Source organism: Phodopus roborovskii, unplaced genomic scaffold, assembly GCF_943737965.1.
Source record: "Phodopus roborovskii unplaced genomic scaffold, PHOROB, whole genome shotgun sequence".
Classification (NCBI taxonomy): domain Eukaryota; kingdom Metazoa; phylum Chordata; class Mammalia; order Rodentia; family Cricetidae; genus Phodopus; species Phodopus roborovskii.
In genome coordinates, this window is record NW_026126469.1 from 2,953,650 (window position 1) to 3,072,995 (window position 119,346).

General features: G+C 48.0%; 3 protein-coding genes across 5 annotated transcripts; 1 reads left to right on the forward strand and 2 right to left on the reverse strand.

Annotated features, from left to right (window-relative positions):
• The first annotated feature begins 18,899 nt into the window (after nt 1–18,899).
• On the forward strand, nt 18,900–25,997 carry Tbx1 (T-box transcription factor 1). Of its 3 annotated transcripts, none has more exons than XM_051191018.1 (9): nt 18,900–19,040; nt 19,685–19,804; nt 20,875–21,217; nt 22,659–22,760; nt 23,410–23,581; nt 24,099–24,254; nt 24,738–24,805; nt 24,883–24,983; nt 25,246–25,997. In XM_051191018.1, exons 2-9 carry the CDS (start codon nt 19,771–19,773, stop codon nt 25,719–25,721), a joined length of 1,452 nt encoding a protein of 483 aa, XP_051046975.1. In that variant the 5' UTR covers nt 18,900–19,040; nt 19,685–19,770; the 3' UTR covers nt 25,722–25,997. The 3 variants fall into 3 exon arrangements, with proteins under 3 accessions (XP_051046975.1, XP_051046973.1, XP_051046974.1); XM_051191017.1 differs by having other exon boundaries at nt 18,925–19,140; XM_051191016.1 differs by having other exon boundaries at nt 18,924–19,804.
• Nucleotides 25,998–44,907: 18,910 nt separating this feature from the next.
• On the reverse strand, nt 44,908–113,822 carry Gnb1l (G protein subunit beta 1 like). The gene is made up of 7 exons (XM_051191019.1): nt 113,760–113,822; nt 70,345–70,484; nt 69,866–69,991; nt 66,493–66,655; nt 62,378–62,476; nt 57,995–58,210; nt 44,908–45,415 (listed from the first exon to the last, which is right to left on the reverse strand). Exons 2-7 carry the CDS (start codon nt 70,467–70,469, stop codon nt 45,164–45,166), a joined length of 981 nt encoding a protein of 326 aa, XP_051046976.1. The 5' UTR covers nt 70,470–70,484; nt 113,760–113,822; the 3' UTR covers nt 44,908–45,163.
• Nucleotides 111,265–113,722, reverse strand: Rtl10 (retrotransposon Gag like 10). Its single transcript, XM_051191275.1, is given in 7 exon segments — nt 111,265–111,392; nt 111,395–111,497; nt 111,499–111,672; nt 111,675–111,810; nt 111,812–111,995; nt 111,998–112,055; nt 113,615–113,722. Coding segments are annotated over 7 exon segments (891 nt in total).
• Nucleotides 113,823–119,346: the final 5,524 nt, after the last annotated feature.

Here is a 119,346-nt window from a genome sequence, read left to right on the forward strand (position 1 = left end):
GAGGGCAATGGGGCGGGGCCAGAAGGGGAATCTTACTCCCAAATCCCTCCTGCCTGCTGCCAGCCCCCAGGGAAGCCCTGCCATGCCGGAACCTGATATTTTAAGACTTAAAGCAAATGTTTCTGGGGCCCTGAGCTGCTCCAAGGCATCCATTCAGCCTCATGGGGGCAGGGCCAGCACAGAAAAGCAGACCCCTGTGGCCCCTCTGTTCCCTGGGTGGCAGGCAGTCTGTGACTGCAGGGGACATGGAGTGCAGGAATTCCCTGAACACAGAAGAGGAGGACCCTATGTCCCTCTCCCAGGTCTCCAAGCCTAGGTAACACCATCAGAAGTTTTGAACTCACACTGGAGCTGGCCCAGAACCAGGTGTACATACAATTGGCCCGCCTAGCCACCATCAGTGGGAACTTCCATGTCCAGGGTCTTGTTTAAAGTTGCTGACAAAAGCTATCTGAAGCTCAGAACTGAAGAAATGTGAAGCCTCCCATCCAGTAAGGACAGAGTTCTGAGATCCACTGATGATGTCTATCTGGGTTACAGGCATAAAAGCAGTGATCCTGCATAGTAACAGGAAAAACAAAGTGGAGAGAGTTCCCCGTGGCCCGGGAGAGAGGGGCATGAAGCTTTGCTGTGGCTCCAGGCCTCAGTCCTGGGGCTCCCTGGGTCCACCTTCCTTCCAGGCAGCCTTGAAGGGCAGAGAGCCAAATACGGTGGGAGGCCAATGCACGGTGAGGCGGTGCAGTCAAAGATGAGGGTCTAATCTTTTGTTTGTAGGCTAGGCTGGCCTGGAACTCAGAGCTTTGCCCGCCTCTGCCTCTGAAACACTGGCATCAAAGGCATGCACCACCAAGCCCAGAGAGGGTCTACTCTTGAAGTACATTTCAGGACTGGACCAGCACAAGGCCATCTGGGAATGTGGGGACATGCCAAGAGAGGTTGGCTACTCAAGGGGTTCTTTTAGGGCAAACTATACTAGCAGACTCAGCTATCCTAGACCTTGGCCCTTGGGGTGTATGGGCCTGAGTTTCTCACAGGTACTTGATTGGCACAGCTGACTCACACTCTTACTCCTAAGTCACAAGCCTGTCACAACCCTTCTTGGGCTGTTTTCACCATTTTACAGATGGGAAAACTGAGGCCCAGAAAAAGAGGACAGCTTTTCCAGAGCCCTAAGCCAACCTAGCTGTGTGCTGCCCCATGGCCTACAGACAGGACAGCTCTGGATGCCTGGGGTAGAGTAGATAGACCCCAGGGAGTCCTGTCTTCACACCTGCCTGTTGGGTGCCTGGCCAGTCTGAACTCAGCTTCCACACAAGACCCTCCTGAGGATCATACTAGCCCAGGCCTATCACTTGCTGGCTCTGCTGCTTTCTTACAATTTGCAGGTCATACCTGCCAGGCCTGACCATCGCTACACAGTCCTGTGCCAAGGAGACCCCTCATCTCTGTGCCCCCAAGGCAGCTCTCTACCTTGGGCAGGACATGTCTGCCACCATTGCCAGACCCCAGCTCCTGCTGTGAGGTATGTGGTGCTCCTGGGCCTCAGTTCCCCCAGTTCTGAAGTTGATGTTTAAACACTGGGTAGATATTGAGGTCTGGCTGTTCTGAGTTGTCTAAAGGAAGGTCCCTGGCAAGAAGATGGTATACATTGGCCTATGCTGCCCTGTCCTCTATCCTGGGGACACATGCTATTCACAGACCTTGGTCCAGCCAATTGCACAAGCTCTTGAATTCTTCACAGGCCAGAGTTTCATGGTGTCTTTGGGCATACCCTGATATCTGGAGCCAGGAATGTGCCCTCTGGGGATTATGCCTACAGAGCCCCCAGACTGGAAGCCAGGTGTCCCACAGCCAGAGTGCCTCTAGTGGCCATAGCTGTCCCTTGCCACCTCCTTCCCCCACATTTTCCCTCTGCTAGAACTTAGCAAAGGGCAGGACATCACTGAAGGGAGAGAGGGTGCTTAGAAAGATATAGCTGGGGTGGGAAGGGGACGCAGAAAGTAGGACTTGGGAGGCCAGGAAGAAGAAGTGGGCAGGCCCCTCTTGGTCCTCCTCAGAGGAACACAAGGGTCAAGAGTTGGACAAGGACAAAGCAAAGGAACCTGAATTAAACTCCTAAGACCAGTGGGTCAGATGGGTCACAGACCTGAGGCCCTCACAAGGACTTTACTTTCAGGGCATCACATGGTAGATGGCTCAGAGGGTAGGTGAGGGTGGCAGGCAGTGGTGGCACCCAACCCCACCACCTCCCTCATCCACACCCTGTTAGAGCCCCTTCCCTTGTGTCTAGGCCCCTGGTCTCACTTGCACACCCAGACTCCAAACTGGAAAGACAGGCCGAAAAATAAACAAGCTCATACCACAGCCCCTACCTAGGCCTGTATGGGCAGGGCCAGGAGCTGGGGATCCCCCCCCTCCCCGCTTAGGGTCCCAATAGCCTAGCAGAAGGGAGAGCCTCAACACAGTGAGCCCCACCTCTCGGCCCTTCTCCAGCCATGCCAAGCCTCTGCTCAGTGTTCTTCAGGATAGCAAACTTACCTAGAACCCAGGAAAACAAGGACAGCTAGGCTAGTGTCCCAGCTATTCATCTCTTTGGAGGAAGCTGCCTATCACATTCTGTCCAAGATATGTCAGAAGGTCACTGCAGCTGGACAAATAGGACCGACTCCTCAAGATTGTTTTCAGACCACAGTCTCTGGACACAAGGCTCAATTCTGGCATTATAGAGACTGGAGGAACACTCCCTTCCTTATTCAATCAACAAACCCCTCAGAGCAGCCTGCTCTTTACCATCCCCATTTGCTCCCTAAGAGTCACCTGAGAACTCTAGATCCTGGCTATGCCTCAGGCTGCCTGTCATTCCTGCTCCAGGGTCTTTGCATACAGAAATCAAGAAGACTCTGTTTCTTCCAGATCTGGACAGTGATTTTCAGTGTGTTTGAAAATCCCAGATACAGGAAAGAGGAGAAAAGGCATGTGCTGAGGAAACTTAGAGCTGGAGAGAGCCATGGATGGATGGTGCTGGGCTTGGAGACAGGCCCTGACAGGACCAGGAGTCCAGGATGTTGTCTAAGAGTGGACAGGGACAGGCCAAACTGCACCTCCTTAGAGCTCTAATCCTAGGAACAGTGACACAGGACTCAGAGGACATTCGTTACCTGTCACGTTGTGAACCGGAGGCTGTAGCTCCAGTCCAGTGACATTAGCCAAGCAGTGGAGGGGACCAAGGGGTTCAGGGTGGCCAGGAGAAGTAGAGTCCGTGGGTGGGGTCCTGTCATGGAAGAGGGCTAAGAAAGAACACAGGTCAAGATGAGGCTTGAGGATAGAGGGGCCAGAGGAAAGCTCTGGGGTAAAGGACAGAGGAACACTGGTTAGGATCAGAGACAAGACTTCAGATCTGCTCAGTGTCAGCACTTGATTGGTTCGCCAGGCCTGTCCCCCATGAGACCAGAATGTGGCCAGCCACAGTGCCATGCCACACTGCTGTGCTTGGTGTCCATCCTTCCTGGGAGCCTGTCAGCAACCTAGGCATGGGCATGGGTAAGCAGGCAAGTCGGGCACCCAGCTGCCCTGTGAGGACACAAAGCTCCACCCTCAGTCTGTGCCACTGGACACTCACATGACCTGTGCCTGGCTGCCTGCCTGCCCACCCATCCTGCTGCCAATCACCAGTAACTACCCTCCTACTACAGCTGCTCATGACTGACAGAGGTCTCTATTCCCAGCCAGCCGCCTGCTCGGGTTATATTTAGGCCACAGGGGTGGTGCTGAGCTGCTGACCCCCTCCTGGGGCCCAGAGCAGGGGCAGCTGGGCTAGGCTGGCTACCCAAGCTTGGCCTGGTGGCTCAGGCCAAATGCTGAGGCCTGGTTACTGTCTACAAGGCTGGTCCCTCAGTGCCTCACACGCTGCTCCTGAGCTATTGGATGAAGAGAAACCTGGGCTCTGGCTATAATAAAGGCAGGAAAATGAGGCTGGAGCCGGGACTGGGCTCTTACTCACTTGTAGAGGTTGGACATGATGGCTGAGGAAGATTCAGGGACCCAGCAGAGGTCCAGGCCAGGGTTCAGTAGAACAGGTAGACAGTATAACTGTACACTCCTGGAGCTCCCTACACATTGTCAGGGGTACCCTGAACCCCAGGCCCAGCCCCAGGCTGTCTCAGAGGATGTTGCTAGGCAGGAAGTGGCCCCTCACAAGCCACATTACCTCTGTTGGAACACAGGGACACTTCTTGCCTGCTTGGGCCTTAGTTCTGACCCATTCTGCCAACCCAAGCCAGACCCCAGGTGTCCTACCCCCATGCCAACATTGAGGGGCAGGATGTCCTATCACCCCACAGAATGGTGGATCTGATTCCCCAGACTCCAGACTGGAGGACTTGTGTGAGACCTCTTCATCTTGCTACACAGCCGAGGCAGAAGGATAGACCTGGGTTCTTGTGCCAGGCTCCTAGCCATCTGCCATGCTCCTGTACACATGCCCTGCTCTGGAATCATCTGTCACTGTCAGGGTTCTTGTAGAAGAACAGAACTGATAGAATGAGTATGTATTTGTGTGTATACTAGTTTAATAAATATAATATTCATTCAATCATCTTACTTCAAAAAAGTAAGAACTGCTGTCCCATACCTGAGAGGCCAGATGCCCCAGCATGGGGCACAGTGGCTGCTGTCACACTGGAGAGGATGACAACCCAGTAGTTGCTCGGTCTGTGAGGTCAGGTTCCTCAATCTGGGGTTGGTGACCTAGAAATTCCCTGAGGAGTCGCTGTGCATGGTGGGAGCCTGTTAACGCTGGTTCTGCCAACAGTGAAGGAGTCAGCATAGCAACAGAGCCAACAACTCTGGGGAAGATTGAGACCTGTGATCACCATCTTGTCAGGAAGCTGACAGAAGGTGCTGCCCACGCTTGGGAACTGGGTCTCCCACATCAACAGAAGCCATCATGAGACTTCCTACTCAAATGATTTTTTTTTTTTTTTTTTTTGAGAAATAGCCTTGGCTGGCCTATAACTCATGGAGACCCACTTGTCTGTGCCTCTAAAGTTTTTGGATTAAAGGTGTGTGCCACCACACTCAGCTCAAATCATTCTAACTTGTGGCAAATTGACATTAAAGCAACCATCACAGGCTCCCTGTCTGTCCAGGCTGCTCTCCTGACCCTGGCCACCTATGAAAGCAACAGCTGCACAGCCTCTGCTAGAGCTCTGCCTTGTGCACACTGGTCTGGCTAGGGACCACCATCCTGCCCAACCATCAGTTCTAGATCCAGGGGAGGCTGCTTAATGCTCACTCCCCCCCCCTCCAGCTTCCTGCCCTGTTGACCCCGGATCTGAATGAATGTCTGGGTCCCAGCCTTAACTCCTTGCTTGTCACAGGAAACACATCACTGGGAACATGGGACCACAGACCGTGTAGAAAGGCATTGAGGATAGGGCCAAGGCTCTTGCCGGAAGTGGCCGCCCTGCTCACTGAGGCTCAGGAAGTAGGGGGTCTCAGAAGCTTCCTCTGGGCCAGACTTGCCACGGTGGAGCCTGGCAGTAGAGGGTCAGAGGCCTGGCTGCAGCTGCCCCTTCCTCCCCAGCCAGTCACCAGCTGGGTGGCCTGTATATATGGCCTGGGAAGTGGGGGTTGGGGGGTCTCTTGGGTTCCCACAGGTGACCAGAACCGGAAGACTCTGAGCCCAGCATCATCAGAAGATGGGGGAAGGGTTGCCTGAGACAAGGGCTCTGGAGTGCATGTGCCCATCTCAGATTGGCCTCAGCCTCAGTTTACCCCTCTGTCCATCACTGTGCTCAGGGCCAGAGGGGCTGATATGGAACTAGAAACTTTGTAGGTGGCTAGGTCTGGCCCATGTAAGACATGTCAGCCCAAGCCCTATCTGCTCACACCAACACACACACACACACACACACACACACACACACACACACACACCGGGGCTGAATTCTTTTTTCTCTTCCTGGTGCCAAGTCTACCCCACAGTCACAACACTAAAGAGATTGCTTGGGCTCTTCTGGAGCCTGTGAGTGCAGGCAAAGGCTTGTGGGGGACCTCAGCCCACAGGGCCATGAGTGTCCTGGGACCACACTCTAGCTCATCCCCCACTTGCAGAAGGGGCCTGGAATAGAACTTCTCTACACCACTGGAGATGGAGGCCCCTGGGAGCTCCCTGGTGGTCTGCCCTGGAAAAGTCTCTGAGGAGGTGAAGTGGGCACCTCAGCTCATGCTTGCTCCTGTGGGGAAGCCGGCCTGGCCCGGCCTGGCCCACACATGACGAGTGGCTGTCCATCAGCACGGCCAGCCGCTTGGGCCATCCATCAGCAGCCAGCAGTCACAGGAGGAGCAGCATGTTTGTTTTGCCAGGTCTGTGCCGCTCCCTGGGGCGGGGCCAAAGGAAATGCCATTTTTGCCTGGGGTGCAGGGTGGATAGCAGCAGTGGGGACAGGCACATAGCAGGAGGGGTGGAGCACCACGGGTGGGGCCAGGCTGGGATATGGAGGGACCCCTGGCTAGTACATGTAGATGCCCATAGTCTTTCCCTATTCTGTTTCTTCTGGAACCAGGATGAATGACACTGAGGTCTCCTGTTTCCCATGATGGCTGTCTTTAGCCAGGTCACTCACCCCTGTTCCTGGCTACTGGGTTGGATGGACTCAGGTGTCAGTTGCCACTAGTTGGGGGGTGTCTCTGTATCTGAAACCCAAGATGCTTGATCCTAGCTTTCCACACTGGCATGGGAGCTACTCTGGGGATGAAGACTGGGACAAAGACTAAATGTTTTGGAGAGGTGGGGGCTACCAGGAGATTTAGAAGAGCCTGGACACCGACTTGGAGGCACCCAGACTTGGAGTCAGAGCCAGGGATACATGAGACTCCATTAAAGGAGGTGACATATGAATGTCTGGTATATCCAGACCCTGGGACAATGTCCTCAGCATCCACACTTGCTAATTCATCCAACTATCATTTGTATTAAATGAATGTTCAGTGGTCCACATGTCTGCATATGAAGTATTTGGAACAAGTGTTCTTTAGTGTGCTGATATCCAATGACAATTTTAGTTTCTTTTTCAAGATATAGGTATTTTTATTTTATGTGTGTGACTGTCTTGCCTGCATGCATGAATATATACCATGTGAGTGCAGTGCCCAAGGAGGTCAGAAAGATTTTGGATTCCCCTGGAACCTGAGTTACAGACAGTTGTGAGCCATCACGTGGGTGCTGGGTCCAAACTGTGGACCTCTGCAAGACCAGCCAGTGCTCTTACCTGGAGAGCAGCTCATGAGCCCTTGTCTGTTCTCACCAGGCCCTGGGGCAGGGATGGGGAGGCACACCGTTATTGACATATGTGTGGGTTTGGAGTGTTTCTTAAAGATGGGATCTCACTATGTTGCCTGATCTGATGTTGAGCTTTTGGGCTCAAGTGGCTTCTAAACTCAGCCTCCTGATATACAGGCTCCCACTGTGTCCAACCTGGGATGTATGTGTGTTGGTCCTTCCTTCTTTCCTTCCTCTCTCCCTCCCTCCCTCCCTCCTTTCCTTCCTCCTCCCTCCCTCCATTCTTCCTCCCTCCCTCCCTCCCTCCCTCCCTCTCTGACTTTTCAACTACTATGTTTAAAACTGAACTTAGTCCCTTAATGTAATCACACTATATACGTCCAGTCTTGGGCTACCAAGGACAGTCTATGTCCAGTGAAAGTGAGACTCAGAGTCCATGGCATCTTGGCAGGCATTGGTGGGTCTATGCTACTGGGACAGATGCTAACACAGGGACCACAGTCTGACCAGTGTCCTCAAGCTGGCTCTGTTGCTAGGAAGCAAAGCCAGGAAGTGCTGGGGTCAGGATGGTACCTGTTATTAACCCTTATGATGCTGCCCTGCTACCCACAGGGAAGGAGGGCTTCCAGGAAGCAGGCCTCTTCCTGAAAACCTGTCAGAGGTTCTTCTCTCCCATAAGGACTGCTTCAACATGAACACGGCCTTATGACAGATTGCAGGTATTTGCATGGTGTGTCTACCTAGCATCAACTTCCCAAACTAAGAGCTACTGTCAAAACCATAGACAATAAAAGCAGACAGCAGACAGCAGGGATGCTACCGAACTAGATGCTTCTGCACTGACAAAGAGTTGTGAGCAGAGCAGAGTGCCTGTGGTTCTCCATGGAGGGAGCAGAGCTCAACAGCAAAACCAGACAGTTACCTCAAAACCCAAAAACCCAAAGAAAGCCCCTTAGAAGACTGAACAGAGGGTTGGGTATGTGGCTCAGTGTGTAGGGCATTTCCCCTGCATGCATGAAGCCTCAGGCACCATTTCAAGGACTGTGTGGAACCAGGCACAGCAGGACACACCTCAGTCCAGTACGTGAGAGGTGAAGACAAGGAAAATTGGAAGTTCCAGGTCATTGTCCTTAGCTACTTAGTGAGTTCCAAGCCAGGCTGGTACACATGCCATCCTGCCTCATAAACAAATAAACAAACAAATAAACAAACTGAATAGATACTTCTCAAAAAAAACAAACATGTGGCCAGTATATCCATCACCAAACACTCAAACACTCAAAATTGTCCTTAGCTACTTAGTAAGTTCCAAGCCAGGCTGATACACATGCCATCCTGCCTCATAAATAAACAAACAAACAAACAAACAAACTGAATAGATACTTCTCAAAAAAGACAAACATGTGGCCAGTATATCCAGCACCAAACACTCAAACACTCAAAATAAAGACTATGAAGTATGGAGAAAGCAGACACTTACACACTGCTGATTGGAGTGAAAAGTAATCTAGCCAGGCAGTTCACATCTTTAATCCCAGCACTTGGGAGGCAGAGGCAAGTGGACTTCCATGAGTTTGAGGTCAGCCTGTTCTACGAAATGAGTTCCAGGACAGCCCAGATTGTTACACAGAGAAACCTTATCTTGAAAAAATAAAAATCAATCAAACAAACAAAAGCTAAATTCTCATTTGACCAGCAATCTACAACGAAAGGAAATGAGAGGTGGCATCTGCATGCTCATGTTTGTGACTGCACTGCCCATGACAGCCCAAAGCTGGCAACAACCAGAATATCCAACACAGTAGAGCTATTCAGTGGTAGACTATTCAACCATTAAAAGGACTGAGGCCCAGGCTGAGCTAGGGAACTTGCCTGGAATTCCAGAGCTTGGGATATATAGACAAAATAATCCGTTCATGGCCTTCCTCTGCTACACAGGGAGTTCAAGGACAGCATGCAGTACTTGAGACCCTATCTCTTAACAAACAGAGCTGACTAAGGAAATAAGTCAGTTAAGTGTTTGCTGTGCAAACGTGAAAGCCCGAGTTCAATCCCAATATTCACATAAAAAAGTGGGTGCTGGGGAAATGGAGACAGAAGACTTCTTACAGCTCAGGGGCCAGCCAATCTATCTTAATTGGCAAGCCTGTAAGAGACCCTGTCAAAAACTGAGGTAGATGAATAACATGCCTCAGACTGACACACATACATGCATGTGTGCACATGAAGACATACAAACATGTACACTCATCTACACACACATATTCACACACATGCACAAATAAATAAAGAGAAAAAAGAATGATCCCCATGATGATAGGGAAAGCTACATCAAGGGGACAAGCCAGCACAGGAAGACAAATTCCATATGTTCTCACTTATGCTATTCTAGAACCTTTATCTCCTAGAGAGTAGAAGGCAGGTTGTCAGGACTCGGGGAGCTGAGGGGAACTGGAGAAATGACAGGGGGTGAAGAGACATGGGGCAGCATGGTAACTGTGGTCCATAAATCATGTTCTCTTCATTGTTGTTTTGCTTTTTTGAGACAGGGTTTTTCTGTATTGCTTTGCAGCCTGTCCTGGAACTTGCTCTGTAGATCAGGCTGACCTTGAACTCACAGAGATCTGCCTGCATCTGTCTCCCGAGTCCCGGTATTAAAGGCATGCGCCACCAATGCCCAGCTATAAATCATGTTCTTGAATGCCAAAAAACTAGATAAGTGTCCCAACAAGCACTGGAGCTCTTCAAAGTCATGCATTTGCTGACTTCATCTGACATTTCCACAGTGCATGTATGTATACCTCAGTGTGCTGCATTGCACATGAGAAATACATACGATCTTACCTGTTGACTTAAGACATAAATACACTTGAACTCTCTAAAAGTAAAAAATGTTACACTCTGGCTGCTCAGAGTAAATGTTTACAAAGTGTGCAATTGCAAAAGTCTCTTGCAAGGTGGGTGTGACAATCACCCACCCAATTCACAGGTGCAGCACTCTGTGGGAGTGACATCAGGGCTACAGGGGCACTTCTACTGTGCTAACTTGAGAATTCTGGAGCGAGAGACCCAGGGCTGGCTCTGCCTCTACTCAAGCAAAGGGGGACTTCCCTGCACCCCTAGGCCACATAGCTCAGCACTACCTCATGAGCATTGCCTTAATTGACCTCTTGGGCCACTCTCTCACCAAGACATCCAGTTCCTTTTGCACACTCCTCAGAAGTGAGCCAGGTCCCTATCCTTGGTGTCTTGGGTACCTTGAGCTAGCCTGGAAGGAAAAAGTGACTCACTGGCAAGTGTTATGGGAAAGAGCTATCTTGAGGGCTCCAGAGAGCAAAGGAGCACAAGAACAGAGCCCAGGGCCCTCAGCATCCAGAGCACAATCCCAAGATCACCATGGTAACAGGGCAGACAACTCAGAGGGAACACAGGGTCAGGGGGTAGTCCACATGGGGTCCAGGGCCCATGACAGGTGATACAGAAAGCTCCTGTGGTGCCATGGGAGTGCCTGCCTGGCCTGCTCCCTGCTGGCTTGTTAAAGGAGTGCTGCCTCAGTTTCTCCAAGTGTGCCTTTACCTCCAGCTTCAGTGGGCACCATGGTTGCTCCTAAAAGCCCCAGGGTCTGCTTGTTCCCAGTGAAGCATGAGACAGCCTGGTGCCTACCCGCCCATACACTGTGGGGTGGCCTCTGGACACTGGGTCCTGGCAGACACCATGGAGGGAGGGGCTAGACTATCTTCAGGACTCCAATAAAAGTTCCTGTCCATCTGTCTGTCTTCCTAGGATAGCTGGTACAAGCCACACCCAAAAGGATGCTGCCTCCGGCTGCCTGTGAGTTCCTTCTTTATCACCTGGCCAGCTCCATTTATCTCTTCTCAGCCTCAGTTTCCCCATCTCTAGGAGGATCACCTGGGGAAAAAGACTCAGGGCTAAGTGGGATGGATCATCCCCTCCATCCTAGTCCCAGGTTTGAGCTGGCTGAGGGAAGCTGAGGGGTCTATGACTGACCAGAGACCCCTCCCCACCATGCATCATGCTCTCATCACCTCAAAGCCTTTATAGCTCAGTGGGGACCCACATGGAGTAGTGGCTTCTGCTGACACAGAATGGGCAGAATGGACCCAGTCCCTGGCCTGCTTTGGGACCACTATATAAGTTTGCATGCCAAGTCCTCTTAGTTGAGGAAATCTTTGTAGCAAAGCCTGTAAGGGAGGAGATGGCAGAACAAGCTTAGCCTGGAATGATCTAGGGATCCAGGATAATCCAGGGAGAAGGCACTACAGACAGGGACTCTGGCCTGGAGCCCCTGGGCTGTCAGGACAGTTCCCTATCCCACAGCTGTCTCAGCTCCCATCTCCCCTACCCGCCCCAGGATTCCTATTTCACTGAGGAGATTAAGACCACCTGGCAAGAGTCCCCTCCTGATAGCCTGCCCTGGCCCCAGCCCCCCCCCCAGCTCTGGAGTCCCTCCCCCAATCCATCTCTCCAATACCCTCATTCCCACAAAGCCTCCACACCCTGTTCTGCTGTGGCCCCAACACCACTGCAACCTGATGTGGGCTTGCGGTCATCTCCACACGAAGCCAGGACATTCTCTGCCCTCCATACAAGTCCCAGCCCTACCTACAAGATTCCTCAGCCCAGGCTGCCCCTGTAGTGGGTCCTATTCTCTAACTGCCTAGACTCCTGCTATCCTCAGCTGATATTAAAGGGGCAGGGCTGGCTGGTGCTGCCCTGACTTGAGGTTCTGAGCTCAGGTACAGCCCAGCAGGCCTGGAACCTCAGCCCACTCCACCTCTGACAGACCCAAGAAGAACCGTAGCTCTGGGAACCACAGCTCTGAAACTCCCCATTTGTTTGCTTTGAGAAATTCCAAGTGGGCTCAGCAAAGCCTCAGAGAAGGGATTTGCCAAGGCTTGGGTGGGGCTGGGCCATGCTCTTGGACCTGGGAAATCCAGGCTCCATTGTGCCTCATGGGCTAATGGGAGTGGAGCAGAGGGAACCTAACTGGAACGTCCTCCTGGGACTTTCTAGCTCCTAATCCCAAGCCAGACTTGAGCAGTGTGGTGCAGATAATGGCCATTACCTCATGGTGTTCAGGGACCAGGAGGCTGAACAGTGATATCCGCAGAGGAGATGAGTGACAGCTAGCATGAGCTTGCTCTGTCCATTTCCTGGTGCCCCCAGCATTCTTGCCATTGTTCAGGTGAAAGCACAAGGGTAGGGGAGACCAGGGTGTGTCTCTTGGCCCCATCTCACCCTGATGGCTCCTCCCTGCTCTAAAAAGGAGACTAGGGTCTCCAGGATTCCTCCTTTGCTTTGGGATAGCATTCTATGCTATGCCTTCTCCACACATGTGTGGGTAATCACTAGAAGAGCTGGCAGAACCTGGCCAGCACACTTGTCCCCATGTTGTGCTCAGGCCTTGGTCCTCACCAGTCCATGGTGGCATTGACTTTCTTCAGCTTGTGGCAAAGGACTCCATGCATCTTGCCCATCAGACTCCTCTGCTCTTTTATCCACCCTGCTGTGTGACAGTAGTATCCCCTCTGCTTGTGACAGGCTGGCCTGCTTCAGCTCCAAGCTAGTAGGAGCCTCCTGAGAAAGTGGGGCCAGGGAGAGAGTGGAGATTTGCCTGCATGGTCTCTGGGCACACGGACTCAAAACATCAGACCAAATTTCTGGCCACAACCCATGCCAGTGGGGATGTCAGAGCTGCTGCAAAGGGCAGAGTGGACAGAGATAGGCAAAAGAGTCCTTGTGGGACAAGGTTTCACCACACACCAGCCGGATTTCTCCAAGCAGTCCAGTTCTGTTGTTCCAATGGGTATGAGGACATGAACTAAGTGTTCACTTCACAAAAATCCCAAGTTTAGCTGGGCATGGTAGCATTTACCTACAACTCCAGCATCCAGATAATGGAGGAAGGAGTATTAAGAGTTTAAGGTCATCACTGGCTTCATGGTGAGATCCTGTCTTAAACAAAAATGAAACGTTCTCAGTTTAGGGTCTAGAGAGATGGCTCAGTGTTTACGAGTACTTGCTGCTCTTGCAGAGAACCTTAGTTTGAATCCTAGCATCTACATCCTGTAAGTACAGCTGCTACAGGAGAACTGATCCGTCTTGCTGACCTTCCTGGGTTCTGCACACATGGTTCACATAAAATACACAAAGACACACTTGCACACACATACATAAACTAAATTCTTTGAAAACTATTCTCAGTATAATATATTTATTTTGCTACTTTGAACATCCATAAGAGCCACATATGGAATGACTGATGGCCAGGATCCTAGACCTTCAGATCTGGTTTATTTACCAACACCAGACTCGGGAGGAGCAGCTTAGAACAGAAAGGGCTTGCAGGTAGATCCATTCAAAAGTGTCATCTTTACTGATGTATTCCCCATGAGATACTCTTCTAATACATGGTGTTCAGGACAGTGGCCTGGACAAGAAGCCCTTCCCCCACAGCCCATCACCTGACTGTTAACTTTTAGCAAATAGCAGACATGAATGGATTAATATATTCTTTCCTTACTGCACAGCAGCAGGTTCCACAAGGGCCTTGTCAATCAAAGGTCCACTTACGTTTCCAAAATATGTGTCAACACCAGTGAAGACCAGTTATAGCAAGCCTACATGTATGATGCACTGTATGCGTGCACTCTGGGCAAGTGTCTACATGTACAGTGTGAATGTGTGTACCTGTGCTCATGTGTCTTTGTCCCTCCTAGTCTGTGCACAAAGACAGTTATGCCAGGGGTGACATATGTTATGGTACACATGTGTGAACATGTATGCCTATATATATATTCAAATAAGTGCTCCCAAGTGCTCATGTGTGTGCAGCAGTATGTGTACCTCATCCTGTCCAATTGGGGTGCCCCGCAGATGAGGAAGCCTGAATTCTTGGCAAGGCCTTCTGACCACTCACCCTGAGTCAGCATGCCTCCTTAGAGATAGCTGGCTCCTTCTTTAGACAGTTTGGTAGCTCCTACTGAAGCCGAAGAGAGGAAGGGGAAGGGGCTGTTTTCCTCTGCTGCCTGCTCCACAGGCCACCTCCTGCCATCCCTCAAGCCTGAACTTAGGCCATCAGTGGTCTGTGCCACACCTCTGCCTGACAGTACCTGGGGCAAGGGGCCTTTATGGTTAGAAGATGGACAGCTGACTCCCCATGTGGTTGGCTTCTTCCGCCAAGTGGGCAGCTAAATCAACAGGCTCAGAAACTGGAGAGGGGCCCAGGCCCTAGCTGTCCATCAGTCTGTCTGTTTGTTTGTTTGTTCTAGAGTTGTGGGGACTTCTAGCCTGCAGGGGGCCCTGGTGACCTGGGGGGGGATGGTATTGCCCATCCAGCCTGACCACCCTTCCCACCAGCTCCCCTCTGGACATCTTCCCCAACACTTGGCCCAGAACACAGCAGCCATAGTGTTTATGTGGGAGGCAGGAGGCCAGCTGTACATGACCGTCCTCTTAGCTGAGGTGAGGGTGCAGTCTTCTCCACCCATCTCATTTCCTCTCTTATGACTGTAACTGTCTCCATTTGCCTCTGTTTACCCCACAGCCATTAGTTCCCCAGGACTAGACATTTCAGGGTCTGAAATGGGTCAGCCTTTGCCTTGAGACAGGAACCTAGCGGCTCTGGGCACAGGAAGTGTCCCGTTGAAGAAGGAGCCAGCAGCATGTCAAGTGACTGAAATCCCTAGGCCCTCACTAAACTACAGGCTGTACACAAGAAGCTGACCCTTAGGCTTCCCAAAAGCCTGCTCAGGGGTGCCCAGCCAGGTTACCAGGATGGCACCCTAAATCCCAGTCCTCTGTGAAGCCTCACTGTAGATCTGGGGTGCCGTTCCCCATTTCCAAGGGCCCTGCTTGCTGCAGTCTGCTATACATACTCCATAGTGCTGAGCACTGAGTAAGGAGTACCCTCCCACAAGAAGTTCCAGTGAAAGGCAGCCTGACAGGTCTTAAGGTTTCAGCAGTGGGTTCAGTTTAGAGGGGGAAGGTACCAAGAGAGAGGAAAGAGTCAAAGACCCAAAGGACTTGAGTTAAGAAAAGGGAGGCCTCAGGGAGCCACCAGGCAGGAAAGGAGTGCTTACCTCTCCACCCTCTCTGGGCAGTGTCTCTGTTGCTCATAAAATTCATAGGCACAAGGACATAAGAGCCTTCCCTTGCCATGGGCCTGACCCCCATTCCAGTTCTAGCTCCAAGTCACACCAGGACCCACAAGCGCCTACTTCTGGCCAGGTAGAGCGTTTGTTCACTTCGTGATTGCATGTGCAGGCGCTGGTGGATGCACGACCCAGATTTTGATGGGATCCCAAGCCACCAGCGCTCTCCCCAGTACAACTTACCCCCACAATCTTCCCCAAGATTGGGCCGCTGGAGACCAAGGCGGGCAGGAGGCCACAGTCATTTGGCCCCAGCGACTGTGAGGAGCAGTTCTTATCTGCAGTGCCTCCAGAGCTGGGGCTTCCCGATCTGCCCTTGTCTCCCAGGGTCACCCATAATAGCTTAGTTACAGTCTCGGGCCATCCACCTTCGTGGACGACAGACGACGACGGAGCACGCCCGAGGGGCGGGGGTTCCTGCAGAGGCAGCCGCCAGGGGGCTGCGAGCGGGAAAGAGCGCAGGCCCACGGCTCCCGGCTCCGGCGAAGGTCGAACTCCCACCCCGGCGCTCGGAGACTCCCGCGCGTCCGCGTCTTGGGCGCCGAGGCCGAGAAGCCGACGTCAACCGAGAAGCCGGGGAAGCTGTTCCTGGCATGGCCACCGGCTTCCTTTGAGTCCTTGAGGCCGCGCGTCCAGGCAGACGCTGGAGGCAATTCCCAGCTATCAATCCTGAAGTGAATTAACCGGGTCACGTAAAGCCCGTCCTCTCTCCGAGCCTCCCTCAGCGCCTTGAGGGACGTAGCCTGAGTCTGCCCTCCATGTTCTGATTTCTGGAGGAGGGGACCCCGGCGCCCCGACCTCTGCACGGCTCCACCTATGTGCATGTTTGCTCCAAGTAGCCCGGAGTCGACCCCGGGAGCCCGCTGGGCCGGTGCACTTTGTTCGTGGAGCCGGTAAGCCCTAAGACCCGTGGGCTGTCAGGCCGCCGGCGACGAAGGTGCGCGGGGACTTGCGCGGCGGCGGAGAGCCAAGCTCCGAGGCCCGCGTCTTTACAGTGCACCGGGAGTGAGGAGTGGGGCTAGTGGGTGTGGGGGGGCTGGTCTGCCCTCTCCCCTGGGGCAGCCACGTGTGCCCAAGGGAGGCGGAGCGAGCCGCTCGCTATGAAGCAGGCCCGCAGGATTCTCTAGGGGTCTGTGTCCTGCACACTGGGAACTTCAGGAATTCGACTAGCTTCGCCTCTGATGGTGCAGATGGCCGACCAAGGGGTGTGTGAGTTGCAGCAGAGTCCAGCGATGGTGCTGGGATGCATCCAGGCGCCCATAAGGCCGAGGGTTCAAGGAAAAACAAAACAAAACAACAACAAAAACCCCAGCTGCCCAGCTTCTCAGCCCCATTCCGCTCCTCCAGTTTCAAGTCTCTGCTCTCCACTTCTTCCCTACCAGCCGCAGTCTCGAATCTAAACCTCAGTTTTAGGGTCAAGGTATGGTCTAGTGAGGGATGTTAACCCTCTGCCTCAGCCTTGGAGAAATGATCTTATTGCTCTTCGTGGCTTGTGGAGGAGCAGAGGGTGCAGCCCAGGCCCCAGCCGTGCACTGCGTTCTCAGGACTAAGATGTGCAGCTCACGACCCTTGCGTGCAGCCTTGCTCTAAGGCGCTACAGATCCCTGGCTCGCAGCCAGGCCTCCTACTGCCACGGTGGAAACGCGGCCGACAGGGGGAGCGAGGCGGAAGGGAGCGGCGTCCAGTGCAGGTGAGGGAGGAGCACTTCCCGGGGATAAAGCTCTGCTTTGCTTCTGAACCTGTGAGCTCGGGGTTTAAGGCTGCCGAAGGGGTTCATTCCTTCGCTCTGCGGGTGGGAAGGGTCGTAAGTTAGCGACGGGAGGAGGGGAGCTCAGGCCAGTTGCTGGGCGACAGGCACCGACCTCACAGTTTGGGGGCAGCGTCCAGGGTGGGGGCGGTCCTAAGAGCCCGGTCCTGAGGTCCGGAGAAGTGGCTGCCCTACTGCAAGCTGGAGACTGGATGGACTCTCGCTTGCAGGGTTTCGGATCTCTTAAGCCAGTTTTCATAGGGGTTCCAACTTCCTGCTGTATTGGGAGGGAGAGTTAGGAAGGACGGATTCAGGTGGCCAAAAGGGTGCGTGTCTGCTCCGAGTGGAGCCAGTTGGTGATACACAGAACAGGTCAAGTGGGGGCCCCTTACTTATTCCCAGCGAGCCTCTGCTACAGCGGCGTTGTTTGCTTCCTGCCTGTGTCTTTGCTGTGAAGTGTTTGCTGACCCACAAGTGCAGCCACAGCAGGAAGGGGTTAATGGAGACGAGGGAGACTTCCCACTACCACTGCTGGTGAGGGGCTGGGGGCATCAAGACAGACCCCAGGACTGACTCAGGGTGATCAGGGGTTCCAGGGCTTTTCACTTTCATTTCTTAGTGTTGGCCTCACTGGGGCCCAGGATCTTGCTGCAGCCCTGGGGAGGGGTCCTGGGGAAGAGCTCAGCTACTCCACCCTGGGACCATGGACAACCCAATAATGCAAAAATCACCTGCCTCCACATCTCCACACAGAGCCTGTGTGAACAAAGATATTGATGATGCTACATCTCTGTATCACTGCTGTGACCTTTATGAACCTGCCCACCTGTTCAAAGCTGGGCTATAAGGAGGCAGTCCCTTCTGGAGTTCGGGAGGCAATGGGGTTTCCCTGCTCAGGGAAGAGGGAAAGAACCTGTGGCCCACAGAGTCCTCACACTACACTCCTTAGACCTGCCCCCCTCAGGCCAGTGACACAGGTCACTGTCCCTATCAGTCTGGGACCAAGGAATGACCTGGTGACAGCCTCCCTTTCATAACATTTGTTGCCCTTAAGCTTTCAGTGGCAGGCTAGAGCAGGCTAATGACACCGGTCTAGTTACACACATACCCACCACCCCTGACCCATCTCACACAGCTCCTGGATGCCCACTCCCTGCACTCCTGGCCTTGGTTCTTCCTAGAATTTAAGTCGCCACCTAGTAGGCTATGGCCCAGGGCTGAAGGCCCTGAGACTGTAAATACCCCAGGACAGGCTGTCTGCATCTCGCCACATTCTGAGTCAGCACTGCAGAAGGCCTGGGCAGAGAAAGGAAACAGGGATCCTTTCCTACTAGTGTGGTGCAGAGTCAGGGAGGTTCTGGGCTTCATGTCCTGAGCACAAAGGGCATGGGCATACTGATTGGGTCGGAGAGATCCCAGGTGTAGAGAAGGTGCAGGACAAGAGGGGCATTGATGTAGTGATGCCTTGAGGCCCAAAGGCTGAGGGCCTGGTCCTGCACCTCAGCAGCTAGGCCTTGCTGTGGGCAGGCTGCTGCAGGGTGGAGAGGGGACTGCACCCCACCATGCGGTCTGAATTTCTCCGACGTGTCCTCAGATCCCTTGGCCGGCCAGGCCCCGCCCCCGGCCCTCCCTGCGCCCCGCTGGTGCGCAGGGAGGTCGGAGGAGCGGGCACTGCCCACCCTCCGGATGTAAAAGCGTCCTGGCCAGAGGCGGGCGGTGCGCGCTGGGTGCGCGTGACGCTGGGGCTCCCGGGCTGTGCGGCCTGGGCGGCGTCCCACGACTCGCTTCCCCACCACGAAAGCAAGCTGACCCAAGGGGCCTGTAGGGGCATTTGCTGGTGAGGTCCAGCTCTGCGGCACGGAGGGACGAAGGACTCCTCAGCCCTGGGGCTATCTGCCCGTGGCCTGTGCGAGAGCCGGAGCCACTCTCTTACCCAGGTGCAGGGGCCGCCGGGGAGGAGGTGGAGGCAGGTGGGGCCAAGGGCAGGGCTAGACTCAGGCAGCCCCTCAGTGCCTCACCAGTGCCCTGCCATCTCAGACTGGGACATAGCGGTTTCTCCTTTGGGGTTGTAGACTCTGGTGGTGGCTTCGCTGAATAGAGGGGACGCCCAACCTCCGCAGAAGCAGAGGGATGTTCAAGGGGCGTTGGTCACACAGGGCCCTGGGAGCAGAGGCCTGGGACAGAGAGCTTGGAAGGCAGGAGGACCCTGAATTTCCAGGGCGCTTCAACAGTTCGGACTCCCGGGCCAATACTGGCTGAAAATGGGGGGGTCTCATGACGCCATAATCTCCTGGGCCTGGGACCGACGGCTGTGAGTGGCACTACAGGCCCCCGCCCCCGGGCCCCCTGCACTGAGCTGGGCGCGGTTCGGCTGGGCGTACGCAGTCGGAGGCGGCGCCGGTCAGGCCCGGGCGCCTATGGACGCGCGGAGCCCACTGTCTGCCCGGGCCAGCGCGTTCAGCATCGCCTCTCTTGTTGCAGCCGAGGCCTCGGAGGGCACCGCCCACCGGGGCCCCAGGCCCTCGGACGGGGCGAAACTTCGCTGGCTACCAGGATCCCCAGCCGGGATGCACTTCAGCACAGTCACCAGGGACATGGAAGGTGAGCCTTCTGTCCGCGTCTACACCGCTGGCCGCACTCCGTTCCCCTGCTGTGAGGCCCTGGGCCCAGCGGGTAGAAAGGAGCTCTACGCCCGGTGGGCGCCAACCTTGATGCTGGGACTCAGGGACAGGGGAAGGGCCAGCATTCCCCAGTCAGTCCAACCTCCTCGGGGACTGAGCACAGCAACAAGGGCTTCAGGAGAGAGGACAGCGGGAGGCTTTGAGCTGGCAGGAGGAACGATGATTAAAGAGTAGTCAGGGAACACCGTAAGGAGGGAGTACAAAAACAAACAAACAAACAAACAAGTAAATGTACAAAGCCTCGATATCAGCCAAGAGGAAAGGAAACTGAGAAAGCAGAAACACAAAGGTAGGAAAGGAAGATACACACACAGCAAATAAAGATAACGAAAGAGAAAATGAAGTAAACTTCAGATGGAAAAAAGTAACTTCATTAAAGATAAAGAACAAGAAAAAGACTTCAGATTTTACTTATTTTTAAAAGAGCAAAGACACGAATACTAGAAAACAGACAGAAACAAGAGGAAGAAGTTAGACGAAAGGGAGGACATGCTGTTTTCAAAGTGGAAAAGAGTGAGACAGAGAAAAGAGCGAGAGCAGGGAGTTCAGGAGAAGCTGCAGCCAGAGAGGACACAGCAATGTGATGGGAAGCTGAAACCAGGGACACAAAAGGTAGAGGAGCAAGGACTTGGGAAGCGACTGGCGCAGAGCAGAAGCCAGCGCGCGCTGGCGGCGAGCAGGGGCCGCACACCGGCCCGTCGTCCCCGGAGCCGGTCGGAGCGGTCGGGGGGCCCGGGCCCGCGGCGGGGGAGGGGCGGGGGGAGGGGGCGCGGGCCATTGTCTCGGCGGGGCGGGGCGGGGCGGGGCGGCTCCGCGGGGCCGGCCCGCGGGGTGGGGCGGTGCGGTCCCGGGCGCGTGCGGCGCAGCGCCCGCCACTCGGCCCGCCGCGCGGGACGGCGCTCTGATCAGCGGTGGGCGGCCTTCGGGTCATGATCTCCGCCGTGTCCAGCCCGTGGCTCACGCAGCTCTCTCACTTCTGCGACGTTGCAGCCTTCGCAGCCAGCAGCCTGAGCGGCCTGGGAACCCCGTCGCCTAGCGCCGACCCGTTCGGCCCGCGCGAGCCCCCGCCACCGCGCTACGACCCGTGCGCCGCCGCCCCCGGCGCCCCGGGCCCGCCGCCACCGCGCGCCTATCCGTTCGCGCCCGCCCCAGGAGCGGCCAGCAACTCGGCGGCGGAGCCCGAGGGTCCGGGGGCCACCCGCGCGGCCGCCACCAAGGCACCGGTGAAGAAGAACCCGAAGGTGGCCAGCGTGAGCGTGCAGCTGGAGATGAAGGCGCTGTGGGACGAATTCAATCAGCTGGGCACGGAAATGATCGTCACCAAGGCGGGCAGGTCAGGTGCCCCCTCCCCGCTCCCCTGCACATGTGCGTGCCGCACCTCTGGCTGAGTGTCCAAAGGATGCGCTGGAGCCCGGTCGGGTGGAGGTGCGGCCCGCCACCTGCGGGTCCCTCTGACCTCTCTGCTGACCCGGCTCCAGCGACAACCCGAGTAACACCAACCGCGAGTCCCGGGACTACGCGAGGGAAATCTGTGGGCTAAGAAGGGCGCCCGGCTGAAGTCAGGCGACCACCACCTAGGAAACTCCCGTGTTGGTTCAGTCAGTAGGTGATCTCAAGAGCAAGCACCCTCTAATTGTATGGATAGTTTTAGGAGAGAATTAAGACCCTTAAAACCAGTGCGCTCGGTTTCCGGGAACTCGAGATCCGGTTTTCTCGGGCCTCAATTTCGGCCGCTTGTGGGCCCAGTTCTCCATAAGCCTGGCAGGGTATCGGTGCCAGTCACTCTGTTATTTGTTTTAAGGGCTGAGAGAGAAAGGGAACAATTGCAGATGCTCCCGTTTTGACCAGTAGACAAAGGCGGGTGCTGGGTTGTGTCTAATGTACACACCAGCTCAGTGGCCAAGGAGGCTCAGGGCCTATTTGCAAAGCCTTCTCGCGGTTTCTGTTTCCCTGCTGTGCAGCCATCCCTGCGGAACCTAGGGCCTGTCCTTTGCTGCTGCTCTGTGCATTTTCTTCAGGCTCTTCTTGCTGTCCGTACCCATGCAGCCTACTGAAGACCCCGGCTCGGCTCAGCTAGGCCTACTGGCCCCGGGGCAGATGAACCAGCCCTTGAATGTCACTGGAGGGGTTCAGAGGAGAGGGAGTGAGTCAGGAACCCTTTGTGTAAGCCCTTTGCAAGCAGATTCTTGGGAGAAGTAGGGACTTGCCTGTGTCATACATAAGATGGGGAGACTCTGGCCAGTTCTTGAGAGCTGGAGATTGGAGTTCTGAGGTGCCGGCTTTACTGGGGGAACTGGACAGCAGCAGTGTAGACTTTTGGAATTACCGTAGCCCTCGGTTTCATTTTGTTGGAGCCGGGTAACTCTTTCACTTTGTTGGATCAAGCAGAGAAGGCTCTGAAACCGACCTAGGAGAAGCCGGAATCTTAGGTATCCTGCTACTGGCTTAGGCCAAGTCCAGAAGGCTAAGCAGTTCCTTGGGCAAGGCTATCTGTATGGGCAAAGAAGACCGAAAAGGCTCTGGGATTGTGCGGCTCAGCACCTGGTTAGACATTTCTGTGTTTCAGAGAGGGACCTGGGGCCCAGCCTGCTGCTGCGTTGCCCATGGTTGAGAACAGGCCTACTTGAGGTTAGAGAGTGAGACTGCAAGGCTGGACTGAAGACAGCAGCTAAGGAGGGACTGAAGGAAGGGTTGAGCTAGGGGCTGCCAGGCCAGAGAAGTTAGAGTGGAGAGGAGTCCTGTCCACCTCCTGAGGTGACCCGACCTACCCCCAGGCGGATGTTCCCCACCTTCCAAGTGAAGCTCTTTGGGATGGATCCCGTGGCCGACTATATGCTGCTCATGGACTTTGTACCCGTGGATGACAAGCGCTACCGGTGAGCCTCTGGGACCCCTAGGACAAGTGGTGTGTCCAGGGAACGGGGGCCCTCCTGTACTGGCTGCCCCCCCACCCCACTCAGACACCACTCCTATTTATTCTCTAGAAGCCACCTCAGAAATTCACTGTAGTAGCCTCGAGCTTCTGGCAACAGGCAGCTCAGATGCCTTTGCCTATGTAGTCGGCCACTTTACTCCTGCCTCCTGGTGACCATCTTGTCCCCTTCCCCCATCTCTAGAGAACCTTCAGTTCCAGAGCTGGCCCGGAAAGGTGGGGTGGCTGGTAAAGATTATGCAGGGCGGGCCTGGATTGCCTGGACAATTAACAGTAATTAATAAAGGGAACATGAGCCGCCCTGTGCCCAAAGCCACTGGCTAGTGACGCCAAATCCAGTCTCCTGCCTCCTGGACCCTGGGGCAGGCAGACCCGCTTGCAGCGAAATGGAAGAGGGCGTGGCTTCCTCTCACCACTGCAGTAGGAGCGGTAGGACCCAGACTCCCAGCACCTTTTGTGAGTTACAGCCTTTGGAAGATTTCTGGTTTATCCATAGTCCCCTCCCTAGCCGCTGTGACTTAGCAGTCTTGAAATCTAAGCACCAGGGTCTCCTTACCCTAAATAGCAAGACCCCTTTCACTATGTCGTCCTAGGTATGCCTTCCATAGCTCCTCCTGGCTGGTGGCCGGCAAAGCAGACCCTGCCACACCTGGCCGAGTGCACTACCACCCTGACTCACCGGCTAAGGGCGCACAGTGGATGAAGCAAATCGTGTCTTTTGACAAGCTGAAGCTGACCAACAACCTGCTGGATGACAATGGCCATGTAGGTGACCCTTCTCAGTATTCTCTGTTGTAGGCCTTCCAGCGTCCCCACCGATTACAGATAGAAGCTATACTGGGTCAGCCCTGGGACGGGTGCAAGCTTCTGACAGGATGGCCTTGGCCTGAGGGGCAATCACCTTTAGTCTCTTCCCACTCTCAGCTCACGGTGGGGGGACTCTTTGATTGGAAAAGATGGACCCTTGTGACAAGAGGACAGAGGCCTGTGGAGTCCCAGCCTGGGGGCCATTTTTCTGCTGGGTGGAGATAGGTCTCACAGCTACCACCCCAGCAGGCCTGGGGCAATCCTGGGGGTCTAAGGAAAGAAAGCCTACAACCCCACCACTTGCCAGCTGACACACATCTTTCCCGGGAGGTCCTCAATGAGCTGCAAGGCCCTACGTCATCTTTAGAAGGAGGGTGCTTGCTAAGGAAATTCACTGCTTACTTGGACTTCGTGATTTTGTCTGGAATCTTTCTCCAGCCTTAAACTGGAGCTGACTCCCACCTTTGTCTTCCAGATTATTCTCAACTCCATGCACAGATACCAACCCCGCTTCCATGTCGTGTACGTGGACCCTCGCAAAGACAGTGAGAAATATGCGGAGGAGAACTTCAAAACCTTTGTATTTGAGGAGACACGATTCACTGCAGTCACTGCCTACCAGAACCACCGGGTGAGGGCCTGCTGGGGGGTTCTGGGGACAGGTGACAGGCACACCACTGCCCTCTCCCTCCCGCAGGCTGGCCCAGTCTCCTATATCAGCTTGACCTCTGTAGCAGCAACTGTCACTGCAGCCTGAAAGTTTGTTTTCCAAACCATTCCAGAAACTCCCCATTAGAGGCCTCATCTGAGCTTCACCCAGATTCCTAGGGAGCCATCTCTGTTGCCCTCTTCGTGCTGGGGGGCTGAGGAGGGCGGAGGTGACCACATTCCCATCCCAGCCAGGGACACTCTTCCTTGGCACTTGTCTGAGAAGGCAAAGATAGGTCTGGTGAGAGGAGGCGCATCGTGCAGGGGGGGGGGGCAGTTGTGGGACCTTTCTTTTCTAGACAGCACAGAAGGCCTACCCCCTCTACAGCTAAAAACACTCCCCTATTTGCGGCTGCCGAGGTCAGGCTGCTAGCACAGTTAGCTTACATCACTGCCTTCCCCGCAGATCACGCAGCTTAAGATTGCTAGCAATCCCTTCGCCAAAGGCTTCCGAGACTGCGACCCTGAGGACTGGTGAGTGCCCTCTGAAGAAAAGGTGAGCTCTAGGACGCTTGGCCTGGATTCCAGTGGTGACCCACTCCCCTTCGCAGGCCCCGGAACCACCGCCCCGGAGCGCTGCCGCTTGTGAGCGCCTTTGCTCGCTCTCGGAACCCGGTGGCTTCCCCTACTCAGCCCAACGGCTCGGGGAAAGGTAAGGCCTGGGGTAGTGGGATCGCGGCCGCATCCCATGCGCGCTCCGCCTGGGCCCGCCGCAGCACCTGGCCTCGCCTGCACCCCGGGGCGTCGCGGCTTCACCAGTTGCACAAGGAGGTGGTGGGCGGGCAAGCGGGCACTCGTCCTCTCGCCCTCTGCCCCGCCCGCCGCGCCCGGGACGTCACGCACCCAGGGTGGGGGTGAGGGCTGTGGTTGGCCAGGTGCGCCCCTCGACGGTCCCTGCCCGGCTCTCCCCGCAGACGCGGCGGAAGCCCGGCGAGAGTTCGACCGTGACTCTGGACCCGCAGCACTTGGCGATGCCGCGCACCCACCGCAGCTGCTGGCGCGTGTTCTGAGCCCTGCATTACCCGGGTCTGGCGGCCTCGTCCCGCTACCCGGAGCGTCCGGAGGCCGGCATAGTCCCCCGCACCCCGAGTTGCGCCTAGAGGCACCGGGCGCGTCCGAGCCGCTGCATCACCATCCCTACAAGTACCCGGCCGCCGCCTACGACCACTACCTCGGGGCCAAGAGCCGGCCAGCGCCCTACCCGCTGCCCGGCCTGCGCGGCCACGGCTACCATCCGCACGCTCACGCGCACCCGCACGCGCACCCGCACCACCACCACCACCCCGCGGTGAACCCAGCCGCCGCCGCCGCGGCAGCAGCAGCAGCAGCAGCCAACGTGTACTCGTCGGCGACCGCTCCGCCTGCTGCCTACGACTACTGTCCCAGATAGTGCGCCCGCGCGGGCCCCAAGGGCCACCTAAGGACGCGCTCCCCACCGGGGAGCCTTGCGGGGCCTCCGGCCCGCCAGTGCCAAAGCTCCAGTCCGAGGCGGAAGGAAGTGGTATTTATTGTTCTTCGCGAGACCGCGTCGCCTCCGGCCCGGCCGGCAATTGCAGTGTAGACGACCCGAGTGAGCCCCGCCTGCGGGCGGTGTAGATACTTGTAGATATGTGTAGATACTGTAGATACTGCACCGGCGCCAATTTCATAAACGGTTTCGCCTTTTTTTGGAAACTGCTAGTGTGGCTACTCATTTACATCAAATTCTATCGGGCATCTTTGGGGGAGAGGGACTTAGTTTTCCAAGACCCAGGCATTGGTGAGAGCGTGGAGCAGGGGTCTCCTCAGCTTTAAGCAGCCCTCCCCTCCCGTTGGCCTCTGCCTCTCTCCTGCAGCTCCCGGGGTCCTCCACGGGCTATCTGCGCGGTTTCTCACTACAGGCACTGGCTTTCACGTCAGTTCTTCACACCTGCAGCTGTTGTTTCAGGACTTGGGCCTGAGCGCTGACCTATTGCAGGACTAGACCTACGAGTTTTTCCGTGGAAGCCGGGAATGATGGTCCGGACACTGTCCTTCCGGCCTCGGATGGCATGTGAGAAGACAAAAACAGGCGTGCTCTCCCAGCATTGCCCTGGTTTGGCACCAGCCCAGAGTTGTGTTTCCCCTTGTTTATTGACTTTATTCACTGAATGTCCCCACAGAGTGACCGGGGTGGGGTACGGGGAGTGGGCGTACAATGACAGTGGTCGTGAGTCATCTTGAAACTCCCGTGTGAAGCAATTTTCCCCAGGCCAGGTGTCTGGGTGACCAGTCTCCATTAACTCAGCGCTATCGAAGTAGCCAAAGGAACCCTTTGATCCCTCCCTTCCTGTGCAGGAAGGGCCAACCGAAGGCCAGCCAGAGTCAAGGCTGGCTTATGCCTAAACAAATGGGAAATGCCTGGCTTTCTGTTTCAGTGTATTCATAGCATTTGCTGCCAGAGGAGACACCCCTTTTCCAGGCTCTTCCAGATGTTTTATGTCTGACCTGTCCCAGGTTGGGTGCCCACCCCCACCAGCCTCACTCCCCCACCCCTGCCTCCAACCGTATCTAGCACCAGGGCATAAAGATTTCTGCAGCCTCTGTCCATATGGCCAGAAGAGACATAGCTGTAGGGCACTCACTCCCAAATCCTGTCTACCCTACCTTCAAATGCAAGTGACAGTAGGCTCTGCTCAAGGCCACCTGTTCCACATTGGCCTCATACTTATGTCCCTGGGAAACCAGGGACTCCATGACTACTGGAGTCCTGCAGAGGGCAATGGTCAGCTTCAGGCCTCTCCCTCTGGAATGCAGCCATCTCCTGTGGCATGCAAGGGATGTGGAGAAGAGCAGATTCATTAGAGACCTCCACTTTGGTGTTGTTTAAAGCTGAAGTGTGTGGTCCAGCACCAGCTTTTGTAAATAGGGGTGGAACACATCACAGAGCAGAAAGCCCAAGGGTACAACTCGCTGGCCTTGAAAATATCCCTGCTGCCACAGAGCTGGCTCATTCACAAGGGGAACTGGGCCACAACTAGCCACATGAAACTCAGGTCCTCACTGGTGCCATTCCTAGTGTGGACCAGAGGCAGCAGAGAAGGATGCTCTTCTCACCAAATGACCCTCCAAGACCAAGGGCTTCTTCCTTTGCTCCAGGGATGAACCCGAGAGAACCCTGAAAGCAGGAGGCAGTGCAGGGGGACACTACTGTCATGTTCTCCTTCCTCCTTTATGCTTTGCTGTGTGTCTGCTTGGCACTGCCCCGGCCACTGCAGCTGACCTTCCTATGGGCAGCCTCTGAACAGCCTTTGACTGACTTATGGGAAGTGGATTTCCAGAAGTTCCTTTTTCTGTGATCTCTCTCTGTGTGTGTGTGTGTGTGTGTGTGTGTGTGTGTGTGTGTGTATGCATGTGTGTGTGTTTATGTATTTATGTAGAGGATGACTTACTATGTAACCCTGGCTGTCCCAGAATTCACAATGTAGATCAGACTGGCTTCAAACTCAGAGATCCACCTGCCTCTGCTTCATGAGGGCTAGAGTTAATAATGGCTTGCTCCACCATGCCCTGCCCTGTTTTTCTGAATGTGTACATCCCCAGTTCAGACTTTGCACTCCTGATGCTGTGGTATTTGGAGATAGAGCCTTTAGAATGTGACTTGGATAGGGGTAGGTGGGTTGGAGGGGGTAGATCTCCCCTAAGAACAATTAGTACCCATTTAAAAGATGACACAGCTGCTGTAGAGATGGCTCAATGGTTGAAAACACTGATTGCTCTTGCAGAGGACTGGAGTTCAGTTCTCAGCACCCCGTGGTGGCTCATGGCGGTTCATAGCCACTGTAACTCATTTCAGGCGCTATGGCAGACTCCCTCTTCTGGCCTCCACAGGCACCACACACACATGACATGGGTGTAGGTATAACACCCATACACATAAAACAAAACACATTTTAAAAAGGGGCCCCCAGTCTTCTGTCACGGGAAGACTAGAGAGTATGGATGGCTGCAGCCCTTACGGGAGCAGACCATTCCACCACCATGATCTTTATCTCAGCCTTGGAACTAAGAGAAATGAGTGCACCTTTAATCCCAGCTTTCAGGAGACAGGCAGGTGGTTCTTTGTGAATTCTAGGCCAGTCTGATCTACACAGAAAGTTCTAGGACAGTCAGAGCTACAAAGACCATTCCTTCAGAAGGAGAAATGTCTCCTGCTCTTGGCCAATGGACTTTTATTAGTTATAGTTGCCTTGGGTGACTACGAGAGCCACTGTCTTCTTTCACCTTAGCTTCCTCTGGAGCCAGGCTGCTGGCCCTGACCTGCTGTAAGATGCTGTGCTGTCTGTGTGGGGACAGGTGTTTTATTTTACCTGCCTCTCCTTCATTACCCATACCCTAGTTGTTGAGCTCTCCCTGTGTTGTTCCCAGGGATCCCTAGATGGAACGGATAGTATAGACCTCAGAATTCTTCAGAAATATAACTGGAGAACTAGGAGACTAACCAGGGGAGGATGAGACGATGTCCAGAGCCTGTTTGACAATGGTGCCTTTGTGTAAAGAAAAATGGGGGAGCACCATAAGACCTTGGATCTCCCCCCAGGGAAACATTTGGGATGCAGAGGACAAGGGGAAACTGCTGAGGGATGCCTAGAGTGGTGCTGACAAGAAGACCCTGGCTGTTCTGCAAATCCAGTCCCCAGACCCTGCTGGGGAATCAGAGTGTGTGTGATTCATGTGATGACAGTGTGGAGGATGAGACACCCAGCTTCAGGTGAACTACAGATCAAAGTGGCAGTCAGATGGAGTAGGTCCAGCATGGCATTGGCAGACACTGAAGGATGGCCAAGGAGGCATGATGGCAGGACAGGCTGCTTGGACTGGGTTTTCTCTTTGTGCCGTTGTGGTGCTAGGACTGTGTAAATGGGGGGCTCCATGTGGACTGTGGGCACTGGGATGCTCGTCTCTTTGTTTCCTGCTGTCTGTGTGTTTCTTAGGGTCCCAGCTGAGCTTAGCCAAGGAGACTGTTCTACCCCACCCCTCCTCTTGCCTTTCTCAAACCACCTTACACCCTGCCTTGAATCTAGCCCAGAGCCCCACAGGGCTGATGGGACCTTCCTCCTGGCAGTGGGTCTCACGTTCTTCGCGTTTCCCTAACCACACATCAAGCCTTTGATTCAGTTTCCTTTCCTGCTTGTTGCATTACTTCAAACCAGATGGGCTCCTCACATGCAGTCTGGAGCCTCCATGTCTGTGTAACGCTGCCAGGTCTGTGTGTGGGAAATAGCAGAGGCAAAGGTATTCAGCCAACAGCAGCGGGGGCAGGGTGAGGGTAATGTTAAGCCCTCACAGAGCAAATTAAGCTGTCCTGTTAATTGTAAGGGATGGCATTGCAACATTCTTATCAGTTTTCTTTGCCAATTTCAGGTACCAATTTCATTGCCCTTTTTACCAGTCCTGGACTTTGGATCAGCTAGGAACCTGTTCCCACCTGTGGGAGATATGACTTCTTGTATCTTTTACTGGAGCTCCTCTTCACACATACTCCAAGTCCTCCTGCTCTTTCTGCCATGCTAGCCCTGGTTTATGGCAGCACCCTGCCTTCCACACCTACCTTTTATTGTAGACAAGTTTCTTATAGGTATTTCTCCCCAATACAGTTTTTCTTACGTTATCATCACACAGTGCCAATGGTAGCACCCAGGCTCCTAAGATGGCCATGTAGTTGACCCCTCACCCTGAGGCCCTGATTCTGCTCCTAGGTGGGTGGAATAGAGTCCTTCCCTGTACAGCTAACTCTTAGAGGCTCGTGGGTTGCTCTAGTGGATAGGGACAGCCTGGTAGACTTGGGGACATATGCCTGCTACCCTGTTGTTCCTGTCCTCCTAGATTCTTGTGGTGAAGGCCCCTTCCTCAAGGTGAGCTGGCTTTCCTGAGGAGGAAGCATTCATAGGAGGCATCAAGCCCATAGTCAGACCCCATTGCATAGGAACTGACTGGATCCCTCCTGGCTTAAGAAGCTAACAGTGGGCTTCTGAGACTGAGCACATCCCTCCTCTGCTCTTCTACTGCTGCCCAACAGCTCCAGAAGATGTGGCCTCCAGGGTGTTGGGCCAGTATGGCCTCTAGGCTCCTGCATGTGGCTGATCCCTGGTTCTTGATGCCTAGGTTTCTCCCCAGCACTGGTTCAAGCAATTCCCAGTCTAGTGTCTGTCTCTATCTAGACTAATTGTCTGGCAGGAAGCAAGAATCCAATCACCAAAGAAAAGGCTGGCTTACCGTAACAGAGAGCCTGGGTTGCTACCTCACTCACTGAAACGGCTGCTGTTCTTGTTGGTTGGTTGGTTGGTTGTTGGGTTTTTGTCTGTTTGTTTTGTTTTGAAAGAAGGTTTCTCTGTGTAACCCTAGCTATATTAGAACTCATTTTGTAGCCCAGCTGTCCTCAAACACAGAGATCTGCCTGCCTCTACCTCCCTAGTGCTGGGATTAAAGAAAGATGGATATTATTAAAAAACAAACAAACAAAACAGAAAATAGCAATGTGGCTGAGAGAATGGCACCTAATGCTGGAGAGACAAAACCCAGATGAATTCAGTTCCCAGTTCTGAAAACAAAACAAAACACGCCCCTTCCAAGCCAGCTGTGGTGTCCTACTGCTGTAATTCCAGCTCTAAGGAGGCTGAGGCAGAGGACTGACACAAGTCTGAGGCCAACCTGGGCCTGTCTCAGAAACAAACATAAAATAACGGAGCAGCTGTAGGAGCACAGGGACTACAGCGCTCATGTACCTCAGGCACAGATGTGCAATACAGACAGCTGGGGATGGTGACCTAGCTATTCCACTCCTTGGAACACCCTCAGAACAATTGAGAGAGGGTTCTACCCTGTGTGAATACCCATGTTCATAGCTGCATCACTCACAATAACTGAGAGGCACAACCTTTGGCAGACACATACATATGCTGTGTTTATCATACGATGGAAAATTGCCCAATCTTCAAAAGGAAGGAGCCCTGCAGCAGAAGGGCCTTGACAGTTTGTTCAGTAAGTCAGCCAGTGATTAAAGGACAAGTTTATGTGATGCTGTGTATATGAGGCCACCAGAGGTCTGTTGTTAGGACCCAGGTGGATTCCCAACATCCACATGTGTGTCACAACCATCTAATTCCAGTTCCAAGGGATCTGATGCCCTCTTCTGACTTACTCAGACACTAGGTATTTATGTGGTATATAGACACACATACATGTAAAATACCCATTCAAATAATATAGTATAAAGGCCAGCCTGGTCTACGCAGAGACTACCAGACTAGTCAAGGGTTACATAGAGAGGCCTCATCTTAACACACACACACACACACACACACACACACACACACACACACACACACACACAGAGCTTGTCAACAGTCACAAAACTGATGGTGAAGGAAGGAGAGTTTTACCAAATGCAATTTCTCTTGTGCGTGAAGAACAGCTTGCTGTGGCCTTTTCCTCTCCCTTCAGTCTCCTCTGATGCCTCCTTTCCTCCTCTCCTGCTACAGCATGAACACGTATTTAATTGTCAACTACATGTAAATGCACACATGGGGCTAGGGGTTTGCTCGGTGGTACAGGACTTGCCTAACTTGTCCAAAGGCCCTCAGCTCTAGCTCCAGCACCACCAAAAAGCAAAACAATACTGTTCTCCACCCAACCCACTTGATGTGTGGTTCAGTGGTGTGTTAAGTGCACTACTGATTGATCATTTTGCAAAACTGCAAGGGTTCAGCAAACAGCCCCATCCTCCCTCCCACCTCCTGACACTCACCATCTCCTTTCCTTATTTTATTTGAAAGTGTTTGCTTGTTTCTTAAAACTACCAACCTGAGCAGGGTGGTGGCATCGGTGGCAGCATCGGTGGCAGCTGCGGCAGTGCACGCCTTTAGTCCCAGTACTAGGGAAGCAGAGGCAGGGGGATCTCTGTGTGTTGTGTGTGTTGTGTGTGTGTTCCATGGTCATGCCCCATGCTATGTTCTGAGCAGGGTCTTTCACTGAACCGGGAGCTCATAGATTCAGATGGGTCAGCCAGTGAGTGTCCCAGGGCCCCTCCTCTCTCTGATTCTCTGGCACTGGGATCCAGTCATGTGCCCCTCACCCAGCCTTCCACTTGGGTTCTGGAGAGCAACTCACATCTGTTTGGCAAGCGCTTTACCGACTGAGCCATTGCCCCAGTTTTGGCAAGGTTTTAACAAAAGTTCCATTTCCCAAAAAATCCTCCTGCCCTGTCATGACTGGCCTTTCCCAGGTCTGTCCCCCTTGGCACACACCGACCCTCATCGTGGTTTGTCCTTTCTGAGTGGCATATGTAGAGTCCTGCAACATAGTGCCAGCCAGGCTCCCTTTACAAAAAGCCATGGCTGGGGCCTCCTGTGACCACCTATGTCAGTACTTTCTTCCTTTTCCACGGCTGAGCTGTTCTTACTGGCACAGTCACTACCATGCTGCTGTGGGACACCTGGGTTTTGTCCTGGGTTGGACAGGAGCTGCTGCGATGGTTGAGCACATGTCTCTGTATCTTTGTCCTCTTTGCAGACATACTTGCTGCAAGCTTCACACAGCCAATTGGGTTGCCTGCTGGGTGGCATGCCAGCTGTTGCTAGTCTCTACCGCCTGACCCCAGGCTGATGTGAACCTCAGATGTGGGAGCATCCTGATTTTCTACATCCATCCTCTTCCTACTACTGAACTCCCCCATCCTTCCAGACCTCAGCGGCCTATCCCTGGGCATTTATTGAATGACTTGCTGGTGTGATATGAATGAGATGTCATTCATAGTCTTGGACATTCGAATATTTGGTTCCCAATTTGTGGCAGTGTTTTGGGTGGCTCAGGATGTATGGCCTTGCTGTTGAGAGTCTGCCACTGGGGGCAGGCTTTGAGGTTGTATCCCTGGGAGTTCACTGCTTCCTGCTTACCATTTGAGATATGAGCTCTTAGCTCTTCCTGCCATGAGTCTGCTGCCATGTTTTCCTGCTGTGACAGACTCAGCCCTCTAAAACATAAGCCAAATAAACCCTCCCTTCTATTGTGCCTTGGTCACAGTATTTTATCACAGCAACAGAAAAGTCACTAATATATATGAGCTTTTCAGTTTTAGACATTTCCAACATAAATCAAAGTGAAGGGAAAACACAACCCTGCAGCCCTTGCCTATCTTCAGGGTTAAACAAAGGCCTTGCTCATAGTCCTCTCTCAGTCCTTTGTCCTTCTAGCTCTGCAGGTCCTGCGGTATTGAAAACTTGACACTTGGCGAAGTGGTAGAGTCCTTTTGAGGCCCAAAGTTTTGATCCTTAGCACAACAACAACAACAACATTATCAACAAATAATAATAATACCCAAGGCTATGCCTAGGGATAGGAGATTGTATTGTACAATTAGCAGCTCTCTAGCCAGCTATAGGCTAACTCAGTGAAATGTTCACATTCAAAGGCTGTGGATGTAAAAGGGTAAGCTCCTCTGACATTGAAACATGGTAAATGAGATTGTTAAAACACTAGTAGAGGGCTGTCTAGAGCTGAGCTTGTCTACAGAGTTGAGGTTCTGAGTTGTGCAGAAAATCCTACTAATCAAGTAGCAAACAGAAACACCCAAGCCAAAGCCACCCAAAACAGCAAACAAGAAAGAAAAACCAGAGGGTGAGCACATGTTTGTCAGGGAAGGAGTACATGAGACTGTTGGGAGAGTTTGTGTCGTTCCCACCTGCTCTCTCTATAGGGCATCACTAGATAGGCTGGGTAGCTACAAGACTTGAGATTCTTCTGCCTCAGCTCCGCCCCAGAAACATTACAGAAAATGAACATGACATGCTTTTCTTCTCTGTTGTTTTGAGACAAGATCTTTCTTTGTAAACCTGGTTGGTCTGGAAGCTGACCAGTGGACAAGGCTTGCTTCAAACTCATAATAGAGATCCACTTTGCCCAACCCAAGACAGGGTTTCTCTGTGTAGTCCTGGCTGTCCTTGGAACTCACTGTGTAGACCAGGCTGGCCTTGAACTCACAGAGATCAGCCTGCCTCTACCTCCCTAGTGCTGGGATTAAAGGTGAGGGCCACCACCCAGCTATACTTTTAATTGCTTTTTATGGCACTGTGTATGGCAGTCAGAACCTTGGGCATGCTGAGCAATGAACTACATCTGTGGGCTAAGATTTTTTGGTTTTTGTTTTTCTTTTGTTTTGAGACAAGGTCTAACAGGGTAACCGTGGCTGGACTGAAACTGGCTATGTAGATCAGGTTGGCCTAGATTTATCTTTCTGCCTCACCACCAACTGTGCTGGGGTAACAGTCATGTACCACCAGATCCAGCCCAAACTTGTTTTTGTTTGTTTGATTGATTTTTGAGACAGTTTGTGTTATTTGAATGAGAATGGCCCCATAGGCTCCTATATTTGAATGCTTGGTGGCCAGGGAGTAGAACTGTTTGAAAGGTTTAGAAGGATTAGGAGGTAATGGAGTAGGTGTGGCCTTGTTGGAGGAAGTGTGTCACTGGGGGGTGGACGTTGAGATTTCAAAAGCTCATACCAGACCCAGTCTCATCATCCAATCATTCATATTCTCTCTCTCTCTCTCTCTCTCTCTCTCTTTCTCTCTCTCTACCTATGGAGCAGGATATAGTTCTCAGCTACTGCTCCAGTCCTGTGTTCTCTACCATGATGATAATGGACTAAGCCTATGAAACTGTTGGCAAACCCCCAATTATTGCTCTCCTTTGTAAGAGTTGCCATGGTCATGGTGTCTCTTTACAGCAACAGAACAGTGACTGAGACAGAAATTGGTACTAGGAGTGGGGTATTGCTATGACAAGACAGGCCTGACCATGCTGCTTGTTGGCAGAGTGTGGACTTTGAGACTCTGGGATCAGGAAAGCAGTTGAATGCTTTAAGTGAGGCTTAAGGGGCCACACTAGTGTATCGGGGAAGACAGTAGTGCTGAGAGCAGGATATATTATAATGGCATAGCTCAGGATGTTTCACAAGAATATTGGTAAGTGGCCTAGAGACAATTCTCCTGATATTTTGGCAAAGAATGTGGCTGCTTTTTGGCCTTGTCTGAAAAATATGTTTGACAAATGGATGGAACTTGAAGAAACCATCCTGAGTGAGGTAACCCAGTCACAAAAAGAGGAACATGATATGTACTCACTCATATATGGATTTTAGACATAGAGCAAAGGATCACCAGCTTATAATTCACACTGCCAGAGAAACTAGGATACAAGGAGGACCCTAAGAGAGTTATATAAGGTCCCCTACAGAAGGGGAAAGGGACAAGGTCTCCTAAGCATATTGGGGGGGGCAGTGAGTGGAGAGGGAGCTAGGAGAGAGAGAAGGGGAGAAGAAGGGAGAGGAGAACATGAGGGACCAGGAAGATTGAGTTGGGGATGAATAGATGAGAGCAAGAAAAGAGATACCATAATAGAGGGAGTCATTATAGGTTTGAAGAGAAAACTGACATTAGAGAAATGTCCAGAGACCTACAAGAATGACCCCAACTAACAATCGGAGTAATAGTGGAGAGGCTACCTTAAATGCCCTTCCCCAATAATGAGATTGATGACTAACTTACCTACCATCATAGCGTCCTCATCTAGTAGCTGATGGAAACAGAAGCTGACACCCACAGCTAAACACTGATCTGAACTCCTGGAATCCAGTTACAGAGAGGGAGGAGTGATTAGCAAAGGGGTCAAGACCAGGCTACAGAAACTCACAGAGACAGCTGACCTTAACAAGGGGGAGCTCATGGACCCCAGATTGATAGCTGGGAAACCAGCATTGGACCAAATGCTAAGACCCCCTGAATGTGGGTCTTGGTTAGAAGGCCTGGGAAGTCTACAGGATGTATTCCTGGTGCATGAAAGGACTTTGGGAGCAAATTCCCCATAGAGGGATACTCCCTTAACCTAGAGACAAGAGGGAGGGCCTAGGTCCTACACCAAACGACTTGACAGATTTTAATGATCCCTCCTGGAAGGCCTCACCCTCCCTGTGGAGTGGGTGGGAAATGGGATGGGGGATTTGTGGGGCATGGGAGGGAGGGAGAGGGAACTGGGATCGATATGTAAAATAAGAAAAAAATAAGAAAAAAAAGTAATTAAAAAATATGCAAAAAAAAATATGCCTGAGATCTGGGTGTTGGTGACACACGCCTTTAATCCCAACACTCGGGAGGCAGAGGCAGGTGGATCTCTGTGAGTTCGAGGCCGGCCTGGTCTACATAATGAGTTCCAGAACAGGCTCCAAAGCAATACAGAGAAACCCTGTGTTGAAAAACCAATAAATAAATCAATAAATAAAAATGACTGAGGCCAAACTGGAGTTTTGGATTCATAGTCTAGGCAGAGAAGATAGGCTAGTATTGATTGCCCTATCGTTTTTTAGTAATGACACTTATGTAGGTCACTAATGAAAAGGAGCAAGCTGGACAAAGGGAAAACAGCAAAATGTATAGTTTGAGGAGAAAAGGAACACCAGGGGAAACGCTTTGCTGGAACCAAGTGTTGTGCTCAAGGAGATAAAAAAGTTTAAAGAAAAGCCTGATGCAACATGGAATACAGGGAGTGGTGACCTCAGGGCAGGGCCCCAACCATCTCAGCTTCCAACCCGCAGAAAGGAATCACAGAAAAGCTTAAGCAATGAAGGAAACCATCTACAAGAGAAACCTGGTACTGATGTAACTGAACAAAGGAGCCAATTTTGGACCTATCAAGCCACAGAACTAAGCTTCAGAGTTAAGGATAGAAGAAAGGGGTTGTGGAATATTCCTCTGTGACTAAGGAAAGCCACTGAGGCCAAGTATGTGTCCAGGCATGGAGGCCTAGAGAGGCCATTGCATGAAGCTCTGAAAGTGAAGCCTGGGTTGCCTTGGAGACCCCAAGACATTAGAGATGCCAGAGCCAAGATACCTGCCAAGGAGAGCTGCTAGCAGAGAGTGGACCCAGTCCAAGGGAGAGAAGTGTGTTGCAGGCAACAAAATTGAAAGGAGTTGGGTGTTCTCAAGAGAGGGTGCTTTTACATTAGACACAGAGGTGCAGAATTTGGGAGTTTGCCTTGCTATGATTTAGCCTTGTTTTGGTCCAGTATTTCTTTACTATGTTCCCTTTCATAATCTATTCTGTTACATGCATGGGATCTGATTTTTTATTTTGATTTTACAGGGTGTTACAGATTGCCATGAATCACAAAAGAGACTTTGAATCAGTGTATGGAGACTTTTGGAGTTGGACTGAATGCATTTTTACATTATGCTAGGGTTAAAAGCCCATGGGGGGCAGGAAGTGGAATATGATGGTTTGAATAAGAATGGCCCCAAAGACTTACATATGTGAATGTTTGGTTCCCAGTTGGTAGACTATTTAGGAAGAATTAGAAAGTGTGGTCTTGTTGGAGGAAGTGTCACTGGGGGGTAGGGTTGAGGTTTCAAACCCATGCCAGGTTTAGTCTGTCTGTCTTTCTGTGGATCAGATGTAGCTCTCAGTAACTGCTTTAACACCTACTTGCATGCCATGATGATCCCTGCCATGACGATAATGGATTAAGCTACTGAAGCTATAAGCAAAGCCCCAATTAACTGCTTTCTTTTGTAAGAGCTGCCTTGTTAATGGTGTCTCCTCACAGCAATCAAACAGCAACTACAACAAGTATCTGCATTGCACAGCCCAGGCTGCCCTGAAACACACATATCCCAGAGAGCTCCTGGCTTATTGGCTGTGCTCTTGAGGACTCCATGTAGGAAGTTTGCCTCCCCTGAGATCATTCCACTGAGAAAGAAAATCAGTTGTGCAATTGCCTTGTCATCAGTCCCTAGCAGTCCCTGTCAAAGGCCAGGTATACAAATGAAGATATTAAAGCTTGAGGAGGGACACTAGATGCTTCAGACACATGGCCACTGTGTGGCTTAGATATGTGGTCAAGCTCCTCTTAAACCCCTGACTAAAGTCTCTAGGCAAACAAACACCTGTTACACCATTAGTTTATTATTCAGCAACAGTAACAAGATGAAGTCAGACTAGCCAATTCCAAAATAGGCCATGTTTACAAAGACAGAACTAAATACCTGTAGCCTTATGCCCTGAGTAAATGCCCCCTACTGTCCTTCCTACAGTGTAAGAGTGTTCCTAGCATCCATCTTCTGTCTAGCTGTGCTGGGCCCACCTGGATGCTGAGATCCCTTAGCTCCATGCATATGCTACAGAGAGGCCCCGGCATTTCCAGGCAACAACCATGCCTCCTTCACGTGGAGGTGGACATCTTTTAAAGTGAAGGCTGCCATGCTATGTAAATACTTGCTATGACTTGGGGCTCTGCACTGGGGGAGCTGTGGGTAGCATGGGGTAGGGGGAATTGTAAAACATACATGAGGGGCAGCTGTGGACCAAACACTGGAGGCACATGTGGGCCATGAACCATGAAAACATCCTGCTTATAATATTCCCTTACTATAGTCTCTAATTATATTCTCTTGAAGCACTCATTTAGTTCCCATTTTTCACTTTATTTTTTTGGGAGGGACAGAGTTTTACTATGTACCTTTGGCTGGCCTGGAACTCACTATATAGACATGGTTGCCATCACACAGATCCACTTGCTTCCACCATACCTGACTCAGTTTTATTTTAATTTTTGATTTTTTGAGACAGGGTTTCTCTGTGGCTTTGGAGGCTGTCCTGGAATTCACTCTGTAGACCAGGCTGGCCTGGAACTTACAGAGATCCACCTGCCTCTGCCTCCCGAGTGCTAGAATTAAAGGCGTGCGCCACCAATGCCCGGCTCACCTGACTCAGTTTTTAAAGTTATTTACATATTTTATTTTTTTTTGTGGCAGGTTATCTTGCTGCACAGCCTAGGCTGGCTTCAAACTTCTCAATTCTCCTGCCTTCACTTCTCAATGGTGCAAGCTTCCACACTCCCCAGAAATGAGAACCTGCTACCAATCTTGGCTTGATACTGTTAGCCACACCCTGTTCCCTCATGGTCCATAGTGTCACCCTTCACTCGGTGACATGTTCCCTAAGCAGAGCTAAGGACTCTTTCCTGTAAAGTCTACCAGGTGAACTCTCTGCCCTTCCCATTTATCTGCCCTGTCCAGACACTGCTGGTTCCTGGGCTGCTTTGAAGGCCAGAGAATGAATGGCTTGCTGACCGTAGGAAGCCAACCAAGAGTTAGGAGACCTCAACTACCAAGCTCCCTGAGATTCCCAGAGTCCTCAGGCAACTGAAGAAAACCTATGAGGGGAGGGATGGGGCTGCAGGCTGAGGCCTCCCAGCAAGGCAGACCTGGCAGACCCTGCAGCAACATGCCTTTCCCAGGGCTGGTGGGGTTGGTGGCTCCACACCTTGCCTGGACAAAGTACAGGCATACAGCAAGTTCAGCTTTAATGGTGTCATTGATGCCAGCTTGCTGTCTGTCTGCCATGTCGGGGTTCCGCATGAAGTTATACCTAGTTGAGAATCAAGCGTTTCTAACGAGCCCCGAAGGGATATTTTCTCTTTGTGCAAACAGTCCTTTTGTGTAGAGGGAATTCTGTGGCTTCTTGGCAGACACAGGTGGAAAACACCTCAGTGAATACTACTCACTCCCTGCAAAGTTTAGAGATATGTGCTGCATGTCAGCACAGCCAGTCCTGGGTGACAGGTGGCTTCTCTGCATGCTGCGCTGGGAGCCCTTCCTTGGATGACCTCATGGTATCTGAGCCCTCAGTGTCCAGATACCATGCAGCCTGTTTAGCTCAGTGATCCCAAATGTCGTTTCTGTTGCTTGGTTAAAACACCATGACCAAAAGCAGCTTGGGGAAGAAAGGGTTTATTTCATCTTTCAGCTCTCAGGTTACACTCCACCACTGAGGGAAGTCAGGGCAGGAACTCAAGGAAGGAACCTGGAGGCGGTACCTGAAGCAGAGGCCATGGTGGGTGCTGCTTACTGGGTTTGTGCCTCATGGCTTGCTCAGCCTGCTTCTTTATACAAATCAGGACCACCTGCCCAGAGTTGGCATCACCTGAATCAATCATTAATCAAAATGCCAGGCAGATTTGTCTTATAAAGGTATTTTTCTCAATTTAAGAATTCTTTCCAAACAACCCTGTGTCAAGTTGGCAAACAAAACAAAACAAAAAAACCAACTAGGGAACATGCTAAGTTATCCAGGGAACAAAGAAACAGGTGCTAACAGGGTCACTTGTCCCAGAGGGGCCCAGCAAGCAGCAAGAGGCTAAGAAGGTGCTGACTACCCATGGGCTGGATGGCAACTGTTTCACAGAGTAGCAATGAGACAGGAAGAGGTGGGCACTGAGAGGTCTAAGGCAATGTCTATTCAGGTGGCCACACCTCGTGTCCCTGTGAGTCTACCAGGTCAGATGCAGCAGCAGAGGTGCTGGTTATCTCTGGTGGAGCTCGTGGACTACAGCAGTATCCAAACCTTAGACTGAGCTAGTGAAGTTACCAAGCAAACAGTCTTAAGGTTACTCTATTTGCCAGATAGAGGGAACATGGGGCAGGGCTTGGGACAGCCCCTCTGGAGTTCAGAGCCCTACTCGGCAGCCACAGGATTTGCTAGGATTAGGTAAGGAACCAGACTTCTATTGCCTGACTGCCCCCATTGAAATGCTAAGGATCTTGGGCTTGTGCTCCTGACTCAGGTAGACACCCAATAAGAACATTGTGGAAGATGGATATGGAGGCAGATAGGTAATGTCACATAGGAGGCAGAGATAGAGGGAGAGTTCCAGAGCAGCCTGGGCTACAGAGAAAAACAAAATGGAAAGGGTGTTATGACTGAATACACCAAACCAGAATCAGCACTGAGCACAAGAAATGTGGCCACTATTTCCAGCTATTTTCTTTGGCTGTGAGGCGTCTCCATGATGGAAGAGGATGTAATGGACAGCCACTGGGAGGCAGATGAGTGGCATCTGTGTCTCTCAGGTGACTGGTCAGCTTCTTTGGGAAATGTGTAAGGAGATGAGCACCCTTGGCTGCTGGTCTGGGGCTGTGCCCCTGCCTCTGGAAGCCACAATCCTGCCCCCCCCCCCCTCTGGTAACACACACATTGCATTGCTCCTTCTGGGCGGCACTTCCATTCTCTGTGACTCCTTTGCTGCAGCTGAAGGAAGTCATTATTTATCCCAAGACAGGGACAACTTTCATGGAGACCTCATGGCTCAGCCAACATGGACGATGCAATTTAAAATGACTCCTAAAAGGAAACAGAGAAAGAAAACAGCTTAAGTTGACAGAACAGGCATCTGGGCTCTGGGCAGAAACCACAGGGCCCCCATCATGCAGACCATGTACTGAGTCCAGGGTACCCAGAGTGTATGTATAGACACAGAACTGTCGTCCTTCCATGCCACATTCCGTGTGCTGTGTCTTTTCCTGGGGGGACATGAACAAACATCTCTCCACCCCACACTGGACACAGATGATAGGAAAAGAAACCATCTCACCCAAGTCTGGCTTAGTGAATCAATGACTTCACTGGGGTTACTTGCTGGGGCGCTGGTGACTCAAAAGCATCTGAGATCACCCATGCCAGCACCGGCATCTTTCATGAAAACTGCCCACCTACCTGGAGCTCCCCATCCAACCTGTAGGCAGTGCCACTGGTGAGTGCTTTCTCTCCCTGCTAATTGATACTGCTTTTTGTAGCTTTGGGGAGGAACCTAGAGTCTTGGGCCAGAGTCCCATGAGCCTCCTTCCTCATGAGCAGGAGAAGATGTTCCAATCTGGAGGAAGCAGCTGTCCAACCATCAGCACATGGACAGAAGAGCCCCAGGAAACCCATGGTAGCTGTTCTCTAGCCATCACCTCCAGATCTGTGAGAAGGAAGGGGCAGGGAAGGTTCAGCAGAGCGGTGAGATGAGCTTCAGTGCTAGGCTTCCTGAGGTAACCATAGTGACCTACACAGGCTCAGAGAGCATCTTCAAACGTGCTGGGAAATGGCGACTGAAGAGGGACGACTGGAACGCTCCACAGGACAGTGCTGCCCAGTGCTGCTGGGCTATCACAGCACGGTTTGGGCACGAGCAAGAACTGAACTACCCCACTCACAGGTGGGCTCCCCAGTTTTCCAACAACCAACCTACTCCCACCCCATGCTTCTTTGACCAGGTCTTTTTTCATAGCCCTTGCTGCCTGGGACTCAAATCTACCTACACAGATCTCCTGTGTGCTCTCCTGAGTGCTGGGGTTAAAGTTCAGGCTCCACTGAAACTTCTAAGGAGGCCATTGAAGCACTGTTTAGAGACCTTGTGAACCACACCCTGCAACCCCCATAAACAGATATGTTGTCAGATTTTCTTTGTATTACCAGTTCCCAAATAACAACACAGAGACTTTTTATTAATTATGAAAGCCTGGTCTTATCTTAGGCTTGTTCTCAACTAACTCTTATAACTTCAACTAACCCATTTATATTAATCTACATTCTGCCATATGGCTCATTCATTACCTCTCCTTCATACTGTATGTCTGACTCCCTGAGTCTCAGTGGCTTAATCCCACAAGCCTCAGATTCTTCCCCAGTCCCCCCTCTCCCTGGAGGTCCCACCTTAGGCAGAGACACATCTTCACAGTGTACAGTGGAAAGATTATTCCGCCACAGGGGTAACTGTGACTTTCTGTCTAGTTCTTCACTCCTGCCTAGGTCACCTGGTATGGAGAGCTGCAATATTAGCTGCTTTTCTCACCACTGTGACCAAACATCTGAACAGAAGCAACGTAAGATAGGAAAGGTTTATTTGGCTTATGGTTTGAGGACACAGAGTTCACTATGGTGAGGTGGCAAGTCACACCACATCTAGTCAGGAAGGAGAGTGGGGAGAACAGAAACTGAGCTGTGAACTCGAGGCCCACCCCAGGGTTCCACTTCTGCCAGAATCTCTCTCCTAAAGGGTCCACAACCTTCCCAACGTAACACCATCCGGAACCAAGTGTTCAGAGACACAGGCTGATGGGGACATTCTCACTGGAACTGTAACGGGCATGGTTCTGTTTCTCCTTGCCCCACACACACACAAGAAGCTCTGACATCTCCAAAAGGAGAAAACTCTCCCTTTTGTGTGCCCCTTCCTCTCTCCTCTCCCTCCCTCATGAATTCTGGAAAGGGGAGGGGGTGCTGAGGCCTCCACTTATTACCTTTGCCTTGGGCTTTGCCTAATTTCAGAGGTTCAAAGCTACAGGGCCTGGTACTTAGGGACTTAGCAGGTCCCTTGGGGGAGTCTGGGAGAACGATGAGCAATGTATCTGGTTGGTACTCTAGCAAGGACTTTCTCCATAGGGAGTGAAGAGGTCTGTGGCAGTGATCAAGGACTGCTTTGGTGACCTGGGTCAGACTACTCATTAGGTTCACAAGTTTCTGCCTATGTGGACCCAGTTGGCCCACCTTGTCTCTGCTGACTCCAGGATAGCCAGCCCTGTCACAGAGCTCTGCTGATTAGAATCTGCTGAAGGTGGCTCCCAATTCACAGCCTATTACAGCAAACATTCCCTCCTGTCCTTGGCGACTATACACATGGCAGCTTATATCCCCATAGCATTTAGAGATTGCAAGCTGGGGGTGCAGTTGCTGTGGTAACTTCTCAGGGCTTCAGTTGGAGCCATACCTTTCACAGGCATACAGAGAGGACAAACCACGAAGCTCTCTGAGGATACTGGGTTTCCTTGGCAACTGCCTCCCTCAATGTGGGGCAAAAGGCACATCCTCCCAACCAACCAGCAGCAGGCCACATTCCCATCTCCCAACCATTTCCTCTTCCAGTTGAGTTTCTTAGCACCCCATGTACGGACATCTTTTGGACTGTTTAGCCAACTTGCCACCGATCTAATTGAGCCTTCTCTGGCCCTGGAGCTGTGACACCAAGCCATAGTTCTTGCTACAAATATTTCACCTGTACTTATCATCCCACATGTGCCCCCAGCTTGGGGACAGCAGGCTGTACTATGGCACAGACACATCTGGCCCTGGTGTGGTAAGCGAGGTGTGACATCTAGTCACAGAGAAGGGATCCAGAGCGGAGTTGGGGCTCTAAGAACAGCAGGGTTGGGCAGTGCAGCACTGGGTGCTGTGGCTCTTCCAGTACAGGGTACTTCTGGAGAAGAATCCTAGCTTCATCCTCACCTCTGCAGACTGGTTTCCACCAATCAACATTCCGTCAGAGGCTGCTCACCAGCCAGCCACACACTGAAAGAGGCTTTGGGCACTCGCTCGCTCCTAAGTAAGGTCTCGTTACTCCACGTCCTGCAAACCTGTGCTTGTGCCCTGGGCACTACACTCCGGCTTGTGGCCTGTCTCAGCTTGTTTCCTTTGCCTCTTGCAGGTTCACTAGGAATCAGAGGCTAAAACCTCCTTCCCTGACGACCCACTCCACCACCCTCTGGAAGCCCAGTTTCATCCTTTCCTCAGCCTTGGATGTCAGGAGTTCCTCAACATTTCTGGGGCAAGAGCCAAGGGGATGTGGCAGACAGCCACTGTGAGACTGACAGCCTCCCAAGGCCAAGCCCAGACTGCCTGCTTGAAGATCTGACTGTTCTCATCCTAAGGAGACAACACAGGGACATCTCCATGGAAAGTTCTCACCTTGAGTCTTCAGGTTGGTAACGGGAAATTTATTGTCAAATATGTCCAGGCTGGCCATACTACCAGACTAAGCCATGACTCTTACCAAGCTACAGGTGCCAGGTGTCTATCATCAGGTTCTGTCATCTGAGTGACAGGTCATGAAAGGAACAGAGAACTTTATGAAGAAACTGGATTCCATGGACCTCTGGCCATAATATGTTGTCCTCAGAGGCCCCTGAGGGCCCTCCACAGGGCTGGGTCAAGACTGTGTTAATGCAGTAGTCATGGGCAGGGGTAGAGTGACCAGATGCTGATACGCTGGTCCTTAGACCCTGCAGCAAGCAAGCCATCAGGGGCGAAGGCCACACAGTACACAGAAGCACTGTGAAAGGTCAAAACAGCCAGTGGCTTCATTGTCCTCCAGTTAAACACACGGATGCGATGGTCCCAGCCCGCTGTGGCTAAGATCTTATGGTCTGGCCGAATGGTAACTTCAGCAATTCCAGGATTGGTGAGCTCATGAGTCTTGTACACCTATAAGCAAGCAGAGTGAGAAGAATTTGCTCTTGGGTCTGCTGCAGTCCCTGGCCACAAATATTCCTTCCCTGGCCCTACTCTGCCACAGGCTCTTGTCCATCTGGCCTCCTCCTCAACCCCATGGTCATAGCAGGGGCTTCCCTAAGCATATACAGGGCCACACAAAGCTATGTTGTGTCCCTCCCCAGGCTGCTTAGACAACTCTAGCCCTGGAGGAACCTGGGAAGCCAAGTCCTGGGTTCTCAGTGTGGAGGAACCTCCACTGAAATTTGTGACACATGGGAGATACAAATTCCATCAACAATAACACCAAGAGTGAAATGAGATCTGGAAACATGGTAGGGGTCCCTGGACTGCCCAGAGAAGAGGCTGGCAAAGCAGACAGCCTTGAATGTGTCTCTCAAGAATTCAGTCAGAAAAAAATTCACCCATTAATGCTACCTAAGGTGGGGTATTTGGCAGGAACTGGAGCTATGTGAAATGATGAGACCTGAGCTGGCAGCCTGTTCTGTCTTGTCTAGGGATAGTCCCCATGTTGTGACTGGCACTCAGCAGATGCAGGTGTTGAGGGTCCTGGACTTCAATACCACTAGTCAAATAAATTTCAATTTTTAAATTTCTATTCTACGTATTTGAGTGTTTTGCCTGTACATATATCTGTGCACTATGTCTGTGTAGGGCCCACTGAGGCCAGAAGAGGGCATCGAATCTCCTGAGATTGGAGGAACAGACAGTTGCAGAGCTCTCATTCATGTTGGTGCTGATAATCGAACTTGGGTCCTCTGCAAGAACAGCTAGTATTCTTAATCACTGGGCCACCTGTCTGGCCCTAAACTTTTATTCTTTAGACACTACCTAGGCTTAGCAGTCTTAGGCATTTTGGTGTAATAGAAAGTGGAATAAGGTGCAGGGAGAGGGAAACAGCATGGAGGAGGGACAAGGAATTCAGATGTGCTCTTCATTGGCTATGGAACCCTCATTTCCCTGGCTTTCTGTCTGTCAATGTGGCCTGTTCCTCTATATATTCTCTGCAGTGCCATTCACCACTGTGCCCTTGCCAAACGCAAGAACAATGCTGTCACCCAAACTTTAAACTCCTAGAACTTCAAGCTAAATAATAATAATAAAAAAAAATCCCTTTATGAAGTTAGCCTGCCTCAGGTTCTTTGTTATAGTAATGAAGGCAGCCCTCTTAGTTACATAGGCCTATCCTATACACAGAAGGCACTTGACAGCTCTGTTCCCATGAGTGGCCCGCCTCTGAGCCACAAGCTTTCTGTTAGTCCTTTGTCTTCAGTGCCTTCTAGAAGAACCATATCACCCTTTGCAGACAATGACTCATCTCCACAAAGATGACAAGGAGGCTGGGCACAGTGGCCCATGCCTTTAACCCTAGTACTCTGGAGGAAGAGGGACAGGTGGTCTCTGAGTTTGAAGCCAGGCTAGTCTACATAGAGCATTCCATACCAGCAAGGGCTACATATTGAGATTTTGCTTTAAAGAAGGAAGGAAGAAGGGAGAGGGAGAGCATGAAGGAAGGGGAAGGAAGGAGATACAAGGATAAATTGAAACAGGAAAAATGAATAGGAGTATCCATATAAGCCAGTAGAAATGGTCACAGAGCAATTTAGCTACAAAGTAACAAAACAGAACCTGATGAAATAGATTGTTTTTAAACCAATCACTGTGGGACTTGGCAGGGCTTAGGATGGAGGAAGAAAACAATGATAAAGGGGATGAGCACCAATGGAGGCCTTGAATGAGGTAGGATGGAGTTTGGGAGCACAGGAAGATTAGGAAATAAGCTAAGTGAGAATAAAACAGTTACAATGGACCAGAGAAAAAACATGGGGTGCAACAGACAGCAATTTCAATTTGTTGAAATAGAAGTTTTAGGATCTAAATCCAAAGAAAGACTGTAAGAGCATTCAATAGTAAGATATGCTCTAAAATTATTAGAACTAAGAGTGAAGAGGGACCTTCCAATTAGTCAGGAAAAAAAAAAAATCACATGGCAGGTGAGGGTACAGTAGAAGCTGTCACCAGAAAGTTCCAGTGCTACATGTGTGCCAGCAGAGAATGGGGCAATGCTCATACAGGCAGAAGGGGAGCATAGTTTTATATCCAGCCAAACTGTCACTCAAGTGTGAAAACAGTAGACAAACATTTTTGAACATGTAAGAGCTGAAAGAATATTGCTCCTGTAAGTCCTCCTGGAAGAACAAGAAGATTAACTCCAGCCTCGAAGGAGATGGCTAGAGAACTACGGTGAACGGTCTGGCAGACAGCACTGAGTCTACTTACCTACAGGATTATGCACAAGACATGGGGATTATGGCTTGGAGAACCAGTTATGTAACTAACAGAAGCATGGGCGGGTGGTGAGGAAGATGGGGTGTTGCTGAGAGCTTGCTCACTGTTGAACCTCATATCTGAGATGACCTGACCCCCACCATAAATGATGGCAACTCAGCACATTTTCCTCTCCCCTCCCACCTGAGAAGCGAGGCCTTGATTTTCTGTTATTTGCTTTACATATCTGTGTATGATAATACCAAAATACCAAAGCAGTGAAAATTTAAGTATTCTCTGGTTTAAATGATTAAATTCCATCCAAAGTTAAATCTAAATCTGAGGTATGTAGAAAGGGACTTTGGAGGGTCAAACAGCAGATAAGCCCGAGAGAAGCTGGGGACATTTGGGTTCCAAATCCAAGGCAGTAAGTAAGGTAAAAACTTGGAGCCTAACCCTGGTCAAAGGTATAGTGTGACTGTGTTCAGCAAGCAGGCTCATCTTTCATAAAGTGGTTTCGACAAAAAGGTCTGAGGCCTTTTTGCTGGAAAGGTCCATGAAGGTGAACAAAACACACAAGGTAATTGTTGACAGGCCCTGGCATTTTCTGTCTGGGGACAATATCTAGCCAGAATATAATAGTCACATTAAGTTGAGGAGACAGATGAAATCTTGGACAGCTAGAAGGCTGTGAGGATAAAGGTGGTGGAATGAAGGGAGATGCGGTGTGGTTTCCCTAGGAGACCTTGTTTGTGGTCTAGGCTCTGTATGTTCACAGCAGATGACAAGCTTAGCAGAGGGAGGCTGCTGCAGGGCGAGAGGTCAACAGTGAGAGCTAAAGGCTGGGCACCAGACCCCCATCAGGAATAATGATCTAACAATGTAAAATACCAGGGCTGACATGGTCTCAGTGGGGCTGGCATTGTAGTGCCACCACAACGAAAGCAGCTGATCAGATGGCTTTTCCACAAACCTTCCCCAACAATACATGAAGCTGCGCCCATGAAGCCAGCCATTAAACCCACTGTTAGAGGCAAATGCACACCAGCACAAAACAACAGAATTCAATATCTTCGTCATGTACCATTTACAATGTCCAGCACATCAACAGTAATTACTAGACACACAGAAAGGCAAAATATGTGTTCCACAATCAAGGGAAAATCCAGTCAGTACAAACTGATCCCCAAAAGATACAGGTACCAAACAGACCAAATAAAGACATCTATGAAAGGAAAAGGGCCATGCAGATGGCACCAAGCTTAAAGGCCCGAGAATGAACCTTCAGGAACCACAGAAAAACCCAGGAAGGCAATGGCTTGGCCCACCTGTAAACCCCACATTTGGGAGGCAGAGACAAGAGGATCTTGGGGCCAGCTAACAAGCTAGACTAGTTGGAGCTGGAGAACTCTGGGTTCAGCAATAGACCTTGCCTTGATAAACGCAGTAGAGAATTACCAAGGAAGACAATGTCAACTTTAGGGTTCCATACACATGTACATGCTCATATATGAACACACACGTATCCTTACATGTGAACATGCATATACAAACACATGTATACTACACATACATAAGAATTAAAGAAAATACATTAAAATAATTATAAAATTATTTATGTGAATTACTCAGACAGAAATTATTAGTAAACAGTAAAACTTATAAAAAGAACAGAAAATATAACTGAGACTATCAGTTAGAATAAATGAACAGGACTAGAAATTGTTTCATAAAAAAGTGAACTGGGCCAGTGAGCCAGTTCAGAAGACAAAAGGGCCTGCTACGAAACCTGACAACCTGACTGTGATCCTTGGGACCCATAGGGCAAGGAAAAACTATTCTTGCAAGCTGTCCTCTGACTTCTGCATGTTCACTGTGCACACACACAGCACACAAACACACAAAATAAACAGATACCGTCTTCTTTCAGATAAAGGGGTTGAACTCTGAGCCCACAGGGAAAGTGCCAGAGCTGGCAGCTGTTGAAGAATTCCCAACACTGTGTGTGAGTGTGTATGCACATATGCAAGTCTGTGGTGGGACAAGGGATGTTCAGTGGGAAGAGTGTACTGGCTGCTCCTGAGCACCCACGTGGGAGCTCACAGCCACCTGTAACTCCAGCTCCAGACACCTATGCCTTCTTCTGGCTACACAGGCACTTGTGTACATGGAATACATTCATACACAATACAGAAACAAAAACTAAACAACAAATCTTAAAAAAACATACAGTAGTTTAAAAAAACTGTTTTAAGCAAAATTAATATAAAAGGGTGATATATGCAGAAGCCCAGGAATACTCTGGCAGGCAACATGTCTCAGAACATACCCACATATCCACTATCACACACACACACACACACACACACACCTATGTTACGAGGAAGCAAGCATCTGAAATGCTTACAGAACTCATAGTACTTCAAAGATTACAAAGCAAAACTGGCAGAAATAAAGGTGGACCAGGTATAGCAGGCCAGGGTTCTAAGACCCTTCCTCAGGAACTGGCAGAAAACTAGACTGCGGCCTGAATCAGTAAGGACTTGAACTGTAGATTGGCTCACACGACTTATGTCTAACTGACATAAAACTGCCCAATAGTCTGTACTGCACCTGTCTTCTCTAGGTATGTGAGGTCTAGTCTCATAGACAATGCCACACACAAGCCCAAATCAAGCCATACATTCATAAACACTGAGACAGACAACAGGGTTAACTAGATTAAAGGTACCTACAGCCAGGCACTGCTGGTGGTGCATGCCTTTAATACCAGCACTCGAGAAGCAGAGGCAGAGGCAGGTGGATCTCTGTGAGTTCAAGGCCAGCTTGGTCTACAGAGCTAGTTCCAGGGCAGGCTTCAAAGCAATAAAGAGAAACCCTGTCTTGAAAAAAAAAAAAAAAAAAAAAGAAAGAAAAAAGAAAAAAAAGATAACTACAAAATCAACAAGTATTTGGAAATTAGCAATTTCTTCTAAAGAATTCATGGATCAAAGAATAAATCATGAAAAAAAGATTTGGGCTGGGTATGGTGGATCTTAAACTCACTTGGGCTGGCTTTGAGGCCCTGATGGTCTGCCTCCACTTTCATCGCTGAGATTGTAGGCATGAGGCACCAAACTTGGCTTTCTTTGAAGTTGATGTAAAACAAAGGCATGCCAGGTGGTGGCAGTATATACCTTTAATCCTAGCCAGGAGGCAGAGGCAGGCAGAGCTCTGAGTTTGAGGCCAGTCTGGTCAGGACAGTCAGAGCTATACAGAGAAACCCTGTCTTGAAAAACAAAACAAAAAACAAAGATACAATGTCTAAGAAACCTGTCTGGTATTCATTTTTGGAGATATCTAGGCTGGAGGTTGACCTGCCAACAGCCCATGCAGGTAGGATTCAGGACTGTGGACCCCAAGAGGACTCTCCAGAACACAGGTGCATCAGAACTGACTCACACACAGGTAGAGCCCACCACACTAGCCACCCTGAGGTCCCACCAAATAAATGAAATGTGGCCTTGATTTATGGGAAGAGGGTGACTATTCAAGAATGCCCCAGGAGCTGGGAAGTGGTGGTGCATGCCTTTAATCCCAGTACTTGGAAGGCAGAGGCAGTCAGATCTCTGTGAGTTCAAAGCCAGCCTGGCCAGGAGAGGCTCCAAAGCTACACAGAGAAACCCTGTCTCAAAAAAAAAAAAAAAAAAAAAAAAAAAATCCAGCAAACAAACAAACAGAATGCCTCAGCATGCCAGGCATGGTGATGGCACTTAAGAGGCAGAGGCAGGTGGGTCTCTGTGAATTTGAGTCTGGCCTAAAGCAAGTTCCAAGACAGCCAGGACTATATAGAGAAACACTGTATCTCAAACAATAACAACAAAACTCCAGAACTGTTTATGATATAAAATGTGACCCTCTGGGCTGGTGTGGTACACATGCCATCCCACACACCATCCCAGTACTTAGAAGAAATAGAGGCAGGATCAGGAGTTCAAAGTCATTCTTGGCCACACAGCGAGATTGAGGGAACTTTGGTCTGCATGAATCTGTCTCAAAAATAAAAATAAGGGGGCTGGAGAGATGGCTTAGCCATGAAGATCACTCACTGTTCTTCCAGAGGACCCAGGTTTGATTCCCAGCCCCCATATGTTGGCTCAAAGTCATCTGTAACTACATTTTCAGAGAGTCTATCACCCTCTTTTGGTCTCTGCTACTACTGTACAACATAGTTAACACAGATAAATCACACATAAAATAAAAATATTTTTAAAAATTTTAAACAAAAGAAAATTTATGAAAGAATAAAAAAAAAAAAAAAAAGGAAAAGGAAAAGGAAACATCAGTAGGGCAAGAGCTGCTCCATAAGACACAGCTACATCTTGATGGGCCAAGAAGGACTAAGAAAACCTAAAACCCATATAGGAAACTCAGTGTAAGCCACACCAACAGCCAGTAGATAGACTTCTTTTCCAGAAGGTGACTGAAGAAAACTAGCAAGATAATTACTTTATTGGCTGTTCCTAAGTTAGCTTCCAAATGCATAAAGCAAGAAAGGGCAGGACTAGGGAACAGGGAGAGGGCCAGCGTGAAGGTTTCCTGTAGCTCAGGGCCTTGGTCACATGTGTGCTTGGGCTGGTGTCTATGTGTGCAGCTGTGTATCTAGAGAGACAGATATTTCTTCTCAAGCACATGTGGGCCACGGATGCAAACTGAACCAGCTCTCTGCATTTCAAAGAACTGAAGTCATTCAGACCTTGTTCTCTGACCACAACGTAATTAAGTTAGAATTTGAAAACTAGAAGATAACTGGGGGTGGGAGGTAGGGGTAGGGGGTGGGATGAAGGGTTGGGGTGGGGGCGTGAGGAACCAAACACTTGGAACTATAAGATACACTCCAATCAGCTCATCTCAGGGGCCAGAGAACAAATAAATACAGGGTCTACCTAGAGGTGAGGGGTGATGATACCTGGCAGTGTGAAAACCAGCTACAGGAGTACCTCATGGGAACAAGGGCAGAGCAACTGAGACTGACAGGTGCCATGTCCAACATGAGTTGGCTGGAATGACCGAGTATGCCCAAGGACAGTAAGAAGATACAAGGACAGGGCTGAAGAATGTGGCTGACAGTCACACACCAGTCACGAACACCTACAAAGTGTTCATCAGACAAATAGAGATTTTCACACTTCAAGTTAAATGTCTAGAAAAACATGCCTCCCCCCACCCCCAGCCTAGCATGCAGAGTCCAGACTGAAGTAGCTTGTTGTCTGTGCTGGACAACAAGAAGCCTGGGCCCCCAGCTCTGTAGCACATCAGCAATGAGGAGGTTAATTCACTCCCAGACTCAGCCTCTGAGCAGGAGAGCAGGGGCTTCTACAGCTCCTAGCCCCTCAATGACACCAGCAGAACTACATAGTGGAAAGCTTGGCTGCCAGTCAACTGCAGACCCAAATTCTGACTCAGTGAGCCAGCAAGGAAACGTGCTGCATCCGGTGGGTTATCTCAGAACTATTCTTTGAGGTGGGCCAGAATGGTCTTGAACTCCATCAGCCTTCTGAAGAGCTGCAAGTACAGGTACATACTGCCACAGCAGGCTTTATTTCATTACTTTGATACTAGAGGGAAAACAATTGTATTTTCTAAATTAACAAAGTCAAGAAGAAAATCCAGGCCACAGAGATGTCTCCACTGGCAAAAATGTTGGCTAAGCAAGTACTGCCAGCATCCACACAGACAACCTAGAGAGCAATGGTGCATGCCTGTTAACCCAGCACTGGGGAGGTATGGGCAGGAGGGTACCTGGGGCTTGCTAGCAGCCAGTCTAAGTGAACTGATAAGCTCCAGGTTCAGCAAGAGACTTTCTCAAAGTGTGGGGGGGGGATTAGGGCTGGAGAGATGGCTCAGCAGTTAAGAACAAGTACTGTTCTTGCACCCATATCAGGAAGATCACAACTGCCTGCACACACACAAGCACACACATACAGAAATAAAAGAATAAGCCCGTGTCAGTCAGAAGAGGCAAGGAACACATCTGTCAAAACCTAGCACCCAGTCACAGTCCAGGGAGAACCTGTCACTACCCAGCTTCATCCAAAGCAGCCTGTTTACATATGACAAGTCTGGGTCCTAACCAGTGCCACCAGCAATTCAGTCCTCCAGCTTTCTTGTTGCCATGTCCTCCCCTGCCCTTTGTGAACCTGATGACACTCTGTCCACTGGCTCTGACCACTTCTTGCCCCTTTGCTGTCTCTTGTGGCCTGGATATTCTGTCCACCTTCTATGTTTTCACCTAGCAGAGCCCCGGCCTTACTCTAAATGTTCCCTACCGATGTCTGGGCACTAGCCCTTAAAAGGGCTGCAGAGTGCAGTTGTCCAAGAGCTCAGGTGGGTCCCCTGTGTGCAAGCTATCTATCTGCTGATGTGTGTGGAACCTTCAATTCCACCTCTACATTGTTCTATCGTCACTGGGTTCCGCACAGTCTGCACTGGGGCAGTATGTGGGGCTGATGCTGTGGCATGGTGTGCCTGAGCATGCACGTGGGGCCCACCCATGCCTGCAGACAGATCCAGCTGCACCTCCTGAGACTGGAGTCCTGTCTATTGTCCTGGGGGAACTGCAGGCTGGAAACCGATTCAACAGACTGGATTGATACTGTTTTATGTCTCCCTGGGAATGTAGAGAGGGAACTGTCAGGCACAGAGTGGACCCCACAGGAACCTATCAGGGCTCCATCTCAGGGACACTTCCTTGCTATTTCCTTGTCCCAGGCCCTTAACCCTGCTGATTCCCAGAGAGATGAGAGTATCTTTTAACCCTATGCCAGAATGCAAAGCACTCTATGTTCTGGCATGAAGGTCCAAGAGAGCCCTGCCTATGATCCTCAGAGGGAAAGAGGTATGCAGACACAGAGGGCAGCCCTCTCGCTGACTTTCTCCTGCTTCTCTACTAGTTGTTCATGTGAGAAGGACAAACTGCTGTCTCGTTGGTCAAAGTCCACTTCTATCTCATTCACACCTGGAAACAGGCATGGCATGGAGATAGATGGAGGACTGGATCTCCAGGCAGATGAGACTCTGGGAGCCTGGTAGGAACCTCAGCTGGAGAAAGACCAGCACCCACCCCTAGGGGCCATGCTCCTGAGTATGGCAGTGGAAATGTGTACTGTACCCACAATCCCACTGTAGACCCCATGTTCTGCTTCAATATGCACAGGCACTCTTGGTTTACATGGAGATGACTCTGCAGGTTTTTTTATCCAGCTGCCCTCTACGGCTTTGCTGAGGCCATGACTGTGACACAACCAGGATCACAGATGTACTCAGGGCTGAGACTCTCTGGCGAGCACACTGGCTGCTCCGGCCCAGGCTCTCTTAGGTAGGAGAGCCTTGTTACTACTTAACGACCTAAAATACTACTGGCTGTAAATCAGTCCCCACTTCAAGGCTGTGGGCCCTACTCCATGTGGAGGAGGGAGCAGAGCCTGGGTACCACCTGTATCTGAGGTTCAAACCTGATGCCTAGCAGCAGAGCCACCTCAGGGAGGCAGGTGTGAGCTAATGTCCCTGAGTTTCCCAGGTGTGCTCTAGTAGGTTGTCCTCTGTAGGCATCCTACTGGTCATAGCAGTCCCTCCCTGACTGAGTCCCAGCCTGGGCTCAGGACCCTCCAGAAGGATCTCTGGCCACCAGTGGCTCTTACAACTCATGACCTCAGGTGCCAGGAATGCTCGCCGCAGCACCATCTGGTTCTGATTACCCATGTTAGGCTGCAGGCGCCTCAGCCAGGGATCTGTGTCCCAAGTGGCTGGGAGATTGATTTGGGCTCCTCAGAGACTTTAGCAGGAGGATGTGAGGAAAGCACATCTGAACCAATGTGGGGTTGGGCCAGAGCAGGCAGCCATGTTCTGGTGCCATGGTACCAGAAAGGATGCTGTGGACTGGAGGCCATCTCACTGGCTCTCAGGGGTTAAGAATGACCTCCAATGACTTGCCTTGGCAGATTACCAGACACTTCCCTCCCCGAGACCTGGGCTGTATAGAACCAGGGTCTCCTGGGCCTCTAGAGCCAACACTGGACCCGACTGGGTGAAACAGCACTGGGCCTCCACCATAATCCGCAGTCATCCCCACCCTCCCAAGCAGGAAGGCAAGCTCAGCAGGGGGTGAGGCTCCTTACCTCCTTTGATGTACACTGCTGGGCCAGGCTCTGCCCACCTCAACCCAACTACTTCAGGATGCAGTTCCAAGCTCCCTTCTGCTTTAACTTTTCGACTCATTAGTAGAGTAAAAGTTCATCTCTGGACTGGAGCATGCCCATAAATTAAGTTTTAAGTTCCAGCAGCTGTTTCCCAAACATGTGGGGAGATTCCAAGAAGCTTTGGGCTGGAAGGGGCTCTTCCCGGGCGCAAGGGCACAAGAGGCCAGAGTAGGAGCAGCACAGTTCTTGAAGAAGCTGTATCAGGCCTCTGCTTTCAGGATGATGAGTCAAACCATAAGGGAATGCTAGACCCCACAGGTTGGTACTGCTGCCCTTTACCTGGCCTCAGAGGCAGGAGGGTGTGTGTGAAGGAGACCTCTGAGTCTTATCTGCTGGGCTCAGCATCTAATGAGGTGAGGACTCAGGAAGCCAGTGGCTGAGTACTGTGCGCTCCCATATGCTCACATGCAGACCCCGGTTCTGAGGCTTAGGGGCTCCTATTCAGGTTGGAAACCCTTTCCTTTACAGCAGGAAACCTGTGAGTCTCTCAGACTCTGACGGAAAGATGGCTGGATGGACATACAGGACAGGTTCACTCTCAATCCACTATGTGCCCAGCAGAGCTGGACCTCAGGGATGGTCAATGCTCAGAGCTATGGCTATGTGCCTGCCTGGTGGGCCTCACTGCACATCTTCCCTTTCCTACTAGGCACTGCTGGTGGGGAGGTCAAGTTATCTGTGCCGTCTTTGCTTCCCAGTGGGGCACTCCTGGATCTGCCCCTATGTGGCCACAGTCAATGTGCCCAAGCCAAGGCATGTTGTCTTTGGTTACTCATTACATTTCCTCTCCACATCAGCCTCCTGATCCAGGACTTCCCTTGGCCCCTACTATCTACTGTCCACCATCAGCTCCTTTCTACGAATGGCCTCATGATCAGGTCCTGATTTGTACCCTGGGTGCCTCCCGGCACCAACCCAGCTCTGACTTTCCCCACTCAAATGCTTCAGGAACTGTGGCAACTCACTTAGACTAGAACCTGATATGCTCAAAACAAACTATCCTCAGCTGCAAGGCCAGCATTCAGCAGTGAGACTGCTGAGCAAGTCTCCCTCCCACTCTAGGAAGGCTGCAGTAATGACCTCTGAAGCCTCCTATTGGGCAGAGGCAACCTGGACTACCATGTCTCCCCCCACCCCCCAGCTCTAGCCAAGTCAGTGAAGGTGGGAGCTAGGCTATGGCCACATAGCACTCCATAGGACATTCAGCTCTCCCACCAAGGCTGTTTCCATGGTTCTGTTAAGGCCAGCCTCTTCTGAGACTCCTGGACAGGCTCCTTTCCTACCTTGAGTCAGGGTACCTAGGCCATTTCTGGGGTCTTGGTAGCTTGTAGTCTGCCAGGTCTTTACAAAACCAAGTCTGGGATACATATTTCACAACCCCTGCCACAATTCCTCCATCCTAAATGGGAAACAAGCCAGCTAGGCCCATTATGGTGTACTCTGAGAGACAGAGGCAATCCTAAGGCCATACCAAGTGGTCCACTTGATACTGTGGGGTTGTCTCTAGCAAGCCCTGTCCAGCCTTGGCTGTCCTTACTGCCTGGTAGACTTTTCTGTGACACATGAGCAACAACAGTCTCCCTAAGACCAGGTTACAGAGCTCATCAGGCCATGGCTTTGTAGGACTTGCCATAAGTTTTCTCTTCTTTTTGATTAATCAGTTCCTTAGTCTCCCTAAGACCAGGTTACAGAGCTCATCAGGCCATGGCTTTGTAGGACTTGCCATAAGTTTTCTCTTCTTTTTGATTAATCAGTTCCTTACTGACCAAACTTCTCTGAGTTTTCACAAAAGGAGTTTGGTCTGCCTGGACACTACGTGCCTTTTTTCTAGATGGACAAGGCTTGATGGCTGTTAACCCGAGGTCCAGGGGAAACCCAAACCATGTGAACGGTGAGCCCACGCCTACTGGCCCTTGCTCCCCTATGCCTCTGAGTGATTAATTAGCTAGGGAACTGCAGCCGCTCCTCTTCATGACTAAATATTGTTTCGGCCTATCAGACTGTTAGTGCAGAGCAGGATAAATGAGACCTGGGCCCGTGCACTGACCTGCAGGGACTGCTGGCTGTCCAGACTCCAGACAGCCAGGACCTTCCCGGCAGAGCCTGAGACGCCCTTGGCCTTCTGAGAATCGAAGTCAAGGCCCATGACAGGTTCTTCATGGCAGGCGATCCGGCTGCACACCTTCCGCTCTGAGATGTCCCACAGGGTTACAGATCCATCCTCATAGCCAGCCAGAAGGAGAGGGCGGGAACTGGAGTTAGTCTGTGGGGAATGGCACAGTGGTTGGCTCCCAAAGGATCTTGTCTTCAATGAGCTTTAGGGCTGTGGGAACAGCTCTCTCTCCAGCCATGCCCATAAGGGGGTTGGCCCAGTCAGAGAATAGTTCCTTTGCTTTCCATATATCCTAGCAGCCTCCCACATCCCTCTCATGGGGCTGGCAGGGCCACTGCTAAGTACCCAAGGAGCTGGAGGAGTGTAGAGCAGTCTAGGTGAGCCCCCAGGCCTCACACAGTCATACATTTCCCCCTACATTGGATCCTGTCCAAAGCAAGGATGACATGATACTCATGGCACCTACCAGTACCCTGGGGCAGCTAGGGACAGACTCAGACTACTTCCTCATCTCCTCCAGGTGTAAGACTAGAAGTCACACCTTGTTGAGATCAGTCATCCTCTAGAACCACTAGACAGGAAAATTCAAGCTCAACAAGAAGGAGTTTCTGAGCTTTGTTAACATAGCTGCAGAAGCCCCCACCCTTGGAAGTTTGATGTGAGAGGCCCTCACTATCGTGATGGATGAGGGCGAGGGTCAGAGGGCTCTGCGCCCTGGGCTGACGCTCGTTTATTTAGCCTCTGAAACAACTACAAAAGAAGAGGGCTGCAGGATTCCAAGTCACCCTCAGGGACATGCCATCAGTCCCAGCACTGCACAGCAGCTCAGGAGAAAATGCACAGGGCTGAGCAAGAAGGCTCAGGCTAGCTGGAGGCCTATGGCATGCATCTAACAAACAGCACAAGGGCCAAGGCTTTCTGGGTCAGCCCAGGTTGTAGTTGGGGGTGTGGTGTGATATGAGCCTAGTGGGGGGTGGGGTGGGGTAAGGCCTACTGTAGACCAGTATCTGGAGATGGCAGTGACAAGGAAAGGAGCACACAATTACCAGACTTTCCGCAAGAACAGTGAACTTGCCAAGCCAGTCCCCAGAAATGGCTTGTAAACTGACTGTATCATGCTGGTGGTTCAAGTTCACAATATAAAATAGGAAGGAGTGAGGCTCCTGGGAGGGGACATGAAGCTTCCTGTGTTTTCCAGGGCAATTTACTTTTAGCGTCATCTTCAGTTGCTCTTCCCTAGGGCCAGAGCCCATACTGTGACCTTTTACCACAATCCTAAGAGGCAGGGTTGTCCCAGGTCTCTGAGTGTGTCCAGCACCTGGTACAACGGTTCTCCCTGGCTCTGCAGAGGCCCTGGCTGCACTGCTGCCCTGTCTCTGAGTTTTGTCACAAGGATGAGTTCCCTGCTGTTTCTCAGGTCATCTGCTTGCAAGTGGTTTATGTAGGCTCACACTGTAGCAGAGCCTCCAGACACACTGCTCAGGTCAGGGGAGGGGCAGTTCCAGGTGGAACAACCCCAGAACAGTCTGCACCCCAACCAGGAATGCATGCCAACTCTTGCTATTCTTAATCACTACCCACAGCATGGCCACCTGGTAGATGCTACTCCAGAAGCTCTCTTAAAAGAACTGTCTCAATGCCTCAAGGCTATGAAGACAGAGTCCTAGCCGTGGTCTGTGATGACATCTATGCCACCTCTACAGCTCTGGCTCCATGCTCCTCTTCCCTGGGCTGTCCCTTGTTTTTCTTAGTCAGGGCAGTTTAGAGCTTCCTCCATCATTGGCATCAGCCCTGGTCAGCACGCATGAAGCTTGCTGAGTTCTGAGCAACATAGATTATTAAGGGTTACTAGATAAGACCCCTCTGCCATAGTGCCACTGGGTGGCCAGAGCAGGAGCCAGACTGACCTAGGAGGTACACCTGGTCATTCAGTCCCTGCCAGTTACAACCACAGTGTAGCACCTCACCACATCACTCTACTGAGTCTGCCCTGGTTCCTGTATCAGAACAGTGTTCTGATAGTCAGTAGGCCTCTGGTGGTCGCAGCCCTGATGTTTCCTCACCTCTTTAGCAGTCCCCCTTGCCCTCAGCTGGGATCTGGAGACAAAGATTGGCTCTGTAGCTTCTGCCCTTTGAAGTACAGCCTGAGAGACAGTAGCAGGCCAGGGCCTACAGGAACCCCAACAGTGTGTACTACAACTCAGCTGAAGAGGCCCCAAGACTCAGATAGGAGCCTTCCCTGAAGGTGGGTGCTGATGATGTTAGCTCAGGCCTCACTTATAGCCTGACCTGTCCTGTAATTATTACTGTAGCAATGCAAAATAGCTCCTTTAAAGTGTGAACTAAAGATGGACTTAAGTGTCAGGTCGGGATACTTTGCCACACTCCTAGAATTTCTGGATTTAGGAGAAAACAAAGAAAATTCCTATAACCAGAGGCTTTTTTGCAGCTATGGGCTTCACGTTGGATCTGTATCGCCAACAAATCCGTTGATTTGTCCTTCTGTCAACTATATTAATTACCTTAACAAGTTTGTACATCCCTTTCTACAAAATTTTTTTTCTGATGGAATTTTTACACGATTGGGCAATGACCCATGTTTCCAGGGTGCAGAACAGGAGTGGTGCAGCCACAGGCGCCTGTGCCAGGGCTTGTAAGTATTGTGTCACCTCCTTGGATACTTCAGTGTGAACAAGGCTGGGAGGCAGGATGAGGGTACATTTATTTTCCCAATGAAGAACCCAGAAACTTGAGAAGCCCCATATGGACACACTGAGACCAAGAACAAGGCTCTTCCTCTGAGTCAGGCTGCAGACTTGTGGGCCCAGGAGCTCTCAGAGCCTTGACTCCCTGAAGGTGTTTCTCTAGAAAGCTGCACAGCAAAGGCTGAACACTAGGTCAGCTTACCAAAGACTTCTAATCTAACTCAACCCTCTCAGTTAAGAAACTGCAAAGAGCTGCAAAGATGGCATAGTGGTTAAGAGTGCTGGTTGCTCTCACAGAGGACCCAGGTTTGATTCTCAGCACCTACATGGCAGCTCACAACAGTCTGGAACTCCAGTTCCAAGGAATCAGAAGCTATCTCTTGACTTCCCCAGGCACTAGACACTCAAGTGGTGCATACACATTCATGTAATCAAAATACTCATACTCATGTAAAATAAAGATAAAAAAATAAATAAATAAAGGAAACTGCAGCCGGGCAGTAGTGGCACATTCCTTTAATCCCAGCACTTAGGAGACAGAAACAGGCTGATCTTTGTGAGTTTGAGACCAGCCTGGTCTACACAGTGAGTTCCAAAGCTAAGCTAAGTGAAACCTGTCTCAAAAAAAAAAAAAAAAAGGGAAACTGCAAGGAAAGCCAATTGAAAGTGGGCCGGGCCAGACATTTTTCTGCCTTCCATTCAGACAGAGTCCCTGGGGCAGGCATATGCTTCTTGTGGGCCATGCAGGCAATTACAAACCAAACAAGCCCATCTCACCTAACTTTTAGAAGAGTTCAAAGAGGAGCAAGCCACAAGGCAGAAATCACCAATGAGAACTAGGAAGATGGCCAAAGGGTTACAACCCCTCTTAATATACCCTGTGACATGCCCACTGCGGTGTCTGTTCTGGCTAAGACTCTGAGGCTTCTAGGATTCTTTATGATGATACAGTAAATAGAAGTGCCCTGGAGGGAAAGATGCTGACCTGGATGTGACCAGGCAAAGGCTTCACTTTGAGAAGCTCTGGGCCTGTTTATAAGTGTAGGGACACTAGACCTTAGGCCGTGATGATGGGTGGGTCCTAGTTTTTGCAGCAGCCCCAGGAGATGGCTCCTGACCCTCTAACAGAAACAACTATAAAGAACAAAGGAAATGGCTACAGGTTAGACTTTCCTGGAAAGGCTGGGGAAATCATCATGCTAATGTTCCTGGGGGCCTCTATAAGGTTGGAAAGTGGCAAAAGTGAATGCCCAGAACAGTGAGGTCCACACAGGCCTGTGGGCCTGAGTCAGCTTTTCCCTAAGTCTCAGCAGAAGGTGCTGAGGAAAAGGGCATGTGTTCTTCTGGGAGCAAGCTGACCTAACTGTTTCCTCCTCACAGCCACCTTTGGCATCAGTGGAGGGTGGGGACCAGTTTCCCACAGCATTTCTATTGGGGTTCCTTGCAAGCACCATCAGCAGCCCAGGAGCTGCTGCTGTCCAGTCAAGGCTGGGCCACAGAGGACAGCAGGTACATGTCCTCTAAAAGAGAGTGCCCACAGATTTGATGACAAATCCAACCGAGTGGGGCATGACTCAGGGTTGTTGGGTGTGGCTGGCACACGCTGCCTTACCTGCCACAGCCCCAGGCACATGGGCATGCCTGGTTTGGCATCTGCCTCCGGCTTCAGGGTACACACTGACGTCTTGGATGGCATCTCCAGAATCTGAATCTGACAGTGAGAAAACAAGCTGATTTGGGCGGATGCCAAGCCGAGTCTATGCTATACAAACAAGAGATGTTTAAAGCGATTAGCCAAGGCTGCTCTCCCTGTAGGGACCTGAGAGCAGAGCCTCCTAATTAGTTTGCACAGGCTAAAGGGCTTAGATGCTCCTGGGGTCCTTGCAAAACAAATGCTCACATCATTCCTGAACTGCCAGCCCTTCGTCAGCAAGCAGCTATGGCACACCTTGCCCTAGTTTGCCATTTGGGAAAACCAAGCCCGACTTAATTGGTCCTGCCTACTCTGGCCATCCTCCCTCTTCCGCTTGTCTCTCTTGCCTCAGGATTTCCAAGGGCTCCTTTTGAACAATCTCAAGCACACAAAATGATGCAAAATCTTATGTAGAAGGCCCAAGGGAATCAGCATGTTGCAGAGCTAACTAAGGCCAGCTCCACTGAGCCCTGGTTTCCCAGTACCCAAGTACCAACCCAGACTACCTAGATGCCAGGCCATTTGGGGCCTGGGCTGGGATAGGCCTTGTGACCTACATGGCCCAGCTTCCCATGTGGGTATGCAAATCCAAGTAGACTGCTCATATGCTGACCAGCACCATCCACAAAGACCAGACTGGACTGGTTTCTCAGACAACCTATATCTAAGATGATAACCTGGTATCCTCATTCATTTGGGGGGATGTGACACCTCTCTTGTGAGTTCATCAAAACAGAAGGGCCCCACATGACAAGCTGCAGTCCAGCACAAACCAGATGTTCCCTATGCCTTTTATCTGCCTGGGGTTCTTCTACATGGTTGTGCCTATATGTACTTTCTGGTGTCATGTGAGCTAAGTTGATTCTAAAATCCCAGAGCTTCTCTAGGGTCCAGCAAGTGCAATCCTCCATGGCAACTAGCAAGAACATGAATACAAACCTGATTAGAATGGCCTGGTCTGCACACAAGGCATCAGAGCTCCAAAGGGATGGAGGGTATTAATTGGCCATATCCAGTATGGCCAGAGCCTGGGCAAGTAACAGCTGTGTTGTCCTTACCAACCTATGCCGCATAGAACCTTATATGTCACAGCCACAGAGATGATTCTATTATCAGCCATATGAGCCCTATGGGGCTGGGTCCAGGGCAGCTTCTAGGAAGTGCAGAATGCAAGCACACAGCCTTCAGTTAAGAATCCTGCTGATATACTCACTTCTGATAAATGAGGGACAAGGTACTCTCTGGCAGGGTTATCTCACCAGAATCTCCACAGTGACTGGATTCATTTCTAATGGCCAAGTTAAGCACTAGGAATGGCTCATCTGCTGCTGGCGAGCCTTATAGCCCCTGCCTCTGCAGTGGGAAAGAGACATGCTCAGGCCTTTAGGAGACAGACTGACATCTGAAGAACACTTGGCTGTCTGTGGGAGGAGGTAGGGAAAGTCCTAGACCCTGGTGATGTTGGAGAGCAAGGTATCAGGGTGGTTGCCATAGTTCCAGGGACAGGTAAACAGGACAGTGCCTGAAGACACGCTTCCAAGGAAGCAAGGAGACTGCTGTGAGGCAGAACCAAGTGACCAGAGGGCTCCAAGGGTTGTTGACTAGTCAAGACTGCACAGCAGACCCACCAACAAGGGCAGAGGAAGCAGAATCCACCAAGGGAACAGGTGCCCAAGACCTGGGAAGGGAGTGTGTATGGAGGAAGCCAAGACAGAGGGTAACATATAGGAGGTAGGGATGCTACAGGGGAGTAGAGATGAACGGTGTAGCAGTGGGCCAGCAAGTATGCATTAGAGTTGCTCCATGCCAGAAGGTAGAGAAGGGGAGGGGGCTCCTAGCCACAGTCCTGTCTCCTCAGCCCCATAGTCCTCCACAGCCAGCAGCACTAAGTAGGCAGCTCCTGCTGGTGCTGGCAGGTCAGGCCCATGCACTGGGTTAGGCTTGGCTCCTGCCCAAGAAAAGTCATTTTGTCTCCAAGCAGATCTAGTTCATAAATAATGAGATAGTAACAGGCATTTATTTGTTCATGATTGCATTTAAATCACCAATTAGGAGCTACATACACTTTTCTTGCTAGTTTGCCAAAAACCTGTTAAAAGTTTTATTAATGTGAGTGGTGGGGGAGTTGCCCCTCCTGTACAGCAGGCCAGGCAGCCCAGGTCACCCTGAGCCACAGACCCACAAGACGCCACTCTGAGGGTTAAGATAGCTCAGCTACTCTCAGGCCACTCATCAGTTCAGTCTTCCTCTGTGGAGGTCACAGGTTCCTGTACAGTTTTAACCAGCTTCTGGCCCTCTAGCCCTCACTACGGGTGGCACTGTATTTTCAAAACAATTTATTACATGTATTTATTTGTCTGTGTCTGTCTGTGTGTGTGTGTGTGTGTGTGTGTGTGTGTGCACATGCGTGCGTGCGTGCGTGTAAAACTTTTGTGACACAGTTCTCTCACCATACAGGTTCTAGAAATTGAACTCAGGTTTTCAGGCTAGGCAACAAGCATCTTTACCTGCTAAGCCATCTCAACAGCTGGACATTGTATTTTCATAAGCTGCCAGCATACTCCGGGAAAATGACTGTTTTCCAGTCTGCCTGAAATCTGCCTAAACCAGGCCCTGAAAAAGTATAGCTGGCTTAGGCCCAAACAATGCCCGGGAGCATGCTCCCACCTCTCACGGCCGTCTGGGTGGCCATACTTACCCAAACCTAGCATTTTTCCTTCTGGAAACAAAAGCTGGCATGGATGCCAGATGGAAAGATCCAGTGTCTATAGGAGGCTCCATGCTCAGGGAGGCTAGGCACTGCTCTTTCAGCTCCCAGAAGCCTGGAGAAGCAGGCTAGACAAGGTAGCTGCCCTGGGTCTGACCCTGGGATCCTGCTCTCCTGATATAGAATGGATGTTGTGCTTTCTACACTCTCAATACATATTTCAGATTGGGCTTTATACAGTCCCAGGTTCACTAATAGCTCCTATCTGAGGGTCCTTTACTATCCAGCCTCTCCCTGCTGCCACAATGGGGTCTTCCTGGGTGCTCAGGTAGGGAGAGTCCCTGTCATGGCCTGTGTGCAGTGCAGATTTTGTATCTGTGACTTTTGCCTCCTAATGCACTACCCTTCCCAGAATGTACAATTATGGAGTGCAGTTTCTCTGTCCTTAACATCTGGCTGATCATTAATGGCCACAGCTCTGCATACAGGGTGATGGCGATTCTATAGGAAGAAGCCCTGAGATAGGGTAAGTTTACTCTTATAGAAAGCTGAGGGTCCTGGTATTGCTGCATGGATCCATATCCTGTACTCCCCTTTGCTCCAGCCTCATAGTTGATGGGCCATAGTTTTCAGATGTCTTTTATCCTGTCCCTTTTCTTTTTGCCAGAGTTTGTGGAACAGTTTGTTTCACAGAAGGCTTGGGTGCCCTGGAATTCCTCTGGACCTCTTCTTACTTCCAGACTAACTCTCATTCTGGCTTTATTCCCCCTTTCCCAAGTTTGTGGCCACTCCCTCCCTCATTTAGCTTCCAGAACCCTGCAGTTTCACTGTGGCATAACTCCGCCTGCCCATTTGTGAATTCCCCTGATGCTTCAGTTCTCTTCACAGTGTCACTATATGATGTCTCTATTGCCTCTTCCAACAGGCTAGTAGAGCACCAAGGCCCCGATTTCTGGAGGTTCCTTTCTGTATACATACATGTATGTGTGTGAATATATGAATAGACAGGTATGCTTAATGTATATGTTTGTACATGGCCCTGAGTGGCCCTTCTCCAGGAACAGCACAATGCTGAGTACCAAGGTCTGCCTTAGCCCTTTCTGATTCTCACCACTGCCCTGGACGGATATGAGTTCACAGAGAACTAGGCTGTGCATCAGCCAATGGCTGCTGGAGCTGCAGTGAAGCAGGCAAGTTGCACAGCTGCAGCTGACAGAGCCCTGTGGCAGTACTGGGCCCTCCTTATTGAGGGAGGACAAGTGTGCCTGCTTAAGGCAAACCCAATGTCATTAGTGCATGGAAGGTAGTTCCAGAGGGCTGGTCTTACCTCATCGCTGCCCTTCCCAGGTATAGCAAGCATCCAACATAGCTGTCCCCTGGCCAGGACAGAGCTCCTGCAGAAGCCCACATTGTCCAGCTGAACTGCGTCCATGATGGTGTTCCTGCCCTCTGCCAAGTCCCACAGGCACAGCCGCAGGTCCCGGCCCTGGCTGATGAAGCAAGGGGAGGGGTCCGTGAGACACTATAAGCATTATGTACCCACTTGGACCAGTACCTGATCTATAGCCCTTTAATGCTGAAGGTGGCCATGTATCCAGAAGGTATCCAGGTAAACTTTGCACCATCCAGGCTAGAGGCATCAGGTGAAGAGGTTTTCTCCCTCAGTGTTCACAGCTATGTTGGCATCTATGGCACTGAAGCCAGGATGTTCAGTAGATTAAGAATGTGGACACTGAAACATATACTATGGTCAGCCTCCTGTCATTCCAGTTCCACTGAAGTATACCCTGCACCCTTTTCTTCTCTGAGAACTGCCTTTAAGGACTCAGAAGTCTCATTTGGGTCTCTTCCAAAGTGTATTTGAGACATATATTCACTCAGAATACCATGCAAGCATGTTGACAGCAGCTTCAGGCATCATCACTAGGAAACAGTCCAGCTGCTCTGCAACAAAAGAATGGCCAAGTATGCTGTGCCACAGGGTGCCACTCAGCTGACTGCTGACATATGCAGCAGCTGGAAGGAAGTTGAGCCGTAGTTTGCTAAGTGAAAGAACCCAGATCTGAAGGTGATGGGAGATGTCATTCTGTAAATACGTTTCTCATACTGGTTACTGAATAAAGCACTGTTGGCCAATAGGAAAGCAAGATAGGTGGAACTAGGAGACAAGGAGGAAAGAGGAAGTAGTAAGGAGGAGTCAAGATGGAGAGACTGGAGAGAACAGAAGTCTGGGTCCACTCCCCAGTAAGATAAGAACACATATGTAAGGAGTGAGGTTTTTCTGCCCACCGCCGGTCTTGTCCCGTCAGCCCCACATTGAGACTCTGTATTTGATATAACGCTGTTGGCCAGTTACTAGTTTCTTATCGGCTAGCTCTGTCTTAAGTATTAACCCATTTCTATGTATTTCCATGTGGTCTCATCTTACCAGGGAGAGGCGGCGTCTCGTCTCCCCATTCTCTCCTATGAGAATACACAAGACAGGACTATTTCAGGCAGAGGCCACTGCAGGAGGCTAGCAGTAGTGGGAAACCAGGTCTTGGCAAAGGCTCAAACTGTCCCCAGAATGTTCTAAGGCTTGTGCTGGCTTTAACAGGCTTGCATGCTTTTGGACCACCCTCCTCCCTTGCCCTTCTATGACTTGCTTCTCAGGGACCTAAGAAAGACTGTGTATGCGTGAGAGTGTGCATGTGCCTGTGAATGTGCGTGAGTGTGTGTGTGTGTGAGTGTGTGTGTGTGAGTGTGCTGTGTGTGTGTTTGGAGACAGGGTCTCTCTATATAGTTCCTGGCTGTTCTGAAGCTCAGAGAGATCCTTGGGCCTCTGCCTCCCAAGTACTTGGATAACAAGCCCTGTGTCCCCATTTTTTAAAAGGCTCACTGCCAATGTAGTCTTTTATTCCGTTTGTTTTGTTAAGGGCCATCAAACCCAACATGAGGACCTCTTTTCTAAAACACTAGAATATTTGTGTAAACTTCACCAGTTAAACCTCCCTATTTTGAAGACAGGAAATATGAAAAGTTCTGAAATCTGAAACATTATGAGAGCTGACATGACACTCTAAAACTTCCAAACTTTTATGCAGGGAGTAGTGCATGTCTGTGAGTTCAGGTCCAGCCTGGTCTACAACATAAGACATTCCAGGTTAGCCAGAACTGCATAGTGAGACCCTATCTCAAAAAAAAAAAAAAAAAAAACAACAAGTAACAAGCTTTTAGATTTCCAGATTAGAGAAATTCAGCTTCTTGGCTGCTGATAGTGGGCCCAGCAGACACCACCCACCTGTGTGACCAAGGTCAGTCACACCTGCCAAGGAAACACAGGGACTCAGGAGCCTCTATCACCACCAGGGTGGCAATCACCACACTGAGCTTCCTCCCCAAACCCAGGGCCTCAGTCTTGTTCTGAACCTGGGATATTCTACAGGGTACTTCAAAAGTACGGAGATGATAGGAATGAGTGTAGGGAACTGAGCCCAGAGCCCACATGCAGCTACTGGCATCTCCTTCCTGTCTGTCAACAGAGCTGAATCTGGAGGGAGGAGCATAAAGAACAATGAGATAGTGGACTTTGCCACAGAGGAACTGTGGGTCTGCAGGTGGGCTAAGGATGTCCATCTCCATAAGACCCAGGATCCTGACCACATGGCCTAGCCAATTAACATGAAGACACCCCTAGCAGAGAGATAACCTGTGATAGAATAATTATGCTATATAAAATATAAAAAGGACTTCACATATCAATAGGAAAAATGCAGTCAGTCCAGTAAATACCAGGTGGTCTTTTCTTTTGTTTCCCTAACTTAAAGTCAGGAAAGATCATAAAACCATTCTGTTCGTTTTCAAGACATACATCCTTAAGACAGTCTAGCAATCCTGGGCTGCTGCCAACTGCACAGTGGGCGGTGCTGCAGGGCTGTTCTTGACTGGGCAGTGGTTACTCAGGTGCTACAAGGGTTTATATACTAGCTAGCTGGTGTAGCTCTTGTGGCCCAGGTGTAACTAGGGCTGGGGACCCTCTAGCCCTAAGCGATAAGAAAGCATACAACCCCTTCCAGGGCCTCTTGAAGAAACCTGGACCCAAACACAGCTGAGGCCAGGCAGCCTTGGTGGGCTGTGGTCTCCAGTGCAGGGCAAATGCACCTGGGCATTCCACACTTGCAGCCCCCACCACAGGCCTCATGACCCCCAGGAGGGACAACAGGAGGGGCTACAGCACCACCACCCTGGCTGGGGGATAGGGTGTTTATATAAGTACCAGTCCCAGGCTACCCTTCATGCTTTTCAAGCCAGTTGACTTGGTCCTAGCCCTGTGACCAAGGCCACCCAAGTGTCTGGGCCCTGGGTGAGCTCTTTTGAGGCTGGGCCCTGCTTTATTCAGCCCTGTCCCTTTAGCACATGGTGCAGTTACCTCTTTGTCAGCTGCTTTCTGGGCTGGTATCAGCTCCCTCAGATGGCACTTCCCTGTCTCAGAAAAGCCTCAGGGAAGGTGATCCCATCTGACAGGAGTCAGAGCTATCTATTTCCCAAAGGCTGGAGCTGGCCCTATACTCTCCACAAGCTACAGCCAACCTGGCAGGATGCCCCTAACACCTTTGGTTTATTGCCATTTTGCCATTCTGCTCTGGCTAAAGGTAGTCACAGGGGCCTGTCAGAGTTTCCAGCATAGGTCCCTGATGGTCCCTTTTGTTCCTATGACTCACCTGAGGAGCTGGTGCCCTTGGGGCAGTGTCTTCAGCCAGGTTACACCCTGGCCCCTGTGGCCATTTAGGGCAGCAACTGTTCTTCTGGTCTGCAGGCTCCAGATGTGCACCAGGCCACTCTGAGAGCTGTGGAGTCAGGCACAGACACAGACAGGGCTGCAGTCAGCAGACGTCTTGAACTTGCTCTAGGCCAACATCACACACAGCCAATGGAAGGCACTGGAGGAGATGACTCTGAACTGAAGGTCAGCAAAGGTGACCAGAGGGCCTGGGCTAGGTTACTTTCTCAGAGCTCAGTGGTGTGACATAGTGGTATGACTTGCTGCTCCTCCAAGAATTCCAGAATGCACAGGGCTTCAGGCAGGTTACGAAAGTGTGGCAAGTACAGTGCCTTTGCCGCAGCTTACATAAGCAGCACACTCTGTGAAGCCCAATGCTGGACATCACCCTAGGCTTGGGGTGGGGCAGTTGTTACTCACCCTGAGAAAAGGAGGGGACTCCCCAGAGCTTGAGACGCTGGGCAGAAATGCAGTGTGTTCACAGGTGACTGTGTGCCTCGGAGGACAAATCTGGGACCAGGTGGTGGTGGGAACAGAGCTGCCATGTGTTAGATGCAGTCCTGGGGTGGAAGACATGTGAGTGATAGAGAGCTCTACATCTCTTCATTCAGAAGGCAGTTGGAAGGGAGGTATCTATAAAGCTGTTGGCTTGGTACCCAGATTCTGCCCCCTCTAGGAAAAGGATGTTACTCTCCATCATGCAGACAGGCTCTGTGGCTGTACAACAGCCAGCTCTTGGCATGGGCCCAACTTACCCTAACTGCCAGCCTGTCATTGTTCCTGCTGGGTACCTCCAGCCCTCTCCCTCCCTGTATCCCCATCTTATCTGTCAGCTCTGGTATTCCCTCCTTGGCAAGCACAACCTAGGAACCCTGTATGGAGGTCTTGCTGCTTCTACAGTAAAGCAGTTGCCTATCAAGCTCAAGGTCCTGAGTTCTATTTCCAGCACCACAGAAAGGAGCCTTTGCTTAGCCAAACTTGATTCAGGTTCCTCCTTCTTCTTGTAGGCCTATGTGAACACTTTCAGCAAAACCTCTGTCGGTTTATTATCACCCATACCCAAACGATCAGGCCCCTCAGCCTTTACTACCCATCAAGTGACACCTGCTTACCCTGGTCTGCCTTCAGCCTGAATCTCCAGACACCTGATATGGCCTCTTACCTATTTTCCATGCACCCCTCCCCATGTTGCAGAATATCTGTACCCTGTGTGAAGATGTGTTGCTGTGATTGGGATAATAAAGAGCTGAATGGCAGAAGTTAGGCAGGAGGTATAGGAGGGACTTCTGAGGACAGAGAGGACTCTGGGAAGAAGAAAGGCACAGACTCCAGGAGATGCAAAGGAAGCAGGATATACAGGCGGAGAGGTAACAGCCACAAGCCACGTGACAGAACATAATTTAAAATAAATGAGTTAATTTACATTGTAAGAGCTAGTTGGGAACAAACAAGTTATAGGCTAAGATTTCATAATAATCATTATTTGGGAGCTGGCAGAACAGAGAAAGACTAGTTACACTTCCTCCTGCCCCCTGCTATAAACCCTGACTTGTCTCAGTTTTCAGAGGTAGGCCTAATCTCTTTTTCTTACAAGAGCCCACATCCCTGTCCCTATGGTACTCCATGAGTCAAGTATTAAAGACTGCCTCCTCCTGCAGTGACCCTGCATACACACTCACAGCATTCATCCTAACATCCACTGGACTGAACCTACCAGCAGGCTTCCTTCCTGTGCCTCCCTCAGGGGCCCTCCACTCTGGAGCCCCTTTGCTTCCCTCCCTAAAGTAGAGTAATGGCATGCCTGGATGACGTATACCATTCTTGCTTTGTGCTAGTACCTACTCAGCCGAAATGTGCTTACAAATGAGAGCGCTACAAACTGCCCTACTGCATCCTGGCCTGAACCACCAAAACTTCTAATTATTTTTGTTTGTTTGTTTTCAAGACAGGGCTTCTCTGTGTAGCTCTGGCTGCCCTGAAACTCTCTCTATAGACCAGACTGGTCTTGAACTCATAGATCTGCCTGCCTCTGACACCTGAGTGCTAGGATTAAAGGCGCGTGCCACCATCATCAGGTCAAAACTAATCATAACCACTTTGTGAACAGCATACTCTACTTCTGAGAAACTGAAACAGGAAATGATTGGGGAGCTGCCCCAGATTCCTGGGAATGGGCCTGAAATATTCTCAAGGCATGTGCCACCAAGAGGCAGAGCAGCCAGGGAGGGTACATGGGAAAGGGCAGGACCAAGTCATCTGGCCACACCCACAGAACTGCTGTCTAGGCAGACAGACCACTCCTCAAAGCACAGGACTTATATTGAAGACCTATTAGGGTCTACCTTGCAAAAGAGAAATTTCCAGTGCCCTAGACCACACATTTCCTGCAGTCTACCCCCATCACGCCACCCCCCAGTCCCTCAGCTGGCTGCTCTTCACAGGTAGGGGTGGCCCCAAAACCACAAGCTGGGATGAAGGTACAGGAGAAAAGGTCAGAGGCAGACAGCAGGGGGACTGCACAGGCATCTTTCCAGTGAGCAAGGGCACATCCTACCATACTTACATGCAGCCCACACAGCAGGGAAAGGCAGCTCTGCCATCAAACAAACACGACACGGAAAAGAATGGAGCACAAGAGCTGGGTGGATTCTTCCAGAGCGGCTTTAAGGCTGGTGTGGAATGTGGGGAGAGGGGCTACAAGGCTGAGGCCACAAGCAGCTATGAGCAGTGAAGAGGCCAGTGAGGAAAAGGCTTCTCTAAAAGCAGCCTCCCCAGGGCAATACCATCAAGTATATCTTCTACCTGCATGCCCCATAACACCACACTATCCAGGACCTATGGAGGGTAGACTAGGAGGATGGGAATGGGATCAGGGCTGTGCCAGAGAGGTCTGTACCCATGCCAGTGGCATGAAATAGACACATATCTAGTTCTACTGACCTGAAGTAGGCCCCATCAGGTCAAGCCCTTTTTGGGCTAACTCTATCCTTGAACCCTGACTCCCTCAAGGGCTTTCAAAGAAAACAAGGTCACCAGGAATGCATGTACAAACTGTCAAATCCCCTCTTTTCTGCCTCACCCCTCCCCCAGGGATGTGTTAGGGAAGAAGCAAAATTCATCATTTGGTAAAGGCCAACTAACTCTTTCCAAATGTGAGGTGTGACTTCTGCAGACACTGTACACAGACACGTGCCCCTGAAAAGATCACAAATGCTGGAAGAACTGCCTCCAACAGGTGGCCCAAAGGACAGGTTCAGAGGGCAGCTGAGGGCCCTCCAAAGCTCAGCTGTGCTCTTGCCAGATACAAGTCCACAGGCCCTAGCTCCACCACTGCCAAGAACTTAATCTCTTACAGCACATTTACCCAGCAGGAAAGCTCTAAAGCCAAGATAGGGGCATCCTGCCACATGGGCCCAAGCAATGAAGTATCTGCAATACAGATACCACACATACTGTAGTCATGTGCATACACACTTACACATGCATACATAAATGCCCACATACACAGATGCACTCCCTTCAGATGCATCCTCACACACAGGGGCATACAGACCCTCAGGTACACAGCAAAACACACATGTATACTTGTGCTCACATGCCCACTCATGCACATGCATGTATACGAGTTCTCACACACATGACCCTGGGCAGCACCAGCTGAAGCTCAGCCCACACTTGCCACCTGCCTGCGGCATGGTGGGAGTTTCCAGAACCTCACAGCAGAAGGCTCATTGTGAGGTGATGAAATCAAGGTCTCTTCTATTGTCTCCCCAGAAATTCAAGGAACAAACCCGTCACGTCACGCTGTTACAACAGTCGAAAAGCTCAGGCCAAAATGATGCATCAACAATTAAGGGCTCCATCATTTCAGGCAATTAAAATAAACGCTTTATTTGAAAACTAATTAATTCTACCTACATATTTTTCCTATTACAATATCCTATGATTACTTGATTTATGACACCTAATTATTCTTTATTAATCTAATTGAGAATAATTGTATTATCCTATCTCTCCTGGCCCCTGGCCGCCCTGGATGGAAGCCACAGCCCTTGTACATGGTCCACGCATGGTGCTGCTGCATGATGCTGAGGCTGTACCTCTTGTCTCTTCCTCAGTGAGTGGGAGGGCAAAAGATCAGAAAACAATACAAAGAACACTTTGGTTCTGCCTGCTCTTCAAGATGTCAAAGTGAGAGAGATTATTTTAAAAATTTACAGGAGAGACAACCTGGCAATTTGGGAAATGGATGACCTTTCCTATAAATGCTTTAAGTGCCAAAGGCCCACACATTGTCTCCCTGGGCAAATCACAGCAGCCTTTGTCTAAAGGCCTCAGGGTCACCCTCATGGAGAGGTTCCCTCTCTGTCACTACTGTGCTAATTTTATGTCAACTTTACACAAGCTAGAGTCATCCATGAAAAGGGAACCTCAACTGAGAAAACACCTCCATCAGATTGGCCTGTAGGCAAGTATTGGGGGGGCATTTTCCTAATTAATGATTGATGTAGGAGGGTCCAGTCCACTGGTGGTGGTATCATGCCTGTGCAGGTGGTCCTGGGTTGCATAAAAAAGCAAGCTGAGCAAGCCATGTAGGATAAACCAGTAAGCAGTGTTCCTCCATGGTCTCTTAAGTTCCTGTCTCTGCTTGAGTTCTTGCCTTGAATTCCCTCAAGGATAGTCTGTGATCAGGACAACTAGGCCAGACAATCTTTCCTCCTCCAGTTGCTTTTGGTCCTGGTGTTTTATCACAGCAACAGAAAAGCAAACTGGGGTGGAGGGTATATATCCCAAATCAGATTTGAAAAAGATTCAATCTGGTAAAAAGTTGCTGGGAAATAGGTTTCCATGGTACTCTTTAGAGATTACCAGTCACAAAAGGAAAGGGTGCCTTTACAATGGAGACATCTAGCTGCCATCACCTCCCTCAAATGATAGAAGCCAGTGCCAATGACAAACAATAGGCATGGCTTCTCTCCTGATGATATGCGCGCGATGTCATGGCATTACCTGCATGAACCCATGCTGATAATGTTGAAACATGAGCCTGGCCATGAGGAAACAGACACATCCAGACATGGAACACAAGCTGCCCAAGAAAATGGGCTTAGGCTTGTGAAACTGCCAACATGAAGAGAAACTACAGAGGCAAAAGACAGTGACTCTTCTATATTAAAGTAAACTGAAGAGATATCAAAACCAGCTGGGTATCTCAGGAGGCAGAGGCAGGCAGGTCTGTGAGTTCAAAGACAGCTTGGTTTACAAAGTGAGTTCCAGGACAGCCAGGGCTACACAAAAAGAGAAACCCTGGGGAGACACGAAAGAGAGTGAGAGAGAGAGAGAGAGAGAGAGAGAGAGAGAGAGAGAGAGAGAGGGAGGGAGGGAGGGAGGGAGGGAGGGAGGGAGGGAGGGAGGGAGGGAGGGAGGGAGGGAGGGAAACCTCCAGGTCTCAGGTGCGATTTGCAGGAGAGGACCAGGTACCTGAGCAGCTAGCTCTCTGGATCACTGTCTATGATGGGCTCATCCCCTCTTGCACACACATACACTATGATGCCATCTCCTGGTCTCTTCACCAGACACTGACACTGGGGCTGCCCACTGGGGCCTTCCTTCCCCCCCTAACTGGGTGCTAAGTAGCCCTTTTGTTCTTGGTTAGTATCTGGAAAGCATTTCACTGTGGTGACAAAAACAGAACAGCATCCTTGTTAAGCCAGGCTTTCTTGCACTTCTACTCACTAACCCTGTACACCTGAGAAAATTTTAAACAGCCTCGGGTCTATAAATCCACACAATGGATTTACTGACAGTGAGTCATAAATTTATTCTAAAACAATTCTTGGATACACACACTTAATAAAGATAAAAGCAAGATTACATGCTAATTAGATGAATGCATTTATTTAATTTTTATATAAAAACTAAATCTTGTCTGAACATTCAATACTGTAGGATAAAAAGAATCTTCAATGTTTTCAGGGCTGATTGAGAACTTGATTTTTATTACTGTCAACTCTGAGCACATGGCTTTGCATTAATATATAACAAAATGGCAAAAGTAGGTTTAGGGTTTTTTCAAAAATCGTTGGAGCCAGTTGGTGATGGTGCACACCTTTAATCCCAGCACTTGGGAGGCAGAGGCAGTGGATCTCTGTGAGTTCAAGGCCAGCTTGAGCTACATAGCGAGTTCCATGTCAGATAGGGCTACACACAAAGAAATCCTGTCTCAAAAAACAAAACAAAAAATCATTGGAAATTCTCTCCCACTCCCAAGCTAAATTTTATTAAATATATTTTATGCAACTCAAACAATAATTTTAAAAATTAAGCAAATACAATCCAAATATAATACACTAACTTGATATTTACCTGATAGGGAATAATGGTAGGAAAAAAATTAAGACTTTTTCTTTTCTTCAATTAAACTATTATGTTTCTAATGGCAGAAAACTGTGCATTCAGTAAAAATGCTGCAGTTTATATACAAGCCTCCTGCATATAAGTCTCTTGTCTGAGATGGCACTTCCTGGCACTAGGTGGGAGGATGGGATGTTTGGTACACAGTGTGTGTGTGTGGCATGTTCAGAACCAAAGCTACTGTGAACTATGCTGTGCTGGGGTGACCACTGTCACAAACACTCAGGTTCAGATGCATTTCATTTCCAGTTCACTTTTTTCTGTGCTCAGAAGCCTTTTACTAGTGGCATGACTTGTGACCCAGAATTGGGAAAGCTAGACATTAAAGTACTGAAATTAAACAGAACAAAACACTGCACACAGAGATGTCCTCAGACATGGAAAAATGAAAAGGGCTTCTTATTAGCAGATGAACACTGAAGGGATTGCTAAAGGAAACTATTCAAACACAAAGGAGAAGTGGAGCCCAGGAAGGCAGAGGAGAAAGGACAACTATCTGAGTGGGTCTAAAAGCTTCTCCTCTCTCCTTCATGAGCATGAATGGCCTTATATTTTATGTGTATGGATGCTTTTCCTGTATGTATGATTGTATACCACATGTGTTCCTGGTATCCATAGAAGTCAGAAGGTGTCAGATCCTCTGGAACTAGAGTAATAATAAATAGATGGTCAAGCTCTCATGTGAGTGCTGGGAACCAAACCCAGGTCCTCTAGAAGAGCAGCCAATGCTTTTAACCACTGAATCATCTCTCCATTAATAACTTTTAAAACCATACCATTAGCTAGGTGTGGTGGCACACACCCTTATCCCAGCACCCAGGAGGCTGAAGCAGAACTGAGTTCATGAGTTACAGGCCAGCCTGGTCTACACAGTGAGTTCCAGAACTATGTAGTGAGTGAGACCCTGTCTCAAAAACAAACAAACAAAATAACACTGGGGTTGGGCTATGATTCAACAATTTAGAGCACTAGCTGCTTTTCCAGCGGCTCCAGGATTCAGTTCCCAGCACCTACACATGGCTCTCAAGCAACTATAACTCTATCTAATGTCCTCTTCTGGTTTCTGTGGGCGCTGCATACATGTGGTACAAGACAACATTCAGGCAAAATACCATACAGACAAAATAAAATTTAAAAATCTATACACTTAAAGAAAAACAAAGATTATAACGTTGTCAGGCTGTGAAGATGGCTCACTGAGTAAGAGCTCTTGCAACAGAAGTATGAGGACCTGAGTTCAAACTTCTAGCACCCATGCAAAAAGCTGGGCCTGGCCATTGCACACCTAAACTTCAGTGCTGTGGGGAGCAGACAACATCACTGGGGCATGCTAGCTGGTAGCTTAGCTCCAGGTTTGGTAGAGGTTATGTCTCAAGGGAATATGGGGGAGCAGGCCAGGACAGGATGCCCAGAGTCTCCTCTGCTATATGCACAAAATGCAGGAACTATATACTCCTGAGGCTTTATTTGAAATAAAAAAGAAAATTGACTCCAAGAAAACCTTAAAAAAATAGATGAGCTTCCTAAATATAAAAACATTGGTAATGTTCAGACACAGTCCACGAGAAACTGTAGGGAACAGTCTGAGAAAGCTGGAAACAGATACTGGAAGAGGAAGTGCCACACCCAGGTCAGAAGTAGCATTACCAGGAGATGCCAGAAAGACCCTCTCCTTTCCTCACTGGGTGCTCTGCACTGACAAACAACCTCCTGGGCAGAAGGATGATGGGAGATGTCATTCTGTAAATATGTTTCTCTTATTGGTTAATGAATAAAGCACCGTTGACCAATAGGAAAGCAAGATAGGCAGAACTAGGAGACAAGGAGGATTCTGGGAGATGTAGTAGAGGAGAGTCAAGATGTAGGGACTTGAGAGAGAGGATGTCCAGACTCCCTCTCCAGTAAGATAAGACCACATGGAAACACTTAGATTAATAGAAATGGGTAAATATTTAAGACAGAGCTAGCCAATAAGAAACACTAGCAACAGTCCAACAGATTTATATCTAACACAGCATCTCTATGTATTATTTGGGGCTGATGCGGCAGTGGGACCAGGCTGGCGGGAAAATTGCTCCTAATAGTCACTCCATCTGAAACCTGACAAAGCTGCATATTGCATGAGTGTGAAAAGATAGCTTTGAATCAGATCCATGCGGTATCCACGACCAGACTAAAGAGGAAAAGGCCACAGCAGGGCTTGGGTCCTGAAGGAGCATGCAGAGGCATGACCAGAATCCAGGATTCTGCTGTAACTGGAACAGCATCATTAATTAACCCAGTCACCCAAAGGAGGACTGGGAGGGCACCCACCAGACCTCCCATCACAGAACAGCTGTCAGCAGGGACACAGGGTGCTAGAGCTGGGGAAGGAATGGAGAGAGACTCCAGAACCCAGCAGTCCAACAAGTGAGTTTTCATACCCTCTATCTCTATACCCCATATCTACTCCTTATTTATTTAATGTCCAACCTCAAGTTAGCAGGTCAACTTGGCCTCACTGTTCTCGCCATAGCTCACTATTTTTTTCCCCTCAACATTCTCTTTCCTTTTCCTTTCTGCCTCCCAAAGAACACAGACAGGACTGGTTTGCAGGGTCTCTATGGTAGCCTCCTGACACAGGACAGCTCTGTGTTACCTGAAAGTATCTTTATGTCTTTTATTTTCAATCTTCTGTAGACAAAACACCTAAACCTTTCCTACTGTTCCTCCTAGGTACAATCCCCGCCCCATCCCTCAACCACGCACTCTTCATGAGTCTTACTACTTCCTTCCTTCCTTTCTTTTTTTGATAAAGGGACAGGGTCTTATTACATAATCCTCTCTGTCCTAGAACTCACTATGTAGACCAGTTAGCCTTGAACTAACTGCCTCTGCCCCGGAAGTTCTGGGTGTACAAGATGTGTGCCACCACACCCAGCTTTTCTTCTCTGCTCCACTCACACGTGTGATAACTAATATATTAGTATACATACACATCACTTTAAGTGTCTCCTTACTCCACTCAAACACATGGTAAATAATATATTAGTATACATACAGAGTACTTTCAGTGTCTCCTTACTCCTTAAGGTTGCTAAAGAAAAAGGGGTGAATGTTTTATAGAGGGTCTATTTTCAATCTTTTCCTTTCTTTGTTTTAATAATTTATTTTTATTTTATATGTTTTGTCTGCAAGTATATCTGTGTGAGGTTGTCAGATTCCCTGGAACTGGAGTAGCAAACAGTTATGAGTTGCCATGTGGGTGCTGGGAATTGAACCCAGGTCCTCTGGAAGAACAGACAGTGCTCTTAACTGCTGAGCTACCTCTCCAGCCCGTTGTTTTTTATTTTTTAAGACAGGTTTTTTTGGTATAGTCCTGGCTGTCCTGGAACTCACTCTGTAGAGCAGGCTGTCCTCTAACTCAGAGATCCACCTACCCCTGCCTCCCAAGTGCTATGGTTAAAGGTGTGCGCCACCACCACCTGGCTGTTTTCATAGAGGTTCTACCCTTGGATAGTGACTGTTGCTGCAAGTTGTGTTCCTCTCAGGGAAGCACCAAGTACAGAGCCTGGTGCTCAAAACACCACCGTGAACAAATGGCACCTTAACCTTACTATAACTTTCCCACTGAATACTTCCTACACCTTACTAAGAGAAGAAAGGTGACAACTTAAAAAAGGGGGGGATATCCCATCAATGATTTAAGTCTAAATTTGCAACTCATGCAAACGCATGACAAACATGAAAAACCAAGAGAGTGTGCCCTATTAAAAAATTACCAATCCCACAGTGATAGTTCCCAAATAGAGTGACTTGGACAAAATTCCAGACAAAGAAGACTATAAACATCTTCAAAGAAACCAGCTGGGCGGTGGTGGTGCACACCTTTAGTCCCAGCACTCAGGAGGCAGAGGCAGGTGGATCTCTGTGAGTTCTAGGCCAACCTGGGCTATAGAGCAAGTTCCAGGACAGGCTCCAAAGCTACACAAAGAAACCCTGTCTCAAACAAACAAACAAAACAAAACAAAAAACAGGACCCATCTATTTGCTGTCTCCAAGAAACACACCTCACCATCAACAATACAAACCACCCCAGGGGAAAAGGTGGAAAAACAACAGCCCAGGAAACAAGCAGTATCACCCTTCGAACTTCCTTCCTTCTTCCTTCCTTCTTTCTTCCTTTCTTTCTTTCTTCTCTCTCTCTCTCTCTCCCCCTCCCTCCTTCCTTCCTTCTCTCCTTCCCCAAGTTCTGGGGTTAAAGAAGTTCCATTTTATTTTTAGATAATCTTTTACAATTTATTTTGGTCATATTTTCCCCTCCCCCAAATCCTCTCAGATTCCCCCACTACACATCCAGTTCCCTCCCCCCCAACTCCCTTCCTGCCTCCCTCCCTTCTTTGGAGACACAGGTTCTCTGTGTAGCCCTAGCTGTCCTGGAGCAGGCAGGCTCTTGAATTCACAGAGATCCACCTGCCTCTGCCTCCTGAGGGCTGGGATTAAAGGCAAGTACAACCACTGACTAGCAAATTTCACATTCTATTTTTTCTTACAAAAACAAAAGGCTCAAACCCCAAGCAAACAAGCAAAATACAAAAATAAGCACAGACAAACAAAACAACAAAAACACATGGAATTTTGTGTTGGCCAACCACTCCTGAGCACAGGTTTGCCCTGGAGTGTAGTTGAAATAACCAGTGCCACTCCACTGGAGAAACTGATTTTCCCTCTCCTAGCTGCTGCTATCAACTGCAAATAGCTTCTTGGCTAGGATGGGAGTCGGTGCCCACCTTCCCTTCCTTCTCAGTGCTGGGATTCTGGTCTGGTTTGCATCTGTGCAGGTCTGTGCATGCTGCTACAGTTTCTGTAAACTCATCCTGTACATCAGCCCCATTGTAACTGGAAAGAGTCATCCACCACTTCTCCTTTTCCACCTCCTCTTCTGCACAGATCCTGAACTGCGTGGGGATGGCTTTTATTAAGACTAAATGTTTCAAAATTTCCCACTCTCTACATATTGTCTAGTTTTGAGTCTAGTATTAATTATCTACTACAAGAAGACACTTCTCTGAGGAGGGTTCAGTGAGCTGTCACTACTCTAATATCTGACAAATTTGAAAACTAGTCAACAGATCACTTCCTATTGATGAAAGGAAGGAGTAACTCATTCATCAAGATAACAGTACAAGCTGGGCATGGTGGTGCACGCCTTTTATCCCAGCACTCAGGAGGCAGAGGCAGGCAGATCTATGAGTTTGAGGCCAGTCTGGTATACAGAGGGAGTTCCAGAACAGCCAGGACTACACAGAGAAACCCTGCCTCAGAGGAAAAAAAATAAATAAATAAAGGGCATTACAATTTTAAACATATACTCACTGAACAGGGTGAACCTAATTTTATACAAGAAACATTAAACATAAGGTAATGAGGTAATGGATTAATCTTAGCACAGTAACACTGGGTCACTCCACCCGCTCTCTCTGGTACATAGTTCATCCCAACCAAAAAAGAATAGAGAAACAGCAAAGTTAGAGATCAAATGGACTTAACAGACATCTACAGAATATTCCATCCAAACAGTGCAGAGCATACTCTTCTCCTCAGCAGCCCCTGGAGCTTTCTCTAAAATATACCATATTAGGGAACAAAACATGAAGATGGGGGTTTCTGTCCCACTCTGTTCCTTTTCCCAGCCTCTTCTAGTCTGATAGCCCCACCAATACATCCTGCCTGGCTGAATCCTGCCTGTCCATTGGCCAAAACAACTTTATTCATCAACTAATAAGAGGAACATATTCACAGCATATAGAAGATACCCCCATCAGAAGCAAGTGTCAGTAACACAGGAATTTTGAAATTGCTTTTTATGTCCTATCTGACCACAAAGAAATAAAACTAGAAACCAACAAGAGAAAATATAGGAAATTCACAGACTCGGGGAGATTGAACAACATAGTACTGAATGATGAATAGATCACTGAAAAAAATCAAGAAGGAAATAAAAAAGTCCTAGAATAGAATGAAAATGAATATAATATATGAGTTAACAATGAAAGCAGAACTAACAGAGCATTTCGTAGCTGTACATGTCTACATTAAAAAAAAAAAAAATCAGAGGCTGGGTGGTGGTGGTGTACTCCTTTAATTCCAGCACTCAGGAAGCAGAGGCAGGCAGATCTCTGAGTTCAAGGCCAGCCTGGTCTACAAAGTTACACAGAGAAATCTTGTCTCGAAAATAAAGAAACAAACAAAACAACACAGAGAGATCTCAAATATCTCAGGGCCTGGAAAAACAAGAATAAGCCAAACCCAAGAGGAGTAGACAGAAAGAAATAATCAGGGTCAGGGCAAAATTAATGAAATGAAATAACAACAACAACAAAATCACTCAAAGAATCAATAAAGTGAGCCAGTCCTTTGAAAAGGTAAACAAAATCAGCAAGCCGTTAGCTAACTTAACTAAAGAAAGGGAGAGAAGACCCAGGTATCACTCAAATCAATAAACATAGATAGTACTGCAGATACCAATCAAATTCATTAAATCATAAAGGGCAAACAATAAAAACTTTTACTTTACCATATTTAGTACCAAGGTTAAACCTAGAAAAGATAAATATTTTAAATATATCTATACCAAAAAGTAAGGTTGAAACAGTAATTTAAAAAAGGAAAAAAAAAAAAAAAAAAAAACAAAAACAAAAACCTCCAAACTAAAAAAAGGAGTTGAGGGAGGGTCACCCAAACCAAACTAAGGAAAAAGCCACAAGGAGACTTGATATCTGATAAGGCAACTTTAAAAATAGAGACAGAGTAAGGGCCCTTGATGCCAAATGATGACCCAAGTTCAATTCCTGGGACTCAATGGTGGAGAACCAGCTCCCATAAGTTGTTCTCTGAACCCTCTCCATACATGCCATAGTATGAGCACAAGGTAAATAAGCAAATGGAAAAACAAACAACAAACAAACAAAAGGTATCCTAAATGGGTAGATAAAGCTGCTCCTAGAAACCATGTTATTAAATGGTTATTAAATGGCAAGCTATCTTATACATTGTTAGTCAGGGAAGCCCCCTGGGTCCCCAAAACAACACAGGCAGTTGCCACTGTAGTTGGTTACCTACCAGAACTATATGGTGTCACTGTTCTACTGTTGTGAAGAGACACAATGACCAAGACAACTCTTATAAAAGAAAGCATTTAACTGGGGCTTGCTTACAGTTTCAGAGGTTAATCCATTATCATCATGGTGGGAAGTATAGTGGCATGTAGACAGACATGGTGCCCGAGAAGTATCAATATCCCAAACCATAGGTAGAGAGAGAGAGACTGGCCCTGGTATGGGCTTTTGAAACCTCAAAGCTCATCTCCAGTGACACACTTCCTCCAACAAAGCCACACCCCCTAATCTTCCTAATCCTTTCAAAGAGTTCCACTCCCTGGTGACCAAGCATTCAATTATATGAGCCTTTGGTGGCCATTCTTATTTAAACTATGATAGATGGTAAGATGCCATGTGCCCCAGTCCCAGGACTTAAAGAAATCAAACTGGAACTGAGACAGAAGGTTCTTCAACAGCTAACTCCCACAATGCTGAGAAGTGCTACTATAGGCTGTTAGGAGCCAACTGTCTTACTCAGTGTAGACCCTGCTAGACAAGATGTGCCCATGGCACACTTGTGTACACGACTGCTTTCTACAGAACTGAGGTTTACTCCACAGGAGGAAACTCATGTTCGGACCATCTATCTGGTTAAAAGCCTGTGGCTGGGGAAATCACAGGCCCTAGTGGGCAAGTTCCAGCTATTTTCTTGCTAACTGGATATGATGTGCCTATCACATTGTCTTCTAAATAACTATGTATACTCCTGTCAGCTTTAGTCACAGAACCTGCTGTTCCAAGTGTCAGCAGTAACTGCAGAGGCTCATCATAACTGGTCAAAGTGACCAGAGAAGTGACTCCTGGATGCTCAGCCCTAAACAGGGCATCTCAGGCCTTCCAAGGCTCAGGGAACTCGCACAAAGAGGACAGGAAAAGTCTAAGAGCCAAAAAATAAGATAAAAACTGTCATGGAATGCTATCTTCTGGTCATGACACAGCCATGACACTCTTGAACTTGTTGCAGTTGTGATTATCTGCACAAGACCTGCTCAAGATTGGGCCCATCAACATCTTGTCACAGAAGAGAGAAGGACTCATGAGCCCCCACCTCTTACTGAAGCAGTTTATGATTTCTGGGGGAGGGAAGGAAACCTTTTGTCAGTAGAACAACCACTGGTCAGGTGCCTAAGATCCTGTAAATAATCCCTCACTCGTGCACACACACACACAAGAAGAAAGGCTAGGTGGGAAGAAGAAAGTGATCAGCAGGGTGAGGGGGACAAGAGAGAGCAATGGGGGACTGAATATATTCAAAGCACAGTATGAATATGTATGCATTAATAAAACACATAGCCAAAAACAAAGTAAAAAATTAGAATACCTACCTAGGTATGGTGGCACACGCCTTTAATCCCAGCACTTACATGGGAGGCAGAGGCAGGTGAATCTCTATGAGTTTGAGTCCAGCCTAGTCTACAGAGAGTGTTTCAGGACAGCCAGATCTATGTAAAGAGACCCTGTCTCAAAAAAAAAAAACAAAAACAAAAACAAAAAACAGATAAACAAACAAAATCATTTAAAAAAAAAAAAAAGAAAGAAAAGAAAAAAGAAGAAGACGGTACTAGAGAGATGGTTCAGCGGTGAAGAGCACTTGTTACTCTTGTAGAGCCCCGGGTTCCATTCCCAGTACCTAACATGGCAGCTCACAGCCATCTGTAACTCCAAGGGATATAATATAATGCCCTCTTCTGTCTTGGAGGGCACCACATGGTACACAGACATAAAAGAGGTAAAACACACATACACATTATAAAGTAATAATAAACAAATAAATAACAAAAGGTAGGAAAGGAAGAAGGGAACAAAACCTAAAGGAGGAAAAGTGAAAAAAATAGACCTAAATAAGGCCAGTTACATATTATTATAATACACAGCAATAAAAACCTTAACTAAGACACCACATGATAGAAGCAAAACAACTTTACAAAGTTGCCTTGTGACCTCCATATGCACATATGCATACACACAAAATAAATGTAATAAAAATATTAAAAATACTATTGCAAGTACATGGAGAGCTGAGTCAGCTTATCTATCCACCTGCAAGGTACACAGTTTCATCCAACAGCTCAATGCATGTAGAACATGACCAAGACAACCCTTATGCTGGGTTACAGAATAAGCCTTAACAGATTTCAAACAACAAAAATTATAAAAAGTCTATTCTTTGAACATTGGACGTAACTGGAAATCAGCAACAGAAAGGCAAATCTCTGAATATTTGAAAACAAAACAGAGGAGGAATGTCTGGAGAGAAATGAGAAAATATTGTAAACTGAATAAAAATGAAAATGCAACATATGAATATTTGTAGTTGTAGTTAAGATTGCTTGTAGCAGTGGTTCTCAACCTGTGGGTCTATAGACCAGGGTGCAGCTTGGTGGCGGAGCACTTGTCTAGATTCCCCAAAACCACACTCATACAACTTTCTCATACATGTCCTCATTTTGAATCAGCAACTGTGTTTATCTATGGGCACAGTGTGACATTGTAATAGATGCACACATGGAGCCATGATCAGATCAGGGTAATTAGCATATCCATCAGCTCAAACAGTCATTTCTTTGCACTGGACAACATTCAAAATCTTTTGTACTAGCTATTTTGAAATAGATTATCATCAATCAGTTACCCTGCTGCTCATCAAGTGCCACCTCTTCAACATCCCCCCTATTCTTGGTCTGCCAATGTTTCAGTTCCCAGACTTACATGGTGGCTCACAAACATCTGTAACTCCAACTTCAGGGGACCCAGTGCCCCAGGAGATGTTCTGCCCTCCATGGGCACTGCAAGCACATGGTACACATGTACACCCATACATATGAAATAACTTATAAAAAAAAATCAACTAAAGATTTATAGAGTTCACACACATTAAAGACTTGGTCTCCAGAGCGCTGCTGCTGGATGGTTAGAAGTTTTAGGAGTCAGGATCCAGTGAGAGGTGCTTGGGTTACCAGAGGGCATACCCCAGAGCAGGGCTGTGGAACACTGCCGCTTCCTTTGCTTTGCTGCATGATCTCCATTGCTGGAGACTGACCTAGGACTAGTACCACTAGACCTGTGAGCTAATATCCCTTTCTTTTACACGTCAATTTTCTTGGGTGTTTGCTATGTTAAAGTAAAACTGACTAACACGTGACAAGAGACACAGTATTTAGTTTTATTCTCTGTATAGAGATGTCCAATTTTCCCAGTCCTGTTTACCTAAAGAGATTGTAATTTCTTCAGTGCACATTCTTGGTGCTTCCATTAAAAATCAGCTACTGGGGAGAGAGAGGGAACTGGGGTTGATATATAAAATAAGATTGTTTCTAATTTAAATTTTAAAAAAGGAAAAAAAAAAAAAAGGCGGGGGAGCCAGCTACTGAAGAACAGGTAAGCTGCCCACCTGCAGAAATATCCCACTCTCCTAGTTCAGTCCCCAAAGACCCAATCCACTTCCCTCTGCACCATCAGTCCCTACTGCTATGTCCCTACTCAAGTGCAGGTAGACATCCCCTGCTCAAGTTCAGATCACACCAGCCAGAAGGACAGGTAGGCAAATGTGGAGACGCTCTGCTGGACTAGAACTCTAAGCCACACAGACCAGAAGACCAGAGAGGAAAACAAAAACAAAGGAACAAATCACCATCCAACAAAAACTAACTCCGAAATCCACACCTGGACCTATAACCACCCCAAACCCAGATGCCTAGACACCAGCATAAGAATGCAAATCAATAGAAGCCAAGACAACACCTCCACTAAGGCTCAGCTCTCCTACCACAGCAGGCCCAGAATGTTCTGACACAGCTGAAGTACAATACAAAGACCCATAATCCAACCTTATGAAGAAGATAGAGGCCCTTAGAGAAGAACTGAATAAACCCTTAAGGAAATCAAAGAAAGGACAAACAAAACTTAGAGGAAATGAATAAATTTTATAAAGAAGGCCAAGAAAAAACAGTTGAAGGAAACAAAACTGTTCAAGACATGAAAATGGAAATCCCCCCTATTTAAAAAAAATTCTTGACCCAAAACATCCAGGAAATCTGGAGAAACTATGAAAAGACCCAATCTAAGAATAACAGAAATAGAGGAAGGAGAAGAATCCCAGGCCAACAAAACATTTTCAAGAATATCATAGAAGAAAATTTTCCTAACCTAAAAAAGGAGATGCCTATAAAGATATAAGAAGCATACAGAACACCAAATAGATTTCATTGGAAAAGAAAATCTCCTGGCCTCATAAATAATCAAAACACTAAACACAGAAAACAAAGAAAGAACACTAAAAACTGTAAGGGAAAAGTGCAAGTAACATATAAGGGTAGACCTATTAAAATTACATGTGACTTCTCAATAGAGACTCTAAAAGCCAGAAGAGCCTGTAGACTCTAAGAGACCATGAATGCCAGCTTAAACTACTATACACAGCAAAACTTTCAATCACTATAGATGAAGAAAACAATATATTCCATGATAAAGTCAAATTCAAACAATATCTACCAGTCTAACCCTACAGAAGATACTAGAAAGAAAACTCCAGCCTGAGGAGGCTGACTACACCCACACCCACAAAACACAGGAAATAAATGATCTTACACCAGGCCAGCAAAATCAAAAGGGAAAAATACTACCACCAAAATTATAGGAATTAACAATCATTGGTCATTGATACCTCTCAATATCAATGGACTCAATTCCTCAATAAAAAAACATAGACTAACAGAATAGACGTGAAAATAGTATAATCCTTTTGCTGCCTATAAGAAACACACCTCAACATCAAAAATAGACATTACCTCAGAATAAAGGTTTGGAAAAAAAGATTATCCAAGCAAATGGACCTAAGAAACAAGCTGGTACAGCCATTCTAATATCTAACAAAATAGGCTTGAAACCAAAATTAATGAAAAGAGATGAGCTAGTATAAGATCTCTCCAGTTTATTTATGTATGCACTTAGTGCTATCAACTTCCTCCTAGCATCGCTTTCATTGTATAATATAAGTTTGGGTATGTTGTACATTCATTTTCATTGAATTCTAGGAAGTCTTTAATTTTTTATTTCTGTCTTGACCCAGTTTTTTATTCATTAGAGAGTTGTTCAGTTTTTATAAGTTTACAGGCTTTCTGTTGTTCTTGAAATCCAGCTTTAATCTGTGGTGTTCTGATAGGATGTAGGGAGTTATTTTAATTTTCTTATATGTATTGAGACATGCCCATGTGTTTGGGCCATATATGTTAAGAACTGAAGGATCATTTTGACAGATTTTCCTTTGAGTATGAAGTCTCCTTCCCCATCTCTTATAAAATCAAAACAAAAAGGAGGACATAACAAGACACTGAGGAAATACAGTGAATTAAGTCATACTTTAAAAACCTGTACTCCACAAGATAGGAAAATCTAAAAGAAATGAACAATTTTGGTAGATACCACTTGCCAAAATTAGATCAAGATCAGATAAACAATTATACAGATCTATAATTCCCAAGAAAATAGAATCAGTAATTAAAAGTCTTCCTACCAAAAAAAAAAAAAAAAAAAAAAAAAAAAAAGCTCAGTGCACAGAATTCTACCAGATTTTCAAAGAACAGCTACTGCCAATATGCCTCAAATTGTTCCACAAAATAGAAACAGGAGGAACATTGACAAATACATTTTATGAGACCACAGTTTCCCTGATACCCAAATCACAGAAAGATTAAAAAAGAAAGATAATTACAGACCAATTTCCTTCATGAAGATAGATGCAAAAATATTCAATAAAATATTTGCAAACAAAATACAAGAACTCGTCAAAAAATCATCCACCATGATTAAGTGAGCTTCATCCCAGAGATTCAGTAATAATTCAACTTATGAAAATAAGTCAATATAATCAATATAATTAGTTAATATAAACAAACTGAAAGAAAAAAACCCCACATGATCATCTCATTAGATGCTGAAAAAGCCTTTGACAAAATATAACACACATTCATGATAAAAGTCTTGGAAAGATCAGGGATACAAGGGACATACCTAAACATAATTAAAGCAATTTACAGTAAGTCTATAGCCAACATCAAATTAAATGGCGAAACTCAATGTAATTTCACTAAAATCAGGAACAAGACAAGACTGTCTACTCTCCATATCTAGTCCTTTTTTAATTTCTTTTTTTAATTTAAATTTGAAACAAGGTTGTTTTTACTTGTCTCTCCATATTTATTAAATGTAGTACTTGAAGTTCTAGCTAGACCAATAAGACAACAAAAGGAGATCAAGGGGATACAAATTGGAAAGAAGAAGTCAAAGTATCATTATTTGCAGATGATATAACAGTGTATATATAAGTGACTCCAAAAATTCTACCAGGGAACTCCTAAAGCCAGAAAACAACTTCAGTCAAATGGCTGGATATAAGATTAACTAAAAAATATCAGTAGCCCTCCTATATACAAATGAAAAATGGGCTGAGAAAGAGATCAGGGAAACAATACTCTTCACAATTGCCACAATTAATATAAAATATCTTGGGGTAGCTCTAACCAGGCAAGTGAAAGACTTGTATGACAAAAACTTCAAGCCTTTGAAGGAGATATCAGAAGATGGAAAGATCTCCAAAGTTCACAGATGAGTAGGATTACTACTGTAAAAATGGCAATCTTACTTACCAAAAGCAACAGATTCAATGCAATCCTCATCAAAATTACAACACAATTCTTTATAGACCTCAAAAGGACAATATTCAACTTCATATGAAAACAAAAAACCCAGGATAGCTAAAAGAATCCTGTACAATAAAAAGAACTTCTGGAGGTGTCAGCATCCCTTATTTAAAGTTCTACTACATAGCTATAGTAACAAAAACCACATAGTATTGGCATAAAAAGATATACTGATCAATAGAATTGAAGACCAAGACTAAATGCACACATCTATAGATACCTGTTTTGGGTTTTTCTGTTTTGTTTTTATTTTTTGTTTGTTTGTTTTTACAAAGAAGCCAGAAATACACAATGGAAAAAAGAAAGCATCTTCAATAAATGTGTAGTCTAACTGGATGTCTGCATACAGAAGCATGCAAATTGAATCGTATTTATCACCCTGCACAAAACTCAAGTCCAAGTGGATCAAAGACCTCAATATAAAACTAGAGACACTGAGCCTGACAGAAGAGAAAATGGGGAACAGCCTTGAATGCACTGGCACAGGAGACAACTTCCTGAACAGCTAATCAATAAAGTAGACACAAGATCAACAATTAATAAACTGGACTTCAAGAAACTCAAAATCTTCTGGAAGGCAAAGGATACTGTCAACGGAACAAAACAACAGCCTACAGAATGGGAAAATATTTCCTCCAATTCCACATCTGACAGAGGGCTACTATCCAAAATATATAAAAAACTCAAAAAACTAGATATCAACAAACCAAATAATCCCATTAAAAATGGGGTACAGACCTAAACAGAGAATTCTCAACACAGAAGTCTCAAATGACCAAGAAGCACTTAATGTTCAACATCCTTATCCATCAGGATAATGCAAAATAAAACTACTTTGAAATTCCATCTTACAAGTGTCAGAATGGCTAAGATCAAAACCACAAGTGACAGCTCATGCTGGCAAAGATGTGGAACAAGGGGCACACTCCTCCATTGCTGGTGGAAGTGCAAACTTGTACAGACAATATGTAAATCAACATGGAAATTCCAAAGAAAATTGGGATCTACCAACCTCAAGACCCAGCTGTACTACTTTTGGGCATATACCCAAAGGACACTAAAACATACATAAGGACACTTGCTTAACAATGTTTGTAGCAGCTTTATTTGTAATAGTCATAACCTGGAAACAACCTAGATGTCCATCAACTGAAGAATGAATAAAGAAAATGAGGTACATTTACACAATGGAGTGTTACTCAGCTGCTAAAAAAAAAATGACATCATGAAATTTGCAGGCAAACAGATAGAACTAGAAAAAAAATTATCCTGAGTAAGATAGCCTAGACTCGTTAAGACAAACACCATGTGTACTCACTTATAAGTGTTTACTAGCTGTAAATGATAACCATGTGTAAGCATGAGTTTTCTTGCCAGTCTGGTCCCACGGCCCTTGAGCCCCAAATGAACACATGGATGCTATATTAGTTATACATCTGTTGGCCAGTGACTTGGGCTTCTTATTGGCTAGCTCTATCTTAATTATTAACCCATTTCTATTAATCTATGTATTTCTACATGGTCTTATCTTACCGGAGAAGGGTCCAGACATCTAACTCCTTTGGTGGCTCACATGACTCTGCCTACTCTTCCCAGAATTCTCCTCATGTCCTAGTCCCGCCTATTTCCCTGCCTCTTTTGGTCACAGTGTTTTATTCATCAACTAATAAGAGAAACATATACACAGAAGGATATTCCCCATCAACCACAGACCCAGAGAGGCTAAGGAACAAAGAGGGCTCAGGAGGAATGCATGGATCTCCCTGGGAAGACGAAGTAGAAGAGACTTTTGTAGGTGGATTGTAGCAGGTGGGGATGGGAACAGGAGGGATGGGGAGGGATGGAAGGAGAAAGTACAGGGATAGTGTAGTGGAAACTCCTTGGAACATATGAGGGTGACCGTGATAAAGACTCCTAGTAATAGGGTATATGGAGCCTGAATGGGTAATCTTCTGTAACCAGGCAAGGCTGCCAATGGTGGGACTGGGATACCAACCCAACCATAAAACCTTTGAACTACAATTTGTTCTCCCTGCAGGATGTGCTGGGGCAACAGTGGCATGGAACTTTGTGGGAGTGGCCAGCCAACTTGAGGCCCGTATCATGAGATGGAGCCCACACCTGACTCTGCCTGGATGGCCAGGACCCAGAGGCTAGACAGTCCAGAAACCCATAGAACCAAACATGACTGGCAAAATAAATAAATAAATAAATAAATAAATAAATAAATAAATAAATAAAATAAAATAAAATAAAAATTTAAAACTCAGTGAAATAATTACTAGAGGTTAGACAGTCCAGAGACCCAAGATAGAACCAAACATGACTGGTGAAAAAAATTTAATACTCAGTGAAATGGTTCCTAATGATATTCTACTATAATCACATAATCATAGACTGGAGCCTAGCCTGTCATCAGAGAAGCTTCACCAGCAACTGTTGGAAACAGATGCAGATACCTAGAGCCAAACATTAGTTGGAGCCTAGGAACCCCATGGAAGAGGGAGAGGCACTATTAGAAAGTATGGCTTTGCTGGAGTTAGTGTGGCCTTGTTGGAGGGTGGGTTTTGAGATCTACTATGCTCAAGTCACACACAGTATCCCAGACCACTTCCTGTTGCCTGTGGTCAAGATATAGGACTCTCAGCCTGTATGCCACCATGTCACACAATGAAGAGAATGGACTAAACCTCTGAAAATGTAATACACCCCAATTAAATGTTTTTCCTATGTAAGAGTTGTATGGTTATGTTGTCTTTTCACAGCAACAGAACCCTAACTAAAACAGGAAGGAAGGACTGGAGGAGCCACATGGGTCTAGGACACAATGAGAACATGGTCCACCAACTCAACTAAGCAGGACTTATAGGGCCCACAGAGACTAAAGGGAAATCATGGAGCCTGTATGAATCTGAGCCAGGTCCTCTGCATATATGTTATGGTGGTATAGCTCAGTATTTCTTATGGAACTCTTAACAGTGTGTGTGGAGGTCTCTGACTCTAGTCTGTTTTTAGGACCCTTTTTCTCTTACTGGGTTGCCTCTTCCAGCCTTGATATGAGGGTTCATACGTAGTCTTATTGTAACTTGTTCTACCATGTTTGATTGATATCCTGGAGAGGCCTGCTCCTATCCTTTCTTTTCTTTTTTAAGATTTTATTTATTATATATGCAGTGTTATGTCTGCATGTTTGCCTGCACACCAGAAAAGGGTATCAGATATCATTACAGATGGCTGTGAGCCACCATGTAGTTGCTGGGAATTGAACTCAGGACCTTCTGGAAGAGTAGCCAGTGCTCTTAACCTCTGAGACATCTCACCATCCATCCATGGCCTGCTCTTTTCTGAAGGGCAAACAGAAGGAGTGAATCTGGGGAAGAGGGAGGAGCAGAGGCCTGGGAGGAATGGAGAGAAGGGAAATCTCAGCTGGTGGTGCTTGCTGCACAAGCCTAAGGACTTGAATCTAAGCTCCAGAGCCCAGGTGGAAAGCAAGGCATGGTGATGCACACTTGCAATCCAATACTGGGAAGGCAGAGACAGGCTAATCCCTGGGGCTCACTGGCCAGCCACCCTGGCCTACTCAGGGAACTGCAGGTAGTAGGGCTGGATAGGGGGTTCTGTGGTAAAGAGTGCTTACTACCCCATGGAAAGGCTGGAGTTCATATCCCTGGACTTATACTGGGGTGACACACAAACACCTGTAACTCTAGCACCAAGGGATCCAATGTCTACCTCTGACCTCTGTGGAAACCTGTACACATACACAAAGTAAATAAAAAAGCAAGCCTCTAACCTGATTTGGCTTGTTAACATTTTCACACGCCCACCACTAGGGACACAGTTTGTAGTTTGCTGTGAATGCTGGTCTCATTCAATGAACTTGGAAGAATTTCTTTCCTTCAGCTTTAAAGAATCTAAGCTGGGAGGTGGTGGCCCACACCCTTACTACCAGCATTCGGGAGGCAGAGACAGAAGGATCTCTGTGAGTTCACCTGGTCTACACAAAGAGTTCCAGGACAGGTTCCAAAGCCACAGAAAAACCCTGTCTCAAAAAAAAAAAAAAAAAAAAAAAAAAAAAAAAAAAAAAAAGGATTTGAGATTATTCTTTCTGGTTAGGTTTTCTACTAATATTTCATTTTCATAATGTACTCTGCATCTAGAAATTTATCCATTTCTTTTAAGTTTTCTTATGTGTTAGCATATACCTATTCCCCTTACTTTTGTAGTATCAGTTATAATGTCTTTTTTCTCATTTTTCATCGTTCTGGGTTTTTTATTTCCTTAGTACTAATCATGCTTCCCTGTAAAATCAAACTTAGTCTGAGTGATATTTCACATCACACTGTTCTCAGTTCATTTCTCTCTGCCAGAGCTTATTATTTCTTTCCTCCTACTACTGTGGGGCTTATTATTTTTTTCTGTATTGTGAGACAGGGCCTCACTAGGGCTAGCTGAAACTCCCTACATAGACCAGGCTGGCTTCTGAATCCAGATCCACCTGCTTTTGACTCCCAACCACCTGGATGGTTAGCTCTTTTAAAAATATATTGACTGGTGTGTGTGTGTGTGTATGTGTGTGCACATGTGCCACAGTTCACCTATACTGAACAGAGGACAGCATTTGTTTGCATCTTCATTGTCACTAGGCAAGGTCTCTCTTGTTTCCATCACTGCAATGAATAACAGTATTACAGATAGCGCTATCTCACCTGTGTTTTCTTGGCTTTGTTACTATGTACAAGCCCCAGAATCCATGTTAAAAACCTCCCCTTGGCTGGTTCCTACTCCCCTAGTTTCTGAGCCACATTGTTATACAATGCTTATTTAAAACATTTCTGTGCATTTGTGGTGACAAACATATCAATACTACTTTTGCTGTACCCCACATATAATTATAAATAAATATATATATATATATTTATATATATATATCAAATATATATATATATCAAATATTTATATTTGATTTTTTTTGAGACAGGTTTTCTCTGTGGCTTTGGAGGCTGTCCTGGAACTAGCTCTTGTAGACCAGGCTGGTCTCAAACTCACAGAGATCCACTTGCCTCTGCTTCCCGAGTGCTGGGATTAAAGGTGTGCACCACCACGTGCCCAGCTTACTTTTGTTATATTGTACTTCTATTTTCATATGTATTAAAACATTTCAGTATTTCCCTCTTAATTTCTTCACTAACCCACTAGTTATTGTTTTTCATTTAAACCTCTCATTGTCTCTAGTTTTGTGGTCAGAAGACAAGATAATTTTTAGTGACCTGTTTTGTGGTTTACACTAGTGAGGTGTGTGTACTAAGGAGACAATGTTTCCTGCAGCTACTGGAAGGAATGTTCTGTGTATACCAATCTATTTGGTCTACACTATAGTTTGACTTTGGTGTTTTATTGTTTGATCCTGGGTAATTTGTCTCCTGGGATGCTGACAACCCAGCTATTACTATGTAAGATCCTATCTCTCCTTTTAGACACAGTAACATTTGCTTTATATATTTGGGTAGTGCTGTACTGGACACATGCATTATCAACTGATAAACTGAAACTTTTCTTCTTCTTCTTCCTCCTCCTCTTCCTCCTCCTCATCCTTCTATTTTTCCCTTCAGTTTTTCAAGACAGGGTTTCTCTGTGGCTTTGGAGCCTGTCCTAACTACCTCTGTAAACCAGGCAGGTCTCAAACTCACAGAGATCCGCCTGCCTCTGTCTCCCAAGTGCTGGGTTTAAGGGCATGTGCCACCACCGCCCAGCTTAATCTTCATTTTCTTGCCGGATTTTCTATTGGCATTAAGTATATTTTCCTATTCCTTCACTTTCAATCTGTAACTTTACACAAGAAGCAAGTAGAGAAACTGTCTATTTCAACTTTACTGAGAGATCCTTTTCCCAAGAGAGACTTTTTCTGGTCAATGGGAGCTACCTATCAGTTGGCATATTGCTAGCTTAGATTCCAAGTGGACACAGTAGTGTAATTTCTTTAACTGTAATGCTCATTGGTTATATACTCGGTTGTGTCAGTGATCTAAACTGTGGGTGTCAGTGATGCAGTATGTAGTATGTAGTATGGCTTTGCTAGGAATAAAGCTGTTGCTTGGTTAACTGTTGAGCCACAGACCAGTGGCTATGTAGCAGGCTCTCCAGTGGGTGGGGCTGTCAGACTAGGTTTGTGTACTTGGGGGCACTGTGGTTTGGTCAGCTGATTCACCAGGGCAGAGCAAGGCTGCCAACCAACCAGCTATCAAGTCATGCACAAGTATTCACAGGTATTTCAGGCTTGTGACTGGTTATATGTCAGTTTCTACTCTGTTCTCTGGGGCATGGGTTTAGAAACCAGTCTTGACACTTCTGCTGGGTCTATATTTTCAGAAGCTGGGGCTGTGGTACTGTAGATGATTATGAGAGTGATGGAATGGCTTTAGATCCTCAAGAACAGAGACACACAGCATCTGCTGGTCTCTGGAGGGAGATGCACTTAGAGGTAGATTTAGACTTTCCATGGCCCAAAGCCACAGATAGTTAGGTCATAGTGTGTGGAGAATGTAAAAAACATGAGCTCTTACTCTACGGCATGACAGACAGCTCTATGAACTCCAGACAACTCTTTAAATACCCCAGGCTCTGTGAGGGCTATGGAAATCTGTCTACAGAGACAATAGGGACTCGAGAGCTCCTCCTCCTAAGCAGGTCAGCTTTGGTTTTGTGCCTGCAAGGATCCTGCTGTTTCCAGTCACTCCAGTCAACATCTCCTTTGTATAGGGAGAGTGAATAAAAGGCAACTCCATTTGGCCAACATCTCTCTTCTAAAAGGATATTAAGAGCATAAAAAGACAACACTAGAAAAGAAGAAAGAAGATCAGACAATGGCTCTGCAGTTAAAGATACTTCCCACCAAACCTGATGACTTAAGTTCCATTCCTGGGGCCCATACATTAAAAGGAAAGAACTAACCACCACAGGCTGAACTGACTTCCACATGTGAGCCATGACATGCACAGGCCTAAACATACATACAGTGAAACATTTACGAATATAAGAACAGTCTACAAGCCAGGCATGGTAAACATATAAATTGGAGCCCAGACTGAACTATAAAATAAGCTCCAAGCTACCCAGAGCTACAGAGTAGCTCAGAGAGACAAAGAGGAAGGAGCCCGTCACAGTCATCAAATTCCAAACCAGTAACCTAGCTTTCACTTTAGAAAACCAGAAATAGTCATTGCATAAAATCAAAACAATCAAGGGGTAAAGTAATATTAGAAAAAATGAAATATTACAAATGAAATTAAGAACAGCACAAGTTGAGAAGATCAACAGAACTGGATATGGCAACTTAAAAAAGGCAAATAAAATGGACAGATTCTCCTGGTCAACAATGTTAAAAAGAAGAGAAGCAGACTGCAGTGGTGGCGCAAGCCTTTAACACCAGCTCTCAGGAGGCAGAGGCAGGTAGGTTGTTGTAAATTCAAGGCCAGGCTGATCTACAGCGAGAACTACAGAACAGCCAGGATAGTTACACAGAGAAACCCTGTCTCAAAAAAAATCAATAAATAAGTAAGTAAAATAAGAAAGAGAGAACTAACCAAAAGGCTTATCATTCAGACACCAAACACTGAGAAAGGGAGACACTATAAACCACAGAATCCAGTCTGTAAAAAGCAGCTTAGATGAAAGCTACGTAAGTGCTGCATGACTGAAGGCAGCAACTGCACTGTGAGCTTTGTTTTGTTTTGCAGCACTGAGGGTAGGACCCGGGACCTGCTACAAAATCAAGGCACTCTCACTGCTAACTTACATGCTACATGCACTGCTCAAATCCTTGCAAAAACAAAACACACACAGTAATCCAGCCCACTGTGATCACCTGATACATCTTACCAAACATAGGAAGACAGGGCACTAGTGTCTTCCAGGAAACCAAAAATCAATTAATAATAATAACAACAATAACAATAATAGCAGTTCTTAACTAACTTTATGAGGTGAGAGGTACTTCCCCAAAACACAAACTAATATCCCTCATGGAGATAAGATCTAAGGGCCCTGAAAAAAAAAAAAAAAAAAGCCAGCCAGGTGTGGTAGCATATGACTTTAATTTCAATACTCAGGAGGCAAAGGCAAGTGAATCTCTCTGAGTTCAAGACCAGCCAGGTCTACATAAAACATTCCAGGCCAGCCAAAGCTACCTCGTCAGACCCTATCTCAAAAAACAAACAAACAAAAACCAACAACAAAAAATCCTGGAAAATATAGCAAAGAACCCACCATTGCAAAAACGTATACACTGAGGGGTTGTAGTGGTGAATGACTTTAGTCCCAGAGCTCAGGAGGCAGAGGAAAGTGGATCTCTTGACAGCCTTGTCTACAGAGTTCCAAGACTGCCAGGGTTACAGTGTGAGACCCTGTCTCACACAAACAAAGAAAAAGCAAAACATAGTAAGACGACAGGAGAAATGGCCTAGCACTGAAACAGAACCCATTGCTCTTCCAGAGGATCCAAGCACCTATTACAGGCAGCTCAAAACCACCTCTACTTTCCACCTGTAACCCCAGCATGGCACAGTCTAACTCCCTCTTCTAGTCTCCAAAGGCACTTGGTACACCTGTCACACACACACGCACGCACAAATAAATTATATTGAAAGTTACATAGATCTCTGTGAGTTCCAGGCCAGCCGGGTCTACATACAGAGCTAGTTCCAGAACAGGCTCCAAAAGTTACACAGAGAAACCCTGTCTCGAAAAACCAAAAAAAAAAAAAAAAAAAAAAAAAAGTTAATTTTTTTGAGTATTTATTTGTGTGTGCACTTGTGTGCATGTCTGTGTGCCCTGGACACTGTGGCCAGTTCCCTGGAACTGGCCTTACAGTCACTTGTGAGCCTCCTGACAAGGTGCTGGGAAGAGAACTCAGGTCCTCTTCAAGAGCAACAATAGCTCTTAGACACTGAGCCATCTCTCCAACCCAAGTTATGAAATAATTTTTAAAAATACTATAAGAAAATAAGAAGATAATCATCTGGGGGAAATACCTGCAAATCATGAATTGGTATCATATCTGGTAAACAATCCATATGATAGGATATGATGTAATTCAATGGGTGATCCTGAGGTGCAAAAGCAGAATTTGTATACTGTATATTAAAAAAAAAAAGTTGAGCTAGCATACATAAATGGTAGTATGTGTGTGAAAACACACACACAAAATAAATAAGTAAATAAATAAAATGTCCTTTTCAGTTTTAAGCATATCCCCACCATGGTGCCACATGGTTGTACTCCTAACACTCAGGAAGAGTGATCCAGAGGGAGGGGTCAGAGTTCAAGGTCAGAATGAACTGTGCAGTGAGTGATAAGCCAACCTAGGATACAAAAGGAAACCCTGTCTAAAAAAACAAACTAACAAATTTGATGCTGATTTCCCAGCCTGGTGGTACAGCACTTGCTTACCGTGCAAGACCCTACCAGCAGACCCTGGGTTTGATTACCAGCACAAACCAAAAAGTTATTAGTTGGCAGCGTGACACACAGCTGTAATCCCAATACTCTGGGGGCTGATCCTGAGTTTTGGTCTAGCCTGTACTACATAGAGAGCCCCTGTGGAAAAACAGTAAAAACAGCAAAATGAATTTTAATTTTCCCAAATAAGACAATAACAAAACATACTGAAACAAAATTTAAAAAATAGTAAAAACATTTAAACAAAAATTTCACCATAAAACAAGTGATTGGCAAATAAAAGCATGGAAATAGTATTTTTGGTCATTTGGTCATTAAAAAAGAACAAATGAGACTATAATAAAATGTCACCATGTACGTAGCAGGATGGCTAAAATGGAAGAAGCTGTCGTCAATTCCTGGAAAATATGTGATGCAGCACAAACAGCCAGGCTCTATAACAGGATTACACAGTGGTATAACCACTTTGAAATACAGTTTGGTCATTTCTTTAAAAACAGTTCCAAACTGGAAACAACCCAAACATCCATCAACAGCTGAACAAACAGCCATATATGCACACAATGGAACATATGCACACTGTACTGTAAAAGGTAGGAAGCGCTGACATACGAGTCAATGTGAATCTCAGAAGAATCAGAAAGAGTAAATACGCGAGTCTATTTATATAAAATTCTAGGAAATACTAACTGACCTACTGGGAACCTAGGGAAGGGAAGTGTAGAGAAGGGGGAGGGTGCATACAAAGGGGCAGGAGGAAACTTACTATTGTGCTGAAGACAGTGTGGCATATTATCCCAGGTGTTGAAAATTATCAAGCTGTTACTTAATTATGTGCAGTTCCTTGTATATAAATGCTTTATTTTTCTAAAACTTAAATAATTAAAATCAATTTAAAAATCTATAAAAAAAGCTGGGTGTTGGTGACATTCACCTTTAATCCCAGCACTCGGGAGGCAGAAGCAGGCAGATCTCTGTGAGTTTAAGACCAGCCTGGTATACAGAGTGAGTTTCAGGACAGCCAGGACTACACAGAGAAACCCTGTCTCATTAAAAAAAAAAAAACAAAAACAAAAAAAAAAAACAAAGAACAAACAAACAAACCACAAAACACCATCTGAGATGCACAAATGGTAAATAAGCAAAAAAAGTTGCTCACTCATAGCCATCAGGGAGATACAATGGGAGACCAGTAAGTATCTATTGAGTGTCTAAAAGTAGGAAAAGAAAACAGACAAAACCAAGTACTCCCAAGAATGCGGCACAACTGGAACCCTGTTACTAGTAAGAAGGCATACTATGTGAACACTCTGAAAAGTGGCAATTTCTTGAAAGTTATATATGCACACCAAGTATTACCAGAGGTTTCATTTCTAGACTCTTATGAGAGATGAAAAATTAAGTGCAAGCTGGGTGTTGGTGGCATGTGCCTTTAATCCCAGCACTTAGGAGGCAGAGGCAGGCGGATCTCTGAGTTGGAAGCCAGCCTGGTCTACAGAACTAGTTCCAGGACAGGCCTCAAAACAATACAGAGAAACCCTGTCTTGAAAAATCAAAAATCAAAAAAAGTGCAAGCAAAAACAAAGAGGCTACACATGGATGTTTAGTTTCATTCATAATCTCTCCAAACAGAAAATAACCCAAATGACCCTCCTCAGGCAAACAGGCTACAATGAGGAACAAGCTACTGACAAAAAAGTAGTGTGGTTCAATTTCCAGAGATTATTGTAAGAGGATGTGTGGTGTACAATTCTGCTATACCATAGTCTAGAAAAGGCAGAAGTGGGACTAGGGAGGGGGACTGGTGGCTATTAGGGTCAGAGGAGAAGGGCCTCACCATCACAAAGCTGTTGAGAATATGAGCTTTCTGCAGCCTGATGCTGCAGTCATTTAAGCCCTGTTGTGAAAAACACTGCTATCCTACTAAAGTATATTTGAATCTATGTTGACATACAGATGTGATGGAAATCAAGCATGGAGGTACACATTCAAAGTCCCAGCATTTGAGTGACTGAGGCAGGAGGATTGAAAATTTCAGTCAGGGTACACTGCCAGACCCTGGGGGTATAGGAGAAAGAGGAAGATAGAGCAATCAGTAAACAAAGACCTGGAGAGATCTCCCAAGCAGAGTCCCTGGAGAAGCTGCTTCACTCCCACACTGTACACTCTTGCTATACAGAGACTCCTCTCCACAAAGTGCAGGGTGAAAAGAGCAACTGCAGCAGAGGAGACTCAGGAACGCCCCTTCTGCCAGCCGACCAAGGTCAGCACTGGCAGTGAGGAGTCCAGAGATGACACACACTGATGAATTTATGTGAAAATAGAGACACTTTATCTTCGTATTCTTCCTCCCTAAACCATGGCCTCAGTGTAATCATGAGGCAAACCAATAAGTGGAGGAGACCATCAGGTCATTAAGCTAAGAGGACAAGAGAGGAAGTGCAATGACAGGTCCCAGGACAGAAAAAGACATGAGGTTCAGTTCAGGAGTCTGCATTTAGCCTGGATTTCAGTCCTCGGTGGTGCCCAACTTGGGGGGGGGGGAGGCTCCCTCTTCTGTGTACACATGCTCGGGGCCCAATCACCTGGACATTCTCTGAAAGCTATATTCAAATAAGATACCATGCAATATATGTGAGGTCATTTTCTTGTACTTTGGTTAATGGTATTTAATTCTAGACATTTCTAACTAAAAACAACATTGTTGTTGCTTTTAAGACAAGGTCTTTCTATGAAGCCCTGGCTTTCCTAGAACTCACTATGTAGACCAGGTTGGGTTCCAAGTCACAGAGATCCTCCTGCTTTTGATTCCCAGGTGCTAGATTAAAGATGTGTGCCATCACACCCGGCTAGTTGTTCTATTTTATGCATATGGAAGGTTGGCCTCCATGTATGTATGCGAACCACACATGTGCAGTGCCCACGGAGGCCAGAAGAGGGCATTAGAACCCCTGGAACCAGATCCAGGAAGGTGCTAAGAACTGAACCCAGGTCTTCTTCAAGAGCCCCCAAGCCATCTCCTGGCCCCAGAAAGCACTTTCTTAGGACACAAAGCAGCATGCCAAGAAAGGAAGGTTAGCTTTATCCCTTCAGCCCAGAGCATGTGTCACAAAGGGGAGAGACTCAGAATCCAGAATCTACCAATGGGGCTGGACTGAAGGAACACAGCCAAGGCTAGAAGCTGACACATAGGAGATGCACATGAAGGTGCAAGTGGGCTTTCTCCCACCTCCTGCTTGCCCCAGCACCTTCCAGTATCTGCCTAGAACAGAGAGAGCACACCCTGAACAGTTCTGGTCTGAGCAGCGGCCTCTCTGATGGGAGAAATGAGTGGCATCAAAGCCCAGAAACTCAGAATCAGCCCCTGCCGCAGCGCTGGACAGTGTCCTGGCTTCCACAGCCAGTTCCCCGTGCTCTCCTCCATGCAGCTTCACTGGAACTGTCCAGCCAGACAACTGACACGTTGCTCAGTGCTTCAGCCTAAAACCCAGACACCTAGAACTGAGCATGGCCCTCTACATTTGTGAAGTGCAGGGTGACCAGCATACCGTGCATTCCGTACAGTTCCTCAGAAACCAGTTTCTAATGCCTTCTCAGTCACTGAGATTGAAAGCCCACTAAAAAATATCACTTTTGTGAAAAGCAGGCCTTGACTCTGAGCCCAAGACATGGGTGGAAGCTGCTTCTAGAACAACCTAGCAAGAGACCTCAAGACCTCTGAGGGGTGATCCCACCATAAACAACACCAAAAACATTTCCATAGAGTCAAAGCCTGCTTCCGTGTGTTGCAGCAGACTTGTGCTCCCTGCCCCATAAAGAACTGGACACATTCCCAGGTAGGGCTCATGTGTTGCCAGCCCTGGCAGCCGGAGACCTGGTCTCTACCTACATCAGATGCTGCAGCTCAGCCCAGCAAAGATGCCAGGAGGCTGGACCTGCCAGCCACATCCCTGCCCCTGCCCCTGCAGCCCTTTCTTGCCCCAAGTATGCGGGAAGAAGGTCTGCCGAAGTAACTCAAGCTGCACAAAGAAACCATTCCTGGAATGGAGCTCCGTTTGGCGACTCAGAGTCAAAGGCGCACTTCATTGCTGCTTTCCAAATCCCAAGCATTGTCAGGGCCTTCTCCTTTGAAGCCTTGCTGAGTGATTGAAGCATCTACTTTCTGAGGGGCAGATAGCACTGGGCCAGTAATCTGACTCTAAGCCACGGGATAAAGGTAGTTTGTTTCCTCTCAGCTCGTCTGTCAACACCTCCTCAGTAATTAGCCGTAATTATTACAAAGGGCCAGCCTCCCATTCGGTTATTAAATCAGAAATGGTATCATGGCTGGGCATCTGTCAACGCCCCAACTGGCGACCTTCGATTCATTGAGTCCTCTGTCAGCCTCTGCCTTGGGAAGTACCCAGGCAGGCAGGGAGGCAGCAGCTTCAAAGATATAGAACCCAGGAAACATTCTGGAGCAGCAGGAAAGAAAGGAGGATGGCAGGAAGATAAGGAAAACAGCAAAAAATGTGGGCTTGCAGTCCAGTGCCAACATGGGAACTAGTACCTTCCTCAAGGCCTGGAGGGCAACACCCAACCACTGTCACCTCACTTACTCCAGGGCTGACTACTGTCAGTGTAAATGTGTGACAGCAGCTCTTTCCCCTGGAGGACAAGATCTGCAGGGCTGCACTGGAACACTCCCATGAGAAGGACAGGCAGGCTGCACTCATGATAGACGCTCAGCCAGAGGCCCAGGAAAGCCTTTAACTGTCTTTGTGATGTTTCACAAGGATGTTCTCCATGCTGAGCAGACACCATATCCCTGAAAGCCCTGAGCAGGCATGACTACCCCTGAAGCTTGGGCCAGAGCCTTGACTTTTCTCCAGGAGAAATGGGTTGCCATTTGTTCTATAGCAGAAGCCTAACACCCAGCAAGTATTGCTTTAGCTCTGAAGTGATGCTGTCCAATCAGGATTCATGTACTTTCCTGGGGGCAGTACCCAACCCCAGTCCTCAACACCTCCTGGCCAACAGTACCTTCTAGTCACTCATACCATCAAGTCTCATGGGTCCCCTCTCAACAAGCCCCAATGACGTGGGTGACAGAAACCAACTACAGCCCCAGCTTCCTATTAGGCCTACCCTGCTGGAGATGCAGCCCATGTGATAGAGCAAGGCAGTAAGCACAGATCATCACAGCCCTCCTACCAGCCCGCCAATGTTCTCTCTTTTCCCAACAGTACCACTTCAAGTCCCTGGCAGGTCCTCATGGTTAACAACTGTCACGGTGGCAAGGCCAGGCTAATGGAGTAGTGTGATTGAGTCCCAGGAGCTTAGTACACGAGGTGGTTTTCATCCTTGCTGCTTAGAAGTCTCTTGGTTGGAGTATGTGCAGAGTACTGGTCAGCCTACCTATAAAGGCTGCCAGTCACTGATGGAGTTCCTGAGTTGCAGGGTAAATAGTGGTTCTCTAAACCCAAGCACCTCAAGCTGCACCCAACAGTATTATTCACTGCTTAGAAGTGGCCTAAGGAGCCTAAGAGGTGTCAGGAAGGAAATCTGCTCTGAGGCATTTATGGTAGAGGTGGGAACCCAGGCAGCATCAGGCCACAGCCTTTCTGTGTCTGAACACATGGAAAGTCTTGCTACTCTAGCAGCAGTGTGACCATACTTTGTGCTAGAACCAGCTCTAGGACCCAATAAATAAGTCCCCTTGGAAAAGGTTTTCTTAGCCATGGTAGTGGGGACACTGTCCATCAATGCCAAATATCTGTGCCCCTGTACTGTACAGACAGACATAAGGGATAGCATAGGGAAAGGGGAGAAGTCAGATGTCTCTTTCCACCTGCCTGGTAGCTCAGCCATTGGTACAGTAGACGAACCTGACTCAATACACAAGTATCTAAGAGCCACCTACACACCACAGCTCATAGTTTGCTGGGCTCACCCACCCACAGGACCCTCCAGGACTCAGTGCTGCTACAGAAGACACACACAGTGGTTCAAGGAACATTGAGGTAACTCAGGGCTCCTGCTATCCTAGAGAGCAGGCTCAAACATGCTGTGTACAGACACAGTGATCCCAGGATGTGAGATACAAGTATTAGAAGAGCAGGGTAAAGAATTCATCAGAGCCCACTACGTTCTCTCTACCATAAAACCAAGACTCCTTATAAAGCCAGCTAACTAAGGACAGAGCAGACCAGAGTGCAGACAGGGGGACAATCAGTGGCTGATGCCAGATCCAGTTATGCTCCATGGAAAAGGGGGAAACAGGATCCTGTGAGTCAGGATATAACAGGCTGTACTCTGGTATATGCAGTCATGTGCATGTGCACACGCACACACGCACGCACACGCAAACACACCCCTCCCTCTCAGTGACCTCACACATGAAAAATGTACTGCTTGCTCAGATTACACAGCCATTATGGCTGTCAGATTCTCTGCTCATCACAGGTCTTGACAGAAGAGCTCTCTTATCCCAGTCACACTAACAAGGAAATTCCAGGCTTAATGTCAAAGGCAACACATGGGACTTTAGGAAACAGGACAATGCCTTTGAACCCTCATGTAGGGAAATTTTCTTAAATAATAAATGAAACAAACCCATGTGCAGAACAACTAGGAACAGCTTGCTCAGAGTAGAGACTAGCAATGCCACACCCCAGCACTGGCCCCAAGACCAAGGCCCTGGGGGCCCTGCAAACAGTACAGAGGGCTGTCCACAGCACTGTTGAAAACTACAAAATGAAAATAAAATACATCTTGGGCATTGCTCTAGGCTGAAGTACCCAATTCTTCAGCTCAAGTCCTAGACCCCACTGTGACAGAACAAGCTTATATTTGGATAGGATACTTCAAGAGGTAGTTTAGGTAAAATATCTTTAGGGTAGGCCTGATCCAACATGCTTGGTGTCCCAGTGGATTAAGAAGTGGAAACAGATTCAAATGGATTTACTGGGCAAGGACACAGGGAAGATGGCCATACACAAACCAAGGGGGAGGCCTTAGAAAAAAACCACTCGACTTGCAACTTGACCTTGGATTTCTCCACTCCAGAAACATGAGACATATTTCTGGTTTGAACACTTACTCTATGGATTACAGGCCCACCCTTTCTCCACAATGGCTGCCTCCAATGTGAAAAATTGCTTATTCAACTCAATACTAAGTAACTCACTTTGATGGTTTGAATAAGAATGGCACCCATAGGCTCATATAGTTGAACAATTAATGCTGTGGGATAATTCTCTTGCAGGCTGTGAATATGTATTCCTCTCACTGGTTAATAAAGAAGCTGCTTTAGCCTATAGCAAGGCAGAATAAAGCTAGACGAGAAAGTCAAGCTGAATACAGAGAGAAAGGGGAGTAAAGTCAGGGAGATGCCAGCCAGCCACCAAGAGGAACAAGATGAGAGCACAGGTAAAGCCACCAGACACATGGCAAAACACAGATTAATAGAAATGGGTTCGTCTAAAAGTAAGAACTAGTTAGTAATAAGCCCGAGCTGTTCAGTCAAGCATTTTGCAATTAATATTAAGCCTCTGGGTGATTATTTAAAAGCAGCTATAGGACAGGGTGGGATAGTGAAACGTCCATTTGTAGCGTAGTCATCAGGGAATGGCACTATTTGAATGGATTAGAAAGATAAAGAGATGTGCCCTTGTTAGAGGAAGTGTGTCATGGGGGGGGGGGTTGGACTTTGAGGGTTCAAGAGCCCATACCAAGCCCAGAGCTGCCTTGGTCACAGTGTCTCTTCACAGCAATAGAACAGTGACTTAGGCACCACCCCACATGAGGAGGACCTTTGTAGCTCAGGTACAGCTGTGGCTTCCTTTGGCCACAATAGTGTAGGTGGAGTGACTCCCACGGCATGTGCAGATGGGAGACCTGCTGATAAGTGTTTCTGAAGTACAACAGTAAGCAGAGCATATCCAGTCCGCTCCCAGAAACGTGGGACAGGCAGCAATGAGGTGCCCACTCAGGTCAGAGGTTATTAAGTTCTAGCTGATGCTGACAGAAGAAGCTGTAAAAATGACAGCTCTACTTGCTCTGCCCCTCCTGCTGGATCTTTAACGCTTCTAGTTTTGCTGTTCATAATGTAATGACAGAAAGCCATAGGGGTTTAGGCCTCAGCCAGGACACAGTGGATATCCTCATTCAACCCTCCTGGGCACCCAGTGAGGACAAACTAAAACCTAACAGGGGTCAGATAAACAAACAGGTGTGACAAAACTCATCTCTGCTCTCAGATCCCACACACCACGACTACAGCATGTGGATAAGTGGTCACACACATACAGCTAGAACTATTAAGGTGGTGAAACCTAAGCAATTTATATCCCCAACAACAAAATGGAGCCCATCTGCCATACACTTGGCAATTCTGGACATGTAAAACTTTAAACTTGTAGAACTGTATGTGCTTTCTGTAGAACTGCTCTAGTTTAGATCTTAAATGCTCTGCGGGGAGGTAGTGGAACCTTAGGTGGGGTCCATGGAAGTTTTCAAGTCACAGAAGTGCCCTTGAAGGGGATGCTGGGTTCTCTGCTGCTACTTTTCATTTTTTCTCATCCTAGACATGAGGTGAATGGTTCTGCTACATGGTGCCACCATAAGCTACCAACAAACAGTGGACTAAAACCTCCAAAATTGTGACCCCAGATCTTTCTTCCTCACAAACTGATTACTCAGCCCTTGTTACAAGGAAGCTAACAAGCATTTTTATGACCTTAAAAAATGTCATCTTTAATCCATATTGAGTGTGTGGTGGCACAATGGATATAGGTGTGCTGCTCCACTGCTTTCCAGAAAGTCAACCAGTTGTCAAAGTGGCTTTATTAACATGCATTTGAAATACCACTAATAATGTAATGAATTATTAACCTACATGGCTCTAAAATGGTTTGCTACACTATTGTTTCTCTATTTCAAAATCCAAGTGCTTCAAATGTTGCGGCGTTACAAAGTCTCCCAATGTCTCAGACTCTGCTGAAAGCAATAGGTCTGCAGACATAGGCAACCATTCCCAAGCCTTCAAGAGATGCCCCAGGAAGAGCAGGGTCAGCAGTAATGATGGTGATTTCAAGCAGAAGGGTTCACTTCAGGTCCACCAGAGGTGGGAAGACAGATGCATTAGGGGCCAGCAAAATGGCAAGGGCCAGTGAGTAAATAGACCATTGTCCCAGAAAGCCATTCCAGGTCCCACCATCAGACCCACAGGCAGGCCCAGCCACAATCAACTGAAGAGAACAGTCTGTTCCAGCAATGAGCAATCATGGCATAGCTGGGCAAAACTGGATCAGAAGCCCAAAGTTACTGCACAATCATTTGTTAGCAACATTCCCAGCTGTTTTGTGTATATGATGTCTGTGCCTAGAAATAATTTACAAATAAACCACCTGGATCCAAAACGTCTCTTTAGCAAGGTACCAAACAATTCAACAACCTGATCCAAGTCTCACCAGATGTTTGCTCATCATGGCCTCTCCTAAAGCAGCCAGCTGTATCTCCTACCTGTAGTTCTGTTAAGCATCCAGGAAGGTTCCCTCTCTTGTCTAAGTAGGTACACACTTTGTACTGGGAGGCTGTCTCTATCTCAGGTCAATCTGGCTCAAAGGAATTGTGCATGCTCAGCTCTCCCTAGAAACTCATCCTTAAGCAAAACTGGTCTTTCCTCATTCCAATCCCAGGCCTCACATTCCTTCTGCTACCTGCTTTTCTCATTCCAATCCCAAGGCCACCCAACAACTGGCACTCCGTGCCCCATCTGGCTTCACCCCCTTCTGTCAGACCCTCTCACCTTCACAGCCTCCATTGGGAACCACCACTGCACACCTATAACACTTGTTGTGTTCTGCTGATAGACTAGGTACAGAGCTTCTGTTCTCAATACAAGGACTGTTAGCAGCCACCATAACTCCATAGTAAGTCAACTCCTGTTTATTTAGACTAGCAATGCTTTCAGGGACACATATCCATACCAAAACTATGACAAGGAAGCTCAATCTGCCAGGAGATGCAAGTCACTTCCATCAACACAGCTTTAAGTATTGAAGAATCAATGTGACACTCTGTGCATGTGTGTGTGTGTGTATGCACGTGCGTGCGTGCGTGTGTGCATGTGGTGTATGTGTGTGTACTCGAGCATGAGCTTGTAGAGCAGGGAGTAGCTTGTGTAAGCATAACCAGGTATAGTGAGAATGTTGCCATGTAAAAGGGGGAATGAGTAGAGTTGGACCTAGTAAGAGGCCTAGCTTCTACCCTTCTGCATTCAAACCTCCTAGCTGGCCAGGGCTTTGAATACACCCACAGAAAGTATGATTCTCAGCCAAGATGCCATCTTATCCCTCAGAAGGATGAATATGGCTGCTTTCTGCCCTGCTCATAAGAAATGAAATCCACCAAAGTGTACAATATCTGATGAGTGGTTCTTTTTAAAAGGCAGTATACACATCATACAACTGGGTATTATTTGAGCACCAAAAACAAACAAACAAACAAACAAACAAAAAAACAAAAAAAAAAACCAACAAAACAAATCCAAGCAACATGGAACCAAAGGCACTATTAAGTAAAATAAGCCCAGGCTCTCAGACAAAGGTCACATGTATCTGTACATGGAAGCTATCAGAGTTGATCTGGCAAAAGCAAAAGGCAGATAATGGGAACAGGACAGAAAAGTTCAGGAGGCATGACATGAAGGTTAGATAACTCCATAGCAAAACATACACTTATAGGTGACAATAATGCATTTCATATTTTATAAGGAACCATGAGGGGAGTGCAAATGCAATCCCATACAAAGAAATGATTAACGTTTAGGAAAAGAAAACAACAATCACCAGATTGGATCATTATACATCTATGTGCCCAATTATATTGTACTCCATAGATACACCATTTAAAAAATAAAAATAAAAAAGATTTAAACCCAGAAGTCAGAGGCAGAGGCGGGGGGGAGGGGGAGGGTTCTCTGTGAGATCAAGGTCAGAGTGGTACATATCAAGTTCCAAGCCATTCAAGGCTACACAGGGAAACATTGTCTCAAAAACAAAAAAATCAAATCATTTAAAAAGGAGCAGTGGCTTCCTTCAAGCAGTATTCTTTCCATTGTAGTCTAGCATCAGAGGTCAGACAGCAGGGCAAGGGGCCAGAAACACCACCATAGTTCTTTGTGGGGGCTGCATCTGGCAACAGTGCTACAGTCTGATGGAGGCTGATCTACAGAAACAGGTGTGGGGTAAGACCTCACCTAGGAGCTCAACACATGCCCACATTCTGGCAGGAGCAGGGCAAGCTCACATGTCTAACTATCCAGCTGTGGGTCAATGGAGTCATCTGTGGACAGCACTGTGCTGTCTGGGTGCTATGGGACCCCTCGCTGAGCAGAGTTCTACATCACCAGGAACACTGCTGCACATCTAGAGCATGGTCAGAATGCAGGGATGAGGACTAGAGAATGTAACAAACGGTGGCTTTTGTGGGATGTCAGGTACCCAGAGATACTTCCTGGTCACCTTAGGTTTCAAAATTCTTCTGTTCTCTAGCTTCAGGAATAGGAGTTAACAGATTTTGAAGGTACTGAGACAAGTTTGGGGTCTGCATCCTTTCGGTGGGGAGCAGCTGACCTCACAGCAGTGCAATCAGAGCATGCATGCACTGCATGCAGAGCTAGACTGGGTCACGGGCTTTTGGGGCCCAGGGCAGCTCTCCTTGGCCAGCTACTGCTCAGTCCAAAAACTTCTGGATATAGTTAGGCTTGAACCAAGCAGGGGTTGGAGGGAGCGGCTAAAGCAGGCCTCAGGGGAGTATCGACATTAAATGCTAGGCCCACTAAGTGCCTAACTATGTAATGCCTTACTCTGAGCAACTCTGGCAGCCCCTGGAGACCGGCTTGATGTGGAAGGCAGAGGACAGGAGACAGTGGCATGATACTCAACGAAACTGTTTGGGTCTTGAATAACTTCTTTGAGATTCTGGCAGAAGAGTTCATAATCATTAGGCAAGGGCAGGTCTCTATTGAGGTAGGGGCCCACCCAGGCCTAAGCTAGGCTAGGCCTGTCAGTCAACTTAAGCTCTCACAGACACAGTTGAGATTTTCCTGATAGTGTCCAAAGTGGAAGATAAATAATCTCCCAGCTGGGCCAAAAAACCAGTCAGGCAATCATGGAAAGCCATCAAAGGTTGAAGCCAGGAACCCAGGGGAAGTATGTCCTGAGTGGCCAGGGGTCTGGTATGCGTCCAGCTGGAGGGCCTCCTTCTGTAGGCTTACTACCAGAAGAATCATTAGCTGTGTTATTCTGATTCATGGTGGTGTACACACACATGGGATTCCCACAGCAGGGCCTCTCAATCCAGAAATCCACCAAGGGTCATGCTGTGAGCTACCATCCATCTGCTGCCAACGGTGTACACTGGTGAAACTGGCTGCCACCTATATAGGATTACCAGGGCTCTGCCAATGGCACCTGCCATGAGGCATGCCAGGAGTAGAGGGAGAAAGGGCCCACTCGAGGCCTGGTGCAAACAGATGAGGCAGGGACAACACAACAGCAGCTGAACAAGGGGTGGCAGACTGCCATTCCAGGGAGATGCTGAGGGCCAAGGGAGCTGAGTTGGTAAGAGTCGAGGGACCACCGGATACAGGCCATCATCCAAGGAAATCTGTCCAAAAACAAGGTGGGGAAGAGCAGGAACTAGGCCCAACCATCACTACTGAGTTAACAGGAGGAGGCAACAGGCAGAAGACCCCCCGGGGACCTAATTAGCTGCTCTAAGTGGAAGGAGGGACCCAGGGGCTGACCTGGGAGGGTAAAGAAAACAGACAAATGCTGCCTGTGACTTTCAAAGAGTAGTGAAAGATGCTGTCAATCCTAGAAGGAGCTAGATCAAAACATCATGGAATTTTAGGACAATGAGAATAGCAACTGTTATTTGCACCATTTGTGCTGAATGCTGACTACCCACACATTGGATACTATTATTATTGCCAAGGAAGAGTGGTAAATTGATGTGTGTGCAGCCACACACCAATTAGTAAATGACAGCAGAGGAGTGGAACCTGGCAGTAGAGTCTACTATAACCACAGATCATTTCACAGGCTATAAACTACTCTTCGGAGTGGAATGAATGGGCTCCTGGAACTCTATAAACTAAGAACAGTGCATGCCAAAACATCCTTGTCCAACTAGCACCAGGTTGCCTAGCTTGGTGTTTCCTCATGCTCTCAGAATCCTAGAGACCACCTGCAGGCAGAGCTACTCAATCCTGAGCATACCTCCCTCACCCTCATTCCAGTCAATAACCTGACACTCTAACCCCCAAAGACGATACTCTGCAGTTCCACTTTAGGGGTCCTTCTGTCACCACCAGCACCTGGCCTGAGCCCCTTCTGATGGTTATTCCAAGCTGTGTTCACAAGGCCACACCCGGAAGGAGGACAAGGAGCCTCCTCTGGGCTCTCACACTGCTCCCGTCTCTCTCTAGAGAGACGAGCACCACTTGAGACCTCCTCTCAACTCTCTGCTTCATCCCTCCCCGAGCTCTGTCCTAGGAGCACCAAGACCAGCATATATCTTCACATCTGGTTTTCCAGAGTCCGTTTCTTCAGAAAGGTACAGCAAAGTTGATGTTTGTGCCAGCACCTCCCAGGTGACTTGCAACACTTAGCTGCCATCAGGACCTATCTATTTCTACCACCCAAGCATTCTGACCATCTCAGGTAGACCCCTGACTCACACCTGAAAGCCCAGCCCTTGTCCTGACATTATCACTATAATCAGGAGCCAGATCCAACCTCTCAGTGAGTTCTCAAAAAGTAGTGCCCACAAATCAGGCCCCAGGCCCCAAAGACGGACTTCCAGCAGTCAACTCGTGCTTCAACCTAGGTCTTCCTAATCCTGATCCAGTCACTCTTTGAGCCTCAAGATCATCCCACACCGCCCTTGCCTATCAGTCTGTGGATTTCTCGCGCGCGCGCGGACTAGCGGTACCTGACACACGGGCAGAGTTCTTTGCTCCAAGACCCAGGAGACCCGGGAACAGAACTTGCCCAAAGACGGACTTCCAGCACCGCCCACCAGCCCGCCAGCAACCGCCATGCAGGACACAAGCTCCGGGTCAGTGAAGCCCTCCTACCTGAGAATGTGCAAAACGAGGCCGCCAGGGTCAGATGCTCTGCTGTCGGACACCGGACAGAGCTGTGTGCTTCCGAGGCCAGGATCTCATAGTCACCTGCAAAATGAAGAGCGAGTCTAAACGAGACCGGGAGGGGGGGCGGGGGCGTGACACTGACCCAGTCCCACTAACCCCGCCGCTGAGATCCGACCCGAGGACGCCGGTTCCTAGGATTTCGCCCAGCGCCTCGTCAGCCACGCCCCCCTCTGGCGTGCGCACTGCCACCCGGGACGCCCCACGCTTGCCTTCCCTTGGGGCTGCGCGCGCACGCTCGGCTTGCTGCGCCTGCGCCATGAGCCGTGAGGCTTCAGCCTTGCAGATGTCCGTAAAGTGCTTGCGCGATGGCGCGGCGCGGCGCGGCGCGGGGGGTGATGGGAGGGCGCGCTCGCTCCCACGCCTAGAGGCCGTGTGCGCAGCCGCCGGCTGGTCATTCCGCAGGAGCAGAGGCCGCTTTCCCACTTCTTCCTGTCGTCTGAAGGACTGAGCCATGGGCCAGCGTGGGTTGGGTCGCGAGAGCTCCTGTACCTAGTGGCTGCTGAGCTTGCAGGCCTGGGGAGTGTATGTCTCCGAGTGACAGGTCCACACAATGCCTGTCACCGTCCGGTGCCATGCTCAGAGCCTGATAAGGTCCAGTGTCTGCATATCTCCACCCCAGCGGCAACACTCAGAGTAAGCTGGCAGCACATCCCTCCACTTGGAATCATAGTAGCCGCAGGCAAGCAAGCAAGGCCTGTAACTTGCCTCGTCTCGCGTGGGTGTGTCTTTGTCAGGATCCAGAGAGGACGGTGCCAATGACTCTTGGACAGGGCAGTGCCTAGACCAGCGTGCTGCCAGGCACTGGGGAGCCCAGTCGGCACCCAGACTTTTTATAAAAAGTCTAAGAGGTGAGCCTATGTGCCCTTCACATGCATATGAGGGTTTGTCCCTCTAGCTCCTCCGTGTCCTCGTGATGTCCTACCACAACCCAGTCGCATGTTTAGATGGTCCAAGGACTTGGACAAGGACCAGAAGGCGTTGCTGCATGGTGATACTTCTGAAAGCAAGCATGTATAACATACCAGCTCTCTGCTTGCCCCGCTCTGGTGACCCTTTTCATGAAAAATCTCTGAAATGTTATCTGCATTTACACCCAAACTTACTCGCTTTGATCCTTGAAATGGGGATCAAAGATCACATTGTACCTTCCAAGGATCTGTGGGGCTTTCAGTAGCCTGGGCCAAAAATAATAAAAGTGGCACCCAACCAGGAAACAACCTTCTTGAAGTGTGAATGAAACTTGGATTTTTTTTTTCCGGTTGTATCTTTGCTAATTGACCTGATAATTTAAACTTCCTCCCTTAAGGGGGGAGGGGTTGTTTCTGTGAATTCTGATCACCCTGAGGCCCCAAGCAGCTGGAGCCAACTCCGGACTAATCAGCAGAGAGTGAGCAGCTTGTGCAAAAGACCACACAACCAAGTCCCTCCTACATAGGCCCTTTCCAAACTGCCTTTTAATTTTTATTTTAGGGCACCACCTCAAATGTGCATGACAAAATTTATCTTAGTAACCATTGTAAAGTATACAATGTAGTAGTAGTATTAATAAACATATTCACAAGGCTATGCAGCTGTTGCCACCATTCCCAGAACCATTTCATCACACCAGAAATTCTCCATTGAACACTGAGCCCTCATCTCCAAACACTGAACACCCACAATTTTGAGTCTAAATTTGACTGTGTACCCACATACCTGGTGCTAACATAGTGTTTGTCCATTTGTGAATGTATTTCATTTAGTATGTTTTCAAGGTTCATCTAGGCTATATAGCATGTATCTAAATTGTCTTCCTTTTAAGTGTTGACTGAGGAACTGGAGAGATGGCTCAGATGTTAAGAGCACTGACTGCTCTTGTATAGGACCTTGGTTTGTTTACCAGCACCCACATTGTGGCTCAAAATTATCCATAACTACAGTTCCGGGGTATCTGATGACCTTTTCTAATTTCTTTGGCATCAGGCACATACATGGCTCATATATATACATGCAGGCAAAAGCACTCTTACATATAAAAACATTTTTTTTTTTAAAGAGCCAGTCTTTAATCCCAGGACTCAGAGGCAGGTGGATCTCTGTAAGCTCCAGATCAGCCTGGTCTACATAGTCAGATCTTATTGAAAAAATATTCCCAAATAAAGTGACTGATCCTTCCTTCAGGTAACCACATTTTGTTTACCCTTCATCCCTCACAACACTGAACTGTTTACACCGTTGGCCACTGTGGGAAACAGCACTGTGGAATCAGTGCGTCCTAGTCAGGGTTCCCATTGCTGTGATGAAATACCATGACCAAAAAGCAAGTAGGGAAGGAAAGGGTTTACTTGGTTTACACTTCTACAGCACCATACATCATCAAAGGAAGTCAGGACAGGAACTCAAATGGGGCAGGAGCTGATGCAGAAGCTATGAAGGAGCTGCTTGCTGTTTACTGGTTAGTTTCCCCTGGCTTTCTCCGCCTTCTTATAGAACCCAGGACCACCAGCCCAGAGGTGGCCCCACCCACCATGGGCTGTGCCCCTCCCCCACTGATAATTAAGAAAATATGCTACAGCTGGATCTTATGGAGGCATTTTCTCAATTGGCCCCCTCTTTTTCAGATAAAGCTCTAGCTTGTGTCAAGCTGACATAAAACTAGCCAGAACACTCTGTAAAAGATCTGTTTGAATCCCTGGTTTTAATTTTGTTTTAAATGTATGCGTTATGAATGTCTTGTGCTCATTTATGTCTGCATCATGTGCATGCCTGGTACCACCAGGGGCCAGAAGAGGGTGTTGGATCCCCTGGAACTGGATTTACAGATGGCTGTGAGCTGCCATGTGGGTGCTGGGAATTGAACCAGGTTCTCTGGAAGAGCAGAAAGTGCTCTAAACCACTGAGCCATCTCTCTACCCCAATTTTAATTCTTTAGCTACACACTAAAAAAGATTAGACTTGCTAAGTCTTACAGTAATTGTTTTGTTTGGTGATAAGCTGCCAGTGTTCCAAGATAGTTGCATCATTTTCTGTTGCCAGTCATGCATAAGAGTTCCAATTCCTCCATAACCTGCCAGCAAGTAGTTATGCTCTCAGCTTGGTATGTGGACACTCAGTCTCTCTGTCTTGCCACTTTTGTCAAAAGTTGTTTGGTGCATTAGATCTTTGGCCAGCCTCCTGGTTGCTGCACCTAATTCTCCTCTCTCCTTTCCCTATCTTCAACATTGCCCAGCTCAGCCTGGTCACGGTCACTCTGGACTCTCCCAGATGTCCCTGCTTCTGACTATGCTCTCTCTTTTATCTACAGTAAACTTACTTCTCCAATATTAAAAGCACACACACACACACACACACACACACACACACACGAACAACAGCAGTCATCTGGAACAGTCATTTGGTGGGGCTGGAGAGAAGGAAGCTCACAACTGGCTGCAACTCTAGTTCTGAGGAATTCAGCACCTTCATCTGGCCTCCAAAGGCAATGGATGCATGTTTTATACACATTTTCAGACAAAATAGTCAGATTCAAAAAATATTTTTAAAGTCATTTAATACTTCATGCATACACACATCACATGTGCACTAATGATCATAAATATGTGTGCTTCTTTTCTTTTTTTTTTTCCTTTCTTGTTTTGGTTTATATAGTCATAGCTGTCCTGGAACTTGGTCTGTAGACCAGACTGGCCTTGGACTCATAGAGATCCATCTGCCTCTGCAGGGATTAAAGGTGTGTGCAATCACCACCCAGCTATGGGTCTTCCTTCCTTCCTTCCTTCCTTTTTTAAATATTGTTTAAGGCTTCTTTATTTATTACGTACAGTGTTCTGCCTGTATTTGTATGCCTGCAGACCAGAAGAGGACACCAGATCTCACTATAGATGGTTGTGAGTCACCATGTGGTTGCTGGGAATTGAACTCAAGACCTCAGGAAGAGCAACCAGAGCTCTTAACCTCTGAGCCATCTCTCCAGCCCCCAGCTATGTTTCTTATCTATTGGGCTTTCTGTTGTTTTCCAATAGTCTATATGTCTTATTTGTTGTTGTTGTTGTTGTTTGTTTTTATTGGTTTGAGACAGGGTTTCCCTGTGTAACTTTTTATACCACACTGGTCTCTAACTCACAGAGATCCACCTGTCTTTGCCTCCCGAGTGCTGGGATCAAAGGCTCGTGCCATCACCACCAAGCTATATGTCTGATTTAATGTTAGTACTACACTGTACTGATTACTGTAGCCTTGCAGTTAAGTTTGAAATCAGGAAGTTTGAGGCCTTCAAGTTTGCTTGGGGGTGGGGACTTCTAAGGATTCCTTGAGACTCTGTGAGTTTTAGGGTTTTTCTCTCTCTCCCTTCCTCCCTCCTTCCTCCTCTTACTCTCTTCCCTATTACTGAGACAGTCTCATTCTGTGGCCTTGACTGGCAGGTGAGCTATCTCATGCCCTCACCAAATATTTTCTGTCACAGCTGGTTGAATGTGTTGATGCAGAATCCACAGACATAGAAGACTGTGTGTAGGGCATCTTCACACCAATCTACCCTTCATAACACACATTACCTGAAGTCCTGCTGCCTCAGCTTTTCCCACAAGCTCTGGGATTACAGGCATGCTCTGTTTAAGGTAGGTTTTTCTATTTTTCCAAAACCACCATTGGGTATTAATAGCAATTGCCTAAGTCTTTAAATTACTTAGGGTGTATTGATGTTTTAAAATGTTGGGCTGGGGTTCAGGTGTGGTGTTGCATGCTTTTAGTCCCAGAATTCAGAAGGCAGAGGCAGGAGGATCTCTGGAAGTTCAGCACCAGCCTGGTCTTATATTGTATAAACAACCTTGTCCCACCACTCCCCCAATAAATAAAATAAAATGTTGGATGTTGGGCTAGGGTTGTAGTTCAGCAGTGGCCCATATGCCCAATATGAATAAGGCCCAGCACAAAGTTTTCCAAGCTGTGAGCACAGTACATCTTTTCTTCCTTCCTTCCTTCCTTCCTTCCTTCCTTCCTTTCTTTCTCTTTGTCAACTTTAACTCTTTTCAGTAGAACTAAGCATAGTAGCAGAGCCTTGTAATCTCACAACTCAGGAAGGTAAGGAAAGAAGATCGAGTTTGAGGCCAGCCTGACTTCCAAAGTAAGACTATCTAAAAATTATTTTAAATATTTATTATTATATGGTGTGTATGTGTACGTGCGTGCATATGTATGTATGTATGTATGTATGTATGTATGTATGTATGTATGTATGTGGTATATACATATGCCAGAATGTATGCATGGAGGTCAGAAGACAACTTCAACTTCTGGGGTTAATTCTCTCCTTCCACTGTGTGTGTTCCAGGGATCAAATAGGACATCAGGCTTGGTAAGAAACACATTTACCTACTGAACTATCTAACCTCCTCATTGAATATTTTCTGTCACATTTGGTTGAAAGTGTTGACTCAGAATCTACAGACACAGACTGACTGTGTGTAGGGCATCTGCTATCATTGTCTTAGGGTTTCTATTGCTGTAAGAGACAACATGACCACAGCAACTCTCA

What these genes read in the sequence shown, in the direction of transcription:
- Gnb1l (XM_051191019.1), bottom strand. Translation starts at nt 70,469, where the DNA reads ATGGCAGCTCTGTTCCCACCACCACCTGGTCCCAGATTTGTCCTCCGA. An exon ending in CAAGGGCACCAGCTCCTCAG is followed by an intron (nt 66,656 to 69,865) that starts GTGAGTCATAGG and finishes TTGCTTCATCAG; the next exon opens with CCAGGGCCGGGACCTGCGGC. An exon ending in TGTGCCTGGGGCTGTGGCAG is followed by an intron (nt 58,211 to 62,377) that starts GTAAGGCAGCGT and finishes CATTCCCCACAG; the next exon opens with ACTAACTCCAGTTCCCGCCC.
- Tbx1 (XM_051191016.1), top strand. Translation starts at nt 19,621, where the DNA reads ATGGACGCGCGGAGCCCACTGTCTGCCCGGGCCAGCGCGTTCAGCATC. An exon ending in TGCTGGATGACAATGGCCAT is followed by an intron (nt 23,582 to 24,098) that starts GTAGGTGACCCT and finishes TTTGTCTTCCAG; the next exon opens with ATTATTCTCAACTCCATGCA. An exon ending in CTGCCTACCAGAACCACCGG is followed by an intron (nt 24,255 to 24,737) that starts GTGAGGGCCTGC and finishes CCTTCCCCGCAG; the next exon opens with ATCACGCAGCTTAAGATTGC.